Genomic DNA, 144,179 nt, shown 5'->3' with positions numbered 1-144,179 from the left:
AAGATTCTGATGTTCCGTACAAAGGTCTGCATTGGAGATACACAGTTAGATATCAGAATAGAGATAGTATTTAAAACCATGAGATCACTAGGAGAGTGAGAGTAAACAGAGAACAGAGTTAACATTAACTCTCATGTTAAAAACTTGAGTATATAATAAGTATCTAATAAAAGAGATTAGAAAGAACTTGATAGGTTGTTATAAAGAAAACTAGGAAAATTTGGGAATCTGAAAAACAAGAAAATAAACTACATCAAGGAGGAGAAATATATGAAAGTTATAATACAATAACTATGCCATATCTTTATATAACAATTAAAATCATAGTTTTGGGAAATTACTAAATTATGTGGAAGAATACTCCTTATCTATTAAGATAGATAACAAAATCAAATTATGATCCCTGTTTTGAAAAATCAATTAGTAAGTTGAAGCACATATTTGAACAGAAAAAATTGACCAATTATACCACAATATTAATAATGTTTATCTCTGGGTGCCAGAAGTATAATTTCATTTTTTTTCTATATTTTGCATATTTCCCCAAAAATATTAAACAAAATGAATTACTTTTATACCTATGATTAAATGAAATGGGATTATTTTTAAAATTTGAAGTGGACCCTACAGTTCCTTTGCATCCAAGTTTTATTTTGAAACATTTCAAACTATAGAAAAGATAAAGAACAGTACAATGAAGTTAACTCTCCACCCAAACTATCGATTGTTGCCACATTTTCATTTTTTATATGTATACACACACACACACACACACATATACACATACACACACACACTTCTTTTGGCTGAACCATTTGAAAGGAAGTTGCAAATACCACAGCACTTCACGTCTATTACCATCTATCTCCTAAGAATGAGGACATTCTTCTGCAAAATCACACTTGACCCACTAACATTGCTGTAATATTACCTAGTAATAACTAAAATTCAGATTTCCTGAAGAGGCCCCCAACTGACCTTAATAGGTTTTTTTTTTTTTGAATGATTCAAACTATGATCACACATTGCCTTATTGCTTTTAGTTTCTATGTTTGTATGTCTATTTTGTTTCCTTTGATCCAGAGAAGTTCTACTTTTTTTCCTTTCTTTTTATTTGGTCTTTCATGACATTGAGAGGTTTTGGAGTCCAGGCCAATTGCTTTGCAGAATGGTCTGATTGTTTCCTTATGACTAGATTCTGGTTACATGACAGGAATACTACACAAGTGATGATGTCTCCTTCTCAGAACATCACATCTGTAGACACAGAGTATCAGTTTGTCTCATTATTAGTGATGGTAATTCTAATCACTTGATTAAGGTGGTATTGCCAGATTTTCCCATTGTAGAGGTTCCTTTTTAGCTTTCATAATTAATAAGTAATTTGTGGAGTGATCCTTTGAGACAGTGTGAATAACCAGTTAATAAGTTTTCAGTCACTCGTTTTAGCATCTACTCAAAGTTTGTTGCAAAATGGCAATTTTCTATTGTTCTTTGTGCTTCAATATATTAATGTCAGACAGTGTCCCCCTTCAGTGTTACTTATTTCTTTACTTCTCTCTTCTTCCTCCTTCTCTCATTTTCTTCCTTTCTTCCTCCTTCCCTCCCTTTCCTCCTTTCTTCCCACAGGTTGGTGGCAGAATTCATTTCCCTGGGATTGTAGAACTGTGGTCCTGTTCTCTGGTTGGCTAATGGCTAGGAGCTACTGTCAGCTCCAGGCTGCCTGCAGTTTTTTCTTGCCAAATGGCAGCCTCCACAAACCCTCTCACAGCAGGACAGCGTACTTCTTCAAGCCATTAAGGAAGAAAAGTTTCTGGTAGGCTAAGATAGAGCGTTATATGATGTAACATAAAACCTAATTAGGGGAATGGCATATCATGACCTTTGTCATGCAACCTAACCTTATCAAGGGAGTGCATTCCATTCCCCTTGACAAATTCTAGGGGTTAAAAGCAAGTCATGGATTCTGCTCATTCACAAGGGGCAGGGGATTATACAGAGCATGAAGGTGGGGGCTATTAGAGCTTGTCCTCCATGTACAGGGCTTTCATTAATTTTTACACTTATGTAATTTTTGTGAATTTCTTTTCTAAGCAGAATGATCATTTACATTTTCATGTATATGGTCATTATAAATGTTTTCTTGTTAATTTCTACTTTTTTTGTACTGTAAATAGAAAAAAGTTTTTATTTTTTTATTTTGTGAAGTGTATTGATACTTGGGAGAAAGGTAGAGTCTCTGATATTAGGGCTTAAAATCATGATATAGCCTTAAGACCTACCTTCATTAGTATGTTCTTTAGTTATTCCATGTTCATATTTTCGTGGTCTAATTGACCTGTTTTGGACTGATAGTGATATTTAAAGGTGTCTTATTAAGTGCATATTTATGCCTATGTAAGTCTTCCTTTATGAAGGTATTTCCTACACAATGCGACTCATAAATATGCAAAATTGTCATGTCTTCATTGTAGATTTCAGCATTAAAAGTATTCTCTTTTTCATATTTTATTCTTCAGCTGTGAACCCTGATTATTTAGATTGTCTGATATCTGGATCATAAGCTGTGTTTCCGTTTGCCTGGTCACACCTTTGCCTGTCTAGTTTTCGCCTTTCTGAGTTACTTTAAGTATGAGATTTATATACAGTATGGAATTGTGACTTGCTTTGTGACTCATATGAAAATTTTTTTACAGATGAGTTAAGCCCATTTACATTTATTGATATTTGGTCTCAACTCTATCATTTTATCATATTATATTATATTTACTGTGATTCTTCCTCTATGTGACCTATTTTCTTTGTGGTTCATATTGTTATCTCTCTATCTCTCTTTCTCTCTCTCTGGGAGCATGTAACATTTTTCTCACCATTCTTTTGCATTTACAATTAACTGTATCTAATAATCATCAATAGCCCCTTTGCCAAAGTTTCCCCAGTCATCTTTTAGTGGCATAAAATTTGTCTTCTAGTAATTTTATCAGGATGGGCTCATGAGTACAGTTTTCTTTGAGTTCTTGCATGTTTAAAACTGTTTAATTTCTGTTGTCTTGACACTGGAAGGATAGTTAGACAGGATACAAAATCTTAGGCTAATTATTTTCTTTTCTTTTCTTTAAATTATAATTTAAGTTCTGGGATACATGTGCAGAACGTGCAGGTTTGTTACACAGGTATACATGTGCCATGGTGGTTTGCTGCACCCATCAACCCATAATCTACATTAGGTATTTCTCCTAATCCTATCCCTTCCCTTGCCCCTCATCCCCTGACAGGCCCCAGTGTGTAATATTCCCCTCGCTGTGCCCATTTGTTCTCATTGTTCAACTCCCACTTATAAGTGAGAACATGTGGGGTTTGGTTTTCTGTTCCTGTGTTAGTTTGCTGAGATTGATGACTTCCAGCATCATCCTTGTCCCTGCAAAGGACATGAACTGATTCTTTTTTATGGCTGCATAGTATTCCATGGTGTATATGTGCCACATTTTCTTTATCCAGTCTAACATTGATGAGCATTTGGGTTGGTTCTAAGTCTTTGCTATTGTGAATAGTGCTGCAGTAAACATACATGTGCATGTGTCTTTATAGCAGAATGATTTATAATCCTTTGGGTATATACCCAGTAATGGGATTGATGGGTCAAATGGTATTTCTAGTTCTAGATCCTTGAGGAATCGCCACACTGACTTCCACAATGATAGAACTAATTTACACTCCCACCAACACTGTAAAACCATTCCTATTTCTCCACATCCTCTTCAGCATCTGTTGTTTCCTGACTTTTTAATGATCATCATTCTAACTGGCATGAGATGCTATCTCATTGTGGTTTTGATTTGCATTTCTTTAATGACCAATGATGATGAGCTCTTTTTCATATGTTTGTTGGCCACATAACTCTCTTCTTTTGAAAAGTGTCTGTTCATATCCTTCACCCAATTTGGATGGGCTTGTTTGTTTTTCTCTTGTAAATTTGTTTAAGTTCTTTGCAGATTTTGGATATTAGCCCCTTGTCAGATGAATAGGTTGCAAAAATTTTCTCCCATTCTGTAGGTTGCCTGTTCACTCTAATGATAGTTTTTTTTTGCTGTGCAGAACCTCTTTTTGCATCGATGTTCATCAGGGACATTGGCCTGAAATTATCTTTTTTTGTTGTGTCTCTGCCAGGTTTTGGTATCAGGATGATGCTGGCCTCATAAAACTAGTTGGAGAGGAGTCCCTCTTTTTCTATTGTTTGGAATAGTTTCAGAAGTAATGGTACCAGCTCCTCTTTGTACCTGTGGTAGAGTTTGGCTGTGAATCCATCTGGTTCTGGGCTTTTTTTGGTTGGTAGGCTATTAATTACTGCCTCAATTTCAGAACTTGTTATTGGTCTACTCAGGGATTCGACTTCTTCCTGGCTTAGTCTTGGGAGGGTGTATGTGTCCAGGAACATATCCATGTCTTCTAGATTTTCTAGTCTATTTGTGTAGAGGTGTTTATAGTATTCTCTGATTGTAGTTTGTATTTCTGTGGGGTCAGTGTTGATCTCCCCTTTATCATTTTTTATTGTGTCTTTTTTATTCTTCTCTCTTTTCTTCTTTATTAGTCTGGCTAGCAGTCTATGTATTTTGTTAGTCTTTTCAAAAAACCAGCTCCTGGATTCACTGATTTTTTGAAGGGTTTTTCATGTCTCTATCTCCTTCAGTTCTGCTCTGATCTTAGTTAATTCTTGTCTTCTTCAGCTTTTGAATTTGTTTGCTCTTGTTTCTCTAGTTCTTTTAATTGTGATGTTAGGGTGTTGATTTTAGATCTTTCCCACTTTCTCCTGTGGGCATTTAGTGCTATAAATTTCCCTCTAAACACTGCTTTAGCTGTGTCCCAGAGATTCTGTTACATTGTGTCTTTATTCTCATTGGTTTCAAAGAACTTATTTATTTCTTCCTTAATTTTGTTATTTACCCAGTAGTCATTCAGGAGCACTTTGTTCAGTTTCCATATATTTGTGAGGTTTTGAGTGAGTTTCTGAATCCTGAGTTCTAATTCGATTGCACTGTGATCTCAGAGACCATTTGTTATGATTTCCGTTCTTCTGCATTTGCTGAGGAGTGTTTTACTTCCAATTATATGCTCGCTTTGTTCTGTCTTGTTGATCTGTTTAGTATTGATAATGAGGTATTAAAAGTCTCCCACTATTATTGTGTGGGAGTCTGAGTCTCTTTGCAGGTCTCTAAGAATTTGCTTTATAAATCTGGGTGCTCCTGTACTTATATATTTAGGATAGTTAGCTCTTCTTATTTCATTGATCTCTTTACCATCATGTAATGCCCTTCTTTGTCTTTTTTGATCTTTATTGGTTTAAAGTCTGTTTCATCAGAGACTAGGATTGCAACTCCTGCCTTTTTTTTTTTTTTTTTTTTTTTTGCTTTCCATTTCCTTGGTAAATCTTCCTTCATCCCTGTATTTTGAGCCTATATGTGTTTGCATGTGAGATGGGTCTCCTGAATACAGCACAACAATGAGTCTTGACTCTATCCAAATTGCCAGTCTGTGTCTTTTAAATGAGGCATTTAGCCAATTTACATTTAAGGTTAATATTGTTATGTGTGAGTCTGATCCTGTCATTATGATGCTAGCTGGTTATTTTGCCCATTAGTTGATGCAGTTTCTTCATAGTGTCGATGCTCTTTACAATTTGGTTTGTTTTTGCAGTGGCTGGTACTGGTTTTTCCTTTCCATATTTAGTGCTTCCTTCAGGAGCTCTTGTAAGGCAGGCCTGGTGGTGAAAAAATCCCTAAGCATTTGCTTGTCTGTAAAGGATTTTATTTCCCCTTCACTTGTGAAACTTAGTTTGGCTGGATATGAAATGCTGGGTTGAAAATTCTTTTCTTTAAGAATGTTGAATATTGGCCCCCACTCTCTTCTGCCTTGTAGGGTTTCTGCAGAGAGATCCACTGTTAGTCTTATGGGCTTCCCTTTGTGGGTAACCTGACCTTTCTCTCTGGCTGCCCTTAACATTTTTTCCTTCATTTCAACCTTGGTGAATCTGATGATCATGTGTCTTGGGGTTGCTCTTCTCGAGGAGTATTTTTGTGGTGTTCTCTGTATTTCCTGAATTTGAATGTTGGCCTGTCTTGTTAGGTTGGGGAAGTTCTACCGGATAATATCCTGAAAGTGTTTTCCAACTTGGTTCCATTCTCCCCGTCACTTTCAGGTACACAAATCAAACGTAGGTTTGGTCTTTTCACATAGTCCCATATTTCTTGGAGGCTTTGTTTTTTTTCTTTTCATTCTTTTTTCTCTAATCTTGTTTTCACACTTTATTTCATTAAGTCGATCTCCAATCTCTGATATTCTTTCCTCTGCTTGATTGATTCAGCTATTGATACTTCTGTATGCTTCACGAAGTTCTCATGCTGTGTTTTTCAGCTCCATCAGGTCATTTATGTTCTCTTCTATACTGGTTATTCTAGTTAGCAATTTCTCTGACCTTTTTTCAAGGTTCTTAACTTCCTAGCATTGGGTTAGAACATGCTCCTTTAGCTTGGAGGAGTTTGTTATTACCCACCTTCTGAAGCCTACTTCTGTCAATTCATCAAACTCATTCCCCATCCAGTTTTGTTCCCTTGCTGGAAAGGAGTTGTGATCCTTTGGAGGGGAGCAGGCATTCTGGCTTTTGGAATTTTCAGCTTTTTTGCACTGAGTTTTTCTCATCTTTGTGGATTTATCTACCTTTGGTCTTTGCCGTTGGTGACCTTTGATGGAGTTTTTGCATGGTTCTCTTTTTTGCTGATGTTGATGCTATTGCTTCTGTTTGCTAGTTTTTCTTCTAACAGTCAGGCCCCTCTGCTGTAGGTCTGCCAGTTTGATGGGGGTTCACTCCAGACTCTGTTTGCCTGAGTATCACCAGCAGAGGCTGCAGAACAGCAAATATTGCTGCCTGCTCCTTCCTCTGGAAGCTTTGTCCCAGAGGAGCACCCACCAGATGCCAGCCAGAGCTCTCCTGTATGAGGTGTCTGTTGATCCCTGCTGGGAGGTGTCCCCCCCTGATCAGGAGACATGGGGGTCAGGGACCCACTTGAGGAGGCAGTCTGTCCTTTAAAAGAGCTCAAGCACTGTGCTGGGAGATCTACTGCTGTCTTCTGAGCCGGCAGGCAGGAACGTTTAAGTCTGCTGAAGCTGTGCCCACAGCCACCCTTTCTCACAGGTACTCTGTCCCAGGGAGATGGGAGTTTGATCTATAAGCCCCTGACTGGGGCTGCTGCCTTTCTTTCAGAGAAGCCCTGCCCAGAGAAGAGGAATCTAGAGAGGCAGTCTGGCTACAGTGGCTTTGCGGCACTGTGCTGGGCTCCATCCAGTCTGAACTTCCTCTTGGCTTTGTCTACACTGTGAGGGAAAAACCAACTACTCAAGCCTCAGTAATGGAAGACGCCTCTCCCCTATCAAGCTCAAGGATCCCAGGTTGACTTCAGACTGCTGTGCTGGCAGCAATAATTTCAAGCCAGTGGGTCTTAGCTTGCTGGGCTTCATGGGGGTGAGATCTGCTGAGCAAGACCTCTTGGCTCCCTGGCTTCAGCCCCCTTTCCAGGGGAGTAAACGATTCTGTCTCGCTGGCATTCCAGCCACCATTAGGGTACAAAACAAACAAACACAAAACTCCTGCAGGTAGCACGGTGTCTGCCCAAATGGCCACCCAGTTTTGTGCTTGAAACCCAGGGCCCTTGTGATGTAAGCACCTGAGGGAATCTCCCAGTCTGTGGGTTGCAAATATCGTGGGAAAAGCATAGTATCTGATCTGGATAGCACCATCCCTCACAGCATGGTTCCCCACAGCTTCCCTTGGTTAGGAGAGGGAGTTCCCTGACCCCTTGCACTTCCTGGGTGAGGCGACACCCCATCCTGCTTCTGCTCGCTCTCCGTGGGCTGCACCCACTGTCTAACCAGTCCCAGTGAGATAAGCTGGGTACCTCAGTTGGAAGTGAGATACCACCCACCTTCTGCATTGGTCTCTTGCTTGGAGCTGCAGACAGGAGCTGTTCCTATTTGGCCATCTTGGCTGGGAACTCCAATTATTTCCTTTATTTTTATTTATTTTTTTTAATGCTGCTCCACTGTACTCTTGATTTGTATGTAATTATTGAGACATCTTATGCTAATGTGATTTTATTTTTATTAGTAAGTCATTTGATCTTTTTGTCTGGAGTTTCTGCTTATTTTCTCCACCTTTAAATTTTCTAATTGACTATTTCTGGTCAATTTTTCTAAGTACATAATTGAACCTTTAAATGTCCAGGTTCATACTTTCACTTATTTTGGATTTTTTTAAAAAACTATAGTTTCAAATGTTACATTTTATCTTTATGTTTTTCTTTTTGAGGCATTCTTACTATATAAGGGTTTGCTCTTCTTTGCCCATCTTCTATATTAAACAGTCTTCCTGATTGTTTTTAACTTTTCCTTTATTTTATTGTCATTATCTTATCTGTTTTCCTGCCTTTCGTTAATAATACTGTTTATGTTTTTTAATAAAGTCTATTCTCCCCTGAGCATTTCATAATTCTATTAATTTTTTTTAGGTCAAACCCATAGATGGATTTATATACTCTCCTTGATGACTTCTGTGGCTTTTGGTGGATACTTGGAGAGATTTGAATTTAAAGGGTATTGGATAACTTCTAGATTCTAACAAATTTTCCTCATTTTTTTATGAACACAATTTTCTGAGTGTAACTTTTTGAATGACCTATCTACATAACCAGTGTGCATTTGTTTATTGAAAAATGTTCTAAAACATTTTGTGTGCTTTTATTATATATATCTCATGTGGTACCCACATCTCATCTGGTACCCTTCTAAAAGTTATTAAAATTACCCTTGTCTAATGCTTTACCATGTAGTCACGTTTTGTTTTGTCATAATAAATGAAAAACATAAGCAAAAGCTGGTGAGGAATAAAGAAAACCCTGAGGACAAACACCAATAATAAAGAAGAGACTTTCTAAATCAATCTAGAACTTGGCAGTGTCCATAATGGGCCAACTTCTGACTTGTTTCTTGTTGCCTCAGGGCTCTACTGAACCTCAAAGTTCTCTGTTTTTTAGCTGTGTTACCTGCTATGTGCACTCTCCTTGAGGAGGCAGCTACCATTTCTGCAATGAAGTAAAATTCTAAGTCCTAAAATTTGAAGAATTATTAGTCATTTCTCAGAATAGTAATGAACGTATAAGAGTTTTAGGTGGAAACCTATGCTCTCCATTTTCCATTGAGTGCATTTATTTATTCCACTTTTTAGACATACAAAATATCAAAAAGACTGTATTTAATACAACCAAACCACCTGAAAGTACTGCCAACTATGAAAGGATAATGTTGTACACGTCAAGTACACAGGCATCAACTACTCAAATTATTTCATTACTCTTACACTGACTATTGAAATTGTCATTTAAAAAAATCCGACTTTTTAAATTCAATGCTTTGTCAATTCTGTGATGTAGCAAATACTAACTCCATCATTAATTGGCAACTTTCTGAAAATTGAGAATTGCTGATGTATTTATTAAAGTACTTTTTAAATGTGTTAGTCTTAGTACTGCTCACAAAACATGTTTGAAAAAGCATTCTATAAAAATAACAACATGCAGTGGTGTATCTGGCAGCCAACATTAATGAATGTTTGGTTACTCTGAATCACTTATGAATATCATGATGCTCTGAAGTTTGCATATTCAGACCTCAAATAAATTTTCCTCATGTTTTTTATTAATTTTATAAGTGACATGTTGGGAGATTTGCTTTGATATAGGCATATGTAGGGTTCCAAGAATAAAGAATGTGGGGATGGAGACTGCATATTTATATTGGGCTTTGTTCATAGGGACATTATTAGTGTATTTGGAAAAGGCCTTTCTGTTATTTATATAACATTGACTATAAAAACAATTATCTGTCTCTTTATGCTTTTACTTTGTTTTGCCTTATTGGCAAGGATTCTAGCTATTTAGGGGATTTTAAATGACACAACATTAGAAATAAGTGCTGAAATGTTATGCAGTTGCTAGATACATTTAATTATTTAAGGTTTTACTTGCATGTGTCTATGCAATTAACTGAAGCACCACTAACCTGTATTGGGTGCTCACTATGTACCAGTCACTAAATATTTCCGTATTTTAATTAATGCAATCTTCAAAACACAAGTCAGGCATTATTTTTAAGCTACTATACACATGAGGAAACTGAGGCACAAAGTTTAAATCAGTTGCCAAATTATGTACCCAGTACAGATAGGATTGAACCTATGATGTCTGGCTCCAGAATCTGCATGCTTAGGAACCACATTCTACCACCACTGCCTGGAGGCCAGACAAATTATGCACATGCACATATAGGTCTAAAACTCTATCAGACAAAATGATTTGGAGCTTTGTTTCTTGTAGCCGATATTTATAAAATCCAACTGTGTTTATGTCCTATGGACACTGGGGCAAACATTGTTTTCTCTTGATTTGTGTTCACTCTGGTTGGACAGATAAGGAATGCATATCATATTTAAAGCCCATGCAATAAATAAATGTGTCTTTGTGTCTACCTGATTTGCCTTCTTGTATCTCATTCCAGAGTGTGGTGGAAGTTCATCTGACTGAATTAAAATTTGCAGTGACCCCTCTGAGATGAAACTCCTCAACTTGGGTCACATAATTAGGATAACTACATAATTTATCACATATACTAGAATATATTTGTAAGTGAAATGAGGTACTAAATTTACAACTTTTGAAAAATTGTTTTATCAAAAATTCATTTTGCTCTATTGGTAGGCTTATAAAATAGCTCTGTTCAGAAATAATTTTCAAAATAATTTTCTAAAATTAAAATAGCACGTATCCATGTACACTGCATGCAGCATTTTCTTATAGTTTAATGTTCCTAAGTGAATCTGATTCTGTATTTTGCTGAAGAATTGAAGAATTGTTTTTCTAATAGTTTTATTTTTGTCATAAAAATGCATTCAAAATTCTTCAAAGTGGTACATTATGTCCAATAAATTTAAAATCAGTAACAATTTAATTGCCCTTTTTTCTGTAAACCATATTTCTAATTGAGAAAATATCTCATCTAAAGGTATTAGCATCAGAGAAAACCCTGCTAAATGGAAGCTAATAGTAATTTTATTATATATTTGTACACATATCCATACACACACACACATACACACACACACACACCCGCATATATATTTGTTCCACTACAAGTGTCTTTCCTTAGGAGATACTTTTACAAGACAAAACTCCTTAGTTTTGTTGTCTCCATTCATTACTCATTTATAACCATAATTGCTGCAGTATTTTAGATCTTCTTAATTTTATTTTATTCTGTACAGAATAGAAATTTATCTAGTTAAAAATTAAAGCTCCATCAAAATATTCTTTCAAGTTAAAATATTCCAAAGCACAGTTATAGAATTTCAAAATTAAATCTAATACATCAAGTGAACTCATAATTTGTTCAGTTGGTCTCTTGTTTTGGTGATGAACATTTTTAAAGTTTCTGTTTTCAAGCTTTTTTTTTTAGTAATTGCAATTTAATGCAAGATTTAAAAGGCAAACTTTTAATACTGCATTTGGTAAATGTCTTGATTAAAAATTTCTAACTGGCTTGAAAAAAGGCAAATGAAATCTAGAGGATACGTTTACAAAAAACAAAAGATGAATATCATAATAAAACAGGTAGATTTACAAAATAGTTCTTCAAAAGCTTACACATTTCTAAACCACAAATGATAAGCAACAAAGAAAAAAAGCATATACTGCCATACTGATGCATTATAATTAACTCAACTTCAAATTTGTCTTAAAATTTCTGTTATTCAGTTCACTGTGTGTGTATGCAAATCTTTATACATTTTCTCAACCAGCATTTTAATTTTGATTAGTAGGATATCAACTTTAGTGGATGCAACCATGAATTATGACTGTACCACAACCAATTTCAAGTGCATCCCTGCTCCACTGGTTTCTTAATGTAGTAGAACATTGTTTTTCCCATGATAATGTACTCCATTCAAATATAAATCTATATTCTCACAGCAAGAGGACATTAAGCACGTTAATTGAATTATTAGTTATGTCAGATTTTTTAGTTTAACAGAACAATCTTTCAAAATTTTATTTTCATTTTAAGAATTGAACTAAACACAGTTAAGTATAATTACTTGAGTACAATTAGTTAACTAAGTTAATTATAATTTTACTTAACTAATTTTCTAAGTGAAGCATCTGAAGATGCTAATAGAAAACTGACATTATTTGTTTGTCACATTAGAAAATATTGACAGTTATTGTTTAACATTTCGTACATGCACAGGAAAACTTTGAATAAAAAATAAGTGAAATTAACTTAGAAAATCTATCATTTGATCTAAATTATTTGATCTATAATTTTAGAAAAGTGCTCCAGTGAATGATACATAACTTGATCTGCCATGTTGCATGGAAACACTCTTTGGAAACCGTGTTTTAGAAATAACTACTAACTTTTGCAGTAGGTATTGAGAGTTTTTAAGCAGATGTATAGCTTTTGGTTTTTAAGCGGCCAGTGATATTGGGATGGTTCCCTGATAGATGTTAAATGTTCATAATTTTTTTGTGTGAGTTATGTGTTCATAATCAAGCTTTTTGAAAATAGAAATTCAGTAATTTTTATTAAATGTGTCCCCCTTTTATCAGATTGCTGCTGAGATATTTCATGACCCCCTCCTCAAAAAAGCAACCAAACACTAGTAAATAAATATTTGCAGATTATATTATAAATAAATGAAAACTCCATTCTACTGTGTGCTCAGACTGCTTTGTTTGCTATAAGGAAGTACATTCAGCCTCCATTTCTCCTCCTTATTTCACAATCCCATTATCCTTATTTTCCACATTTCTCATTCACCTATGTTTGGCAGCATAGCACTTCTGTATCTGTAATGGCACAGCTGTATGCTACTCCCTTAAATACTTCTCCAAGAAATTAGTTTATTTAATCAGCAACTGCTTTATATGCTCTTCTTAGAAATGTTCCTTATACTTATGTTGCATTTGAAAAGTGTTGGAAAATGAGAGATTCATTTACGATCAACTTAAAGATTTAACCATGTGTTAAGAGATAACTGTTCCCTCGTAAACAAGAGCTAGCAGAAGTTGTATGGATAATGTGGAAGCCCAAACTCATCATGTGTCATTTTAATGCAGTTTTAATAATAATACTTTGTTAAAAAAATTTAGAAATCTGGGGCAAATGCTAAACTGATAGTACATTGTGACAACAGGCATAAACTAGAACTTCCTCAGGCAAAACAGGACTTTGGTCAACTGACACACCTAGTGGAATCACAGTGCACTCATTGATTCTAAGAGTAGAGGGCTGTACGAAGGAGTATTTGTACTAGACGAGAAGGTTGGTCATGGCAGACACCCTACTAGACTTGTCCAGAAACAAAGTACTCTCAGAGTTCACAGTAGGACGGACATCACAGTGGAGAATAGGCATAGAGTAGAAAGATGGGTTCTAAATAGCCAGAAAAGCTGGGGTGAACATTTTAGGCAAGGAGAACGTTGGCTTTAATATAGTGGAGAGAAACACTACATGTTATGTCCAAATTTTAACTTTTGTCTTCCCAGCTAGCAGGAATGAATCAAGCTTCCCTTTGTTTGTGTTCTACAATCTTGTGTTCAGTTATTGTCAGTGTTAAAGATAAATTTTTATTTTAACTGTGGAGATTATCTTCTTCATTGTTATGGTTTTGTTCTTGTTCATAAAACTATGTTGTTATTAACTGAATGATTATTTTCATGCGACATTGACTTAGAACATAAATAAATACTGAAGGGCATCACCTCTCATTTCCATAGCAACAAATTAAAAGTAAATACTAGTCATTTAAGCATTTCTTTCTTTGATGCATGGGCACATATTAACTCATCTCTCTGATCTTCCCTGGGTAGAGTAAGAATAAAGAACAAACGTCCTTGTCCACAGAAAAACTGGAAAATCTGCTTGGTTGGAGCACTAAGTAGGTTTGTGAAAGGAGTGAAGTGAGGTTATAAATTTGGCTGGAGCCAGATTTTGAAGGAGTTTAGTTTGTCAGTAGTAAGTAAACATTGGAGGATTTCAAGCATGGGAGTAACATGACAGAATGATATTCATAGAAAATTCACCCAGCAGTCATTTGCAGTACACAATTAGAAAAGTGAGAAAGGGATGTCTGGGAAGGTCCATCATTCTGCGTGTATCTAGGTGAGGCAAAGGACAAGCAAGTCACTTCAGTAAATAATTTAACAAATACAATGGACTCTCCCAAATATTTATTTCTTACTTTTGAAAAAGTTCTCCAAACTCTAGACTTAAGTGTGACTTTGTGTTTTAAAAATCCATGACTTTTAATTTTTTTCATATTTATTACCAAAAATATGATAAAATCAAACAACATAAAGTCCTCTTACTGGAAATTTTTGGTGACCTTTTGTTTTTTTACTTACATGGTTAGGAAACATGTTTGGTGGGAGGAAATGCTGTTTCTAAAAGAAATTATTATTTCCATGTCCAAGAAGATAATCAATGCCTAAATATTTTAATGCATATAATTCTTTAAGCTGTTAAAAGGCTCGTCTAGAAGGACCCAAGGTTATATCTTACTTATCTATGCATTATCAGCTCCCACATAGTGCCTGAAACACAGAAGGCATACCATAAATAGTGTATACTGAGTGAATGAAATAAATATGCCCATCTTGTGATGTCTCCAAATATCATTGATTTGGCAATTTAACAACCTATACCACACTCTGTAAATATGTGTATAGATGTATACAGTGTTACCCACATGACTTTAGGTATGGGGTTGGGCTTTAAGTTTCTACTGACTTCTAAGGCTTTATGAATTTATAATTCAAATTAACTATAATAATAGTACATCATACAGGGCTTATATGGATCCACTATATACTATATTTTTTTAACCATGAAACATGATTTTTAGAAAAGTTCACAAAAATACTTCAAGGAATAATTTCTACTTTATATCATGATATTCTATTCTTTTGGGAACACTAAATGTTTTCCACAAGATACACGATTTTTTTTAAAAAGAAATAGTGGCTTTTTGCATGTCAACATGATTCAAATATTACCGAAATGAAATAAGACAAAAATGTGTCATTCATTTTATGTTATGTTAACTTCACATCAATTAAAGAATGCACGGTAGTTTACCAACCAAGAGCCCTCTTATAGAAGAACACAACTGTATTTTGACTGCTTCAAGAGCATCAATGAGACACATATGCATCCAAATAATGCTAAAATTAAAACTGGCATAGAGGGAAAACTAAAAAGCACAAAGAATTTGTTTAGTCCAACTCTGTTCAATTTTTCCACATGAAGAGACTCAGGTCTGTTGTTTCTCCACTTTGAACAACTCACCACAATGGCTTTGTGTAATTAAATTGCTATATGGCAATTGTTTACTCTGACTTTCCTCTAAAATAAAACTGATGGTTTTTGTTTGAAGTGACCCAGATGCATGTTACTTGTGTTTATTCAGCTATACACATTCACATATGACTGCACTTAATGATGATGCCAGTTTGCTGAGTTTCTTCACAGAAAAGATGGTTTGCCAAATTACTGTTGTTAAACAGACTTTACAATCAAACACTCAATTCTGCCTCTGCATATTAGAGTATCCAAGCCCAGCTTTAGTACTAATCTCATTAGAAATTACCATACTAAAGGTCTTTCATATCTCTGTTCATCACACACTTCTAGGGATAAAGAAAGTGTTCCAAGCTAATTTCTTATATTCAAAGGATATGATGCTTTAATGTCCTAGGCAGCATTTTCTTGTCTCATGGGAAAGTTTTTCTTCCTTTCTTCTTCCAGATTCTTTTCCTTCTCCTCCTATTCCACCCCTTCCTCCTTCTTTTCCCTCTCCTCCACATTCCCCTCCTTCACCTCCCTCTCTTCCTCAGTCTCCTCTTCCTTCTTCTTCTTTTACAACTTTTAAGAAATATTTTTGCCTGTGTTTGGTACAGTAGAGGCACACCAATGCATAGTTAACACTTCTCAACACAGCCCTGGAGAGATCCTGCAGAATGCAAGTCAAATCCTATCATTCCTTTGCCTGAAAACCTTAGAGGCCATTTCTTCCTCTGAGGAAAGACATGATTTATGAAGCAGTCTAAAAGAATGCTCTTTCCCTAGAGACTGATGATCCACTCTCTCATGTCCTTCAATTCTTTCTTTAATATTACCTTTTTAGTAGGATCTCCCCGACAGTGTTAGAAATGCAGCCCTAGCAGTTGTTCCTCATTTCTTTCCCCATGTAAATTTCTCTCTAACTCTAATCATAATTTAATCTGCTATATGCATATTTCAATTATTTCATTTGTCTTTCTCCCTGAATTTGAGTGTAATTTCCACAAGTATACAGTAAATATTTGAATTAATAGGTACATTAATATTCACCCCAAAACAATAGAAAGAGTATAAAAATATTTTTCACATTTTAATACTATCATGTAAAGTATACATACCCTGATGTTGTGTTCGATACAACACCCCTCCCCCAACACACACACACACACACACACTCACTCACATAAACAATTTATCCACTTTGGGCCATTTAAGAGATGCACCAATTTTGCCTTTTATATTATGTTTCTTATGTGCTGACCTTAGAATTTAATCTCACATTAAATTGTCTCCACTATAGTATGTTTCAACACATAACAATCATTAAAAGAATAAAACAATTTAAACCCCTTCAATGTAAAAATTATAATGTATGGTACCCAATTTAAGTGCACTAATTTAAGAATCAGTAGTATTCATAAGAGTAGGAAGCAGTCATCATAGGGATAGTGTATCAGAATTATAAGTATCTATGTATATGTATATATGAAGATATGTGTGCAAAATTGGGTCAAATTTAGTAAAAGTAACATTATCCACAGCTTGTATAAAAGAAATTGATTTTTTCATTTCCTGTGTCTCTTTGAGGGTAACTAAAGTTAATTCTTGAATTTTTAATAAGAAACTATAATGACAGGATCTATAATTCCCTTCCTTCTCTTTTACACAAACCTTATCAAGTCTCATGGCTTCAATTATCACCTCTATTTGTACAATTCCCCAATCTATTTCTTTAATCTTGACCGCTATCATGAACTCCAGTATCACATTTCTAATTGCCTACAGCGCATTTCCATCTGGGAACCAGTGCATCACTGCATACTTAACAGAATCCATGCTTACCCCACACCTATCTCCTCCTCCATTTACTAAAAAAGAGAGAAAGGAAGAAAGAAAGAAAGGTGTGTCCTGATTTACCTTGCATGTATTTTAAGCTGAAACATCTCTCTCCTTTACAAATACTTTTAAATTTCAATAAATTTTTCCTGAGTAATTATTCCTCTAGCTCTTATTCCCCTCCAACATTCATTTGTACATATTCTCATCTTTATCTTCTCTGCCTATATTGTTATAATCATTTCTAACTATTTCGCTTTTCTTCTTCGCTTAATTACCATCAAAAGTTGAGTCCAATTTATTTTTTAAAAACACATGACTTTAATCATGCCAATTTTGTGATCAGAATTTAAGCAAATATATTCTTGGAAAAGCTCTTGATTCTATGGGAAAAATTAAAAATGTTCCAAACTAATCGCTTTCTAGGATTAAACAAAAACTGTTTTTGAGGCCCGAATGTTATTGATACTGTTCCCTGAATATATCTAGTTATTGTACTTCCTGTTTTGCATTGCTGCTTTTATAAACTGCTTGGTTCCTACCCAACCTTCCAGGTTGTACTGAAATCTTATTTCTGCTGTGAAGTCTTCCCTGATCATCCTGACCCATGATAGTATCGCTCTCTCAGGATACGTGGGTCTAGTTCTGACTCTGTCATTGGCTATGTGACCTTCAGCGTAGCATTCTGCATATCTGCAGAAGAGAGAGAGTTGGGTTACATAGTCTCTTATTTTTTACCATACAAAATTAGACAAATTTCCTATATATTTTATTTAATTCTTTTGCATTTGACTATTTCTTGACCATTTCTATTTGCTATTTAACGATTAAATTTCCCCAAATTGTAAGTTCACTAGCCGTAGAGATAACATAAGTACATTTCTATCTTAGCACCGTAGTTATACATGCAGAATTAAGGCAAATTTTTAAAAAGTTTTGAATTAGTAAAATTTCAGAATGTCAGCTGCCATACTTGATAAGGCTCAATAACATTATTTGATCATTAATTAACCTACTGATTCCATGATACTGAATCTACTGGGAGCCAGATCTCTGAAGCTCTTAACAGTTATGACCTCTGAGGCCCACATACTCGGGAAAAACTTGGCTGAATTACAGGGAAAGTTTAGCCAGGACAGAAAAGAGTAGTATTGGAAACGAAGTCGTTACTTTTTCCCTTATAACTTATTTTCTCAACGTGACTAACCTACATATTCAACAGTTTGTGCATGCTCTCTCTGTCCCTTTTGTCAATTTCTTCATTTCCCTGCCTCTCATTTCTTCCTTTATTTACCTTTTCTGATTGCTACTTTTATGCACAGCTGTTTCTTTAAACTAGAGTTATTATAAGCTGTAAATAGACTCATACTAGCCAGTATTTTGAGAAACCTATTTCTTCTACAGAATGATAGAACAGATAGATGCTTATCAGCATTGCTGAATTACTATAGTTTTAAGAAATTTGTTCACTTAAATGTTCCTTTACTGAGCATGTACTATACACAGGGCAAGGTTCTAACAGCACAAATATAATAATGATTCAACCTTGTCCTCAAGGACCCTGTCTGGTAGAGGAGTCCTCAGATCTATAGATCTATAGTCATTAGCTCTACAACAAGCATTATATCTATGTAAGCAGAAGCAAAATATCATGAGGTTTCAAAGGAGATGATGATTATAAACAAATGGGAACATTTTAAACAGCCTTTATGAAAGACTGGTAGAATTTTGATGGGGCAAGGGAGTGGAAAGGATGTTAGAAGTGGGAGGAAAAGCTCGGAGGAAAGGCAAGAGGAGGTTGACATGACATAGTGTAGGGAGTGTTGGATCTAGAATAGGCTGGAAATGCAATAGAATTTACAAAGACATTTTTAATCGGGGTCACATCCTCAGTCATACTTTTGGTACTATTCACTTTCTCTAGGTTCTAAATCATTTTGTGATTGATGTTCATGCCATGGTCTCACAGGTTATTTGCAGGAATTTATACTGTTTCCCTCTATGCCCCAACAAAATCATTCTTTCTAGTATAAGCTACTTTTTCGGCTTGGTTGGAGTTCTCACTAAGTATAAAGGAATTTCTGAGTTCACAAGCTAATGCTGTTTGGTGGGTTCTCTTTTTAAATTTTAAATAGTTTTATTTAAAAATAAAGTGCATATAGTGAAGAAAACACAGAATAAGTTGAGGGTTTTTTTTCAGCCCCATCTGATTGCTACTGTCTTATCCCTATTTGCATCAACATGCTCTGTATGTCAGCTGGAGTGTGGGGAAAGAAACTTATTTAAAGTTGATATGCTTTAAAAGACAATAAGAGCATCAGAGATAGGGGAAAAGAATACTTTTCCTGTGTAAAGTATGATTCAATGTGTTCACAATTGTGTTAAAAAAAAGACATAATGATATGCATAAAATTTTCTTTGCAATATCAGTTCTTAAAAAGAGAATGAAGTTAAAGAATGACTGATGTGTTCTTAGTGCATTTATATAGCTGTATCTTAATTTTTGGAATGTCTCACAAAGATTCATAAAACAGCTTCAGTGACATCATCGAAAGCTGCTCCTTTACAATTTTTCTGATCCTTTCCACATTGCCTGTAAAATCTATGATGAAAAGTTCTTCCTCTTTTTAGGGAATTTTGTTCACGGAATGCTATCTGGACACACATGGAAAAAAATAGATGAGAAAGTCCCCCATTCTTTTTTTTTTTTAATAAACTGCAATTTGATAATCCTTTACTTTGCTGTCTACCTGCTTCCTCATTAGTCAAGTGAAATGATAATACTTCTGCACTTTGGAATTTTGTAGAAAGACTCGAAATCAGAATTTTTCTGTCTTAAAATATATAGAAGGAGATAGTTATAATAATTATCTTTGAAACATAGTGATAATGAACATAATCTCCCCATCACCAATACAGGAAGTCTCAAATGAGAATTAGACAGTGTGTATTTCAAATTTAAACAATTAAATGGACTCTTAACCTTTCTGATTTCATCTAAAAATCCTGCTTCCCATTGTGTTCTTAATTTGATCCCATTGCTTATGACATTTTTGGCTTCAAGTGTGGTTTTACAGTTTGGATGAGCTGCTAAACTTGGCACTGAATACGTTACAAAAATAAAGAGGACTTTCTCCCTAGGATCAAGGGATTTTGAAAGAGTATGAATATATTATGCTAATATATGTGTGTAAATTTATGAAAGGAAATATTTAATATTTATTTGTTTTCAGTGTGTTTCTATGGAAAGGAGAGGAGACATCTCATCTTATTCATTTGTTTTGTAAATGTGGAGAAACACTGACTCAACAACAGCCGATATATAAAAATGGGAACATAAGCAGAAGAACAAAGCAAAGGTTTCACACTGAGTTTCGTATCTATCCACCGAGCTGGCATTCCTCAGCTAATATTCCATTTTAGAAAGCGTACAGAGGAAGATGCATTTTCTCCTTTGAGTCATGAAGGCAGAAGTCTTATCGGCCGCTACATTCTGCTTTACTCCTACTTAAATTGTAAGAAGTTTTCCATCATGTCCTGTTTAACTGTGTATGGATAGACTGAATGCCCAAATAACATACACTGCAGAGTATAAGCCTCATTGTAAACGTGTGTGCAAATTGTAGAATCATAGGATTGTTCTTCTCTGTGTGGAATCCCGGTGATGGGTATAGATATGTTCCATAAACTCAAATATAATGATTACCCTAAGGAAGTTGATTCCTTTTCTCCAATGAAAAGATTTAAAACATTTCTTTGATAATTTAAGCAAATAAAACTTTAGGAGAATAAATAATGAAAAATGCTTAAAATAAAATAGAAACTTTTGGGTGTATACTTATATAATAAAAATATTATATACTAATTTACTTAACTACCTCTCTCCATAGATAGATAATTTGATAGACCCACACATTATATAGAATATGAAATAACACTAATTTGCTAAAGTTGCTTGTTTCCCCCAACTTCCACTCCATTATACATTTTTGGGATCTGGCTAAGGAAAAGTTGAGTTGGCGTATTTGGGTTCTGTTGGATGGGCTTATGTGGTTTGCAGTTACCTCCTTCTGCGGTTGTTATTTCTGTCAAGATATTACAAGCTAGTAAGTGTTAGAATTAAAATTTAAGTCTGTGTGTTTCAAGATGTTAACCTTAACCTTATACTATATGACCTTTCATACCTTTGGTGCTCGATCCCCAGGGCTGAAAATTTTATTTATTTATTTATTCATTTATTTAGTTTTAATTGACAAATAGCAATTTTATGTTTGTGGGATGTAATGTGAAGTCTTGATCTTTGTATACATTGTAGCTAGCATATCCGTCAACTTACCAATTTATCATTTTTGTGTGTGTGGTGAGAATGTTAAAAATGTATCCTTTTAGCAATTTTGAAATATGTAATACATTATTATTAACTGTGTTCATCATATATGATAATAGATGACTAAAACTTATTCCTCCACTATTACTGAAACTTTGTACCTTTTGATCAACATCTCTCTTTCCTCATCCCTACTATAGAGATACATCATCCTACATCCCTGCTATATATACAGTTCATAACATAACACAACAATCTTTATGTTAGCCACATAGTAACCACAAAGAAGAAAATTACAGCAGATACACAAATGAGAAAGAAAACAACAAAACAGACAAAACTTAGCAACACAGAAAACCACCAAACCACAGAGGATAAAACAAGACAGGAAAAAATGAAAAATAAAAAAAAATCTACAAAACCACCAAAAAACAATTAACAAAAAGGTAGGAGTGAGCCCTAACTGATCAATAATAACCTTGTAGGTTAATGGATTAAATTATCTCATTAAAAGACAGAATGGCTAAAAAAGCAAACAAATTAAAAAACAAACAAACAAAAAACAAGACCCAACTATACGACTCACCTTACTGCTTACTGTTAAAGTCAAACATAAACTGAAAGTGAAGGGATGAAAAAAGTTATTCCATGCAAACAGAAACCAAAAGCAAACGAGGGTAGCAACATATGCCTCATAAAATTGACTTTAAGTAAACAATTGTAAAACAAGACAAAGAAGATTATTATATAATCATAAAGGGATCAATTCAACAAGAGAATATAATAATTATAAGTGTATATGTACCCAAACGGGAGCACCCATTACATAAAGCAAATATTAATAGAGCTAAAGAGAGAGAGGTAGACTGCAATATGATGATAGAAGGGAACTTCACCCCACTTTCAACAATGGACAGATCATCTAGACAGAAATTCAAAGAAACATTGGAGGCCGGGAGCAGTGGCTCACACCTGTAATCCCAGCACTTTGGGAGGCCAAGGCGGACTGATCACAAGGTCAGGAGTTTGAGACCAGCGTGACCAACATGGTGAAACCTCATCTCTACTAAAAATACAAAAATTAGCTGGGTGTAGTGGCATGGGCCTGTAATCCCAGCTACTCAGGAGGCTGAGGCAGGAGAATTGCTTGAACCCAGGAGGTGGAGGTTGCAGTGAGCCAAGATCATGCCACTACACTCCAGCCTGGGTGTCAGAGCAAGACTCTGTTTCCAAAAAAAAAAGAAAAAAGAAAAAAAAGAAAAAAGAAAATAAACATTGGACTTAAACTGCACTTTATATCAAATGGACCTAACAGATATCTACAGAACATTTCATCCAACAGCTGCAGAATACACATTCATCTCAACTACACATTGGACATTCTCCAGGACAGAGAGAATGTCAGGCCACATAACAAGTCTTAACAAATTTAAGAAGATAGAGAATTATATCAAATTTTTTTTAGACTACAATGGCATAAAACTAGAAATCAACAAGAAAAACTTTGGAAACCTTACAAATACATGGAAATTTAAAAAACATGCTCCCAAGTCTATCAATGAGCCAATGAATAAATTTAAAGAGAAATTAAAAATTCTTTAAGATGAATGAGAATGGAGACACATCATACTAAAAACTATGGAACACAGCTCTAAGAGGGAAGTTCATAGCAATAAATGCCTGTATCAAAAAAGAAAGATTTCTAACAAACAACCTAACCATGCACCTCAAGAAAATTTAAAAAATAAATAAATCCAAAATTGGTAGAAGAAAGGCAGTAATAAAGCTCAGAGCAAAAGCAAATGAAATGGAGACTGAAAAAAACAATTTAAAAGATCGACGAAATGAATAATTGGGTTTTAAAAATTGAACAAAATCAACAAACCTTTAGCTAGACTAAGAAAAAAGAGAAAAGGCTCAAATAAATAAGAGATTAAATAAAGATATACAACTGATATCACAGAAACTTATATATATATATATATACACACATATATATCTATATCAAATGCCTATGCTATATATACATATATAGATATGTACATATGTATATATACATTTATGTGTATATTTATTTATTTATATATTTATTTATATATGTATATATGTATATATACACATATATATCTATATCAAATGCCTATGCTATATATAAATTTATACATATGTACGTATGTGTATATATGTTTATATATAGCATAGGCATTTATATATATAGGCATTTATATATAGTATAGGCATTATATATAGCATAGGCATTTGATTTTTTTAAAGGCAGATATTCTATCCTTAGCCCTGTGCCAGCATTTGACACTACTTTTCACCTCCATCTCTGGCTCTAAAACTTTGTTGAGCTTTACTGAGCTTGCTGCTCATTGTTGCCCTGGCTGTGCACTACACTCTGTAAATTCGACTGCCTGCCTTTGCTAGACAAGATCTTTGTTCATGCTCTTCTCTCAGTCTTAAATGGGTTTCACTACTCACGTTGGTACTGGTCTTTGCTAATCACTTCAGATTTGCCAAAAAGTACTGATATCAACAGACAACCTAAAACTCTGAAAGCAAGTTTAAAAGACTCATCTATTAAAAGGGTTTTAAAAATTAGTTACAATACCTGAAAACTTGAAATGCTCCCAACTCTTAACATCTCCTATATGACAGAACTTTGAAAGAAGTATTCCCAATTATGACAGCAATCCTAAATATTTACCTTTGACTGACAATAAAGAGTTGTGATGGTGTAAGAAACTTTACTAAACTATCAGTAATAAAACTTAGTTTTTGATGAATTGTGCTACTGTAAAAATGAATTCTTTTATACTCTTTACAGAAAAAGACATGAAAAATAATTGTCACGTGAAGAGGTAAAGGGTATGCAGGCAAAAAAATAAGAAAAAATATTAGAAAACACTGTTAGGTAATTAATTAAAAATTGATGTTAGTTTTCTGAATGTGTAAGCTTTTAAAAATGTGTAATTAGTAGTAAGATATTTTATCATTCTAAAGAAAAATTTACTCTGTACCTGTTTACATAATGTTACATATTCTGTTTCTCAAAGAGAGTTTTCAAAATTGCAATAGATTCTGACTCCACATTTAGATCAGTCCTTAGTTTGGTGCTGTTTTATCCACACTGCAGAGAGAAAGAGATAAATACAGAGTAATACTATGTAAATAACTTTTCCAAGGTTAAGCAGCTAGGAAGAGGCTGAGCAGGGACATATTTAACCCAACCAGTATGACTCTAGATTTTGAGCTATTAACCAGGAATCCGAGACTTGTCAATTTTGACTGTACATTCAGATCTCTAGGGCAGCTTAAAAATACCAATGCCTGGGCCCCATCTCTGACCAATGAAATCATAATCTCTTGGGATCTGAACCTTGGTATTTTGTTAAAGCTCCCTAGGTGATTCTAATGTTTAGCCAAGTGTGAGACTCACTGCATTAAACCTATCTTATCAACAAAAGGTGTTGGCTTTTGTGATGGAACTTTAAACATTTTTAAGGCAGTTATGCTACATGAGCAATCTGACTGCAGGAAGCTGTGCCAACAAAATTTTCAAGGAATTTGTAATATCTTCCCTGGTTTGCGTCCCTATGGCCCTCTAATCCTCACAGCTGGCATTACTTAGTGTCCATATGCAAGCTCAGTTCCATCCAGGTTATGGGACCAACATTGTTCTCAGAAGCCTAAAGAAACAGAAATCTTTGTCATTAGTCACATAGCATCCATTATCTGTAGCCAATCCACTTTTCACTCTCTTCCCTAGTAGTCTGTAATCACATTTAGTAATTATTTAGTTTTACATTTGCTTCCACTTGACCAACTTACCACAATTGTTGCTTACTATTTACTTTTTCAATATTACCTTTAATATTCATCAATTTTTTTCATATATCATCTTTATGTCATTTTATTTCCTGGATTCTTTATACAAATACGCAAGTGTATGTATCTCATAAGATAGTTTATCTTCAGTGTATGTGTTGTTTCTGTTGAATTATCTTGGAAATCAAAGATTAGAGTTCATTTTATAGATTGGGAAGTAAAGATGAATATTTTAAATATGTGATGAAAAGCTAGTAAAAATATTGGAAAATGATTAGGAAGAAATGCGTCTTAACTTATAAAATATATATTTTTTTCATTTACGGGTACAAGGGATTGCTCCTTGCTAGGTACCTTTGTCCCTCTCTACTCTTTGCCATAGTCAGCGCTATGCTAACCATCTTTTTTGCTTTAGATGTGTAGATGTGATTATGTTATACTATTTACAGTATCCTACATAAAAAAGGAGGTGAAAAATTAAAAAAAAGAAAAAAGATTTCAACCTATTTTTTCTTCTCAGTAGTATTTAAAAACATGAATGCACAGTCTTCTTTGTGTCCTCATCAACAGCATAATGCTGAACACCTATTAGGATTTCAAAGATACAGCTGAACTTGCCACAGTGGTCTGCGATCTTTCCTGTCACCTGGCCCAAGCAGAGGAACTTCTTGCTTCATGTCAGGAGCACATGTGGCATCACTGGAGACATTCATGGTAATTCTAGGGTGTGAATTGATATTTGCCAGGGCATCATATTACTGCTGAGCTAGTACCTATTTACTTCTCTTTGCTTTTCTACTTGGTTTTGATCTCGATTTGATACATTTCTTTCGTGTTTCATATACACACAACACTGGGTCATTAGTCTTAAAAACCATGTACTTGAAATTCTTGCCAACTTCGATACAGGTATACCACTAATGTGCTTCAGCACTCAGAGTACAACAAGCAAAGAGGGAGAGAAAACCCAGGAGTGTTATGCTAATTCAGCTCCTTGTCTTTGGAAGAAAAACACCAGGAGGGGGGATAGAAGATTTACTTGCAATACCAGACACATGACAATTGTTTAATTATTTTATTGACTATGAATTATATTATAGCTGGCCTGGTTGGTAACCAATTGAATTAACATCAAAAAGAGAAAAGCTGATGGCAGGTATGACTTTTAGGGAGAGATATTTACTTTGTTCTAACTCTAAAGAATACTACAAAAAGTATAAGTGTGAAAGAATAGTTATTTGGCCATGTTATTTTGTGTAATTCATTTGGTCAACTGACTGATATGAGCTGTGTGACATTTATTAGCATCACTTTAATGAAATCAGAGGAAAGTTTCTATCTTTTGTTTACTCTTTTTCTTGACATTGTAATATAACCTTAATAAAATATAACATTAAAATATTATTTTAGCTTTCATTATTCCTGGAGTCCCAGAAGAACAGATAAAGATAGGGACTCTGGAGAAGTGGGCTGGTTCTCAGGGCAGAGCAGGCTGGTGAGGCGGTTACTGATCACGGAACAGAGGATGATTCAAAGAGAGATTCTGACATTAAGAGCCAATATGTAGTCTAACCAGCTTCTTTGCAACTGGCTAGAAAGGGGAACAGGATTCAGGTAGAAGGCAAAATGTCAGAGAAAGCATGAAAACCAACCAGAGGATGAGTATGAAAGCAGAAGGATGAACATGGGGTACGTGCAGATTCCTGGGGCCCCCTGGGTCCAACTGTGTCAGGAACCTGCCTATTCAGCTGCGAAACAGAACACTGAAGGCAGCCCAGTGAGCTTGAACTTCATGTCTGTGGAACTGATTCTTCTTATCATAGCCTTTTCTAGATTAGAAAATGGCAATTCAGGGAGGTTTGTTTATTCATCAGATCACACGGATAGTTAATGGGAATTCTAGTATTCTAACTTAAGTCTCCAGATTTTCTCTTCAGATTTCACTGTGATTGGCATATGTCTGTTATCTCAGTCTTAAGTCTTATTACTCTTCTTATTCCCCCACGTTGACCTCAGACTTATTCTAAAAACCAGGACTGATCATAGTAATTCATAATTTAAAACAATTTATGGTTTCCCATAATGAAGTTTAAATTTCTTCACATAGCCCACAAAGTCTTCTGATGATCTGGCTTTTGCTACCTGTGCAGCCTCCCTTCCTATGCATGCCCCAGCTTGTCCTCTGTGATCAAGGTCTCCATCTCTTTCATCTCTAGTACAGCACCCTGCTTGTTAATAAGGTCATGGAAAATATGTGGCTATATCCACTACTGCACTTGTGGTATTGAAGATAGATATTGCTTGGATGATATTCACTCATCTGAATATTATCTTTCCTTTACATCACAATCTCCAAGCACTTTTTGTAGATTATCAAAGCCTCACAAAATCCTATGAAGGTGCGTAGACATCCAACAAATAACTACTAAAATGAGTAAATGAAGCATAAACTTTATGTTCATTTTTTCTATGTATAGTATTGTCTCATTGGAGAATATTCATCCTCAAAACTAAGGACTTCAAGTGAGAGTCAATCTGTCAGTAATAAATACATTTTCATCTGCAGGGTTGTACCCCAAATACTCTACTTTGAACATAATTCCTGTAAGATGCATTTTTCTCAAGGCAGATTATCAGCTGCTTATATTTTCCCAGGACAAAAGTGCTCTTAAGAGCCTATCTTAATTGAGCAATTGATTAATTAGCACTTTTCTATTTTCACCAGGGAGTGAGAATTTAGAGGGTATTACTGTGCTAATAAGCTCACACCTTTCCTATTTTAAACTGTTTTCAATTTTGGGAATACAAATCCCTAAGACAAGAAAAATAAATTTGAAATCTTTTCATCCATGCAAAATGCAAAGTAGGTCACCCCACCTGTTTCTACTTGACTAGCACATCTGCTGAGGAACAAGACATTTTCCTCTCATGTTTCTGTTTCAAATCTACCACGTGTTTGTTGGGGGAATTTAATATCATAATATATAAAGTAGCAAAGAGCGCCAAGTCACAGACAGATTAAAAAAGAGTTAAAAGGTCTATCTTAGTCCATTTTGTGCTGCTATGACAGAACACCTGAGATTCTAATTTATAATGAACAGGAATTTACTGGCTCACAGTTCTGCAACCTGGGAAGTCTAAAGTGTAAGGTAAGACACTTGCAGTTTTGGTGTCTAGAGAGGCTGTTCCCCTCTTCCAAGAAGGCACCTTGCACATGAATTCCCATATGGCAGAAAGTAGAAAGGTAAGAGAGTCCACTCCTGAAAGCCCTTCTCTGCCCTCATGTCGTAGACACCTCCCATTAAAACCTACTTCCCCACACTGTTGCATTGGGTCTCAAGTTTCCAACACATGAATTTGGGGGGGCACATGTAAGCTAAAGCAAGGCCCAAGTCTCTTTTCCTTATTTGATAATTCTCTTTTAACTTCCTTATTTGACAATTCTCAAATGTATGTATGCTCATTAATAAACAATAACCAATCGTTATAATTTCTATTATGATTTTTAAAAATTTGTTCTAGATATCACTCTTCAAGATAACCACTCTCTAGGAGAGCCCTGACTAGGGAAATGTTATGTTCAGGTGTGTGAGTCAGATGAGACATTATGAGGATGTGAACCCAAAATGTATAAGACAGAAGAAATTTGTTATTCACAGGCACCAGAGAGGTAACGGGTGTTTATGGGAGACTGAGGAGAAGTCTAGAAGTGACAGAGAGCTCAACCAGCAGGTGGGAAGAGGGACAGACAGGACCTGTGGGACTATGCCCTTATTAAAGTCCATGGGTGTTATCCCTTAGACCTCCCTGCAGGTTTGTGGATTGTATATATTTAGTATACAAACAAATAAATATATATAAATGACATATAAAGAAAACACACATGAAGGGGGAACTTATTTACATGACTCTTATGTTGACCATTGGGTTTTATTGTGGTCAGCAATTGTGGAGTGTGTTGGGTTTGGGGTGTGGGATGAGAAACAAATGATATATCACAAACAACCACACAGGGAGGTAAAGTTTTAACTAAGCCAGAGGTGATGGGGTACAATTGGGTTTCAAACATCTGTCAAGCTTAAAAATGGATGCCAAAAGCAGCAATTATATAAGCAAATTTATAGCACCAATTAAAGTATATGTGGTGAAAAGTTGCATGTTCATAGATAGCCAGTACACTTAAGAAAAATTTAGTGGAGATACTTTTTTGCAAAATTAGTCTTCTGAAACTTGACAAAAAAACATACAGAATGATAGAGAATTTATCTAACAGCACCAATGCTTCTCGGAAGAAAAGCCCTGCCATGGAATAGGTTTTCTTTAATGGGTTTGTAATGAGCTGCAGGTGGTGGTCTAGGGCTATGCCGAATTATGAGGTTATTAACGATATTGGAGGGAAAAGCAAGTCATCAGCAACAGAGTTTAATATGCCTTTGACTTTAATGAAAATTTCCATATCTATAAGAAATAGAATTCTCTACATTTTAAATATAGAAAAGGCAAAATTGTGTTAAATACATTTAGTATACAAATAAATACAGATAAATAACTGTAATAGGTAAATACATAGGGTATAAAATTGTACTGCAAAGCTGACATTTCATCTATGTTTATAAAACTCATTTAAAGAGGTAAAAATAACATTCCCTAAAATGTTCCCTTAAAAGAACTATTTACGAGTCACAAAGTCTGCATTTAATACCTTACTTTGTGTTTTAAAGTTATTCAATTAGTTAAAGTTATTATATTTATTATTGACTGACATATATATTACTTTCTTAGACTTCATTTTTTTCTCAAAAATGAGTGGTTAGATACAATTGCCTACTAAAAAATTAATATTTTGCCCTCATGTTATGCATTACTTCCTTGTGTTTACTCTGTAATACCGTAAGTGAAACTTGGGAATAAGAGAAGACTCTTCCCATAATTCTATGACATTAAGTAACAAACTAGCCTCAAAAGGACTTATATCAGAAATCCGTGGAAGGCATCTTAAATGACAAGAGTACCATCCAGGTCAAAAGCTGGAAGAGCAGGGTGAGAAAATCTAATTATGGTATGTGCATCTGAAACAAAAATGTTATATATGTAAAGATACAATGTGTTTACTGCTGTACATGGTGCTCAGAAAAAAAAAATAGTCATGGTTCTAGAGTACATCATTTTAACCCAGCACTTTCAAGGGGAATGTGTGCTAAATGCAGAAAACTGAAGAGCACCATGTTGCATTTGAAAGTAGAGGTCTCAAAACGACACTTGTAATTTCATGCCCATCAACAGAACATTTCATGGTTCTTGTTGTGATTCCGTTCTCAACAAGGAACCGTCAGAGGAAGCAATTGCCTTCCCATGTTTATTTCCCAAAGGAGCTGACTAAAATGGAAGTTTCTGTGCCTAGGACTTTGGCATTTATTAGGTTCTATTAATTACCTTATACATTTATGTGTTTATAAAGATACATGTTGTGAATTTTAAAAGTGGCTTTCTGGCTTATCTATCAGACTCACCTGGACTTGGTTAACATAAAGCAATCTTCTGAATCTACTCAACGCTGGGTGATCAAGGCACTCAAAATATGAGTTTGAAATGCTCTAGAAGTAATTATGTATCATGGTCAATTCAAAACTCTTGTGTTATCCTGTAAAAAGCTGCCTGAGCAGCAGTCAACTCCATAGATGGTATCTTTGTCTCATCTTATTCTAGATGGAAAAATCAAAATAAAATAACAAAGATAAATTCCATCAGTCATAATGTTTTAGAAAAATCTTTCCACTCTGCTTTGGAAAGAAATACAAAATTAGGTAAAATTCAGTATAGTAAAAATTATACTTAGAAGCAGTGACTGTAACCTTCCCTACTGGAACCTGACCACAAAGTTGTATTAACATGACCTGGCACCAGTTCTTATATCGTGCTTCCTTTCTTATTAGTTCTTAAAGCAATGATCACAGAGACATTAACAAGGAAACTTTGCAAAATACACTATTTCTTTCCTATAATGAATGGGCATATTTTGAATGAATGGACCTTAACTGAACTTATCAATAGAGCAGTCTAGTGCCTCCTAAAGAGGAAACATTTTGCTACCAGGTGACATCTGGCAACATCTGGAGGCACTTTTGGCTGTCACAGCTGGAATAAAGCATGCTATTAGCATCTCGCTGGTAGAGGCCAGAGATGCTGCTAAATATCCTATGTGCAGGACAGCACCCACAGAAAAGAATTATCTTGTCTAAAATATCAGCCAGTTTCAGTAGCTTATGCCTGTAATCCCAGTATTTTGAGGGGCTGAGGTGGGCGAATCACCTGAGGTCAGGAGTTCGAGATCAGCCTGGCCAATGTGGTGAAACCTCATCACTATTAAAAGTAAAAAAATTAGCCAGGCATGGTGGCGCATGCCTGTAATCCCAGCTACTTGGCATGCTGAGGCAGGAGAATCACTTGAACTCGGGAGGCAGTGGTTGCAGTGAGCCAAGATCGTGCCACTGCACTTCAGCCTGAGTGACAGAGTGAGACTTTGTCTCAAAAAAAAATATATATATATTTATATATGCACACAAATATATATATACACACACACATATATACACATTATATATATCACTGAAGTTGAGAAACTGTGGCCTAGATCATTGAATTATTTTAAATACACAGGTAATTGTTTAAAGATATGGAAATTAAATCAAAATAAGCTTATAGAACGATTTTTTCTTACTGCAGTGACTAAATACAATATAAGACGCGTTTGAATCAATTTTATGAGTAGCTTTTTATAGTTATTCACTTAAAATGTTTTTATTGTTGCTATATTTTTATGTGTCAATTAATAAAAACTCCAAAATGAAAGATTTCATGAAGCATTACTAACTAGCCAGACATCTGAGAAATGTTCACACATAAATGTTAGATCTGGTTGATTATTCTGTAAATCTCATTTTCATGCCCTTTTTCCACCAGTGGAGCCAATGAATTTTCTTGATGTTACTCAAATATCTTCTCCCTTCTTTGTATAACTATTCCTGTTAATTAGACAGTGATTCCCAACCTGATTATGACATTATTTTGCTTCTTTTGTTAGTTACTATATTCAAGTGCCTAGTAATTAATAAGAAAGCTTTTAAAAAAAGGCAGAACTCTTATACAGGAAGCCATCCTCAGGCGAGTTACAGTGTATAAACAGTCCAGCCGACTGCACGGTGTAATGGAGCAGTCTGTATTATCCCATGGCATGCCGATAATAGCTCAGCTCCATATTCATGAGTTTCAAGCTATTCATATAGAAGATCCATGCCCCTTCCATTCAGAAAACATTGTATGATTCAATGAGCAAAATGATTACTGAGCACACTGTAGAATACGTGTATACTAACAGCTCAATTGTGCCATGCCCGTAGACAAAAGTTAGTCTTCTCTGTTTTATTCATTTGTTTGTCCATTTATTCAACAAGTAAATGGAAGTGCTACTTATTTATTGCACATCTCCACAAAAGCAGTCACTTTCATAGACATTTTCTTTTTTAATTCGCATATCACCCTGAGAGATATTTGTATTGATGTTTTATTGTAAACTAGGGCTTTAAGCTCAGGGATTTATGAATGTCCTCAATGCTTAAAGCTAGGAGACGATTATACAACATTTTTTCTCCCAGATGTATTCTCCATATTTCTCTGCCTTGTCCTCTCCCCTGAGGATCTGAATTCTACAGATCCCATCACCCAGATTCTTTTCCCCTCTGGTTTCTGGTTGAGTTCAGCCAATGAAATGCACCAGCAGATTAGGGGGTGGGAAGAGAAACTGTGTGGGATATTTATTCCCTCTGCTCTCTCCCTGCCTAGTAATGCTTCTGGTCATTGTTGTGCTTCTCAACAATTACAGGTCCTGTTTGGGGTCCCTTTCCCAGGAACCCAAGTTCTCTCAGGGTTCTGGTAATACCACTCACTTCCTCTCATCTCCTTTTCTGCTCTAAGGATAAAAATGATTTCCTGGCTGTTTTTGGTTTCTGGTGCCTCAGAGTCCTCTGGTTCCCTTGATTCTGATCATACCTTTATGAATCACCTCCTCATTAAACTTTTTAGTGTCTGCTGTAACCATGACAGATAGAGCAGTAATGTCATGATTGAAACCCAGGTCTCTCTGACTTGAACACCTGAGCTCTGTTTATTTCACCATGATGTTTACTTGTGCCAGTGTATAAAGATGCATTGGGAGAGTGAGTATAATCCTTGCTCTCAAGTGGCTTCCAGTTTCTCTAAGCAGACCCACACTAAGCTACTACAAAAGAATATAGTAAATGCTACAATAAAGGAATAAGGAAATAAACCAAAAATATCCTGTATTCCTGAAAAGGAAGAGTGGTAAATGTTAAACATTGGTCTTTAAATATTGAATATTAAAATTTTACACAGCAGTGGGTCCTGAGAAACTACCAAGACTCACTTCCTTTCTTTACAGAAGGAAACTGAGACTCCCTAAGGACGTATAGGAACTGGGTAAGTTCCACAAGGTGTATTAGTGGCCAAGCCGGGTCCGGTATCCAACTCTCTTAATTGCTATCCAAGTGTTCATTCCTCTCTACTAAATAATTCATATAGGCTCCTAAAAGAGTACCAAGAGAGCATCTCAGACATCAAGTGATATTCTATACACACTCTGCATATATTAATCAACCAACAGTAATTTCTCTACTTGATGAATATCAGAATGCAAAAATGAAAATACAGCCATATATCCACCTCCCAAGAAACTCCTACAAAATAAAGAATATATAAGTATAATATGTGCAGAATTAAATCAATCTAGCCAGAGCCCTAAAAATTGTAAACTCTTCCCAAGAAACTTTTTTCCAACTTAATCTAAATATTGACTGTTTTGAGATTTATTTTCCTCATTTAAAAACAGTTAGAGCTAACACATCTGCATGATAGCAGAAAGAGATGCTATCAAATGCTCAGTGTGTCAGCATTTGTAATCTGCTTTTGGCCAGTGGGAGGTGAAGTGGTTTATTTCAAGTTGAGAACTTAGGTGAAAACCCTTTATGTTTGTTTTATTCAGAATAGCTTTCACACAGATACAAAGCCATCAAAGCACCAAGCAGTCCATTTCTGCTACATAGTGTTGTTTATTTTTTATGCAGAGTAGTTCTAATGTTAGGATTTAAATGTTTTAACGCTGCTTAGTTCTTATGTATTCAAAAATTTTAGATAACATCAAATCATTTATTATAGATTTATTTAAATTGAGATCATTTTAATAAATAACAAACGACAGACAAAGTCTACTACAAGGGGAGTTTGAACAAGCCCTGTGGTCTAAATCAGAAGGAGTTTCTTTGCTAATTTTGTGCATACTAGCCTCACCGGGGAGCAAAGTGCAAAAAGCAGGATGGAGAAAGTTACTATTCCATTGGTTTATTTTTCATTTTAAATTTTTATGTAAATCCAACTAAACAGATTTAGTTTCCGGCTTCTCCTTTTACACGGAAGTAATTTGTCATTGGAACAGAATTCAGGTGATCCAGAAATTCTCAGTTGTGTCACATTATTTCTTTTTCTTCCTATCCTTTCCTCTAAACTAAAACTTATGTCTTCACACAAGTGCATAGGACATTTTTTTTCAAAGACTATTTTCCACTGATGGTTTCCAGCCACACTAGAAGTCTAAGTGCCAAACTTTCTTAGGAAATGCTGCCCTTATGACATTTTTTGGCAGGGAGCTGAAAGGCAGGCAGTAGACAGCATACAGAAAATTTTGTTCTTCCATGATTTCCCTTATGATTCTAAATGGACCGAGATTTAAGATAAAAATCCAAACAATGTCCAGCATAGTTTTGCATTCATATTCTTCATAAATATCCTGGTTCATAGGCTTTTCCCAGCAGAAAATATCAATTGATGAATCAATTCACTCTGATAAGATGGATAAGTCCCTAATAGGTGCCAGAGCTTGTGTAACTCACTGCCCATAAAGAGACAAATGAAAGTGCCACTTGGCTTCAGAAGAGTCTAAAAGGAGAGAGAGACAAATGTCCTAAAAATTAATAAGGAGAGAGAGAATGATAATAATGATGACAACCAAATATACAAAAAGTGTTTGTGTGTTGTACAACATGCTAAGAGCATTATGTGTATTGCCTCATTTAATCATTGCTGTCTGAATTTTTCAGATAAGGAAGTTAAGGTTTAAGAAAGATTATTCAACTCACCCAATAAAATAATGGCATGAAAGAGTACAGCCAGAATTCAAATCTAGGAAAGCTTGATTATGTTCCCCAAACAAGGATACCCTTCAAATACTACTGCCATTCAATCCTCCCAATCAGGAAAGCAACAGTGATAAGACACTGTCATCCAATCCATAGACATATTTTATATTTCATCACGTACTCTTATAATGCCTCTTTTTTCCTTTCACAAATTTTTCCAATTCAAAAACTTAATCCCTAAAATCTGTGTTCTTAAACTATGTATGGACAAGTTGAGTCAAAGTAAAAATAGTTTTTTTTGCCTTGTTATATAATTTGAGGGATAAGGTATTTAAAAGATACTTAGAGTTTTAAAGAGATATCTGTACACCCATGTTCATAGCAACACTATTCACAGTAGACAAAAGATGAAAGCATCCCAAGTGCCCATCAACAGATGGATGGATAAGCTACACATGGAATATACATGCAATGGAATATTAGTCAGCCTTAAAAAGGAAGGAAATTCTAACACATCAAATTGCTTATTATAGAGTAATTTAAATTAACATCATTTTAATAACTAACAAGCAACAGGCAATGTCTAACACAAGGGAAGTCTGAACAAGCCCTGTGGTCTAAATCATAAAGGTTCATCAATAGATGAACTTTGAGGACATTATACTAAGTGAAATAACCCAGTCACACACAGACAAATACTGCATGAGTTCATTCACCTGAAGTATACATAGTAGTCAAACTCACAGAAACAGAAAGTAGAATGGTGGTTGGCAGGGTAGATGGGGATGGAGAAAGGGGAAGTTGTTTAATGGATATAGAGTTTCAATTTTGCAAAATTAAAAAGTTCTGGAGATTGGTTGCCCAACAATGTGACTATCCTTAACTCTACTGAAAATGGTTAAAATGGGAAATTTCATTATATGTAATTTGCCTCAATTAAAAAGAAAAAAAGTCAAAAAATACTTAGAAATTAGGTCTAAGAAAAGATTAAAGGAAGATGAGTCCCTCTGGTAAGGACAATAAAGGATGAACCAATTTGATCTTTTCCAATATTGCATGAAGCTGGCATTACTGATACTGTGACATGAGAGTATTACCCCTACAGTGATTTATTAAAAATCTGGTTGTAGTGATGCAGAAGATTAATACTTATAATTGGGCTCTTCCTTATTGCATTGATAAGACACAAACAATACAGACCCAGACATGTAACCAATAGGAATAAAATCAGAAATATACCCACCAATTTTATGCATTACATATATCTTCTCATTGTATAATCTTCTCATTCAGTATAAGTTCTTTTTTTTTTTTTTTTTTTTTCGACATCCAAACATGTCCTTTACTTTATTTCCTTTTCCCAAAGACGTGGTGTTTTCAGTGTTATATGCTTACCATGTGAATAAATAAAATCACAAAATTTTACCAGCCCAAGAAAAGTATTTCTCATGTTCGTCATGCACTGTGTCACAAAGAATAATTAAAATTAACTCTGTGATCTTTAATACTCATCCAGCCCCAGGCAGAGAGTTATTTCCAGGTTATTTTAAAGGGCTTTCAAACTGTTGTTCAGAGGAAGTTAAACCTGGATCAAACCAGGTTAAACAAACACAAGTTTATTTTCTCTTTTGAGCAATGCTTTAGACAAGGGCAATAGGGTCTGAATGCAGCTTGTTCTTCAGGTGGCCTGAAATGCACAGGTTGTTCAGCGGCTTATTAAACCCGAATCCTACAACAGAAAGCAAATTATCTCTAAGGGAACTTTGTCACCAGGGTGTCTCTTCAATAGTGGTATCTATTGCTACCACAAGTTCTAAAATAAATATAATTTAAGTTACAGGTAAGGGAGTAAAAACTTATGAGCTATATGTCCAAAAAAAGTGAAACTGATGGGAATGGTTCCTGCACCTAAATCAGCCTGCTGTACTACACCACTCTTTCCATATAGAACTTTTCCAAGTTACAGTAATATTTACTGTAGAGGAAACGATTAGACTTATATACATTTGTCTAAACAAACTGAGTACTCTGTGTTGATCTCCTCTTCTCTTATCACTCTCTCCTCGGAGTAAACCATAGGAGTAAGGTCCATAGTGAGAAAGAAAGAGAGCAAACTTTAATAATAGGCTGCCTTTGTTATGCTGATGCCTGAAGCAGAATATGTTTCTACCTATTCCCCAGTATTTTTAGTGAGGTGAATTTTTGAAAGAGGTGAGACAATGTGGAAATTAAACTATATGGCTTAGTGCTTGCATTGACTTTGACTAAGGTCGTTGGAAGAACAGCAGGTAAGTGCTGTAACTAGACGTTCTGTTTAGCACACACACCCATGAGAATGTTACCTAATCTTTCTTCTGTGACATAAATCCTTCTCACCTTCTTTCTAGCCTTTCCACCAAATGGAGCTAATCAATTACTCTAATTACTCCAATTATGCTTCCTTTGATTTGCATGTATTATTTTCATGATAATCTCATTAGTATGAAAGTGAGCATCTTATCTGCAGTATAACCAAAAATGTGCATGTATATTTTCACTGTTAATGAGCTGTTAATTCTATTTGTTTCCATTCTTACCATGTTTTCAGCTCATTTCATTTTTGTGACTGCAAAAATGTAAACATTCCACAGCGTCCACCTTCTTATTTGGTCTGTTTATTCTTAACGTTTTATTTACTTATATGTCTTCCTGAAATCAATGACTTCTCATACTCTATTTCCACTAAGAAATCTTGATAATATATACTCCTTCAATATAAAGCATCACTCTTCTAATCAGGACTGTCCACTCAGCTTATCAAACCATTTTCGACTTACAGATAGATGTACAGTCTTGAGAACTGCACAGAACTTGAAGACAGTAGACATCCTGAACATTATTACCTGCTACAGGCATTACAAATGCTAAACAGAGTGAATCAGGAGAGGGGTAATAAAGAGTTTCCCAAAAGCCCATGACATGGTCTTTTAGCCAAATTATCCTTTTTAAAGTGCTTTACTACCTAACATTTCTTCTTACACAAATCATCTACAATTAACACTGCCCCAAGCTATTTTCTATAAGTTTATACATTCCCAAACAGTGATCCATTTGGTATACCAGCTACATTTATGGATGCATAAGCAAGTAATTGAAAACCCACAGTACTTTAGGCCAGGTTGTTTCTTTGAATAAAAAAAAATCAAGGCCATGAACAGAAAATAATATATATTTGTTCATATAGAGGCAGTCTTAAAATAATTAAATATAAATTATCATTCCATAATTTTGTCAAAGGATACATCTATCTTGGTTCTGATAATATTTAAAGTCCCAAATTCCAAATTCCCCATGTCCTTTAGGATTTCCTTTGAAGTTAGAATCTGTTTTTAAGAATTGTTTTACAAAAAAGACTAGAATTTATGATATGAAAAAACATTTGTATTATCTTAAAGAAACAAGCTTGTTCAAGGCTTTGAATGCAAATCTGCTCTTAGTCCCTTACCATGTAACCCAGAGGGACATAAATAGCAGTGCTGTATTTCATTTCCAGGCCCAGTTATGGCTCAGCCTCCTTAAGGTAATGTTCTGGACGTTGACAGGAGGCTTTAAATCTTTGGTGGGCTTATGAACTGCAACAGGGAACCTTTCATGATGTCCGGGATCCCAGAAGTGAGACGCCATGGCTAATCTCTGAGTCACTGGGCTCCTTTAACCTGCTCTCTTCACACTTTTTTCCATATTTCATCTTCTCTGAGCTGAGTTTGCTTTATGATTTTGGTTAAGTGTGAGGAAATCAGTGTGGCAGATGGAAGGAACTCAAGCTGTTCTATACCAAATGCTAAATTTCTACCAATATTTATTTTGTTTGCCATAGTAAAATCCCCAACATGCCGTTTTTTAATGTGTCGGGTCAGCCTTATCACTTGCCAGTTTAATAGCAGATGCAATATTCCCTTACAGAAGACAAAGAAAGGGCCTCCATGTTTAGTTTCTAATGTTAAGAACAACATAGTTTGTGGCATACAGCAAACTGAAACATAAAGTACTTTAAACATAGTGCCTATTACAAAGGCCAGAGCCTTGCTTGGGCCTCCATGGTTAGAGACATGGCTGAGACCCTTACGCTGACGGCAGCTGTGAGTGATGTAAGGGGCACTGATCTTGGAGCCAGAGATTCTCAACTCCAGTTCTGACTCTGCCAGCCTGTTACCCCAAGTTACCAATAGCTTCTCAGAACTTGAGTTGCTGCAATAGTAAAGTCAAAATAAGGCAGAACTCAAAGGATTTAATTAGAAATAAGTAAGATTATGAATAAAAATATGTTTGTAGGCTAAAGAGCATCTTACTGTGGGTTGTGATCCTTCTGTTACAAGGTTGTAATATTTTTGGGCCAATTTTGTTTACTTAACATTAGTAAATTATGTCATTGCTATCATATTGATTTTTAACTTTTTAACAGATTTTTTTGTGTCTGACTTGATGCCAAAAATCCAACTGGGAACGCAAATATTTAGTCAATAATCTGGATTGCATAGCACATACACATATCATTACTTATATACAAAATAGCTACACTTCTAACAGATTTTTAAATTGCTGTTTAGCATTATGGAGAACCAGATTAAGAAGCTCTTTGTAAACTGTACCTTGTAACCTCAGCAATCTAGGAGCTAAGTTATTAGACATCAAAATTATGTGCAGTTTTATGCCAGAGTCCTTTTTAAAAAGCTAAGCACAAATGGTTCAGAGTCTTTGTCCAAATAAATAGCCATCATTGTCTCTTTGTACATGTATTTATATATAGATATGCTACTAAGATAGAGAGAACTATAACTATAAATATAAAGTAATGAGATAATGATACGTACTGTAAAAATATGAACACATACACATATGTACTGAATATAGATGATTACATATATATATGCATTGTATATATATATAAATATGGATACATATATATTGTGCGTACACACACGTACACACAAACGTCTGCATGAGACCAATGCCAGGTCTCTATTCCAGAACAATTGTGTTAGAATATATAGGGTGGAGTTGCTGCACTAGTGCATAGTAAAAGCTCTCCAGGTGATTTTCACAAGCACTAGGAACCACTCCTCCACATATGTATCTGAAGTCCTCTGTGTATCTTGTATTCAGTATGTACTTATATTATGCTGGCCCATACGCTTCCATCTAGACTCGAAGGACAATGCCAATGGCAAAGTTAAAAGTCTTCATCTGCTGTGACTAATTCATCAAACTCCTTGACTTCCACCTTGATTGTGAGGCCTCTTCAGCCACATGGAACTGTAAGTCCATTAAACCCTTTTTCCTGTATAAATTACCCAGTCTCAGGTATGTCTTTTTCAGCAGCGTGAAAATGGACTAATACAGTAGGTCCGGGTGAGACCTGAGATTCTGTATTTTTAACCAACTACCAGGTAATGCCAGTATTTTAGGCTGTGGACAGCTTTTGAGTGGCAAGGCTGCCAAAAAAAAAAGAAGTAAATCAGAATTTATAACTTTCTGGAAAAAAATTCTTGACTACATAGGCTTTCTAAAACAAAACATTTAAGAAATAATATACAGAGTATGAATCAGACACTTAAAAAGCAGAGACAACGTAGCATCTGGCTTTTGAACAATGACCTTGTTTGCTTAATGGCACTCCAAAGTATTTTCATGTTCTTCTGTTGCCCTAACTACACTTCAGTAATTAGTAAATATTACAGGCATGCTGAGATTTGCTGCCTGGTCCAGTAGTCAATCATTCAAGCATCTATAAGAAAAAACAAGCATGTTAATGCATTTCTGTGATTTGTAGTTTCATAAATGTTGTTCTAACCATATTCCTCACAGTTAGCAAAACAGGAATGCAGTAATTCTTTTATTTCAACATATAGTTCATCATTAATCTTGAGATTCTATTATAAAAGACTGCACCCCATGAAATTAATCAATATGCTCCACGTTTTTATTCTGCTTCTTTTTTCCCTGTGTCATTGCTAAATTCAAGAAACTGAAATACCAGTTTCCATAACACTCTGAAATTCTTTACTTTGACAGAACATGCAAAGTTAGGTTTTGCAGAGTTTTCTTTTACTCAAGTCAGAAAGACCCAACTATGCTGGACCTCTTCCCTTCTACCACTTTGAAGGAGACTAATTTTATGGAACAGAAGATGTGGCATGAGAGGACTATTTAATTCCCAGCTCTTTTATTTAGGGGTCTAGTCTGACCTGAGTTAGTCACTGAAATGTCTCTGGGCCTCAGTTTTCTTATATAAAATGAGATGATTAATATTAATAGTACCAACATATTTATTATTACTATTATAACTACAGGATGTGAGCTAATACATACGTTTGAGTCAGAAAACTTTTTAAGTGAAGTTATGAATCCTCATATGAGACACATATGTGGAACATTTCTCCTTTCTTTCTCTAACTTAAATGTGGCTTGGCAGCTGGGACTCTAGGTTGGATACATGGATAAAAGTTTATAATTATTTCAGCCTCTGCCAACCAGTTTTACTCTTTGCATTTAGTTCACAAGATGGAACGTCTCAGAAAGGCAGGAGCGATGTTATTTACCATGTGGTGACAGTGCTCAGCACAACACCTGGCATGTGGGAAGCCCCATGAATGCCAATTAAATACATAAATAAAAATCATTTGTCTATTATACATTTAGTTTCTTCTAAGTTTAAAAGGTGCAAAACTCTGGTAAGTAATTTGGAATTGAAACAGTACTTTTTAATTTGAAATCGACATGATGACAATAAACATGTTAACACATATTCAATCACAAATTCATTTTGGTCTTCCTGTTAAAGTGGCAATCAGCATTCATTAGTAGTTCTAAATCTTTTAAAATATAAAGGCAATGGAAACCTTACCTAGCCAATGCTGTGGTGTTTACTCAGGAAAGAATAGCGTCTCACTCTGCCCTCTCCTTGCCCCCTCTCTCCTGCCCCATACTCCATCCGCCTGCAACATATACCCCATCACTACCTTCCAGACCTCTGAAGCTTAGACAGTCCCAGAAATGGTCCAGGTATGTGGGGTCATGGCTCACACAGGCTCCCTTGCACTCCAAAACTACCGGAAAGATCAGAACTTCTGAGGTGGCATGAGAAGATGATGAAGGCTTAGAGATCCAGACTCTAAGAATAAAAATCTAAAACTGTCAGTCTAGAACTTGGAGAGGTCTAGTATGTGACTATGAGAAAGAACAGAGGTTCTGCAAAAGAAAACATGCGTAATTAAAGGATCTTATGCAACGCAAACCCTCCTGATCTCGGTCTTTCTACAATACCTCTGGCCTCAATTATTTCTGAATTAAGAATTAAGAAAGGAAAAGAAACCTTGTTTATGCTTGATGTTCTTTCTCCCCCATTTGTTTATTGGTTTTACTGATTTTAGAAAAGTTTCTTTCTATAAACATTTATCCTTAGGAATCTAATTAAATCACGAGTTAAAGAATTAAAAAGACTCAGCATTGTATGTGACAATAAAATATTATCTATGAGTCAAGATATAATGTATCTTCATACATTCTATGTATTGCTCTGACCAATCTGAAATGTAAAAAGAAGGCTTTGAAAGAGATCAACTGGCAAAAGTACTGAAAATAATTTTGCCATCAGATAAAGTTAAGTACTGTTAAAACTTAATAGTTTTAACTGTAAAATGGAGACAATTCTGATTCCAGGATAAGCTAGGTATCTTTGGAAACTCCGTTTATTATTCCAGATAAGTGAAGTGTTTTATTCCCCTGTCTCCTGCAGGGCATATTCTGGAGTGCTTGTAAAAATTGCTTATATCTGATCATTCTCTTGAAAATAGAAGTAAATAGAAATTTTGGACTGCATACCTTATTAACAATCAAAAATTATGAAATAATTTGGCAAATTCCATGAAATTATGGTCAATGAGAGAGGACTGATTTAACGTGCTAGATCTTGAATACACAGAGACTTTAGTTATACTTTAAGAGTCAAAAAGGCTCTTTTCCTAAATGGTTCTTTATGAATGTTCTCAAACGAAACTCCCTTTCTCAATACTCTGTATGGATCTTTTCTAAAAAAGATAAAACAAACAAACCATGAAAAACCAGCAGACATTACTGTACACTGTCTAGTTGAATACATGAGTTTCATTCACTTGCTGTAATAATCTCATTTTCTCTTTGTATTACATACTCATAAAAGACAAGCTAAGAAAGGCTAATGGGGAATATTGATGAGTAGGAAATATGCCTAGAGGTCTGGGTCTCTGGGATGATATCTGATAACCAGAATACTTAAGCAACATACAGTGAAGTCATCAGCATGCAGAAAATTGAGAGCTCCCTGGGAAAACTGTACTTGGGACAGGGGGCAAAACAGAGGGGTTCATTCAAGAGAACAGACTCTTATTGGTTATTATAAAAACTACCAACAAAAGCACTTGACATAACATCATCTAAGAACTATTTTGGGATTCAACTTCATAGATCAATCATTTATTCATTAATATTCTTGGCTGAAATAAAGAGATAATTAATATTTTTGAGATAAAAAGGGGGTAAAGTATTTGAATAAAAAGCTAGCCTTTGTTGCGGTATTAATGGAAACCACCTACTAGCATCAGACAGTATCACCAGAGAATGAGACACAGTTACTGGGAGAGGTATCATGATGACACATTTATGGCAATGACAGTTGGGATTTTGTAAAACTTCTAGCCTTATAAGCTTTTTATAGACCTAAGCTTGGTCATATTTATCATATTTTATTTGAGGGGTTGATTAAATGCTAAAGAAATCAAAATAGCCACAAGGAGCTCATAGTTTCTAAATAGTTTAGGTGACATTCTCATTATCTCATCATCTGTTCAAACTGAAACTTATTTTCAGAACATCACGGTGGATGTTTTATGTACCTCAGATTCCTTGAAATTTTCCCTTTTAGATACAGAATGTCAAGTAGCATTATAAGCATGCAATTTGTACCCTAATCTTTAAAATGAGTATAAGTGTGTCCAACTGTAATTGGAAAAACCTAGGCAAGCAATAACACCAAGTTTCAACTTCTAAAGTGATTTTGTAGAAACAGTATGGATTCTTCAAGTTCCCCTGATTTCTTTTTAACAATTCAAGTTGGCTTTTTCTTTCACATATCTTTTGTTCTGAGCATGAGTTTGTAGTCAAACTACTTTAGCTCTAAACATGACTCCACTGACTATTTACCATGTGATTTGTTTGACTTTATTGTGCCTCAGCTTCCACATCTGTAAAATGGGAATAGTATTGGTATCTGTTGGGAGACAATTGTCTAGAAGTCTCTCATTTTTCTGCATATGTTTTGAAGAGAGGCACTGACTATCTCTGTTGTGGATCATATTTTTAAGGACATATGAATCGATAAGAGCCTTGGAAAACAGAGATAGTTTGTCTCTCCCAAGAAATAGTGCTTATTGCCCATGACAGAAGTTTTGATTTCCTTACACTCAGAGTTCCTATCCTGTAGTTCTATCCATTGTATGAACAAATATAACCTGATTTTTTCACTTTATTCTATAGGAAGTGGAGCTGAGAGAACTGATACAAGAAAATGCAGATGCTTTGGAAACTGCTACTACTGTGTGCATTAAAACTACCCTTTGTCTCTGATTCAGGAGTCTCATGAATGTATTCTGCTAAGATACATGAAGCTTCAGTAGACTAATTTGTTAGCCCAAAAGTAGGGTAAAATCTCAGACCTTCCACAGTTCTTGCAGTATCTGTCTCATAATGTTATCTTGAAGATTAAGATAAATAAAATGCATAAAGTACTTACAACACAATCTAGCATATAAAACCCCAAGATTATAGTAGCCAGTATGATTAACTACTTATAATTGGTCATAAACTGTTTCAAGATGTAAAGCTTTTGGACTATTGGAGAATTCCAATTTCAATGGTGCTGAATGATGAAAGATACAGACTAAAGAATCACTAAGGTGTCTCATGATAGTATGTATTTTCTTTCTGATTGCCCAAGCGGTGGTTTATACATTTAAGAATTTTTGACCATCTTGGATAGTCACTTTAAATATCAAAATTTTTATTATATATCAAATTATATAAACAATTATTGGAGAGTATCATGTTCTGCAAATGATTTGTCATATCGCTATTTGTTTCTGCTGAAACCATTGCCTACTATTGATGGTCAGCATCACACTGGTGCCACTGCTTTCTTCATCACTGCATCTCATCTCACTGTCCTGTGAAAACTGGCTTTGGTTGGTTGTTTTATCAAAGTGCCATAAAGCAAAGAATGGTGATTAGTGTTTACTTCTTTATTATGAAAGGTGTTATATAAACACATTCAAAGACATCTTTGCTCAGAAAGATTATTTAAATAATCTCACATGGCTCCTATCCAGCCTCAACCTGACTATTAGAGTCAGTGGCAAAAACGGATGCCTTTGGGGCTCTGTAAAATTAATCAAGTGATCTTATCAGATAAATTGATTGCACTGAGTTTCTGTTGCATTCTAAGCCATCAATTGAAGCATACATAAGTTAGACATGGCCTATGTATACACAGTTTTGCCAATTGCATAAAGAATTCAATGGATCACATAACTTAATTTTGGAGAACCCAATGAATGGAGTTGATGCTGGCTGATAGGGTCTAGGGCTAGATAGAAATTTATGGAAACTTTTCTACAGCTATTACCTAGGGAGGGTAAAAAGTATGAGATTACTTCCTCCACGTGTATTTTCCTTACTCTTATGTTTTAATGCTGCCTTAATATTTATTTTATTTGTTCTGTATAAAAGAGAAATGGAAAAACATTTGACATGTGGTATACTCTTCCCTAGGTTTTATGCACCATTAGGATAGCTCACGTGCCCCTACATTGTTTAGAGTTTAGAATTGAATGAAGGAAACAGGAAGCAGCCACGAAAGTGTTAATTCCTCTGCAGAACAAATCAATTGTTTGCAAATCATTTAAAAACATGGAAATATTTTTAAAAATATGATCTTCCAGACCGTCCATGAGTCTGCCTATCCTACAGAGCATTCCAGTGTGCATTCCAGGGATCCCTAAGTATTTAAAATACCAGAGTTTGTGAGCCACTTCTTTAGGGAATTCTCTCCCCAAAGGTAAGTGGAGGTCTGCATTTATCTGCATGTCCAGCATGCTTCATGATGCAATGCCTTGTCATTTTTTTAGGTGGCAAAGGTGTCTTTTGGTTGGTAGTTTCTCTGAACTCAAAGACGTTATCTTTTTGTTGCTATTGTTGTGGATGATTGTTTCACAATGTTGCTTCCACTTAGAGTTGCCACATAAAATATAGGATGGCCCATTGCGAATTTCAGGTAAACAATGAATAATTTCATTTAATATAAGTATGTCCCAAATATTGCACAGGACATACTTATGTAACAGAAGTTTTGGTTGTTTATCTGAAATTCTTGGTTGTTTAACTGGCCATCATATATTTTTATTTGCTTAATCTAGCAACCCTCCATGAGAAGATTTTAGGAAAATTGACACTTCATCTGGACCAATAAATATAAGCAACAGATTTAGAGAGAGTATTTTAAGAGAGGAAAAATGCAAGAATGTCTGTATATGAGAAATCAGATATGAATATGCATTTTCTACGTGTAAAAACAGAATTCAAAAGTAGTGAATTCTCTATCTCTTATAAGTCTATGTCCAACTAAATGGAAAAAAAATTCTACCTTATTATTTAGTAGGATTATCAAGCTCACTTGAAGATGGTCTATGGAGGTAGAACCGAGTGTCAAAATGTGAGAAAGCAGAATATTCACTGGATTTTCATAAGATAATTAATCTGCATCTTCAGAATGAGAAAACAAATCCATCATTTTCTTATCAGATCTACTCCAAATTTCTCACTGCCTCATATTTTAAAAAGAAATATCAATATTCTGTTGTAGTTAAGAAAATAGTTTTTAATCAGGTAGAGTAGGAATTTAAATTCTATCTTCAACATTTATTAGTCAGGTGAATTTAGTCAAATACTTACTGCAAGTTCACCTTTCTTGCCTGGAAAATAGAGTAAATAATATTAACTTCTATGGATAGTTCTGAGAATAAATTGGCATGTACATAAAAGCATCTAATATAGTTAGTACCTAAAATATAGTAGGAGGTCAAATAAATGGTAGGAATAGTCTCTGGCCCAACCTTATAGATATCACATTTCCCCAAGATTATTCTGGATTTCTTTATATATATACATATATATATATTTAATTATACTTTAAGTTCTAGGGTACATGTGCACAAAGTGCAGGTTTGTTACATATGTATACATGTGCCATGTTGGCATGCTGCACTCATGGACTCGTCATTTACATTAGGTATATCTCCTAATGTTATCCCTCCCCCCTTCCCCAACCCCACAACAGGCCCTGGTGTGTGATGTTCCCCTTCCTGTGTTCAGGTATTCTCATTGTTCAATTCTCATCTATGAATGAGAACATGCGGTGTTTGGTTTTTTGTTCTTGCGATAGTTTGCTGAGAATGATGGTTTCCAGCTTCATCTATGTCCCTATAAAGGACATGAACTCATCATTTTTTATGGCTGCATAGTATTCCATGGTGTATATGTGCCACATTTTCTTAATCCAGTCTATCATTATTGGACATTTGGGTTGGTTCCAAGTCTTTGCTATTGTGAACAGTGCCGCAATAAACATACGTGTGCATGTGTCTTTATAGCAGCTTGATTTATAACCCTTTGGGTATATACCCAGTAATGGGATGGCTGCGTCAAATGGTATTTCTAGTTCTAGATCCTTGAGGAATCACCACACTGTCTTCCACAATGGTTGAACTAGTTTACAGTCCCACCAACAGTGTAAAAGTGTTCCTATTTTTCCACATCCTCTCCAGCACCTATTGTTTCCTGACTTTTTAATGATCACCATTCTAACTGGTGTGAGATGGTATCTCATTTTGGTTTTGATTTGCATTTTAGAAAATCCCATCATCTCAGCCCAAAATCTCCTTAAGCTGATAAGCAACTTCAGCAAAGTCTCAGGATACAAAATCAATGTGCAAAAATCACAAGCATTCTTATACACCAATAATGGACAAATGGATTTCTTTATATTTTTAAAGCTGCTTATTTTCTTAGAAATTCAACCAAAACAGAATTTTACCCATTTTTTGTTTTTAGTCTTAATCAGAAATTCTAAAGTAATATTTCTGAATAAGAGTATGATTCCAAATACTGACCAACAACTGTCATAGAAGAAGTGATCTATCAGATTACATACAGAGGTAATTAGATTGGTTGCCAGCAGTAATCACATGATACAGGTGTGCCTCCACTGGCTAAATCACAGCCGTATTCCTAGAACAGAGAAGGCAAAATATCAGATACTAAATTTTCATAAAAGGTGGTAAGATTCAAACTAAAGCCCTTACATAAAAAAATGTATTTCTTGATAGTGATTAGAGTTGAAATGAAATTTTAATCTTAATAAAAATCTGATACCAAGAGAGGCCTAATGTATAATGATATATAAATTTAGAAAGTTAGGAACAATAGCAGAAAGAATGATAATACTCTGTTGAATATCCACTATTGCCATGCACTCTGCTGAACATTACATTCACTTACTAATTTAAATCTTTCAAGAGCTGTTTTCTGTCTATTCTATCTTATTAACATGATTCTATTTTGAGATTAGATTCATCTCTATGTTACAAATAAGACTGACAGACAGAATTATTTAACTTGCCCCGGTCACACACAGTTGCTAGTGAAAGATTCAGCTGTTTAAATTTATTTCTAACAATCTCCAAAAGCCATGTTCTTACACACTATGCTGTGCTGCCTTTCACTGCAATGTTATAAAGCAAAAATAAAAGGTCACATTTCAATCAAAATGATGTAAACAACAAAAAATAGTATTAACCTGTTCGATGAACACCACCAGAATGATGCAAAGGTACTATTTCAAATGATTTTTATTTAATGGATATTGCCAATCCAACAATAAAGCTTCAGAGAACATTTTTTGGGGAAAAAAATCCCAAGCAGAAATATTAGAATGGTTTTGATTCTTTTCCAAAACACAGTACAAATAAACATGTGTCTGTTTAATCAGATGTAAACAGAAAGAAAAAATTGTTAACTAAGCACACTTTGCACCTGGATATTCCTGTGTCAGTAGCCATATTATCTCTGGGATACATTTTCTTTGCACCAGCCTTTTTCGAGTGCTGTACAATTCTTTTGATTACTATTTTTATCCCTATTCAAGGGTATATGTGCCTGATTTTGGATTCCAGTTGTATTAGTCAGTTTTCTTACTGCTATAAAGAACTGCCTGAGACTGTGTAATTTAAAAAGGAAGGAGGTTTAATAGACTCACAGTTTAGCATGGCTGGGGAGGCCTCAGTAAACTTACAATAACGGTGGAAAGTAAAGGGGAAACAAAGCACCTTCTTCACAAGGACGCAGGAAGGAGAATTGCCAAGCAAAAGGAGAAGAGTCCCTTATAAAACCATCAGATCTCATGAGAACTCACTCATTATCATGGCAACAACATGGGGGAACTGTCCCCATGATTCAACCACCTCTACTTGGTCTCTCCCTTGACATGAAGGGATTATGGATATTATAATCCAAGATAAGATTTGGGTGGGGACACAAAGCCTAACTGCATTATTCTGCACCTGGCCCCTCTCAAATCTTATGTCGCTTTCACATTTCAAAATCAATCATGCCTTCCCAACAGTTCCCCAAAGTCTTAATTCATTCCAGCATTCACGCAAAAGTCCAAGTCCAAAGTCTCATCTGAGACAAGGCAAGTCCCTTTCACCTATGAGCCTGTAAGATTGAAAGAAAGTTATTTCCTAGGTACAATGGGGACACAAGGATTGGGTAAGTACATCCACTCCAAATGAGAGAAATTGGTCAAAACAAAGGAGTTACAGGCCCCATGTAAATCCAAAACCCAGGGAGGCAGTTAAATATCAAAGCTCTAAAACAATCTCCTTTGACTCCATATCTCACATCCAGGTCACATTGATGCAAGAGGTGGGTTCCCATGGTCTGGGGCAGCTTCACTCCTGTGTCTTTGCAGGGTATATCCCACCTTGTGGCTGCTTTCATGGGCTGGCATTGATTGTCTGAAGATTTTCCAGGTGCATGGTGCAAACAGTTGGTGGATATACCATTCTGGGGTCTGGAGAATGGTGGCCCTCTTCTCACAGCTCCACTAAGCAGTACCCAAGTGAGGACTGTATCTGGGGGCTCTGACCCCACATTTCCCTTCCACACTGCCCCAGCAGAGGTTCTCCATGAAGGCTCCAGCCCTGCAGCAAACTTCTGCCTGAACATCCAGTCATTTCCGTACATCCTCTGAAATCTAGGTGGAGGTTCCCAAACCTTAGTTCTTGACTTCTGTGCATCCACAGACCCAACACCACGTGTAAGCTTCCAAGGCTTGGGGTTTGCAGCCTCTGAAGCAATGGCCTGAGCTGTATGTAGGCCCCTTTTAGCCACAGCTGGGAGGCAGGGCACCAAGTTCCAAGATTGCACAAAGCAGCAAGACCCTTGGCCCAGCCCAAGAAACCATTTTCTCCCCCTGGGCCTCAAGGACTGTGATGGGAGGGGCTGCCATGAGGACCTCTGACAGGAGCTGGAGACATTTTCTTCATTGTCTTGGTGATTAACATTTGGCCAATGGTTACTTATGCAAGAAGCAGGTTTGAATTTCTCCTCAGAAAATGGATTTCTCTTTTCTATTACATTGTAAGGCTGCAAATTTTCTGAACTTTTCTGCTCTGATTCCCATTTAAACACAAGTTCCAATTCCAAACCATCTCCTTGTGAATGCATAAAACTGAATGCTTTTAATAGCACCCATATCAAATCTTGAATACATTGCTGCTTAGAAATTTTTTTCTGCCAGATATTCTAAATCATCTCTTTCAAGTTAAATGTTCCACAGATCTGTAGGGCAACAGCAAAATATCACCAGTCTCTTTGCTAAAGCATAGCAGGAGTCATGCCTATTCCAGTTTCCAACAAGTTCCTCATCTCCATCTGAGAACAGCTCAGCCTGTACTTCATTGTTCATATCACTATCAGTATTTTGGTCAAAGCCATTCAACAAGTCTCTAGGAAGTTCCAAACTTTCCCACATCTTCCTGTCTTCTTCTGAGCCCTCTAAACAGTTCCAACCTCTGCCTGCTAAACAGTTCCAAGGTCACTTCCACATTCTGGTGTATCATTACAGCAGCATCCCACTCTCTGCAATACCAACTTACTGTATTAATCTGTTTTCATACTGCTAAAACGAACTGCCTGAGACTGGGTAATTTATAAAGGAAAGAGGTTTAATAGACTCACAGTTCAGCATGGCTTGGGAGGCCTCAGGAAACTTACAATCATGGTGGAGGGAGAAGGGGAAGCAAGATGCTTTCTTCACAAGGTAACAGAAAGGAGAAGTGCCAAGCATAGGGAGAAGAGCTCCTCATAAAACCATCAGATCTCATGAGAACTCACTATCATGAGAGCAGTGTGGGGTGTGGGGAAAACCATCCCCATGATTTAATTACCTTAACCTTTGGTCTCTCCCTGACACATGGGGATTATAATTCAGATGAGATATGGGTGGGTGGGGATACCAAGCCTAACCCTATCACTTGTTTTACCTGTATTTAAAAGTGTGTACATAACCGTGATTTCAACTAGTTGAATCAGCATATTGATTGAGTTTGTTACTTTACAGACTCCACTGACTCAGTCTTGTGGGAAATTCAAGCGTCACCTCAACCAAATCTCTATCACCAGCCAGGATTGTATATTACCCAACTCTCAGAGGGCAACCATGGAAGAGAACCAGAAATATCCAGGAGAACATGGATATTCTGTCTGCGGAGTTTAAGGACTGGTGGTTTGCACATTGTGCTCAGAAGGTCCCTTGAGACAAAGGTGTCATCATGCAGGCAAGAGAGGGGCACTGAATAAAGGGACTTTATATCCTTTAGTTTACTCCAACCACAGAAGCTCCACATTTTGACTGTTATGTATAGTTGGCTTCTACATAATAAAATTTTTGTGGAGAAAGTTTTATGGCTAAAAATACTTGAAAACTACAAAATTTTTAGAGATGTACAAAAGAAAGATTTGACAGAGACTGCTAGTTGCCCACTCAAAATCCATTTACTCCTTATCTTAATTAACAAAATTTATATATTGTTCAGAGCAGCAGCAAAATACTTAACTAAAATGTTATTCCCCAACCATCATTCCAGCCCCTTATCCTCCTTCTTTGTTCCCTCAATACAGATATGATTGCTGGTGCTGGTGTGTCTATCCTGTAACTCAGAAGCCATTTTAAGAATGGAAACCAAGTTCTATGGATGGCAGAGTTAAAAAATAGGGAGTCTGGGAACTATAATGACAGTGTACATCAATTATACTTGCCCTGGATTGCCTCTCTGTACTATTTCTCATATGAGAAAAAAGGAAAAACCTAATTTACATGGGCCGCTGTTTTAAAATCTATTTGCAGCCAGAAATAATTAGTAATTAATGCAAGAAGTAATAGCTATCTTTTCGGTTTTTTTTTTTTTTTTTTTTTTTGAGACAGAGTCTCACTCTGTCACCCAGGCTGGAGTGCAGTGGCGCGATCTCGGCTCACTGCAAACTCTGCCTCCTGGGTTCACACCATTCTCCTGCCTCAGCCTCCCAAGTAGCTGGGACTACAGGTGCCCACCACCATGCCTGGCTAATTTTTTGTATTTTTTAGTAGAGACAGGGTTTCACCGTGTTAGCCAGGATGGTCTCAATCTCCTGACCTTGTGATCTGCCCACCTCGGCCTCCCAAAGTGCTGGGATTTGAGGCGTGAGCCACCGCGCCCGGCCGTTTTCACTTTTATTTATTCATTTATGTGTGTGTATAAGTAAAGCTGACTCTAAAACAATATTAATGTGAGTTGAAAAACAGAGAAACTAAACCATGGTTGGTATTTACTAAACATATGAAATGTAACTTGCAGGTTCTGTTTAGATTCCTAAGGTTTTAAAATAATTAGAAAAATAGTTACATGGTCTTTAGTAAGAAATAGTATACTTTCTAACATGTAAATTCATAATATTGTTGCTTTAGGTCTTTCCTTTTGCCACATCTGACACCCTGTGCCAACTTTTCTGTTATATCTCTCAATGATTCCTCTTCTCCCCTATTAAGAGCTATTAAGATCTCTTCTTTAGTAAAGGAGGTATTTGTATTGGGAAGAGTTTGGGATGAGGAAGAGGTACAAAATAGTCCCTCTGATTTCTATATATTCTCCATTTCAAATTTTGAAATCCTTCACAAAATCTACAAAAAATAATTTTTAAATTTTTAATAAAATGAGCATATAGTAAATTCATAGACATAAGTACAAGTAAAATAATTAGACAAATTAAAACTTAAACAGAAATAAATAATAATACAAGATAACAAAGGTATAAATAAAGTATAGCAACAATCATACTTTTATGAACCTTGCCTTTTAATAGTTTGCTAGGCACTATTTAGAATAAAACTGATATATACTACTCTGTAACCCTACATTAAGTGTATATGCATATGAATAGATCTACAATCAGCTGTGTTTTTTCACTAAAATAGGTGCACTTGTACATTATATATTTGAATAACACATTACTTGAAATAATTTATAAGTGAGCAAGAGTAAATGCTTTAAAAACCTAGCTGAGGTAAGTACATCTATTAGGAAGACATTCTTCATAGGTGATATATTTTTGACAATACAATTTCTGCAGTTTGAGAAAATGATCTTTTTCAATTAAACATTTAACTAGTCAAATCAGCAAAACTGACAAAAGCAGTGGGATAGCAGACATTGCAAATAGATTAACCACAAATTTAACGTGTTAAGGAGAACTTTCATATTTCATTGTGAGAAAAGATTGGCTTACGATACCTGTTTTTTTTTTCCTTATTTTGAAACCAATGAAAAGAACAGCACTCTTTCAATTTGAAGGCAAGGATGGTGTGACTAAGCATTAATTCTCACTTAAATCTGCTGAAGAGTTGTTAACACCATGTTTTCATGTAACACTTTATGTGATTTTCCTAAAAATAGTGGACCTCAAACTATTATCTGAGAAAATCTGGAATTAGGCAAGGGTAGAATAACTACTTTGACTATAGGACTGAAAATTTATTTTTGTACGATTATTTGAAAGAAAACATATCAATAGGTAGAATTTTCTTAATTTAATTTTTTGTCATAAGTTTTCCCCTTCTACTTCTGCTTAATTATCAGTGAGTATTATCACACTACAAATAAACTAAAAAATTAATCAATAATTATATCTAATAAGCTGGAAGTGTAATTAAAATATTTATACAAGATTATTTGTAAGATGTGGAAGACAACATATATTATTCATTCTCTGTAATTTTTTTGGTACCCATTAACCATCCACCTTCTCTCCAGTCCCCCGTTACTCTTTTCAACCTCTGGCAACAATCCTTCTACTCTTTACGTCCATGACTTTAATTGCTTTGATTTTTAGATCCCACAAATAAGTGGGATGCAATGTTTGTCTTTCTGTGCCTAGCTTATTTTACTTAACATAATGATCTCCAGTTCTATCCACGTTGTTGCAGCTGGCTAGATCTCATTCTTTTCATGGCTAAAAAGCAGTGCATTGTGTATATGAACCGCATTTTCTTTATTCATTCATTTGTTGATGAATACGTAAGTTGCTTTCAAATCTTAGCTATTGTAAAGATTTGTTTACAGTGCTGCAACAAACACAAGAGTGCAGCTATCTCTTTGACATACGGATTTCCTTTCTTTTGGATATATACCCAGCAGTGGGATTGCTGGATCATATAGTAGCTCAATTTTTAGTTTTATGAGGAATCTCCAATCTCTTCTCCATAGTGGTTGTACTAATTTACATTGCCATTAATGGTGTACAAGGGTTCTCTTTTCTCCATATCCTCACTGGCATTTGTTATTGCTTGTCTGTATTCGTTCATTTTCACACTGCTATAAAGACATACCCGAGACTGGGTAATTTATTTAAAAAAGAAATTTAATTGACACACAGTGCTGCAGGGCTGGCAAGGTCTCAGGAAACTTACAATCATGGTGGAAGGCAAAGGAGAAGCAAGGACCTTCTTCACATGGTGGCAGGAGAAAGAAGAGTGGGTAGTGAAGAGGGAAGAGTTCCTTATAAAACCATCAGATTTCATGAGACCTCACTTATTATTGCAAGAACAGCATGGGGGAAACCCCACCATGATCCAATTACCTCCACCTGGTTTCTCTTTTGACACGTGGTAATAATTCAAGATGAGATTTGGGTTGGGACACAAAGTGTAACCATATCACAGTCTTTTGGGCATAAGCCATTTTAACTGGGGTGAGATGCTATCTGATTGTAGTTTTGATTTGCATTTCTCTGGTGACCAATGATGTTGAGCATCTTTTCATATGCCTGCTTGCCATTTGTATGTCTTCTTTTGAGAAATGTTTATTTAAATCTTTAGCCCATTTTTTTTATCAGATTATTACACTTTTTCCTATAGAGTTATTTGAGCTCCTTAAATATTCTGGTCATTAATCCCTTGTCAGATGGAGTAGTTTGCAAATATTATCTCTCATTATCCAGGTTGTCTCTTCACTTTGTTGACTGTATCCTTTGCTGTGAAGAAGCTTTATAACTAGATGTGACCCCATTTGTCCATTTTTGTTTTGGTTGCCTGTACTTGTGAGGTATTGCTCAAGAAGTTTTTGCCCAGGCCAATGTCCTGGAGATTTCTCCTCAATGTTTTCTTGTAGCAGTTTCATAGTTTGAGATCTTAGATTTAAATCTATAAATCATTTTGATTTTTGTATATGATGAGAGATAGGTTTCATTGCTGGTTTCATTCTTCTGCATATGGATATCCAGTTTTCCAAACATCATTTATTGAAAACACTCTGTTTTCCCCAGTGTATGTTCTTAGCACCTTTGTCAAAAATGAGTTCACTGTAGGTGTGTGAATTTGTTTCCGGGTTCTCTATTCTGTTCCATTGGTCTAGGTATCTGTTTTTATTCCAGCACCATGCCATTTTGCTTACTATAGCTCTGTAAGATAATTTGAAATCAGGTAATGTGATTTCTCCAGTTTTGTTCTTTTTGCTTAGGATATCTTTGGCTATTCTGGGTCTATTGTGATTCCATATAAATTTTAGGATAGCTTTCTTTTCTACTTCTGTGAAGAATGTCATTGGTATTTTGATGGGGATTGCATTGAATTTGTACATTGCTTTGGGTAGCATGGATATTTTAAAAATATTCATTCTTCCAATCCATGAACATATTTTATTTTATTTTTTTTTCTGTTGTCTTCAATTTCTGTCATCACTGTTTTATAATTTTCAGTATAGAGATCTTTCATTTCTTTGGTTAATTCCTAGGTATTTAATTTTATGTGTGGCTATTTTAAATGGGGTTACTTTTTTCTCACATTATTCACTGTTGGAATGTAGAAATGCTACTGATTTTTGCATGTTGACTTTGTATCCTGCAACTTTACTTAATTTGTTTATCAGTTTTAATAGTTTCTTGTGGGGTCTCTAGGTTTTTCCAAATATAAGATCATATTAGCCACAAACAAGGATAATTTTATGTCTTTCTTTCCAATTTGGATGCCCCAGATATGTTGGTGTTATAGTGGTGAGCATAGCTGCCTTCCAGTTTGGATGCCCTTTATATCTTTCTATTGTCTGATTGCTCTAGCCAAGACTTCCAGGACTATGTTGAATAACAATGGTGACAATGGACATCCTTATTGTGTTCCACATCTTAGAGAAAAGACTTTCAGCATTTCCCTATTCAGTATGTTACTACCTGTGGGTGTCATATATGGCTTTTATTATGTTGTGGTATGTTCCTTCTTTCCACAGTTTTTTTGAGGGTGTTTACCATGAAAGGATGTTGAATTTTATTAAATGCTTTTTCAACGTCAATTGAAATGTTCATATGGTGTTTTTGTGCTTTATTCTGTTGACATGATCTACTACATATTTTGATTTGCATATGGTTGAACCATCCTTGCATCCTTGGGGTAAATCCCACTTGGTTATGAATGGTCTTTCTAATATATTGTTAAATTTGGTTTGCTGGTATTTTGTTGAGGATTTTTGCATCAATATTCATCAGAGATATTTGCCTATAGTTTTCATTTTTTGATGTGTCTTTGTCTTGTTTTGGTATCAGGGTATTACTGGCCTTGTAGAATGCATTTGGAGGTACTCCCTCCTCCTCTATTTTTTGGACTAGTTTGAGTAGGATTGGTATTAATTCTTTAAATGTTTTGTGGAATTCATTAGCAAAAGAGTCAGGTCCTGCCTTTTCTTTACTGGGAGATTTTCATTATGGCTTCAGTCTGGTTACTTGTTGTTGGTTTGTTCGGGTTCTGGATTTGTTGTAGGTTGTATGTATCTATGAATTTGTCTATTTCTTCTAGATATTTCATTTCATTGGCATTTACTTGCTCATAGTTGCCACTAATGATCATTTGAGTTTCTGTAGTATTAGTCACAGTGTCTCCTTTTTCATTTCCAATTTTATTTATTTGGATCTTCTCTCTTTTTTTTGTTAATCTGGCTAATAGTTTTTCAACTTTGTTTAGCTTCAAAAAACAACTATTTTTTTCATTTATCTTTTGTATTTTTTATTTCAATTTCATTTATTTCTGCTTTGATTTTTATTATTTCTTTTCTTCTACTAATTCTGGGTTTGGTTTGTTCTTGATTTTCTAGTTCTTTAAGATACATCATTAGATTATTCATTTGAAGTTTTTCCTCTTTTCTGATGTAGGCACTTATAGCTATAAACTTCCCTCTTAGTATTGCTTTTTCTGTATCCCATAGGTTTTGGTATAATGTATTTTCATTATCATTTGCTTCAAGAAATTTTTCAATTTACCTGTTAAATTCTTCATTGACTCACTTGTCATCCAGGAGAATATTGTTTAATTTCCCTGTATTTATGTAGTTTCCAGAATTCCTCATGTAAATAATTTCTAGTTTTATTCCAATGTGTTCACAGAAGATGCTTGATATTATTTTAATGTTTTTGAATATTTTTAGACTTGCTTTATGACATAACATATGGCCTATCCTTGAGAATATTCTTTGTGCTGAGGAAAATAATGTGTATTCTTCTGCTATTGGATAAAGTGTTTTATGTATATCTATTAGATATATACATTTGATCTATACTTCAGATTAAGTCTGATATTTCTTTGCAGATATTCTGTCTGGAAGATTCATCCAATGCTAAAAGGGGGATGTTGAAGTCCAGCTATTATTGTATTGGGACCTATCTATCTCTTTAGCTCTAATAGTATTTGCTTTATATACCTGGGTGCTCAAGTGTTGGGTGCATATGTATTTAAAACTGTTACATACTTTTGCTGAACTGACCAGTTTATCACTATATAGTGACATTTTTTGGCTCTTCCTATAGTTTTTGTCTTGAAATCTATTTAGTCTGATCTAAGTATAGTGACTCCCGCTCTTTTTCAGTTTCCACTGGCATGGAATATCTTTTTCCATCCCTTTATTTTCAGTCTGTATGTGTTTTTATAGGTGAAGTGTGTTTCTTCTAGGCAACATATCAGTGGGTCTTCTTTGTTTTTGTCTATTCAGCCAGTCTATGTCTTTTGATTGGGTAGTTTAGCCCATTTACATCCAATGTTATTATTTATCAGTAAGGACTTACTTTTATCATTGTAAATTTGTTTTCTGTTTGTTTTATGGTGTTATCTTTCTGCTTCCACTAGTGAAGGTGATTTTCTCTGGTTATACAATTTAGTATCTTGTTTTTATTTTTTGTGTATTGATTGTATGTTTTTTCATTTGAGATTAGCATGAGGCTTGAAAATACTATTTTATAACACATTGTTTTAACCTCATAACAACTTAACACTATTCACATAAACAAACAAAAAGAAAACTAATAAGAACTGTACACCTTAACTTTGCCCTCTTTTTAATCTCTTGTAGTTTCTATTTGTATCTTATTGTACTTACTCTATCTTGAAAAGTTGTAGTTATTATTTTTGATTGGTTCATCATTTAGTCTTCCTGTTTAGGATAAGAGTACACATCACAGTTACAGTGTTACAATAATCTGTTTTTCTGTGTACTTACTATTACCAGTGAGTTTTGTACCTTCAGGTGATTACTTATTACTCATTAACATCCTTTTCTTTCTGGCTGAAGTATTCCTTTTAGCATTTCTTATAGGACAGGGCTGGTGTTGAAGCAGCCTTTGTATTTCTTCTTCATATTTTCAGAAGATATCCTACACTAGGGTAAAAAGGCTTTTTTCCTTCATCACTTTTTGTCATGTCACTCTCTCCTGGCCTGTAAGATTTCCACTGAAAAGTCTGCTGCCAGATATATTGAAGTTCCATTGTATTTGTTTATTTTATCTTGCTCCTTTTAGAATCCTTTCTTTATCCTTGACCTTTGGGAATTTGATTATTAAATGACTCGAAGTAGTCTTCTTTGGGTTAAATCTGCTTGGTGTTCTATAATCTTATTGTACTTAGATATTGATGTATTTCTCTAAGTTTGGGAATTTCTCTGTTATTATCTCTTTGAATATATTTCTACCTCTATCTCTTTCTCTACCTTCTTTTAAAGGACAATAACTCTTGAATTTGCCTGTTTGAGGCTATTTTCTATGTTCTGTAGGTGTGCTTCATTGTTTTTTATTCTTTTGTCTCCTCTGACTGTGTATTTTTAAATACCCTGTCTTCAGCTCACTAATTCATTTTTCTGCTTGATCCATTCTGCTACTAAAGAACTCCGATGCATTCTTCAGTGGGCTAACTGCATTTTTCAGCTCCAGAATTTCTGCTTGATTGTTTTAAATTATTTCAAATTATTTGTTAAATTTATCTGATAGAATTCTGAATTTCTTCTCTGTGTTATCTTGAATTGCTCTAAGTTTCCTCATTACAGCTATTTTGAATTCTCTGTTTGAAAAGTCACATATCTCTGTTACTCCAGGGTTGGTCCCTTGTACCTTATTTAGTTAATTTGGTGAGGTCATGTTTTTCTGGATGGTGTTGATGCTTGCAGATGTTCTTCAGTGTCTGGGCACTGAATGGTTAGGTATTTATTGTAGTCTTTACTGTTTGGACTTATTTGTGCTGTCTTTCCTGGGAAATCTTTTCAGATATTTGAAAGGACTTGGGTGTTGTGATATTAATATAAGCTGTATCTGCTTTAGGGGGAACTCCAAGCCCAGTAACTCTGTGGTTCTTGTAGACTCATAGATGTACTGCTTTGTTGGTCTTGGACCAGATCTGTGAGGATTCTCCAGATTACCTGGAGGACCCTTGTTCTCTTCCCTAACTTCTTTTCAAACATAGTATCTCTCTCTCTCTCTGTTCTGAACCACCTAAAACTTGGGGAAGAGTGACACAAGCACCCCTGTGGCCACCAATACTGTGACTGTGCTGAGTCAGACTTGAAGCTAGCACAACACTGTGTCTCAACCACGGCCTGCTCTAATTACTCTCTGGCTGCTGCCTATGTTCACTCAAGGCCATAGGTCTCTATAATCAGCAGGTGTCAAAAGTAGCCAGGCCTGTGTCCTTCCCTTTAGGGCAGTGAGGTCTCTCAGGCCCCAGGTGTGTCCATAAGTGCTGTCCAGGAGTCAGGGACTAGAGTCAGAAACCTTATAAGTCTACCAGGTGTTCTATTATATTGAGACTGAGCTTGCACTCATGCCATAAGATGCAGTCCTTCCCACTCTTCTCTCCCTTTTCAAAGGCAGAGGAGCATGACCCTGTGGCCACCACCCCAGGCCACAAGGAGTACTTCCAGACTACCACAGATTTTTACTTTAAGGTCAAGGTCTCTTAAGTCAGCTTGTGGTGAATGCTGCCTTGCCTGGGACTCACCCATCAGGGCAATGGACTCCCTTCTGGCCCAGGGCAGGTTCAGAAATACAGTCCAAGAGTCAATATCTGGAATCATGGACCCGCAAGAGCCCAGTTGGTGCTCTACCCCGCTGTGGCAGTGTTGGTACCTAATGTCCAAGACAAAGTTCCCTTTACTTTTTCCAAGACAAAGTTCCCTTTACTTTTCCCTCTGCTTTTCTTAAGTGGAAGAAGTTTTGCCCAGTAGCCACCACAGCTGGTAATGTGCTGAGTCTCATGGAAAGCCAGTAAGTCTTCAAGGCTCACCCAAGGGCCTCAATGTAGTAGCTGGGTATCACTGCTGGTTATTCAGGGACCAAGGGCTCTTCAATTAGAAGGTGATGAATGCCATCAGGACTGGATCCTTTTCTTCTGGTCCAGGGTATGTCTAGAAATGTTATCTGTGAGCTGGTGCCTGAAATAGGGGCCTCATGACTCTGACCAGGGCTTTATTCTGCTGTGGCTGAGCTGGTATCCTAGATACAAGACAAAGTTCTCCCCACTCTTCCCTCTCCTTTCCTCAAGCAGAAGGAAGATTTCTCTTTTGGAGCCTTCAGCTGTGCAGCCTGGGGTTGGGGGAGGGGTGATGCCAGCACTCCCTTAGCTGCCCCAGGTGGTGTCCCAGTGTGTAACATACCCCCCTCAGTCCACTGTCTCTGGGCCTAGCTTAGCACTAGCACTTGCCTAAGAGTTGCAGTCCTTATGGCCTAGACTACCTTTCAAGTTTACTTAGAGACACAGAGTGATGTGGCCCTTGGTGGCAAGGTTTGCAGGAATTCGAGTTTGGACCACTGGCATCTGCAATTTCCTTCTGGCTAGGGCTGGTTTAAATGCTCCCTCCTTGGGCAGGCATCAACTAGTTTGCTCTGGGTTTCCTTTCTGCTCTAGAGCTGCTGTTGGGGGTGGGGAAAGAGAGGTGGGTTGGCATTGGTGATTCAGGGCTGTGTTTTCTCTCTTTAGTGCCTCTTTCAGTGATATGAAGTTAAAACCAGGTACTGTGAATGCTCATCTGATTTTTGGTTCTTATGAAGGTGTTTTTATTTTCTGTGTAGGTTAACTTGGTGTCCTCATGGCAGGGGGTTGGGTATGAGGGGAAAGATTGATGCAGCCTTCTAATCTACCATCTCGCTTTGCCTCCCTTTCACATGATATGATTTAATAATAAGACTCCTGGCCAGGCACGGAGGCTTAGGCCTGTAATCCCAGCACTTAGGGAGACCAAGGCAGGAAGATTGATTGAAGACAAGAGTTTGAAACCAGCCTGGACAACAAAGTGAGACCCTATCTCTACAAAGTAAATAAATAAGTAAATAAATAAATAAATAAAATGACTCTTAAGCTCTTTTCAGAAGTCTTATCCTAAAACAACATTTTGAAAAGTATCTCTGGAGATGATCACTTAAAATTCAAATTTCAGGGCCAGGCCTGATGGCTCATGCCTGTAATCCCAGCACTTTGGGAGACCGAGGCAGAGGGATCACAAAGTCAGTAGTACGAGACCAGCCTGACCAACATGGTGAAACCCCATCTCTACTAAAAATACAAAAATTAGCCAGGCGTGGTGGTGCGTGCCTATAATCCCAGCTACTCGGGAGGCTGAGGCAGGAGAATTGCTTGAACCCGGGAGGGGGAGGTTGCTGTGAGCTGAGATGGTGCCACTACACAACAGCATGGGTGACAGAGTGAGTCTCCATCTCAAAAAAAAATTCAAATTTCATCTACTCTCTTTGACTGATCTTTTTACTTGTATTCATCATTAATTTCTAGGAGTGATTAATTCCTTATTTTATTCTACAAAACCGTAAATAAACAGGTTGCAAGGGATTGGAACATTGGTTAGATGATGCTGATGGAGATTTCTTGAACTCTGTCTCCAGCACTCCACCCATGTCACTATCAGCTGGCACGAGGATTCACAAAACAGCCTCCTAAATGGTCTCTCTAGCCCCACAGTTTCTTCCCAAAAATCTCTATGCACACACTGTAGCCAGAATATTTTCAACACACAGATCTGATCAATCTCTCTCTCTCTCTCACCCACACACACTTTGTTTCTAAAGTTTATTTAATCTCCATGGCTCTTCTGTAAGAAGGTAAGACCCTGGCAGAGACTTCATAGTCTCTCCTTTCCCTCACTATATACCAGATACTCTCAAACTCCCTCAGTGGACACCAGCCACACTTTCTAGTTCCGGAAAGGTCTAGTCCCTCCTTGCCATGGTGCCTATGAATATGCTAATTACTCTGCCTGGAGTACTTTGTACCTGCTGATTGACTTGACATCATTAATTTGCAAATCTCTGCCAAACTATTGCTTCTTTAGGAAAGACTTCCCTGATTTGCCTGACTACGTCAAATCTCCTTTTTACATAATCTTATGATTTTGAATAGTATTCATGTAATACTTTTATATTTGTTTATGCAATATTTGGTGAATAGATTTCTTGTCCTGTAGGCTATAAGTTCCAGGAGGTCAGGAACCATGTCAGCTTTGGTTCATCATTGCCTTCCCAGTACTTTTCTCATAGCAGCTCTTCCATAGACAGTTGTTGAAAGAATCATATTACAGGCACTAAAAATTTGATTTGGTATAAACAATAAACTTTTTAAATATTCTTCTAGCAACACAAATAATAAATAAAAACACAAATAATCATTGTTTTCTGAACTAAATTATTTTTGATGGTCTTGCTTTGAGTTTAAATGAATTATTAATTTTTATTGCCATTCTCAGCCCAACATGTAACTCAAACATCTATTAAACACTGAGAATCACTAGTTCTTTTTTTTTTTTTTTTTGCAATGGAAATTCACTCTTGTTGTCCAGGCTGGAGTGCAATGGTGCCATCTTGGCTCACTGCAACCTCCGCCTCTTGTGTTCAAGGGATTCTCCTGCCTCAGCTTCCTGAGTAGCTGGGATTACAGGCATGTGCCACCACACCTGGCTAATTTTGTATTTTTAGTAGAGACGGGGTTTCTCCATGTTGGTCAGGCTGGTTTCAAACTCCTGACCTCAGGTGATCCACCTGCCTTGGCTTCCCAAAGTGCTGGGATTACAGGCGTGAGCCACCACACCCAGCTGAATTACTAGTTCTTATTGAACCATATAATCTTAAAAGTGCATTACCAGAATAAAAGTACATTTTCCTGATGTTAATTTGCATTTTGGAATATACATACACATGCTCACACATACAAACACCACATACACAAACACACACACACACACACGGTGGCAGAATATCACTTAATATTGAAGAAATTTTACTAAGAGAATTATCAGGCACCCTGTGGATAAGAACAATCTTAATGTTTTTAATATTTAGTTTTAGTTTTAGAAAATACTAATTTTAAAAACTTCTTTTGCTCCCGAAAAGACCCACTGCATTTTGTTCCCAGGGTCTCGATCCTTTCTTATCTTTATTTCTATTATATCCTTCTTCCTGTGGACCTGGCATTTGTTTTGTGTTTTTACCCCTGATTTCTTGAGTTATCACTTCATTTATTTTAGTTATTTCTTGAACAAAAATGCAAACATTTTAGGCCATACATGTTTCCCAGTTCATGTCCACCACCTCCAGTGTCACTCTCTGGTACTCTCACTGTTATTTTCTAACTAGCCTTCAACTTCCATGACAGCCTTTCATACCCTTTTGAACCCAGGGGTTCTTTTGCAACATGTTTTTCTTCTTTAGAAAAAATTTTTAAATAGTTGTGGTATTATTGTTATTTTCCTTGTGAAAACATTTATTATGCTAATTCCTAATTTCACTGTATTAACTTCTCAGGGAATGTGGCCTACGCTATTACTTATATGAAAATTTGTTGACTTTTTTATGATGTACTAAATGAAACTTTTAAAAAATTATAGCTATATTGTGGGTATTTGAAAAGAAGCCATATTCTTTGTTGAGAATCTATTGAATCATTCTTTTATGTCATTTGCTGTCCTCTAATTTATTTTGCATTTTTAGTTAGCTGATAATTGACCCACGCTGATGTTTCATATTGTCATTGTGTTCTTGGCAATTGTCCTTCTATTTTAATGTTTTATTTTTATAATGGATTGTGATCTATACTATTTAGTAGGTGGCAGTATTAACTCTATCTTATTTTGAACAGGATAATTTGTGACATAAAATTCCTCTTTGTTTCAGATAAACTTCTTCTCCTCTAGTTTTTCTTTATTGAGTATTAACATTATCACCTTAGCTTTTTGCAGTTATTTTATATAGTAATGTTCAACACTTTACACTCAGTCTTTCTGTGTCATTTTAGTTTAATTATATCTACTATAGAAATTATATTTGGATGTAGGTGGCATGGAGTAATTTCTGATGTTTCCTTTATTTACCTACCCTCACAGAAAGAAGAATATCTTGTAGGAATGGTTAATGCACGGTGACAAGCAGGTTAGCCATTGCCCCTTCTCTTTGGAATCTGCTTGCCTGCATCGAGTGTGTACTCTCTTCTGTTCTTAGCCATGCTATCAGTGGCTAGGCTAAGGTTCTTCCACAGCAACAGAAGCCTGCAATCCTCCTGCACTGCCTGGTAATTAAACACTCCTAATTCAGGGACTCAGTGTTTGGAAGCTATTGTTGCTTCCAAACAATAAATTATTATAAGATTAAAAAGGAAGAAGTTCTAATATAAGTTTGGGAATCACTTGTGGTACAGATTAAGAATGAGATCATGAAGCAAAATATGATGTGTATACATTGATCAAATTGCCTTCTACAGGAGAAATGAGTCCTACTGGTTGCCTGCTTTGTCTCTTCTTTTGCTAACCCCAGTCAGTGTCAATGTTAAACTGCAAACTGTGTAGTAATATAGCCAACTTGCCTGGTCCCTGCAGTTGCCTCTCTGCTTGAAAGGAAATCCAGAAATGAACCAGGGCTAGGAATATGGAGATGCTCTTTTCTCTTCTGGTTGTGTAGAAGTATAATGAATGCAGGCAGCCTGCTGCTTGGCCATCTCTCCTTCCTTTCTTGTTTGTTCTCACCACAGAGTGCTGGACCCACCACAGAGCAGGGTGTGGGACAGGGAGTCAACCTTGCTGGTACATAAGAGACATCCAACAGACAGTTGCCTTCCTCCCTTATTCCTCCCCCAGCCTTCCCCTCCTATAACAATGATATAGCCACTTCCTCCCACATCACATCTTCCTCACAGACAACTGAACTTCTTGATGAACATGCATTTATTCAGTATGTTGTTGCCTTTCGCTGTTCACTTGCCCCAGGAACAATATGTGGAAATGCAGGGATTTGTTTGCTACACATGATGACATTTTAGACATTTTGTAATGTCAGCCAGCAATTCAGTGAAGTTTTTAGTAAGCAGGCTTTGACAGGTGAGCTTCCCCAGGTGAAGGCTGGGAAGCTTATGAACACCACATAGCTTTACTTTCTTTTGAAACGTTGGTTTGCTGGAGCTCCAGCAGTACTTTAAAAGGATCTAAATCTCTTACAGCTGTGAAACACTCTTATCCTCTGTAGATCTGCAGACCTCCCCAAGGAATGGTGCAGCTATGAACAGCCAGCTGTAAGAGTAAACATAAATCTGTTTGGAGACATATATACTGTCATATTTCGCTAAGGCTTAGAAAGACCGAACAATTTTAATCGTTTATCTCTATTTATCAAAATACTCCAGCCCAACAAACTCCAAACCAAGTTCAGCTGTGAGCCTGACTTGCTGTAGAAGACTTACCATGGAGTATGTTGGTGTCTTTATGATAAACCCGCGCATTTGTAAAAGAGCTCCTTGGTCATATAAAAGCTTGTATTAGTTTTTGGCCATTTAAACAAACAAATAATCAAAAGCTACTTTGTAGCTGACATTTTAGTGTATATATGAATGTATTATATATGTGCATGTGTGTATACATATATGTATATATGCACACATACACACATATATACATTCACACCCACATACATATATGTAATCTCAAATCTCACATGAAGTGCTTAGCCAAGAAGTCACCAGTATTTCCATTATAACCTTATTTTTAGCTATTTATAAGAATATAAAAATATGAACTATGAAAGCAAAGATGTCTTCAATAATGTCTTTCTCCTTTTATATACTATTATTAAATGTAGAGAACAACATACTCCTAATTTTAAAATAATATTTAAAACATAAGTAAATAATATTCTATCTCACTCAAACATTGTGGAAACTAGTAAAAATAAGTATTTAATTTAAAGAAATGAATCTTAAAAATAAATATGTCATTCAGAAGTGGTTAGTGGTTTTTTTGGTGTGTATTTTCTGTTTGTTTGTCACTATAATTGAAGTTAAAAGACTTTTACCTGTATTCAGAAACCAGAGAAGAAGGAGAAACATGGAGCTCCTTCCTTTGGTATGATCCCTAGACTGAACTTGGGAGAAGGGAGTGTGTGGATGAGCTGGCCTTGCTCCCTATACCACAGTTCCCAGCTTGAGTCAGGCTGCGGGAAGAAGACAGGCGCCCCATCAAACAGACCCAACGCACCTCCTTCTTGCTTTAAGTGTGCCTGAGTCAGAGGTAAAGAGATTGCCTCTAGCATGAATTATTTTGTGAAACATCTCATTGATCCTAGTTGCTAGCAAGAAACATTCATGCATTTATTTAGAGCATGTATAAAAGTGGTGCTCTGGTGGGCATCACTCATAACTTTAAACAGCAGATTTCTCTTGGTAAATGCTGCACAGCTGTAAAACTTACTCAGAAAAGCAGTATGTTGTGTTCTTTGAGGAAACTCAAATATGCTATGTATTTGGAAATATATATAAGACAAGAAAGAAGAGCAATATTTTTTATTTTAAAAAATTTCTATGGAAATAAAATGACAGAAAATGTTTCTTCTCGAAAGCAGAGATATTCATGGCTGATGAAGAATAGATGCACTGCATGGAATGAACATGGAGAGATAAGAAAAGTTAGGAACAGATGTGCCCACTGGAAGGATGAGGATTTTTCACTACTAATCCCCACGATAAAGTAGATTAATAGAGTGGTTGTGGCTAGGTCGCAGGAAGGCCATTGAATGATCAGAAAGTTGCCTGTGTATGCTTTTTATCATTGCCAAGTTGCCCTGATGTCCCAGATCAGGATGGTGTTCTACGGTGTACTTCAGAAAAAAAAAAATGACTCTTAGTTAATAGCAGAATTCAGGGTGAGCTCTTCCCAAATCACCTTGGAATAAAGCCAGAATTAGATTTCTTAGAGTTAAATATTTGGGGTCAGACAACTATTTAGTTATTATCAAATTTTTATATTGTGCTTACATAGAATTGTTTCTGACTCAGTTACAACATTTTTAGCATAATAAGCTAATACTAGTACTTAAATGCCTTAAAATATAGTTCTATTTTTTCCAAGAAAAAACTTACTTGAAGACCCATTTTTTCATACCTCTATAGTAGTACACCATGCATAGAGAAAATTGAACAGCTCTCTCTAGAAGATAAATCCAAGTAAAATGCCTAAAATTATAATATCTCTGTCCCGCAGATCTGTCTGAGTAGAAGTTAATGATAGGAAATAAATATACTCATTGTTGCGAGTTTTTATGACCAAACACATATATCACCATTTGTGACATGGCAAAGATCATGTACTTTGGAGTCAGATATACAGTCGACTTCCAGGGTCCCTTGTTACTATCTGAATAAACTAACATTGCTTACATAAAGCCTCTAGGCCTCAAGTTTCTCATTTTTCCAATTGGATTAATAGTATCTACAGAATATTGTAAGAATGAATGATTTTATATTTTAAGTATTTATATTAGTGGTCCATTAAAGTAATAATCTGAAATAATACCATCATGTTCATTTTCCAAGAACCGTGTCAATTTAGACATAACTCACAAACCATTCATTCATTCACTGATATGTTTAACACAAATTGTTGAATATCACTAGGCATTAGGGATAAAAAATGTGAATAGGACATGATGATTTCAAAGTCCTTCATAAAATATACAGAATTTTATAAGGAAATTTGTGATTTTTTTAAATGAAGGTGTAATATTTTTTCATCTTGTAAATTTTATTTACTGTCTTAAAATATTCTTTTTTATGAAGTTATGGTTTTATTTATTTTATTATTATACTTTAAGTTTTAGGGTGCATGTGCACAACATGCAGGTTTGTTACATATGTATACATGTGCCATGTTGGTGTGCTGCACCCATTAACTCGTCATTTAGCACTAGGTATATCTCCTAATGCTATCCCTCCCCCCTCCCCCCACCCCACAACAGGCCCCGGTGTATGATGTTCCCCTTCCTGTTTCCATGTGTTCTCATTGTTCAATTCCCACCTATGAGTGAGAACATGCAGTGTTTGGCTTTTTGTCCTTGTGATAGTTTGCTGAGAATGATGGTTTCCAGCTTCATCCATGTCCCTACAAAGGACATGAACTCATCGTTTTTTATGGCTGCATAGTAAGTATTCCATGCTGTATATGTGCCACATTTTCTTATTCCAATCTATCATTGTTGGACATTTGGGTTGGTTCCAAGTCTTTGCTATTGTGAATAGTGCCACAATAAGCATACGTGTGCATGTGTCTTTATAGCAGCATGATTTATAATCCTTTGGGTATATACCCAGTAATGGGATGGCTGGATCAAATGGTATTTCTAGTTCTAGATCCCTGAGGAATTGCCACACTGACTTCCACAATGGTTGAACTAGTTTACAGTCCCACCAACAGTGTAAAAGTGTTCCTATTTCTCCACATCCTCTCCAGCACCTGTTGTTTCCTGACTTTTTAATGATCGCCATTCTAACTGGTGTTATATTTTTAAAATATTTTGTCTCTACAGGACAGGTACTTGCTAAGAGGATAAAATATAGGTTCACTCTGGCTAAGGCTGAAACATTTCATTCGTATTGATTCAACATAAGGAGGACCTGGAAATGTTAACTATTACTTAGAAGGAAAATGAAAGATATTTAAAGCTTCTTCCACTCTAAATTCTGTGTTAAAGTGGAAAAAAACGGGATTAATTGAAGTGAAGATGAGAAAGTGTCCGTAAAGCTGACAAAAATGAAAAACCAAATATAATATGTGGTGTCGTAGAGGGTGCGATGGGATATACACAATCTCACTTAGTAACTTCTGTGTGTATCTAAGTCTGAGATTAACTGTGGTTGACCAATGATTAAAAACTAAACTAAAAGTTTCTGGGCAGTAACTTATTCTGCCTGTAAGATAACTACTAAATCCCCAGGGGAAAAGCGTAATAGATGGATAGAAAATTCCAAAAATTTTCTGTGGATTTTTTACATCTATTTTTCTGAGTTTCTAACCTTGATGGCATTAAAGATTTAAGAGTAATAGAATCACAGCTTAAGGAGATACGACTGTTTAATATAGAGTCAGCTGCAATATATAATACATATGTGAAGAGAGGCTTACAAAGTAAAACACTGAATTGCCTCTCTTTTTAAGACCAATGCCTTTCCTGTACTGTGGAGTCTCCCCAGGCTCCTCATATTATCAATTTTTCTTTCACTGCTTGACATTAATTTGTTCCTTATAGTAAATCATAAGCTTAATCAAATATCTTGATCTGAAGTCAATACATAAATAATTAAGAACCCATATAATGCTCCAGATACTGTGTTTCCCCTCCTCTGTTCCCAACCAAATTTCTTCTACTAATTATCTCTATGCACTATTTTCTCAACTCTCACTCACTTCCCAGTAATACCAATTGGACTTCTCTTTTTATCTCTCCCAAAGTGCTATGCAACTAGGTCATCAGTAATATTCATGGCTTTAAATTCTATTTTCATTTTCTGTCATTTTTTCACCTCTTTATAGTCTTTATTACTCAGAACACCTTTGTCATTTTCTTTTCCTCCTCTCTTTCTCCATCTTCTTTACTGGCCTTTTCTTCTTTATTCAGTCAGTAAATGTTGGATGTCCTCAAGATTCAAGCCAAGATTCTCATGTGTCCCCTTCTATTCAGTCCTTGGGCAATCTCATCAACTCCCATAGACTCAATCACTGTCTGTACACCTAACACTCCCACACAAATCTATCTCTAGTCTAATCCTCTCCCCTGAGCCCCAGACTCTTCCTTTCATACAATTACCTACTTAACAATAGATGTCATCCTATATTCCATATTTGAGTCATTGGATTAGTATCCATCTAATTCCATAAAGTAAAATTCCAGTCATCAACATTGATATCTCCTTCTCCCTCACTTCCCATATCCAGTCTTTCACTTTGTTTTGCCAATTTGCTTTCTAAATATGAATCAAATACATTCATTATGAATTGGTGTCCACATCTGCCATTCTAAACTTTCCCCAAAGTAGTTTGCATTGCAGCATGAGTAAGCTTTTTGAAATACCATTCTCATGTTGAATGCCCCAAGACATCAGCTACTTCTTGTTACTTTTAGAATAAAGAACAAAACCCTTAACATGGTCCAGAAGCCACTGCATGATCTGGTTTCCATGCATGTCTCTAGACTCTTTCTGAGCAACTCTCACTCAGCCCTCTTTCAGCTTCTCAAAAAGCCATGGTCTGTTCTGCCACAGGGCCTTGTACACACTGGAAGAACATCTGTGTAAGTCCTAAATTCTTTTCATTATTTGCTCTTGCAAAACATTACTTTGCATCAGAGTGATCATTTTCTTTGTAAATACATATTTAGTAATGAGGTTATTTGATTACTAACTCTCTGCAAATAAGAAATTATGAAGAAAAAGAAGAAGAAGAAGTAGAAGAGAAGAAGAAAGGAGAAGAGGAACTGATCCAGTAATTCCACTTATAGTAGTTTATCCTAGCACATAACTAGGAATGTGTACCTCAGAATATCACTAAATATCCTAGCACATAACTAGGAATGTATACCTCAGAATATCACTAAAATTTAATTGAATTGTTTGTAAAAATGTTGAAAAACTAGGGATAATATATTTTTCCAATGTGTATTATTTTTAAAATTATATATATATACAATCTAAATTTAGAATATATAATTATTAAACAAAAATGTGACTATACTTTGTGATCAATCACCTGTTTTTATTTATTTTATTTATTATTTATTTATTTATTTTTTGAGATGGAGTCTCATTCTGTCACCCAGGCTGGAGTGCAGTGGCGTGATCTTGGCTCACTGCAACCTCCATCTCCCAGGTTCAATAAAGCTGTGTTGATGATTCTCAAGACCAGGGACACCTGTGGCTGTGTGATTATTTGAGGTAGTTCTAATATATTTCCCTGTGAGCAAGTCAAGTCCTTTTAATGTCTGTGGGACTCTACCTTTACTCATGTTCTTCCTGTCTTTCTCTATTCCTTTCTTTTTGTTTTCTGCATTGACCCTACTTCCGTCACCTCAATCCTCCCTTTAACAACATCAATTTATATTTCTTTAACACTCTGGGATGCTGTGCTAGGCAATGGCGAATTAGAAAGGAATAGGACACAGTTCTTGTCATTATCAGAGTTAGAGATGAGGGAGAGGTTAAGTGTGGACCTAGGTTCCACCAATACAACTGGCTCCCTTCTCTAAGTTTGAATGTGATTCCCTGACTCCCCACAATGTCCCAATGTCTTGGTGATAATGGCAGCTATAGCAAGCATAGGACCACAGCCACTGCTTATGCGATTGTGCAGATTCCCCAACCAGTGGAGCATCCTAGCACGGGGAATGCCCAGAGGAAGAGGTACACTTTTCTACTCTGTACAACAGCTCAGGTTACTTCCCAAGCTTTGCGTCCATGGGGTCATCTCACCAAAAGGGGATGCCTTTGTGAAAAATTTACCCATAGAAGGTAGCTTTTCTAACTGACTAGAGAATGCCTCTAGTCATTGTGCTAGAGGCAGTCCCAGATGGTCTTGACTGCTAGAATCTTGGAGGAATATGAGATCTCCTGAAACCACAGATGTGGAGGTTTCAGCTCTGTAAAAATTGGACCACATAACATACTTGCTCCCCTGTAGCCCACATTCTAATCATAGGAGACAGACAATAGCCAAGGAAAAAGATGAGTCAAATAACTTCAGGTAGCACTTACTACTGTGAAAAAAAGCAAGAAGAATAATGGAATAGAAGTGCTGGATGCAGGGGTTGCCATTTGAGGTGTCCAGGGGTTTCTGGGCTGTGGATGACGAACAGCAGTGAGCAAAGAGAAGCTCTACAGAAGCAGCTTTCAAGGCAGAGGAAAATCCTGCAGTGAGACCCACTCAAATTATGAATAAAAGTCCATTATTCTGTTTATTTTGGCACAGTGATGAGTCACAAATTCATCAATTAATTAAAAAAAAAAAAAAAAAGGCCAGGCACGGTGGCTCACACCTGTAATCCCAGCACTTTGGGAGGCCAAGGTGGGCAGATCACGAGGTCAGGAGATCGAGACCACGGTGAAACCCTGTCTCTACTAAAAAAAATACAAAAAATTAGCCAGGCACGATGGCGGCCACCTGTAGTCCCAGGTACTCGGGAGGCTGGGGCAGGAGAATGGCGTGAACCCGGGAGGAAGAGCTTGCAGTGAGCCGAGATCGTGCCACTGCATTCCAGCCTGGGCGACAGAGCAAGACTCCATCTCAAAAAATAAAATAAAATAAATAAAATAAAATAAAAATAAAAGATAACCTCAGATTTCTGTGCTCTGAGGGAACCCAATACTACCACACAAAACTGTTCTTTCAACCTCTACCTTCCCCCTAAGTCAGACCTCCGAGAGCTATTCCCAAGTATATCAAGATAAATGAATGAGCCTGAGGAAGGTTCTAGTGTATTTTGGATTAAATCCCATACATTGTCATATATTTACTTGCATTTGCATAATAAAAAAGATAGTTGATGAAACAGCTTCCTCCGGTAGACAATCTGGTAAGCTCAGGAGGTTGTCCAGTGCAGGTAGTGGATAGATAACAGAGAGCAGAAGTAGTCAAATCACTGGCTTCTTTGTTTTTCTTTTAAACATAACTGGTCATTCTTTGTATCTTTCTTTTGGGTAACAAAAAAGAAAAAAATAAGCTAGCATCACCTTTTCCTATTTTGCAGGCTGTCTAATAGATATAACCTAAAACTATGTATGAAATTGAAATTTTATACTTATTTTTGACAATATTTTGCTGAGGCTTAATGAAGGTATTCATAATAGATAATAATTAGATATATGTTCCCTAAATGTCATGTCATTTCAGAAAAGAAGGAAATGAATTAAAAGATACTTCTATATCTAGATATGTTGTATAAACATTTAGGGAAGTCATTTATATAATGTGTGAATTCAGCAAACAATAGAAAAAGAAAAATAAGGATCTATGTGGCATTTATATTGGGAATAATATTAGAAAGAAATTTGCTTAAGCAGAAGTCAACAGAAACTCTGATTTTTCAAAATCCATCCTACAGATTTATCTGTTGCCCAACTTCAAGCATTCTTGGGATATTGCTGCAGGAACACTGGTGATCACACACTTACGGAAATAATAAGGCTGTGAGTTGAAGAATGTAATACATATGCAAATACATATGTCTTTTTCCTTGGTAAACAAATACATTGGATAGTAAATACACCATATTTATTATTTATTTAGCATACTTCTACATTTCCAGTACGACCTGACATTTCATCTCTTTGTTTCCTTGTGTTGAAGATTTTATATATTTCATTAATTGAATCAACCATGGGAAAAGCAAATATATCTCTACCATTACTTTGAAAAATGACAGGGAAATATATAGCATATGATAACTGCCAAATTAACTTACTTTTCAATAAAGTAGCCATGCCTTGATCATTCTGACCACTGAGTTATTGATATTTGAATTATTAGACTTCCCTCCACCTTTATGTACAAAGAGATCCAGCTTTATAATTAGATATGACTATTGAGAATATCAACACCATCATGAGGCTGGAATAAAAAGTATTTGTAGTATCTGTTCAGAATTTGCAGGAAACAATTGGGTAGCAAGTGTCAAAAACCACAGCTCAGTGTGGATTCAACAAATAGGGGAGTCATATGCTCCCTTGTCTCTTATCTGGAAAGTCCTATGGTAGGATGGCTTTCAGCTTTGATCCAGTGGCTCAACAGTAGAATATTGTGGTTTTTATTACTATCAGTTAGAGAATTTGAAATAAAGAGCAAGCTGTAGTTGAGGTCCAATAGTCATTTCCTCATAATATCAATATTTTATATTTTCTTTTTATCTACTTAGACTTTTATAATTTGTTGGATACAGGCTTCAGGCTTTGTGTTTGAACATATCAACATTGATTTCTTTTGACCTTTAAATTAATCAATCTAAAACATTAGAAAAGATTTGAAATAGCAACTCAACAAATATTAAATGCCAATCATCTTTCTGGAATTTTAAAATTAATATTTAAATATCATATGTCTTACTGAAATCAGAAACACTTTAAATTTCTTTTCTTTTACTTTTTTATTGTTCCATTTCAAGTGTTTGCTTTCTCAATATTCCACCTGCAGGACTCATGTGCTCACATGAGGCAACAATGATTTTACTCTATCTACCTAATCTGCACAGTTGCTTACAAACTTTTAGAGACAAATGTAAATGCGTGTGCCATTACACATAAGAACTGGGTGAGACAAAGACATGCATATAAATTGGTGTTAAAAAGACTTTGGTGAAATGTATACTGGGGAATAATAGACTCATTTATTAATAAAAAGCAAACTATGTTATCATTCTGATTCAATTAATACTATTATTAAGCTTTTAATACTTTTTGCTGGTTTCATTCTATTTGTACTTTGTTTGAGTTCATCTAGTACACTAACAATAATTCATGTTTTTAAAACCAAAATGATTATTTCAGTGTAATATTTAAGGGAGTTCAAGAAATATTGAAGGGCTTTGCCATTGGCTGTGATAAACTTCAAATTATTTAGTACAATATTTAAATCATGCAGTGTAATACCTGGGACTAAATATTTAGTAAGTATTTATTTCTATTCTTCCTCTTCTGTAATCTAGTTTTAATAAATGTTCTTCCTTCTTTCCTTCATTCCTTCCTCTTTTGTTCTCTCTTCCTCTTTTTCATGAGTCTTTCATTAGTTAATGCCTTATAGCAGTGCCCAATGCTTAATTACCTTCAGCAGTAGTTTTTACCCATGGCTGCATATTAGAATCACTAGTAAAGCCTTTAAAACATTCTGAGGATTCTGATTTCATTCACGTGGAATGAGAGCTGCTCATTGGTATTTCTTAAAATTTCCTAGGCTATTCCAGTGGGTTCAGAATCAGGAGATAAACAAGTAAACAATTAGGACGTAGTCATAGGAGAACAATAAGGAAAAAGTCAGTAGGCATTGGGGTAAGCACACTACCCCAATCTCAGGACGTATGGTAGGGTAACTCTTCCTAGGAGAAATGATCCTTGAGATAGGCAGATCCTTGAACAGCTGGCAGAGGCAGGGAGAAGGAAGAGAAGGAAGAGCTTTTATTGAAAGAGGAAAGGATACATGGAAACATGCAGTTAGGAATTACCCTAGCTAGGTGAACACATTGGAACCTAATGGAAAAAGAGACTAAAAAATTAAGTAGAGGCTGAACTTGGTGTGCCAAGCTAAGTGTTTAAATTTTATCTTATGAGATTTAACAGAAGATTAACAAGATACGATAGACATTTTGAAATTTTCACCCTGAGAAAATTATGATGGTTGAATTGAAGGGCATCTGGAATGACATCAAGGAGGTCAGTCAGAATGTTCTTGCAGTAATCCATGGAAAAAATAAAGAAATAGGGATGAGAAGAAGGATAGGACACATGGTTTCAAAAAAGGGCAAGAGATTGGGAGTTGTCAATTATGTCTTCACCATTTACGGCTTGAGCAATTAGTAAGATGGTGGATCCATTCAGTGGATAGAAAATATGGCCTGAGAACAGACTTTGGAAAGAAGCTGGTAATATCCATTTGTACAAATTGTATTTCAGATGTCTGTAGGATACCCAAGTGGAAAGATAGGTTTAGCAAGCAGTAGATTTATAGATCTCGATCTCCAGAAAATTCTTAGCTAAAAAGAATACAGACTATTATATTTAGAATATTAATCAATTTCTCTTTCTTGGGGAAGAACATGCAGACAGAAATGGAAGGAGAATCAAAGGCAGAGACCAATGTAACACCAACATTTAGTTGCTTACACTCACACATGTGCATGTCTCTTTCTGTGTCACTGGGAAGTGAGTGTCTAGCCAGAGATTACATTTCCTATGCACTTAGGAGTGGCTGCATGACTAGTTTTCATCCACAGAATGTGAGTAGAAGTTATGTGTGCCAGGTCTATATCAAGGCTTTTAAGAAGTCTATGCCTCTTTTTGTAGGTGCTTTTCCCCGCTTATTCTACTTATTTCAAACAATTGTAAGGTCCTAAAGGATAGCAGAGTGATAAGTGAAAGGCCCCTTGGTCTCTGTATAACCACAGAGTGGAAAGCAACTAAGAACACCAGCTTTGTACTGTGATATGAGAGCAAGAAACAAACTTTTCTCTGCTAAGCCACTGAAATTCCTTGGCATTATATTCCTCATCACATCTAGTCTCCTCTTTCTACCCTTTTCATCCAATCCTCCTTTAAAGCCTAGTTCAATTTCTTCCCTTATATAAATTCAACCTGGGTAACCCTCAGTGATGGTTCCTTGGTCACTTGTTTCACAAATAATAATGCTTTTTGACATGTATTATAATTTTAGTGGGATTTTCATGTATTTTGGTTTATCTTTTTACCTGTGATAGACAGGCTTGTATTCAGTATATTTATTGTATTTTTAAAAGGATTAAAACATTTTTCTTTTCTCCATAAGAAAATACAGTTTTTAACTAAACTTCAAAATAAACTAGCAAGTGGGAGAATTCTGAATTTTAATGTTGACTGAACAATTATGTAAAAGTTATTTTCATGTCAAGGAAATTAAGTCTGTCTGTGTTTGTGATTTGAATAATAAGAATTATATTCTAGAGAACAATAAACTATGAAACCAATTAGATTTCTGTGTTTCTTAATCAGCCATCCCAACATTTACCTTCACATTTAAAGTAATCATAAAATCCAGCAAACAAGTGACAAACTATGGCATTCAGTTTTTTATTTATAAACATTAACTGAATTAGCAAATCATTTACATTTCTTCGTATCATATATTTTTCATGGGCTTATTGTCATACTTTTTGGCTAATTTCATTCTCTCATAATAAGATGGTTATGAAATTTGCCATCATATTGCAACATTAATTTTATCTTTCAAAGCCAATCAAACATATGTTTTGTGATATAATACCATGTTAGATTTCTCAGTTCAGGTTATTGGTGTGATTTGGGGTGGAAGACAGAGAATTCTATCCCTTTGGACATAGAAGTAGACGTTTCTATACTGGGTCTCCCCACATCCTATAAGCTATCATCTCTGAAAACTCTTGGCCTGTAGCCCAACCAGTGTTCCATTCCCAAGTTTGCAGCTAAAATAAATGACTCTACATCTTTATTTCCCATCTATCAACCATATGGTAGACCACAGAGTTAATTTGTTATTCTGCTCTTTGGGGGTGAGGAGAATATTATAAATGGTTTAATTAGATTTCTTTTTTAGAAGGAATCATTTCTGCAAATGTGAAGCTTTGGAAATGATGCCTAAGGGACAGAATTAGGAAAGGAAAATATTTTTCTAGTAAAGGCATGAAAGTGTTATGGCCATAGCTCAAGGATGATGAGACAGGAAGAGTGCGGGTGATTTAAGACCACACTACCGCAAAGGCTTTTATTCCATCATAACCATTTTGGTAAAAAAGAATAACAGGTCAGAAGATATATTTAGAACACTTTGCTGCTTCTGTTGCAGTGTTAAAACTTTATTTGTCTTTGTTATTTGTCATACAGAAGTCTGTACTTCAAAAGAAAGATGGCATGACTTCAAATGGATCTTCCAGAACATGCATTCTCCCCAGAAGAGCTCCAGGATGCTTGTAATCAGGGTGTAGCATTGCTGGGCCTCCTTGTGCTGCTACCTTAGTGTGGAAAGTGAAGGCAAGAAGTGAAGCAGAAGTAGCCATGGTATTTCTAGTTTCTACATCCACAGCATCTGAAATCTAGTGTTATGTCAACTAGAAATAATGACTAGAGCTAAGTAGTTTCAAACTGAGAAAATGCATTGATAGATAAATGCTTTATATTGATAGTTTTTTATAGGTTTAAAAAATTAATAGTTTCTGAATTTTTGTAATATAAAACAATTTGAACATGCAAGTACCTAAAAGTGCCACCTAGATGATGGTATGATATTTTAATAGCTTATGACTGTGAACCACAATTGTCGCATTTGGTTTACTGAAAATCAGTTGTTTATCTTCTAAGTGTCAATGGAGAATAGGGTTTCCATGATGCACAGCATACAGATCTCTCTTTTAAGATGAACTTCTAGGCTTAGATTTGAATAAAGTTCATAGTAATAGAAATTTTAAGTTTTTTCTAATAGAAGTGAGGAAGCATTGGAAATAGGTTGTTAAAATGAGTGATTAAAATGAGTTTAATGCTGGTCATTAAATAGCATTTAAAACCACATTGTAAGTGACTGATTAGTAATTATAGTCTATTTCATTCTAGTTGCTGTGGAAGCTTAATATTATTTAATCATCCAATAAGAAAATATATTGTTAACTTATATCAGTGTTTAGAATTCATAGACCACTCAATGGATGATGATGTACATACAGACCACAAATTTTAAATAAAATAAAACTAGGTCTGTATTAGTCTGTTTTCATGCCGCTAATGAAGACATACCTGAGACTGGGCAATTTACAAGAGAAAAAGTTTTAATGGACTTACAGTTCCACCTGGCTGGGGAGGCCTCACAATCATGGTGGAAGGTGAAAGACATGTCTCACATGGCATGACAGCAGACAACAGGAGTGAGAGCCAAATGAAAGGGGTTCTTCCTTATAAAACCATCAGATCTTGTGAGTCTTATTCACTACCACGAGAACAGTATGGGGGAAACGGCTGCCATTGATTCAATTATCTCCCACTGGGTACCTCCCACAACATGTGGGAATTATGGAAGCTACAATTCAAGATGAGATTTGGGTGGGAACACAGCCCCAAACCATGTCATTCCATCCCTGGCCCCTCCCAAATCTTATATTCTCACATTTCAAAACCAATCATGCCTTTCTAACAGTCCCCCAGAGTCTTAACTCATTTCAGCATTAACTCAAAAGTCCACAGTCCAAAGTCTCATCTGAGACAAGGCAAGTTTCTTCTGCCTATGAGCCTGTAAAATCAAAAGCAAGTTAGTTACTTCCTAGATGCAGTGGGGGTACAGGCATTGGGTAAATACAGCCATTCCAAATGGGAGAAATTGGCCAAAACAAAGGGACCACAGGCTCCATGCAAGTCTGAAATCCAATAGAGCAGTCATTAAACCTTAAAATCCCAAAATGATCTCCTTTGACTCCATATTTCATATCCAAGTCACAATAATGCAAGAGGTGGGCTCCCACAGCCTTGGGGAGCTTCACCCCTGTGACTTTGCAGGGTATAGCCTCCCTCCTGGCTACTATCACTGGCTGGCATTGAGTGTCTGTGGCTTTTCCAGGTGCATGGTGCAAGCTGTCAGTGGACCCACCAGTCTGGGGTCTGGAGAACGGTGGCTGTCTTCTCATAGCTCCACTAGGTGGTGTGCCAGTAGGGACTCTGTATGGGGGCTCTGATCCCACACTTCCCTTCCACACTATCCTAGCAGAGGTTCTCCATGAGGGCCCTGCCCCTTTAGCAAACTTCTGCTTGGGCTCCAGGTGTTCCCATATGTCCTCTGAAATCTAGGCGGAGGTTTCCAAACCTCACTTCCTAACTCCTGGGCACCCGCAGGCTCAGCATCACGTGGAAGCTGCCAAGGCTTGGGGCTTGCACCCTCTGAAGCCATGCTCTGAGCTCTATGTTGACCCTTTTCAGCCATGGCTGAAGCAGCTGGGATGCAGGGCACCAAGTCCCTAGGCTGCACACAGCATGGGGACCCTAGGCTTGGCCCATGACACCATCTTTTCCTCTTAGGCCTCCAGGCCTGTGATGGGAGGGTCTGCTGTGAAGACCTCTGACATGCCCTGGAGAATTTTCCCCATTATCTTGGAGATTAACATTTGGCTCCTAGTTACTTATGCAAATTTCTGCAGCCAGCTTGGATTTCTCCTCAGAAAATGGGATTTTCTTTTCTATCACATCTTCGGGCTGCAAATTTTCTGAACTTTTATGCTGTTTCCCTTATAAAACTGAATGCCTTTAACAATACCCAAGTCACATCTTGATTGCCTTGCTCCTTAGAAATTTCTTCCACCAGATACCCTAAATCATTTCTCTCAAGTTCAAAATGCCACAGATCTCTAGGGCAGGGGCAAAATGCTACCAGTTTCTTTGCTGAAACATAACAAGTGTCACCTTTGCTCCAGTTCCCAAGAAGTTCCTCATTTCCATCTGAGACCACCTCAGTCTGGACTTCATTGTCCATATCACTATCAGCATTTGGGTCAAAGATATTCAACAAGTTTCTGCGAAGTGAAAAACTTTCCCACATTTTCCTGTCTTCTTCTGAGCCCTCCAACCTCTTCCATCCTCTGCCTGTTACCCAGTTCCAAAGCTACTTTCACATTTTTGGGTATCTACAGCAGCGCCCCACTCTACCAGTACCAATTTACTGTTTTAGTCTGTTTCACACTGTTGATAAAGATATACCTGAGACTGAGCAATTTACAAAAGAAAAAGTTTAGAGGACTTATGGTTCCACATGGCTGGGGAGGCCTCACAATCATGGTGGAAGGTGAAAGGAATGTCTTACATGGCAGCAGACAAGAGAAGAGTGAGAGCCAAATGAAAGGGGTTTTCCCTTATAAAACCATCAGATCTCATGAGACTGTTTCACTACCATGAGAACAGTATGGGGGAAACTGTCACCATGATTCAATTACCTCCCACTGGGTCTCTCCTACAACATGCGGGAATTATGGGAGATAATTCAAGGTGATATTTGAGTGGGGACACAGTGCCAAACCATATCAAGATCTATCATAGCTTTTAATATAAGAATTAAACATTTCAAAAGTAAAAGTAGTAGCTTTTTTAAGTCGTGAGAGTGGTTAGAAACCTTTCATCAAGATATTTGTTTCAGACTTAGTAATGTACTTTGGACCAAAAATCAAGTTTCATATACTATCTAAGCATCAAAAAAGTGGTTTTTAAATTCCTCTTTACTTCTACTAAGTTAGAAAATTCAAAGCCAAAATGATAGGTCAGGAATGAAAATAAGCATTGGGTGAGAGGGTATTAGGCATAATGTTTGAGATTGGAACCCAGTATCAAGGGGATGCTGACTGCATTCTGGTTCTGCCACTAATGGGCTGTGTGACCTTGAGACAGTTTCCTGACCCCTCTGTGTTTGTCTCTTCAGCTGTACAGCGAGGAAAATAGTGCCTGATTCTTAGGGTTTTGGTGAAAATTAAAGCAATTAATGTAAACAAAGGTGTCAAAAGTGTGCCCACCAACACATAGTAGGTGTACAGGAAATGCATTAGCTCTTCTTATTTGTTGATTCTGTTATCAGGACCAATTAGCCTGGGCACAACAAGGTGGACACACCAGTGGTTTTTAACCCATGTTCATTCTAATTTGACACAGCTCACTGCAGCCTCAACCTCCTGGGCCCAAGCAATCCTCCTGCCTCTGTCTCCTGAATAGCTAGGACTATAAGGGTGCACTACCACACCCAGCTAATTTTTATTTTTTATTTTGTAGAAATGGGGGTCCCACTATGTTGCCCAAGCTTGTCCTGAACTCCTAGGCTCAAGTGATCTTCCCTCCTTGACCTCTGAAAATATTGGGATTACAGGCATGAGCCATCGTATCTGGCCTGAATATTTTGAAAATCATCCTCAGCAAATTCCTATATATTCACGTGGAGCACGGATATAAATATTATGGAACGATTCCTCATTGAGTACTGTTCTTTGGCACTCCAATGACGATAGATATATAAGCACTTAAATGCTGGAGGTTTGTCAGTTTTTAAATCAGAGAAGGCACTACATTGTTTCCTGATTTACTGGTTTAATAAATTCTTCCTTGCCAAGTAATTATTCATGTTCATTTGATAAATTTAAATGTAGTTAAATATATATATTTAATTAAATTGAATGTATATGTATTTGAATATGTGTACATATATTCAAAGAACTTTTTTCTCTAACAAGTGAATAAAATCATTTATTCAGAGAAAATTTTACTCTAACCAGTTGCTCTAGAGTCTGCTTTTTGAAGAATTACAAAATATTATTCTGAGCATTAAAACTCAAGATATTTTATTCCTGAGTGTTGGGTTCAGGCCATTTGTGATAGTAAAAGTTCCCTTATCTACATAACTAAATGAGTAAGCCATTTGAAATAAAAAATTTACAGGTATGTTTCCTGGAATTAAGATAGTAAGAAATGTTTTTCTCTGTCCCCATGTTTTTAAAGTTTATTTCTCTTTTTAAAAAATGTATTAGTAATAGTATTTTTGATTGACAATTCATAATTGTATACATTTAAGGGGTACAATGTAATGCTTTGATATATGTATACAATGTAGAATGGTTAAATCAAGCTAACTAGTACATCTATCATCTCACCTACATATCATTTTTTAATGGTAAGACATTTGAAATTTACCTTTTTAGTTATTTGGAAATACACCTGCTGTGCAATAGATCTCAAAACCTATTTCTCCTGTCTATTGGAAAATGTTCGCCCTTTAGTCAACAACTCCCTATTCCCTACCCCCCACTCCCAGCCTCTGATAACCATCATTCTACTCTCTACTTCTATGAGTCCAACTTTATTAGAATCCACATATAAGTGAGACCATGCAGTATGTGTCTTTCTGTGTCTGGCTTAGTTCACTTAACCTAACGTCCCCCAGATTTATCCATACTTTTGCAAATGGCAGGATCTCCCTGCCCGCTTTTTAAGGCTGAATAGTATTCCATTGTATATACATATCACATATTTTAAGAAAGATTTTTTAAATTTAAATTTATATTCATCTATTAATTAAAAAACTCCTAGGCACAATAGAAGGATATTTCTGTGTTAGAGGATCTATTAATATAATTCAGCATATAAATATCTCATTATTAATAATAGCTAACTTGCACTGAGCACTCACCATAAGCACAATATATGTTAGTAAATTTAATTGTCACAGTAACTCAATAGGTCCTATATTATCCTCATTTTACAGAGCCACAGAAAAAGTGACTTGCTCACAACTATTAGCAGAGCCAGAATTAAAACTCAGGAAACTGTCTCCAGAGATAACACTCTTGAATACAACAGTAATAACCTCTTAAAACAGAAAACTTATGATTATTTTCAAGATCCATTTTTTTATTTGAGATGGAGTCTCATTCTGTTGCCAGGCTGGAGTGCAGTGGCACCATCTCGGCTTACTGCAACCTCCGCCTCCTGGATTTAAGGGATCCTCCTGTCTCAGCCTTCCAAGTAGCTAGGATTACAGGCACATGCCACACGCCCAGCTAATTTTTGTATTTTTAGTAGAGAGGGAGTTTCACCATGTTGGCCAGGATGCTCTCTGTCTCTTGATGTCGTGATCCGCCAGCCTTGGCCTCCCAAAGTGCTGGGATGAGAGGTGTGAGCCACCGTACCCAGCCTCAAGGCCCATTCTTAATGAAAACTCAAAAAAATGAATGGATGGATACATTGTAATTGTTATATATATATATGTGTGTGTGTGTGTGTGTGTGTGTGTGTGACTGTAAAATATGGTACACAAAGGATAAACACTTCAGTCAGGAAAAAGCTAAGTTACTATTTGTAATGAGTAAAACTGAAAAGTTAATCATTATCTGCAGATGATATGTTTATTTACTTGGAAAGAAAACAAAATAAAAGACTTTTTTAAAGATCTATTCAGGTGGGTAGGCAAGATTCCAAGATGACCTCAAGATTCCCACCCTTTGGTATACACTTCTTGTGCGATCCTTTCCTCTAGAGAGTGAGAGAATGTGTGAGCATGATAGAAAATCACTCATGTAATTAGATTACTAATGTGTTGACTTTGCATTAATCAAAAGGGAGATTATCCTGGGTGGGCTAAACTTAAATCAGAGGAGCCTTTAGGAGAAGGAGATGCATCAGAGGAAAGTATCTCTGCTGGCTTAGAAGTAAGCAAACTTTCAGGTGAGCCATGTTGTGAACTGCATATGGGGGCCGCATAGCAAGCAATGGACTTGTATATTGTCCTTCCCCCTACCTTTTACATGTTGCTTCCAGTAGGGAGGATAGGAAGATCCCACGGCAGAGACAAAAAAGTGTTCTCATTTATGAAAGAAATGATCACCCGTCATCTGGAACTACTTAAGATAAACTGAAGAGACTACAACGTGACCACATCAATGGAGACAAAAGGCAACATGGTTGGAAGGGCTCACTGGCATTATGGAGCAACACTTAGGAAACCTCATAGAATTATCAATCTCTGGGATACTGACAGTTTACCAATAAGATTAAAGTCATCATGGTTCAGATTGAATCAGCACACCTACACCATTCTTGTGGCCCAATTTCACACAATCCCAAGACAGAATATCATGCAGGCCAGTAGGAGCCCTCCTAGAATTGAACTGATGGTGAAAAAGCATACCCAATTCTTTGTTTCCCAAACTGAAGAACCTTGAAAAAATAATAAACTTATTAATAACAATCTCATCTTCTGCTAATTTTAGAGACTTTGAGTACACTGTAATACAATATTGAAATTTGATCACCTTCATATGGATAATTTTTGAATATATGAATAGTTATATTGATAGTTTTTCTTTTAGAATAACATAATAAGAGTAACAGTGAGAAAAACATTTGAAAAGGAATAAAATTAATCAAAACTACATCTTTTCACTGGTGTGGCATAATTGCCATGCTCTTTGAAATGGCCAGCTTACTAACAAGAAGTAAAGACAAGATTCTGGCTTTGCCGAATTATAAGTCCTTGACCTTCTGAAATCTAAAATCCTCGCTAAAGAATTTGAAGGGAGTCTTCTTTAAGTAACTTCCTAGGGTTTCTGAGGCAATACAAAAATAATTTTAATAGTTAGGCAGGAAAAGGCATACTACATATACACATTGCTCTTCTCTGATTGGCTCTAACATGGATGGATTGGAGACTGCAAATCTAACCTCTCAATTTAAAGTAAATTAATGAAAGATTCATGTTTCAGCCAAGCAAATCATTGTATGAAACTAATTGGTAACAGATGTCAGCAAACAAACAACAAAAAAGTATAACTAGATTCAATAAGAATCTGGCCATGCAAATGACAGCCCAATTAGATTCAGATCCCAATAGGTGCATGTGGAAAGCATTTATGTGCAATATGATGCATCTCCACTCAGCATCTTCTTCTGCCTCCTTCCTTTGAGTGACTCAGATGAAGATTGGAAATGGAGAAGGCTCCGTGTTGAGACTGATTACTGGGAACATGGTTAATACATTTCTTCCTTTTTAACCAGAAATTTTATAGAACTTACTGTCTCAAAAAGGCTAAAATACTTATAGTATTCAATTTGGATTCATGGAAGATTTCAGTAGTTTCTAGGTAAGTCAGAGACACTTAAATATCATCTTCCAAATTTTATAAAACATATTTGAATGAGATCAAGTCTTCTCAGCTAAGGATTTTTTCTTCCATCAGTAAAATTTGAGGGAAATAGGAAACCACTACTTTGGACCAAAACATAACAAACATGTAGTATCATGTCCTAGCTGAAGTAAGCAGTGAACAAATAAAATCAGTTTTCTTACCCTCTAATGCCACCTTAAAGGTATGTCTGGAATACACAGGTAATGCCAATATATACTCCTACGAATTCTGCATGACAGTCCTGGTTGTTCTATATCTTTGCCGACATTTGATGTTGTCTGTTTGGGTTTTTTTGTTTGTTTGTTTTCTTGTTTTTGTTTCTTTAGTTTTAGCTTTTCTAGTGGGCATGAGGTGATATCTTACTGTGGTTTTAATTTGCATTTCCCTTGAAGTATAATGATATTGTGTATTCTTTTCATGAAATAGTTTTTTTGGTAATTTGTTATTTACATGTTTGCCTACTTTCTTCTTACTAAGTTATGAATTGCTAGAGGGTAGAAGCTTAATTCTTGCTTATTCTTTTTTGAGAAAAAACTTTATCTTCCTATAAAACCTATTCTTCTCATCTTCCTTGCTATGCTTCTCTTTACCTCTCACAGCCTTCCTTTTCCAGTATCCTGTGGTAGGCGGTAAGAGAACTGCCTAGGCTGGGTGCAGAATTACCATCTGTAACTCCTAGGATAACTTTTCTTCTCTTATCTATTACTTCCAGATTATACCTAACAAACAACAAATAGTTAATCAACAGAACAATAAAATGCATTGACAAGCCTTGTGATGTTTATTTATTTAAACAACGTAAAAATATTGAATTTTGTGATTGGCTTTTTTAATTTCTCAGAAATTACTTTATCTGAAACTGAAACAAATCATTATGCTGCCTGTATGGGCTTTTTCACTTTTTCATTGTTATAGGTATTAGTATTATAAGTTATCTCAATACGCTTGGAGCTAAAATCTCAAGTTTAACATAAAGCCACGTATAATGAAATTAGCTCTTCAAGTCTTGATACCTTTATAACAACAGGCAAGAAATAGAGGCAGTGTAATCTTACTAACAAGAGAGTAAGATGTTTTAAAATGTTGCTTCTGCACTAAGACATTCAAATAAAAATATCTTCTAAATAATTTGTGTAAAATAATTGATATTTTTATGCTAAAATGTTTTATCAGAGTCACTTTTCCATTAGACTTTTGTGTGCACCAAATGAATTGCTAGGCTATTAAAAAGATTATATCTCTCTACTTGTCCTAAGTGTTGTGAGGTTTAGAGCTGGTGAAGAACTTTGATTTCTGAAAGCAAACAGAAATGCTAAACAATGTTGGTAAATCACCAAGACCAGAGGAAGCAAAACAATCACTGAGATGTCCTGCTGGAATATTGCTAATGCCACCTCACATTTTATTTTTGCCCTTTAACTCCTTTATTTTTGCTTTAAAATTCTGCATTATTGACGTACTTTCAAACGTAAACCACATCATAGTATGTTAATAAAGCTTAATTCTTCAATCATTCATTTAATAATTCTTCCTTCATTCCACAAGTTGTAAAAAAAATCTATCAGCTTTGATAGTAGGGAAATTTGATGGTGGGCATATGATAGCTCACCAGTAGTTTGTTAGTAACTTACTATGAAAAAAAAAAAAAAACAAACAAAAGAAGGGAAGGAAAGAAGCAGCTGGTACCTGTGGTTTAGGATCACTATGTTAAGGGTATCCCTTCTTATCACATTAATCCTCATGGAAATCTTGATGTCATGATTATATCTCAGTTTTCCCTAGGAGGTTTAAGCAAGATTAAGAAACTTGCTCAAGGCTTAAGACCTAGTTAGTGTTCGAGGATTCAAAACCACGTCATGTCACCCTGAAGCTACCAAGCTTTCTACTATATGGCTTTAGCAGCCAAAGAGCCATCAACTTTTCTCTGGTTACCTGAACATATTTAGTGACAACTAATTCTTTTCTCCCTATAATCCTACTAAAAAGAAATTCAATTCCAAAATAACTTAGAGCTATTTTTATGATACTAGGCACACAAAAGACTATAGGTTTACCAAGCAGTTTATTCTATAATCATTAAAAAAGCCCTTTGTTCTGTACGTTGCCTCAGTTATGTGGATCAGGTGACAAGGAGACATGGTAGATGAAAACTGAAAAGTGCTCTCTGATCCTGGCAGTATTTATTTTTATTTATTTGCACTTCATCCCTCCATCAGACAGTACCTTTTCAAATAAGTAAAGGCCATGAAAAACTTTTCTGTGACATGTTTTCCCTTTCCTTCCGCCACATAAGCAATTGTAGATACTCAAAGCTATTATTGATAAGGCATTTGTTTAAAAAATAATTCATCCCAATGGACTTTTTCAATTTTTTTGTGTGTACAATATGTAATACTATTATTAACTGTGGAAAGTTGATCAAATATCTGGTATCAAAAATACACATTAGATTATTAAAATATAAGAACATGATAAATAACATTATAAATTATAAATTCTTAGTGTAATCACAGATCTTTAGGTTATGTACATAAAACAGCCTCAGTTATTATTTAGCTCACTCCTTAATTTCTTCAATGGAGAGATAAAATGACTAAGTCAATTTTTATCAGTTTTGGAAAAAGTTACCCTTTTAAAAATAGACTATAAAAGGTTTATACGAACATCTAGTGAGCTAAAATTAATTAAGCTTTCATTTAATCTTAATTAATTTTAAATTATAGAAAAGTTGCAGAGCTGATGGAAATTTTATTGCTGTAGTTTACGAAGATTAGTAGGATGATCTAGGGGCAAATACTAGAAAATTTCTCTCAGTGCATATTTTCTCTTCTTCCTATGGAAATAGAACTCCTTAATTTTAGCAATTCATGCCCACCTCAAACGATGTCTGCATTTTTAAAAATTTCCCTACAGTTAAGTGCAATTCTACATTTTGCTAATGGGTTCTAAGTGGACATGAAATGCCCAACTTCTGAATTGTATCCTTAAAGAAAGGAGACATGCTCTCTACTACTCCTTTAACTATCTGCCGGCGGAACACAGAGGTGATGGCAGAGGTCGTAGTAGCCATAAAGTATATGAAATTAAAATAATTTGTTGGCCGGGCGCAGTGGCTCATGCCTGTAATCCCAGCACTTTGGGAGGTTGATGCGGGCAAATCACAAGGTCAAGAGATCGAGACCATCCTGGCCAGCATGGTGAAACCCCATCTCTACTAAAAATACAAAACTTAGCCAGGCGTGGTGGCAGGTGCCTGTAATCCCAGCTACTAGGGAGGCTGAGGCAGGAGAATCACTTGAACCGAGGAGGTGGAGGTTGCAGTGGGCCGAGATTGTGCTACTGCACTCCAGCCTGGTGACAGAGCAAGACTCTGTCTCAAACAAAACAAAACAAAAAATAGGTTGTTGAGGAAGGCAAGCAGAACAACATGTAAGAAGATCCTAGATGATTAAGTAGCTATCACATCTTCCCTGGACTATATATCCAGATGTTTGGAGTAAAGAGAAATATATTTTTGAGACAGAAATATATTTGCACCTTGTTTAAGTCACTATTTCACTACTCTCTGTATTCTGAATAATAAAACCTTTATATTCCTCTTCTTATGTAGCAGTTGTTTCTTTACACCTCACAATTACCCCCCATGAAACCCAGAAAGCTGGTAATTTTTTTTATGAGAAAGACTGGGGAACTGTTTAACCCCAATCATGTCCCCCAACTAACTGGTAGATTATTTAGCCTTGTTGACATATGAGTCAAGCATTAATAAATACATGTTAGAGGCTAGAAAAACAACAACAATCGTTTGAACATTCCAATCTTAGCCTCAGTTTTTCTGGCTTCATTGAGTTTTCAACGTAAAAAATAACATTTAATCAAACTTTCAGCTAATAAATTGTATTTTTATTCAAAATTCTGATATCCAAGTCATATAGCTAAGTGTAGAAAAAGAAAATAGAAGTCAGGTTTTCTTTGCTCTTTATTAAAAGAATTGGCATATATTTCGTTTTTTTTCTTTCTTTCTTTTGTAAAGCTACATGTCTTTCAAAATCTATTGGGAATACATTTTAAATCAATGCCAGGTTTGCCCTTTTGTCTACCAAAAAGACTACAGCAGTAATGACATCACTTCCCTGCTCCTGAAAAACTGCTTCAAATTCAGTAGTAAATGTTAGAAACTCATTTGTTATCCTTTGTTTATAAAAGCAGAAGTGACAGAATTATTCTTGCAAATTGCTTTGATAAATGTTATTCCTTTGGGATTAAGCATTCCTGAACTCTTTTCTGCTTTACTGATCTCTTTCATGTAATCCCTTTGATAAAGCCTAGCTTCAGTTATGTATTGGATTTCCTTCCACTGTTTAGAGATTCTGGTTAAATTGTCTGCCCACTCTCCAAATATGCTCCACTCTTTAGGGCTTTGCCTCTTCCTCTCTAAAGGATAATAACTATTAATGTAGATGAAGAACACAGCATTATTGTAAAATCACGTGGAGAGTACATAATAATGTATCTCAGATTTTATTATTTTATAATTTACCCATATAAATAATTCTTCCTTTTCAGATGAATTTTCTTTGACAATAAATATTGATTATGGCTATGTTTTAAAAGAAACTTAACAGTTTACATGTTTATGATCCTGGGTTTTGGTTGAATATTTAAAACACAATAAACTATATTATTTCTTCTGGTTTCTGGTAGAGGGCAAGGCATGCGCCAGCATACTGAGATGATTCTGGACATAACCTTTTAGTCCTCAGTATGATGAGTATTAAACATGTATTCTTCTGTCTCTTAGCCTTTCTTTGCTCAATTAGTTCATGACTCATTTTTAAAAAATCAAGTACATTCTATGCTTCATTTTAAACACGAACATAGAAACCTCTATACATTTTAATTTGTATTTTAAAGTATCGCATTCAGATTTCTGAGGTGGCTTGAAATAATGTAACTGTTACATTTTTATTATTTCAACTAATCGAAACTTTATCAATCAAGACTAATGTATCTATTTCATTGTACCAACAGAGCAAGTTGGATGATTTGGCCCATGGCCAATAGGTAGAGTGGAAGAACCATGAAGACACACTATTTGTCCAATTTAGTCTATTGTTTCTGGGCCTCTGAGTTAAGAAATAAAATATACATGGAGAAATATACAAGAGAGAAGAAAGTAAAGAAACACCACTTTTCTCGGGAGGCTGAGGCAGGAGAATGGCGTGAACCCAGGAGGCGGAGCCTGCAGTGAGCCCAGATCACGCCACTGCACTCCGGCCTGAGCGACAGAGCGAGACTCCATCCCCCGCCCCCCCCCCAAAAAAAGAAACACCACTTTTCTAAATTACTAAATAGCAGAATTTGCATTATGCTTGATAAGTCTCAGTAAAATGGGACTTTATTTGAACATGAATTAAGAAAATGTTGCAAGAATATGTCAAAATTTTTAAAAGACCATGATTTAACCTCCAAATCCAAGAGACAAGCTCAAAGCAAATCGAGGACACAGATAGATTGCCCCAGGTTGGAGGGAACAAACACTTACTTTCCTGAATGCTCATAATGCAGAGGATTTTTTTCTGCCCACTATATTCTCACAATTTAGCTGTGTGAACCCAACACTTACATTGACCCATTCTTTGCTTCCCCTCTGCCTTCTGCCATGATCGTAAGTTTCCTGAGGCCTCCCCAGCCATGCAGAACTGCGAGCCAATAAGCTCTCTTTTCTTCATAATTACCCAGTCTCAGGTATATCTTTATAGTAGTGTGAAAATGAACTAATATAGTTGGGAAAGAGGTTGAAAGTTGATTGTTTTAGTGACATGCTACAATGTGCCTCCATTGTTGGAAGTGAGACATTCAAAATTAGTCATTCTTATTTTTCTCTAGCAACTAAAAAAAAAAAAAGTGAAGACATGTTGGTGTAAAAATAATTATAATATTCACAATAAAGTGATATTAATTATTATACTCCAAGATGTAATAGATGGTATAATATAACAAGATGTTATAAAATCTTCTTGATGACTGACATATTTAATGTGGCCTATAGCTATAAAATAATGCCATGAGTAAAACTTTTTGGAAAGCATTAAAAGGTAGGGGAATTGATGTGTTGATTATGAAACAGTTTTCTGATAACCTGATGGATACAGAAAACTGTGAAGTGCGACAATGATAATTTATGTATAATATGTTGACTCAGAAAAAACCTAACTCTGAAACTCTAAATGAACTTGAAGACACTTTCTATGAGGATTATGTCAAAAATCATGAGTGTTAAACAGCAATAGCAAGAACTAGAAATTTCTGATAATCAGTCAAGAGAAATTAGTCAAGGCAATACAATCTAAAGATAATCATAAGTAGGAATGAAAGGTGTTATTTTCTCCATGACCTAGAAACAAAAGAACAAAGCACACTAGAAAATGCCAAATACACTAAGGTCAATAAGGCAAAAATAAAAGCCAGGAGAAAAAAACAATGATGATTTGTTACCTTGACATCAGTGGCAAGCCTCCTGCAGAATTCACCTTCAAGGTCAAGGAGTCAATCAAGCATAGTAAGTAGAAATTTTGAGAATTTTAAGGATTTGGCATGATGCAAAAGAAGTAGCTTAATGGAAATAGGAGGTAGAGCCAAGATGGCCGAATGGAAAACAAAAAAAGGCAGGGGTTGCAATCCTAGTCTCTGATAAAATAGACTTTAAACCAACAAAGATCAAAAGAGACAAAGAAGGCCATTACATAATGGTAAAGGGATCAATTCAACAAGAAGAGCTAACTATCCTAAATATGTATGCACCCAACACAGGAGCACCCAGATTCATAAAGCAAGTCCTGAGTGACCTACAAAGGGACTTAAACTCCCACACAATAATAATGGGAGATTTTAACACCCCACTGTCAACATTAGACAGATCAACGAGACAGAAAGTTAACAAGGATATCCAGGAATTGAACTCAGCTCTGCACAAAGTGGACCTAATAGACATCTACAGAACTCTCCACCCCAAATTAACAGAATATACATTTTTTTCAGCACCACACCACACCTATTCCAAAATTGACCACATAGTTGGAAGTAAAGCTCTCCTCAGTAAATGTAAAAGAACAGAAATTATAACAAACTGTCTCTCAGACCACAGTGCAATCAAACTAGAACTCAGGATTAAGAAACTCACTCAAAACCGCTCAACTACATGGAAACTGAACAACCTGCTCCTGAATGACTATTGGGTACATAAGGAAATGAAGGCAGAAATAAAGATGTTCTTTGAAACCAACGAGAACAAAGACACAACATACCAGAATCTCTGGGACACATTCAAAGCAGTGTGTAGAGGGAAATTTATAGCACTAAATGCCCACAAGAGAAAGCAGGAAAGATCCAAAATTGACACCCTAACATCACAATTAAAAGAACTAGAAAAGCAAGAACAAACACATTCAAACGCTAGCAGAAGGCTAGAAATAACTAAAATCAGAGCAGAATTGAAGGAAATAGAGACACAAAAAACCCTTCAAAAAATTAATGAATCCAGGAGGTGGTTCTTTGAAAAGATCAACAAAATTGATAGACCGCTAGCAAGACTAATAAAGAAGAAAAGAGAGAAGAATCAAATAGATGCAATAAAAAATGAAAAAGGGGATATCACCACTGATCCCGCAGAAATACAATCTACCATCAGAGAATACTACAAACACCTCTACGGAAATAAACCAGAAAATCTAGAAGAAATGGATAAATTCCTCGACAAATACACCCTCCCAAGACTAAACCAGGAAGAAGTTGAATCTCTGAATAGACCAATAACAGGTTCCGAAATTGTGGCAATAATCAATAGCTTACCAACCAAAAAGAGTCCAGGACCTGATGGATTTGCAGCCGAATTCTACCAGAGGTACAAGGAGAAACTGGTACCATTCCTTCTGAAACTATTCCAATCGATAGAAAAAGAGGGAATCCTCCCTAACACATTTTATGAAGCCAGCATCATCCTGATACCAAAGCCTGGCAGAGACATAACCAAAAAAGAGAATTTCATACTAATATCCTTGATGAACATTGATGCAAAAATCCTCAGTAAAATACTGGCAAAGCGAATCCAGCAGCACATCAAAAAGCTTATCCACCATGATCAAGTGGGCTTCATCTCTGGGATGCAAGGCTGGTTCAACATATGCAAATCAATAAATGTAATCCAGCATATAAACAGAACCAAAGACAAAAACCACATGATTATCTCAATAGATGCAGAAAAGGCCTTTGACAAAATTCAACAACCCTTCATGCTAAAAACTCTCAATAAATTAGGTATTGATGGGACGTATCTCAAAATAATAAGAGCTATCTATGACAAACCCACAGCCAATATCATACTGAATGGTCAAAAACTGGAAGCATTCCCTTTGAAAACTGGCACAAGACAGGGACGCCCTCTCTCACCACTCCTATTCAACATAGTGCTGGAAGTTCTGGCCAGGGCAGTCAGGCAGGAGAAGGAAATAAAGGATATTCAATTAGGAAAAGAGGAAGTCAAATTGTCGCTGTTTGCAGATGACATGATTGTATATCTAGAAAACCCCATTGTCTCAGCCCAAAATCTCCTTAAGCTGATTAGCAACTTCAGCAAAGTCTCAGGATACAAAATCAATGTACAAAAATCACAAGCATTCTTGTACACCAATCACAGACAAACAGAGAGCCAAATCGTGAGTGAACTCCCATTCACAATTGCTTCAAAGAGAATAAAATACCTAGGAATCCAACTTACAAGGGATGTGAAGGACCTCTTCAAGGAGAACTACAAATCACTGCTCAATGAAATAAAAGAGGATACAAACAAATGGAAGAACATTCCATGCTCATGGGTTGGAAGAATCAATATCGTGAAAATGGCCATACTGCCCAAGGTAATTTATAGATTCAATGCCATCCCCATCAAGCTACCAATGACTTTCTTCACAGAATTGGAAAAAACTACTTTAAAGTTCATATGGAACCAAAAAAGAGCCTGCATCACCAAGTCAATCCTAAGCCCAAAGAACAAAGCTGGAGGCATCACGCTACCTGACTTCAAACTATACTACAAGGCTACAGTAACCAAAACAGCATGGTACTGGTACCACAACAGAGACATAGATCAATGGAACAGAACACAGCCCTCAGAAATGATGCCGCATATCTACAACTATCTGATCTTTGACAATCCTGACAAAAACAAGAAATAGGGAAAGGATTCCCTATTTAATAAATGGTGCTGGGAAAACTGGCTAGCCATATGTAGAAAGCTGAAACTGGATCCCTCCCTTACACCTTATACAAAAATTAATTCAAGATGGATTGAAGACTTAAGTGTTAGACCTAAAACCATTAAAATCCTACAAGAAAACCTAGGCAATACCATTCAGGACATAGGCATGGGCAAGGACTTCATGTCTAAAACACCAAAAGCAATGGCAACAAAAGCCAAAATTGACAAATGGGATCTAATCAAACTAAAGAGCTTCTGCACAGCAAAAGAAGCTACCATCAGAGTGAACAGGCAACCTACAGAATGGGAGAAAATTTGTACAACCTACTCATCTGACAAAGGGCTAATATCCAGAATCTACAATGAACTCAAACAAATTTACAAAAAAAAAAACAAATAACCCCATCCAAAAGTGGGTGAAGGTCATGAACAGACACTTCTCAAAAGAAGACATTTATGCAGCCAAAAAACACATGAGAAAATGCTCATCATCACTGGCCATCAGAGAAATGCAAATCAAAACCACAGTGAGATACCATCTCACACCAGTTAGAATGGCCATCATTACAAAGTCAGGAAACAACAGGTGCTGGAGAGGATGTGGAGAAATAGGAACACTTTTACACTGTTGGTGGGACTGTAAACTAGTTCAACCATTGTGGAAGTCAGTGTGGCGATTCCTCAGGGATCTAGAACTAGAAATACCATTTGACCCAGACATCCCATTACTGGGTATATACCCAAAGGACTATGAATCACGCTGCTATAAAGACACACGCACACGTATGTTTATTGCGGCACTATTCACAATAGCAAAGAGTTGGAACCAACCCAAATGTCCAACAACGATAGACTGGATTAAGAAAATGTGGCACATATACACCATGGAATACTATACAGCCATAAAAAATGATGAGTTCATGTCCTTTGTGGGGACATGGATGAAACTGGAAAACATCATTTTCAGTAAGCTATCGCAAGGACAAAAAACCAAACACCACATGTTCTCACTCATAGGTGGGAATTGAACAATGAGAACTTATGGACACAGGAAGGGGAACATCACACTCCGGGGACTGTTGTGGGTTGGGGGGAGAGGGGAGGGACAGCATTAGGAGATATACCTAATGCTAAATGACGAGTTAATGGGTGCAGCAAAACAACATGGCACATGGATACATATGTAACAAACCTGCCATGTACCCTAAAACCTAAAGTATAATAATTTAAAAAAATTAAAAAAACAAAAAAACAAAAAGCAAAACAAAAAATAAATAAATAAGTAAATAAAAAGAAGTAGCTTAATGATCTCTTTCATCCCACTGATAATGTTTTGGCCCATAGTACATCATTTATTAAATAAATATTCATTGAGAATTATGTACCAAGCAAATGCCAGCCCTCACGAACCTTGCATTTTAGTTTGGGGGAGATTGTTTATGGACAAATCAGGAAATTAATAATTTAATTTTAAGTGGTAAGGAGCACACTTGGATTTAGGTCATATTGAAAAGTTAAAATGAGTAGGTCTTAATAATGGATTCGTTGTAAGGTTTGCAGGAGAGGAGTCAAGAATAACTTAAACATACATGCACAAACCTATATCCAAATTAATCTGCCTCGATTGGAGGTTTTTGTAAGTATGCTGGCTGTGAGAGTAGTGATCAAAGAGAGATTTTGTATAGGTTTTGAGTAGTTGCTGCAAACGACTTATTTGAAAATCACCTATTATTCACCTGAATGTACAAGTAACTCGATAAAAAATAACCACACATATAATTTTAAGTTCAGTAATATTATGTCACTGTCAAAGATAAATACTGCCAAATAGAGTCACACAAGTATATGTGACCCATGGGCTCCTCCAAAACCAGAGAATGAATGAGTAAATGTAGCAGCTTAGTTACTGATACCTGCTTCCAGATCTTCATGAACAATTTCTACTCGGGCCATAGACTCCTTAAAGAACAAATAGATAATTTGCATGCTTGGAGCAGTGGTAGACTTTAGGTCCCTGGAGCTACATGTAGTTTTTGGAAGAGAACCATGAATCTATGTGTACCAAGCATTATCTGTAGACTAAACGAATTAATAATTATTGCACAAATTTGTACTCTCTGAAAATATATGGAAATCCGTTGTAATTAAAGGAACATTTATTTCAATGCATTACTTAATAATTAGCAGCTCTCTGCCATGTATTTCTCAAAGAGCAAATACCACAAACAGCAACATCTGGACGTTTTGTTAGGATGTTTGAGTCCTTTGCTAGCTTAGTAAAATTATATCTAAAAAATCATTTCAGAAATCTCCTCTCTCTCTTCATGTTTTCATCAGAAAATAGATAGAGCTACTGGCCTATTCAAGAACTACAATCAAGAACTATTCAAGCTAAAAAGCAAGTTTTACCTTGAATATATCAAACGTTTTTAATATTTTAATATTTTTAGTATTGGCAAAAACTAACAAATATCAGCTAAAAACAAAGCAATACGTAGGAAGTATACAAATATAAAATAGGCTAAGATGAAAGATGAACATTATTACCTAGATATAAAATGGAGATTCTGAAAGTAGTCAGACCTACGTATGAATAGAAATTACCAACTTGTGTAAACTCCGGCAAGTTACTTAAGCCCTCTCTGCCTTCATTTCTTTATCTTAAAATAGTTATAATAATACTTCTTTGTTGTAATGTTTCAAGGATTAAAATAGATCTGCGTGTGTAGTTTCTAACAGAATGACACAGAACAAGTCTAAATAAGTAGAATTTTTAAATTGAAAAGAAGTTATTAGAAAGACAACGTGTTAAGAATAATGATCTACAGCAAAACGGATGTTTGGAAAGAATAAAGGTTTAAAGGACGAAGTGAGGAGTAAGTGATACAAAATGATATATTAATTTTTATAAGTATATACAATAGTATAAATAGACTTGATGATTTAACAATTAGGAAAGGTCAAAGAAAAATGTTAACAAGGCAGAAGTGTATATTTAAGAATTTAATCAAATTTTGCTAAGACAAACAGGATTATTTGAGCAGGATTTGTCAAAAAAAAAGAAAAAAAATCAGTAGACCTCTAATTTAGGAGCCTTTCCAATAAAATCCCAGGATTTCTGGCCAGATGTCTGCCAGGAAAGCTAAGGGCATGCAGCAAAACCTTCAGCGTCTTGCTTTTTACTTCATACTCTGGGTTCCCTGTGTGTTTAAGTAATGAAGGCCAAGGCGTAAATCAAACACCTGCTAGACAGCATTTATTCCCCACTCTGGCAGTCCCACACCATCTGATTCACTGATGGCTAGCAATCCCTTCATAAGCCAACACGCGGGTGATATCAAACACAATATTGTGTTTGCTGCTGAGTCTCATTATTTTTCTGGTTTGATCTTCCCAGCTTTTTTTCTATGTCAATTTGCAAATCATCTTGCCAGGTTTAGAGCATTTGATATTCTGTAAACTGTGTTCTACTATTTTCAAACCCTTGGAAACACATTTAATAGAAACTTCACATCTAATTTCAGCTTTAACATTTAAAATGCTTTTACTTCAGAGACCACTGACTCTTGCATTTCTCTTTCTATCTCCTTACATTTTAATCTGAGTATGGAGAATAATAAGGAAATGGAGACTTCCCAAACTTCGGTCTGCATTTAATAAAGACACATGGTTGACATAAGATAATTCTTAGATTAAAAACACACACACACACACACACACACACACACACACACACACGTTCCAACTGAATTTCCTAGCACCAAGGACAATCTGGTTTTAAATTTTTATTTCAGTTTGTCTATGTCCCAGATCTGCAGATACTTTAAACTTTAGGTATAGAAAGAGTCAAGCTCTCAATAAAGCAAAGAATGGCCTCACTGTGGTTTTACTCAAAATCTAAGTCTCCTCAGTTCTTCAGGAAAAATATCACATGTTGACTATGGAAAGACTAAATGGCAAGTCTCTTGTCAAAGGGCAGATTGATGTGATATGAACTGGGAGAGAGAGAAACATTAGCTAAATTGTAAACCTCCTGAGACAAAAGAATTTAATGAAACTCAAATAGACTTTAAAGTTTATGCATTATTTAAGGATTTTTTTTTGCATGAGCTTGTCTCCCTCCTTTATCCAAAATATCTATATATTTTCCCACAGAGAGATAAGAAAAAAAATATACTTTGTCTTTCTGAAAGTATTGGTTCCTAAGCCCCTAACTGATATAAAGTACCTCTATAAGATGTCTTTTTTGTTTGTTTGTTTAACAAAATAGAGGCCTCACATTGGAAGTGTGGAGAGCTCTACTACCCATTGCCAGAGTCCCCTAAAATTACTTTCAATTGTAAAGTGTATCAGTTTAAGAAACTAGAAAAATATACAGAACCCCTTTCTCCACTAGAGCAACTTTCTCCAAAGGAGCATATACATTTCTTACTTTAAATGCAGATTGTCAGTAGATGTTTGTAAAACATTTGGTAAAATTTAAACAGGTTTCTTTTTTTGCAAATATTTTCAGAATCTTTGTTAAGCTAACGTGCAGGGGAGTAGGTCTAGAGAAAGGTGTGTAATATGTACAGATGGTTTCTGACTTAAGGTAGTCTGACTATGATGATGCAAAAATGACAGGCATGCGGCAGGAAGTGTACTTCCAATTTTGAATTTTCATCTTTTTCCAGGTTAGCAATATGTGGTACGATACTCTCTGTGGTGCCAGGCAGCTGCAGAGAGCCACAGCTCCCAATCAGCCACATGATCAGGAGGGTAAATAACCCATACGTGGTATCTTCCTGCAGAACAACATGCCTGCTAAACCGTCAAGAAGTGTTGATGCCGAGTGCCTTCTATACCAACTATTCTCAAGTCTCATCAGAAGAGAGATTGAGGACTCGGCCTCTGCAGCTTTCCAAGCAACCAGCAATTAATTTTGGTTAAATGCTTCACATCATTCATTCACAGTGAGCTTTCAACTGTGTATGTTAATGGTGAGAGCCCACACAACCATCCAGCTGGTCACTTTCAGTACAGTATTCAATATATTACGTGAGATATTCAACAGTTTGTTATAAAATAGGCTTTGTGTTAGATGAGTTTGCCCAACTGTAGGCTACTGTAAGTGTCCTGAACATGTTTAAGGTAGGATAGGCTAAGCCATGATGTTTGATAGGTTAGGTGTATTAACTGCAGTTTCGTCTTATAATATGCGCAATTTACCATGGGTTTATCGGAACATAGCCCCATTGTAAGCTGAGGTGCTTACAATGTTGGCTTTCCCAGGCTTATTTGCTTATAGAAGACATTTCTCTTTTCCTTGCCATTTGCGTCACTTATCTCTCCGAACGTTGATCTCAACACCTCAAGACAGGGAAGGGTCAATGTGTGTGAAGCAAAGGCACAGTTAAAATAAAAGAGTAGTGAAAAGACTAGAAAAGGCTGGTGAAAGAAATAAAGGCTGGAAGAGAAAGAAGAAACTTCCCACAGGTCTAAAATTAAGGCACCAGGAAATCAGGGCCATTTCTTTATTAAAATTATTAAACTTACAGTGCAAGGCAAATACCTGTTTCTTGTGCTGAGAATGTCCCTGCTACCATTGGCTAGATTCATCCTTTTACTATTTGTAGCAAGATGATATTGAGATATGCTGATTAATCATGCTTTTTGGGACGCAATGTTGTCGTTGTTGTTGCCCTTCTTCTTATTCTCCTTCTCCTTCTCCTTCTCCTTCTTCTCTTCCTCTTCCTCTTCTTCTTCTTCTTCTTCCTCAAGCTATGTGAGCCTTTCCCATTCAAAATAGAGCAAAAAATCTTATCATCTCAGCTGATGGTTGACATATCAGAACTAGTCAGGAAAAATATTAAAATACTTGGCTTTCTAGTTTCAATAAAATACTTGGAAGGATTTGGACCATATGAGCTGATTTTCCTTTCTCAGAGATACTGGACAGGTTGGGGATACAGGGATGAATCAGAGGGGAAGTGAGAGGTTTAAATGATGGAGAGTTCTTCAAAAGGGCCCAGTGTTCAATTTTTCTCTAGCTTCCAAGCCAATAGAACGTCTTATAAGTTTGAGGATATAAAAGAAGAAAGATTTTAGGTGCCCTCTCTTTCCTGGATAATCTTCAGGAAAGCTACAAGCTCCCCAAACTGTCCCAGTCATCATAGGATGCAGGGGCAATTGTATGGAAATGGCTACAGATGTGTTTAGAAAAACCTTTCTAAGATAATCTATGTTTCTTGGAGTTAAGAGAGATGAGGTCGAGATGTAGCCAAGTTAGGGAAACCATGAGGTAAGACTGAGAAGGAAGCACCTGCTTGCATCAGAACTGAGAACAGATGGATGGGAGCTCAGCTGTTGACATATGGCTGGATGACTATAGCTGGAGTCTAAGAGGGAATGTCCCTTCCCTTCACTCACCCTTGTGATTTGGTATTATTTTCCCTATTTGCAGGAGAGAGAACCAAGGAATGCAGAGATTATACATCCTGGTAAAGTTCACACAGATAATAAATTGCAGAGCTGAAACTCAAACCCAATGCTTCTAAATCCAGATTGGAAGCTCCTTCCATTACTCCACAACAAATGGGAACACATTTGGCTTATGGAAGAAAATGATTCATTTATTTTAAAAACCGTTTTCTTTGAAACCTCATCCAGAAATTTGGCAGTTGGAAATTAAAGTCTTAATTTCAGAGATGAAGGGACAGAGAGAAAAGTCACAGTTTTGGCCACAGGAATAAGAGAACGTAGTGAAAGAAAACATTGGAAATGGCAAACATAAAGGGGACTAAGGACAGGATCTTGTGGGAATGTCCATATGTAGGCAGCCTCAGGGAAAAGAGCCAAACTAGAAAGAGAAAAGGGGAAGAATTTGAGGGTGATCCTACAGTCAAAGTTTCAGGAAGAAGGTGTCTCCTACTTTCAGCTATAAAGTTACTTAAGAGTGAATTACGACTGTCCTCTGGGCCTAATGTCAGAAGGACAAACATTAAATTTTGAGCAGTTAACTCAAAGGAAAACAAATCATTTTCTCACTAAGAGTTTCTTTGCTCCTAGTGTCCAATTCCTACAAGCCCAGTTATAGATTTTTCCAGTAGTCCACAAATGAGTTGGAGTAGCAAATTAGGAGGAGTAGGAAATATTCTGTAATTAAAATATAAAACATAGGCATAAATAATATGTGAAATCATGTCTACAGTAGGAATGCAGAAAACTATCCAGAAGGAGATAAAAACCTAAAAAGAAAATAGTAGTGTTTCATAAGGTACATAAACAACTTTATATACTCCAAAAGTTCTGAATCCATTACCTAGAAAACAACATTTAAACATCAAAAACATTCCTAGTGCTGTTCCAGAATCTTTGCAAAAAACTTCTAATTAATGAACTCTGGCAAAGAAGTCAGGAAAGTATGTAATTTCTTTGTGAATAAATATTCATCAAAATTGTTGGTTACTTTGTGGAATAAGTTAATGTAATGGGAACATTTATTTATGTGGAACAGTTTGATACTGAAGTAATTATTCATTTCCCCAGCACTTCAGGCAATAAGGATTCTTCTTTAGGTGATAATAGTGTAAATAAACATATTTGACAATGTATCAGGACAGTTTAGTGGCTTAGGGCTTGGCCTCTGGAGTCAGATAGCTTGGGTTAGAAGCTTTTAACTATAGGGCTTTGTGCAAATTTCCCAACATTTCTCTGCCTCAGTTTACTCTTCACTAAAACAGGAATACTAAGCATATTATTTTGTTGGAATTCATGGAAAGTATTTAAAATTGTACCTGGGACACAGCAAGACCACATGCTATACCCCTTTGTTATAATTACACATACAATATGATTCTACTAATTATAGTTTTGTGATGTCATCAGGAAATATAAAGAGTAAAATAACCATGAATGAATTTAATGAAAATATCCAGAAATTATTTCCCTTTACTACGGTTTGTTTTGTAGATTATCTTTCCATTTGCTTTAGTATGACTACTTTTACATAAACTTCAGAAAAATAATCCTGAATATTATAATTAGAGAAAAAAGAAAAGCTAGACTATTCTAAAGACCATACTTGGTGATTTTAGATAAATATCTCTTATACTTCTCTTTCAAATTTGAATGCCTCCCTTAGGAAGACCAAATGAATGCAGACATTTACATTTTTTTTGCACATTTACCATGTAACTGTGGGAACTCCTGGACATACGTACAAAACTTTACAACATAAATTTGAGTTGTCTTAAACATAAGTAAAATAATCCTATTGTAGACTGAGATGGAGACAGATGGAAAGCACAACTAATGTAAGAAGGTATGAATGACTGAGCTCCCATGTGGGGAGAGAGATTGCCAGGCCTGCAGAAAATGGACCCAACAGTCATTTTTAACATCATACATATTTCCTTCTGGAAGCAATACACCAATCTGCAAATAATCTTATACTCTTTTTCAGTTGTTGGAATTTAAACAACTTCAGTTTTCTAAATTGACGAAGATTGCTTTCCTATGGTACTGGTTATTGAAAGATTTTTCTTTTCTTTTCTTCTGACTCTCCTTCCTGAAAATGCATGCCTGTGTTATAGATACAGACATGGGTCTGGATATATACATTCATGAATTGATTATTTTTTGGTTTTGCTAGCATTGTCTTTTAATTTAATTCTAGCTTATATAAGTTTTGAAAATATTCTCTTTAAAGTTTCAAAATGGAAATTGTCCTCCAAATAATCAAATAGAAAAGTATCAATAATAGTTTAGTATTAGACTATAACTTCCGAAATTTAGCTAAAACACATATTTTGACTTTTCTAAAATTAAGCAACAGTAGTTTTCTTCTCTATGAATTTTATGTATGTTTGCCTTTGGATGTAAAACTTTAAATCTAAAAGGTAACTAATGATTTCCTGTCCTTTTCTTTGTATTATATCTCTCAGCTGATACAACTTTCAGGTAATCTGAGATTCACTTTTCTTTCAAGGGCATTTCTTCTATACTAAGGACATTCTTGAAAGAGACGCCTTAGGTAGTCACATAGGCTAGTGACTCTTGGAATTGACACTTTCTGGAGGCAGTATACATTTCCAGTTAAAAGCAGGGGTTTTGGAATAAGACTGACCTGGTTTTGAATATCAGCTGTGCCACATATTAACCCAGTTGGCACTGGAAAGACATTTTACTTTCATAAATTTCAGAAATGTTCAAAATGTAAAAAAAATTAAGGATAATGATGCCTTCTGTAAATACCTCTCCTATGGGTTAAATGATATTCATTCATTCTTTCTTCAAATACCCACTGAGCGCCTACCTATTAAATGTTACAGGTTGTCCCAGAGGATAGAACTCATATCCTTGGTGAGAGAAGTGGGGATCAATAACTATACATACAAATTAAAAATAAGAAACTCTCAGTGATAAGTGTCATGAAGAAAACTGTTTACTGTGGTAGAGACTGGATAACTTGAAATGAGGTGTTCAAGAAAGCCTCCTGAGAAGGTGATATCTGGGTTCAGATCTAAGAAGCAAAAGGAGCAAGTCAAAAAGAAAACTTGAGTAGGAACTTTCGGAGCACGGGAAACAGTACAGGCAAAAGCTTGAGATGGGAACAAAATTGGTATTTTCAGGGAACAGAATGAAGTCTAGGATATCAGGCATTCAGTGATCAAGAAAGAGTAGTGATATGGAGGTTATGAGACATATAAATTAAGCACCGGTGCTCTGAGTCACACAAACCTGAGTTCAAATCCTATTTGTACCACTTGCCAGATCTGAGACTGAGCAAAGAATGTGAACTACTGAAGACTTGGTTTCCTCATCTGTAAATTTATATACTATTGAGTTGTTTTTATAATTTTCTTTAATGTACAGGACACATAAAAATGCCTGATAAATGGCTGCAGTCATAATAATAATAATTATTGTTTTATTACCATTGCTAATGTAGCCAGTTCATTTACCACTAAAGGCATAGATGTATGATCCAAACACAATTCTGTGTGAAGTAACTATTTCAGTATGTGCCTGGGTAACACAATATTTCAAATCCATTTAGGATGAAAGGTTTCCAAAAAAAAAAATCTTTTCTCCAGTCTTTCTACAGTTCCAAGAGCTTTGTGCTTTAAAGCATTATTTTTTACCACACAGGCCTAGCAAGATTAGATGCTGATTGGTGAAGGGCAAAGTGATTTATAAAGTCATTTTCATTTTTCATTGGTTTTTCTTTCCAATCACATGTGAGGAAATGTCATTGGGAATGTCAGCTGGGAATAAACTAAAATATTTCAGTTGCTTGTGGGTTCACTTATTGTCTGTATCCTGTACTTTGACATTTGATCAAAAGCCACATAAATCTTGGTTTGTTTCCTCCAAACCAAGTTTATTCTTCTGTATCCTGAATTTGATCCTTCTCCTTCATATTGTGTTTCTTTATCGCTTCTGTCATTGCTGGTTCTTGTAACGATCCAAGCTCTTACACAGCTGGATTTCCACTGGAATCATTCTCACTTTCAATCCTTTTCTGAACCCCTTAATAGTCTCTCAACATTTGGTTCCTCAATTTATATGTACATTGAAGATATTTCATAAAAAGCTTGTAGTGGTCATGTTTTTTGAAAGTTACCAGTTATCATTATTATAAGACTTGGAATATGAAGAAGAACCATTAGAAATGTAAATGATAAAGCAAGAGCTGATGTCCAAATCATAGCTATTTTCATTACGTTTGAAAAAGTCGAATATGCGGTTATGTCTAAATATGTGGAATACCACCACAATTAGATAAAGCATATGAAAGGGTGGCTTACTTGCTCATTTTTTATTCTGATGTATTTTATTATAGCATGGATATTGTTGGATTGCACTTTATTATTTATTAAGCAAAGGAACTTTTGTGCGACATAAGGAAACATTAGCTGAGCTTCAACTTTTTAAACTGGCAGGCTATGATTTTTTGTTTTAAAATGGTGTTTTTAGGAATGTACCTAAAACCCATCTGAAATATAGAAATATTTGTCTATAATGAAGAAAAACGGAAAGAGGAAAATTCAAACCATCCTTAGGCTTGGGTACCTTTCCATGCATATGTTCTCTGGAGGTGGCCAGGCATGTGGTGAGCCATTCAAGAAAGTCTAACTGTGTGAATTTGCTCAGGCTGCCATAACAAAATGACACAGCCTGGGTGGCTTTAAGAATACAAATTTGTTTTCTCAGACTTCTAGAGGCTGGAAGTCCAAGATCAAGGTGCCAGCAGATTTGCTTTCTCCTGAGGCCTCTGTCCTTGGCTTGCAGGTGGCTGCCTGTTTGCTGTGCTCTGACAAGGCCTTTCCTCTGTGTTTGTGTATGCATCCCTGGTGTCTCCCTGTGTGTCCAAGTTTCTTCTTCAGAACAGCAGTCAGATTGGATTAAGTCCTACCCTAACAGCCTCATTTTGATTCAATCATCTCATTAAAGGCCCTGTCCAAGTAAAGTCATTAGCTGAGGCACTAGGGGTTCAGGCTTCAACATATGGATTTTTGGGAGACAGAATTCATTTCATAACACTCATTGACTTCCCACTTTTTGCTTCTAGGGTAATCAGGCCCTTAGGGATTGGCTGCTAACAAAACAGAATATCAAAATGCTCATTGTTTAATTATGATAACAAATAGGGATGTCACTCCAGATTACAAATTCTATAATTGACATTACAGTAAATGATCCATACACTTTAACTCCTCAGAAATATGCATAGCAAATACTGGTTAATCCCACCTTTTGTTTAATATGTTTCCTTTACATTTGTGTGTATATATATATATATACGTATATATATATATATATATATATATATATAGTTGCCTGACTCTCAGACAACAATTAGTTTCTCTTTGTTCTGTTTGCACAGTATAGCACAAACTGGGAAGGATGAGGGGGTGTAAAAGGGGTGAACAGTGAGAAATTACTTAATGGGTACAATATGTGTTATTTGGGTAATGTATACACTAAAAGCCTTGACTTCACACTATGCAATCTATGCATGTAACACAATTAGATTTGTGCCCCATAAATTTATACAAATAATAACAAGATCTACTAGTTAGAGTTTGCTCTCTTGCTTGTTCACATACAGAAATAAAGTCTGAATGTTTCCCATGACATTAACTATTATATTATCATTGATTAATCTATTGGTTAAAATTACTCTGTCAAAGAATGTAGCATATTTTAAAGTTTGATACACACTACACAAACTACATTATACAAGGATAGTACCAATTTATACTTCCAGTAGCAGTGTTACAAAGCTGATTCCCCACACTTACTATTTATGAGTAGTTAGGTGAAATATTATTACTTAAAAATTATTTTCTGGCCGGGTACGGTGGCTCACACCTGTAATCCTAGCACTTTGGGAGGCCGAGGCGGGAGGATCACGAGGTCAGGAGATGGAGACCATCCTGGCTAACAAGGTGAAACCCCGTCTCTACTAAAAAATACAAAATATTGGCCAGGCCTGGTGGCAGGTGCCTGTAGTCCCAGCTACTCAGGAGGCTGAGGCAGGAGAATGGCGTGAACCCGGAAGGTGGGGCTTGCAGTGAGCCAAGATCACAATACTGCACTCCAGCCTGGGCAACAGAGCGAGACTCCATCTCAAAAAAAAAAGAAAAAAGAAAAAAATACTTTCCATTTTGGCATGTGAAGAACTGGCACCTCATTATTTTAATATGCATTTCAGTAACTACTTAGGTAACTTGGTTTTATGTATGTTTAGTGTACTAGTTTTTTAATTGCCTAGTCATGTCTTTTGTTCATTTTGCCATTGAATTATTTGCCTTTTTACTAATTTATATGAGCTCTTTGTATATCCAATATATGAACCGTTTGTCCTAAATTATTTTAAATATAGCTATTTTTGAATGCGATACTTTGAGCCAAAAGATTTATTTTTGTGTATTCAAAAATCAATAGTTTTCCTTTAAAGAATTCTCAGATTCTTCCTTTCTAACCAGAAATCAGATCACTCTTTATAGACATTTTGCACTGTCTTTTCAAACAAAATCCCCTTTATTTTCTCAATTAATAGTATATTCTGCACAAAGTCTAAAATTTCTCTAAATTAAACGCCTGAAAACTTACCAATTAGTTGGTTGTTATCAGAGGCCATGTGGTGTGGTATAAGAAGCTATGACCCTGGGCAAAATTACTTGTCTTCACAACAACTTATTTTCTTCAAAATGAGGATAATAATGTGTATCTCACAGGGTTGATGTGAGGATAAAACTATATAACATATGTGAAAACACCTAGGTGGTATTCAATAAATGTTAGTGGCTTTCACTCTCGTAGACCTGTTTTTGTTGAACGTCAATATTATTTGCATTTTATTGGTGAGCTTACTGTGCTTGGTTTACCTGTATCTTCAGGTAGTGATGCAGCCCACTCTGTGAAGTATTGTAAAATTTTTCATACACGAATATACTAACATCATAATATAATTATTTGTATACTCATATTATACCTTTAATGCTTAGAAAGCATAGTTAACATCAGTTACCATTACATTTTCTGCTAGCTATGTATCTCTCTATAGAATATGCCCATATTGCCAAGGGGATTGAATACTAATTTCCACAAATTACTTCAGCAACGTAAGAAGTATTATCAGATGTCAAAATAAATATTTCATTTTCATTTCTGTGAAAACATCAATTTTTAAATTAGGCTATTTTCAGTAATGAGTTACATTTTTCAGTAAATTGTAACAGTAATACAATTGGAAAAAACTTAAATAATAAAAGGGATTTATTACTTTTTGAAGTGAGGATATCTAAGGATGTTGGCTAGCCTCAGGACTCAATAATTTAGCCAGAAAGAAATGCCTTGCTCTTCCTCACTGTCTCCCCACAACTCCACTGACCAGTTGTTTGTCTCTATCCATGTTCCAGGGAATAGACTCTCCTGACTTAAGATCACTTTCGTTCATCATTGAGTCAGGTGGAGTGAATACCATTTCACCATCAGCCACTCAGAAAGGTATCAGAGAGGAATCTAACTGGTCTCAATCACTATGTGGGCTTTATGCTTAACCTGACGCCCATCACCGTGTACTTGCAGATTCAGAAATTATAACTGGCCCAGCTGGGGACATATGATCAATCCCATGACCAGCAGGAAGGGCACTGTGATGGGAGCACCACCAAGACTGCAAAATCAAGGAAGAAATACTTCCCCAAAGTAAATGGAATGTGTTGTTATAGAGAAGGTGTATGGAAAAACCTGCTCTGTAGGACCAAAATGGCTGCTGCTTCAACAGAGTGTTTTTTATCACATCAAATCAGTATTTTTAGAAGATGATAAAACTTGTTACAAGAAAAATTTGTTTAATCCCCCTGATTTTATCTATGTATCCAGCTATGCTGACTTTATGCTATTTTTAGTCACGTAACACTCAGCATAAGCTATAGGATTATCATTCAAAGTGTATACCAAGATTTGATTGTCCCATACAAAGGCATAAAAAAGGACAATTATCATAATTGAAATATATTTTGCACAAAGGTTAATATTAGGAGTATAGACCTTAACTCTCACTGTCTCAAACAATTTTACTTTAGCTCCTGGAGTTCTTTTTTTTCTTTTTTTTCAGTGTTCATAAGTATCTTGCAAATTTCAGAGTGAATGATCCATTTGTATGTTATGTTGATGGCTTAAATTACTAATAATTGCATTCATAATTATCTTTACTTTAGTACAGCATTCTGAGCCTCATGAATTCAAAAACATCCAACCATGAAAAGAGACCTTTAGTGGCATGCAATAGAATCTAATTTCCTCCCACCAAAGGGCAACTTAGCAATATTGACCATCTAAGGGGCCAAATCAAACAAGATAATGAGGGATAATTCGCTTTTCTCTTTCTGGTTTACCATTCCAGATTTGGACAATATGGACAACAGAACAATGCCACCATAATTATTATTTGGCTTTCAGAGCTACACAAATGAATAATCTTTTTCAATGTTGCTTCCAAAAAAAGTTCTAACATTGTTATATAACCACATTTTCCTCTGCCTTGGCTATTTTGGTCTTGTTAAAATGTTGTTTTTAATCAAATAGCCCATACACGATTAGCTGTAGTATTGTAAAATAAATGAATCACAGCTGCACTGACAAATACATAAGCAGGAACAGAGAATGATAAATGCAGAAACAATTCTATCTGTAGTTGAAAGTATCCTGACAGCAATAATTATAGAATGCAACAGACCAAGTTTGCCCATCACACTTTAATTTGACTCCAGTCAAAATTGCTGACAAAAATGCAAAGAACAATTTTATATCTTCAATTACATTGACTTTAGGTACCTGCTTCTGGATACTCGAAGCACAAGAAATATCTAATATATGAGAGGTTATCACATTTGAACATGGTTGTAGGTGGTGGAGTTCCTAAATAAAATTTTAAGAAACACAAGAGGTCTGGAGAACAAAGGTAATTTAGAATGCCGGGTAACTGGTGGTAACACCTAAATGTGCAAGATAGGTTTCTCTTTGCCCTAGGTGTAAATAAGTTTATATGTGTGTGTGCTTTTCTTGTTGATTTCATATTATGTCTCTCTTTTTTTTTTTTTTTTTGAGACGGAGTCTCGCTCTGTCACCCAGGCTGAAGTGCAGTGGCGCGATCTCGGCTCACTACAAGCTCCGCCTCCCGGGTTCACGCCATTCTCCTGCCTCAGTGTCTCTCTCTTTTTTAAGACCATATTGCTTTCTAACATTCAGAGAGAGAGAGAGAGAGAGGTATTCCTAGTTACTCCAGCAGGAATATACTCAATTCATCCCCATATGTACCATGTATAACTAAGTATAATTTGCTACATCAAAATGGAGCCTAATTATAAGGTTAAAAGACAACAGGATGAAAGTAAATGTGAGGCTGTTGAGATAAGAAAAATCTTTAATAAGAACAAAAGTAACAGATTTTAAATCTACAATGAAGAAAATAGCAAGCAGAACTGATAATTTGAAAACCTGACTCAATAACGTGAATGATAAATTGATCTATTCCCTCTGAACTTGAAAAAGGTACCCTCCTATACAAGAGCAAATAAGAGAACAGACGAAAATTTAGAGGATAGGAAATAGAGGCCCCACATGCAGTGATCCTAAGAAAGGTACAAGATCACATGCAGTAACTACAAATAAGTTCTCAAGTAAATGCTTAATTATTTAGTATGGACTTAAGTCAAAACACCTAGGTTCAAACTCTGGCTCTGCTTCTTCCAAGCTGGGGCACCTGGAGCAAGTTACTGGTCCTTTCTGTGGCTCACCTTTCTGTTTTCTAAAATGCATATAATTGTAATACCTTCCATGTGAGGGCATGATGTTTTACTTACAACAATCTGACATGCAAAGAACCCTCAATAAATGTTAGCAATTATTACAGTAAAACTCAAAACATATTTGTGTTATTCATTCCTGCTTTATGACTGCCTACCATGTGCTGTTGAGGAAAAAATCAAAGACAGAATAGAAGAAAACATTCCCAGGCTTATTTAAAAAAAAACAAACAAACCCTGTACACACAGAATAAAAGAGCTCTTCATTTTTTAAGCAAAAATTGTTTTAAAAAAGAGATACTCAAAACTAGACATACTCTGCCTTGATTTTGAAATCGCATATATAAAGAATAATCTCTACAGTTATAAAGCCATTCAAGGCAGAATACTTAAAACTCATGTATTTACATCTTTCTTTCACATTAGACAATTTATATAATTACTCTCTCATCTGCTTTTTAAAACTTGTTATATCCTAGAAGCTATTCTATGTCATTGGATGCTTAAATATCTCATTTTTAAAAACATCCATAATAGAATTTGCCATGGTTTATTTAAACATTCCCATTCATTACCCTTACAAGGGTGAAAACATTTTAGTTTTTTAAATGAATACTTGATTATGATCTGTGTTCTTAGAATACAATTTAAAATTGCACTCCTTATCTTTTGTCTTTATTACATATTGTTTAACTATTTGTACTTGTTATTGATCAATGTTGGAGAATGGTTTGGAATTTGGGCATAGCATTCTTAGTCATTAAAAAAGAATTAGTTTAATTGCTCCAGGATGTATGTCATTTTGTTTGCAAATCGCATTGCACTTGTCAATGTCATCCAAAAATTGGGAGGCCATATGGCCCTCACTTGAACATTATAACAACTATTTAAGAAAAGGGCACCTTTTGTAAAACACATACCCACACACTCTCTCTCTCTCACACACACACATAGAAGGACTAAGGCTTTAGCAAATTCAGGCAGAGAAAGTTGAGTCTTTTGAGTGAGAAAGAATAGTGATGAGATTGTGCATGCATTAAGAAAAAAATAGAATTCAGAAACAGCTAATATCTCATGATGAGCTGTCAGTGTATATCTTGACATCTTTTTTCAATTGGTCTTTTCTGCTAAAATCTAGGAATTCTAGGATTTGTTCCAGTGGAAAATATTTTTCTCTTACTGGACAATCTACAAATTGTTATCAGGATTTGTACTAGTAGACTGATTTATGGACCTGCCTTTTAAAAATCTTTATTGGCACATACAATACTTTTTGAAATTTTACTATATACAAAAGTTTAAAAATTCTAAATATAACTGTATTAATAATAGCATATAGTTATTGAATGCATACTATGTGTTCAGAGCTGTGTTAAGTTCTTTACTTGCTGTCAGTGTCTCTCCTCTCAGCAAATGCAGAAAGACAAGAGAACCAAATAAAATTGTCTCCCAACAGTTTCAAAGAGTATTATCCAGGCTCTCAATAATTTCATTCCTGATCATAACGCTTTTTGCACTCTTGAAACATTGCTATGTATATAGTCAGTGTACTTCTCCTTCAATCTTATGCTTTAAGGCATTAAGGTATACTGGAAGGAGCATGGGAATTGTTACATGACAGATGTGAGTTCTAATCTCAGTCTGTCAATAGGTTTAGAGAGATATCTGAATTGATTTTCATATATTTTTAATAATGGCTATTTTCACTTGTAGAATTTGGGATAAGCCTAATTTTTTATTTTAGTTTTCTGCATCATTGGCATGTTTAAAGAATAAGCATATATTATCCTAGCAAAGCAATAAACCGTTATTTAAACACATACATTAGTTCAAATTTTAGATAGCAATTTATCTACCTTTCTAAAATCTCTTTTATTTATGTAGTAATTCATCTAACAGTTTGATAATCATTGTTTTGGTCAGGAACTGAGATGTAACCCAACATGGCTTCAAATGAACAAAATGACTTCTAAATAACATCAAATCAATTCCCTAGGAAATGTTGTGGTGACAAAATTCTATTACTGTTACTTGTAATAATTAAGTTACATTACTGGTGGGAACAAAATGCTAAGCCTTTAAAAACGATAATCAATAGCTATGTGAAACTGTATTCTAGTCCCAAATAAAATGTTTGGTTTCACTATTTCAAAAGCTAAGTTTTTAGATTAAAAAAAGTACTATGTTTTACATGCCTTTCTACTGGTTTGAGTTCTTTTTTTGAAGTTATTTAAAGATAGGTCTCCAGTTATATCTTCAATCACCAGGGTCATGATTTTCCTGGAATTTTAGAGTAGAATGTGCTTATACCATGCCATATGGGGATAAAATGCTGAAAATATAAATTTCAAAGACCTAGAAAATCCCTGGCCTCTTAGACAGAATATGGTACTATAGTGCATTGGCTAAAGAATTGCATTATTTCAAAAGAGTCAACAGGATACTATTCTATTGCAAAAAAAAAAAAAAGATAATGCACAGTGATAAATGAGACCAAAATTACCAGGATACTCTGCAGATGTATTTTGATTTGATTGTAAAAACTAGGTAAGCGTAGTGACCACAACATTCCTCACAAAGTAATGCATTCATCCTAAGAAATACTTCTCTACCATAATAGACTTGATGTCCACAGCATCTTCTGGCAAATATGTTTACTTTGGTGAAGTACACTAGTATGTAAGTCAAAGATCACATATAATTTTCAGTGGGAGCAGAACAAATATGAAACACCAAGAATTTAAAGAATTTTCTGAAATGTGACAAGCTATATAATTCATTCATTCAAGAAATAGTTGTCAAGATTCAAGGGCCAACAGTGGGTCAGGAGTTTGACAGATACTGGCAATTCGAGTGGTAAAATAATGAACAGTGTCCCTACCATTATTAAGCACACAGTCTGTCCTTTATTATGGATAAAGCATATAAGATGAGGGATACTAGCATTTATTTTACCATAACAGTAAAAATAATGGGGAAATATAATTTGATTCTGTATGGGAAAACAAATTTGACTGACAACATGGCCCTTTATGAGAAAAAATAAAGCTAGGTAGAAGATGAGATAACTCTTATTTTCAGGTTTGCAACCTTAAATGATTTTCCTATAACATTTTAAAAAGTATAATTCAGGTGACTAAAATGAAAGTAACCATAGGAAAAAATAGTCTTCATCTTGAAAATTATTGAAAAATTGAATAAGATTAGGAAGAGTTTTAGAACATGCCATTCCAAAATATGCCACTTTGGTATATTGATAATTTTGAGCTGAATGCACTTGAGAAACAGACGTAGGAAGGGATCTCTGACCTTCTCCTTTCTACGTAAAAGTAGATCATAAAATTTCCCAGGAGAAATGTCCCTTCCCTATAGCAGGAAGAGAACATTCTCATCACTAGAGACTGGGAGTCCACACAAAAGAGATCTGTTCAAACAAACTTACTAAAGTAGCCCTTAACTTCCATCAGTCTCCCCCATATATTTCCTAATCTCTTTCCCACAATTTATTGCACCCAGCCCAAGCTCCTTTGTCTTGTCACATCCCCACAATTTATCATTCTTTGTGTAAAAGGTATGTAAGCATTTTGGCCTGACGGCTTCTTCGGATCTTCATTTTCCTTCTGAAGTCTCCTATGCACATGTAAAAATATTACATAAATACATTTGTATGCTTTTCTCCTGTTAATCTGTTACATATTGGTTTAGTTCTTAGATGAGCCACAGAACCTAAGAAGGCAGAAGGAAGTCTTTCCTCCCCAACAATTACTATATTTTAGTCCTCCCTTTTAACCTTATGACTTACTAATGAGCACAAAGTTTAAATAAAACAGACTCATTTCACTAACATTAGTTTTATATTTTGCTATGAAAAGACAAAGTACAAGAAGTTTATATAACTTTAGGAATTCTTCTGATGTTTTGAAGACAATATAAAAAATATTTAATAATATTAAAGAGACACCAACATGGGTAAAATAAAACTTTGCTCAGCCTTTGGCAACCTCCAGACTGGTATAGAATGTTAAGCATTATTAATGTCCTAGAAAAATTATTTCCCAGGTAATCCTTCAGGGCACCAAGGAGAATTTTTATGTAAATTAGATAAACCATGTCATATTGTCTATAATTTAAGAGTGGTCCACTCTAAAAGTCAAGTGAGAAAATGACTGTCTATACGTAATTCATTGTGTTTAGCTCATCTTTATAGTGTCACCACTCTGAAAATATGGCCCTGAATATACATGCTGTAGTCTAGCCAGTATGTGTTGTTGAGAGGATTCTCATGAACCAAATTCCTGTTGTCTTCACTTTCTGTGGAAAGGAGAAGTCTCAGGCAGAGAGTGAGAGGGCCTCACTCATTGCACCTTTACTCCACTTCTCCATCCTGCCTGTGAACTCTTTCCTCCTACCCGCCAATACTCTAAAAAATTACATTTCTCGTTCAGATGAACCACAGAAATATTACTTAAGAACGTGTATTTTGTATATCTAAATAACACTTCCCATGATAAGGCTTTATTCTCTATTCAATTATACTTTGATTTTTTAAAAAAAGATTCAAATAGTCTTACATCTCTTTCTTAGTCTGCCTCTATGTTTAGGTAAGATCTAAGAGAACAAAGACTTTGTCTATTTGTGTACTAGTGTATACACACCACACACACACACACACACTCTGAAAGCCACATAAGATAATAATAACAAGAAAATTAGCGAAAATAAAATGACATAAAGTAAAATTATCTGAGAGAGTTCACCAATCTAAGATATTTATCAAGGCAGTAATCCAGATTTCAGAAAGGCTGCTTAGTTGCTGACACTGAGACCAAGAGTGCAGCATTGTGGCTATTACTTTACACATTACATTTACATCCAACTGGATGAGAAAAAATGATGAATAAGGCACACTAAGGATCTGTATCTGTTTTAACATATACTAAATGTATGAACAGGGGCAAGAGTTTTAATTTCTCTAACCCTGCTTCACTATCTGAAAAAATGAGATTATAATATTTCTTATTTACATGTCTACAGTGAACAGTATATTAAACAACATAAGTAAAAATGCTTAGCACAGTACCTGTGACTATTCATTAAATATTAATTCAATTAACATTCACTATATTCATTATTATCAATGATTATAAATTTACATACCTTTCAATTACTAGAGTTCCAATAGTTACTAGTTTTGTGTATTATGTTTACTTATTTAAGTGATCAAAAAATGGGTAGAGGTAGCAGAAAAAAAGACTTTTTAAAAGCTATCATTAGATATCAGAGACGTCATTCTTATAAACAATTTATTTGCTCTCTAGTCTACAGACTTCCACTGGGTGAAATGATCTACTTCTATGTTTTCAACTGCCACTGCAATTGTTCAAAGGTCATCTTCAGAGCCGTTTGACTTCAAATCCTATCAAAAGTATCTTTTTAATCTTTATCAACCATGCTCACTCCTCTAAATCTCTGACAGTATACCACCACTTCAGTTCAAGTCCTGATCCTCTGGACACGGGACTGCAATAACCTTCTAACACACTCCCCTGTCTCCATCCATCGCTCTGAAGTAATCCTTTGAAATTTCAAAAGTGATTATTAAATTTCATTAAAGATTCACTTTCAGGATAAAATCTGAAATCCTTAGAATGGCATACAAAACTTTTCATCATTTAGGTTCTTTTCTATCTCCAGCTTCAGCTCCTGCTTCTTTCTTCCCACATCAAGCTACTTCCACTGCCTGGAATGTCCCAGCTCCCATTTTTTTTTAATTTAGCTAATTTCTAACTGGCCATTAAACTTGGCTTAGATGCTTTCACCTTCAGACAGCTTTCCCTAGACTTTCTCCCTATGCGTGCACCTGGCTCTCAGTGCTTGCCCTAATTATACTTACCACTTTGTATGGGATGATATTTTTGCTTGTCTTTATCTCAAATTAAGCCTGAATTCCTTGATGGCAGGAAAAGTGACTTGAATCCCTGTAGGCAAATCTATGTCTAACCAAATCATGCTTAGATATCTAAACCAAATCATGGATAATTCCCACCACTCCATGCATGCAGAAATGTCCATGTAGAAGGTCTAGTAGGCTAGGTAGACTTAAATAAATGACACAATAACATTATTGAAATCTGCTTTTGTGTCTCTTTTATCTCTGCCTCTGTGCTCCCCATCTTCTCCCAAAATATACTCCAGACTAGAAGTCTATATGGACTAAAGACAATATAAGAGAGCAAGCTTCACTATGAAGATTATCTTTGCCAAACTCACTCTCATTAACAGCTGCTGACTTGAGGAATGTGTTGCAAAATATAAACTAGTTATTTTCCACTCTCCTAATATGGGCCCTGTTCATTAGCAAATATGATCATTCATACTCATATTGAAGATAGTTAAATTCATAGATATGATGTTTATCTAATATATATTTTTATATATTAGACATTTATTTAAATATATTAGATATTTCTAATATATATAAATTAGAAAAAAACCTTCAGATTATTGAAATTAGAGTTGCCTCAACTTAACAATTGAGTTTTCTAAAGAATTACTTTGTTCTTAGGTTTATATGCAGTTTTAGAGTGATACTAACTAATGCTAGAGACAAAGTGTCCTTAACCTTGAAGGTCTCATGAGATACTTTATTTGTGGAACAACTGTTACCTTGGCTGACACACGGATGTTAGGCTTTTGATGGGGTCAGCAATTTAGACTGAGCATCATGACTTCAGAACATCAAGTTAGTTTTCTTCTTTACTGAATATTAATGATTAAAACATGTAGGATCACAATAAAATGTAACTGATTAGAAGGAATTTTCAGAAGTGCTTTCCTTTACCACTTAAGTACAAGGTGTGCATTAATTTAGGTCATGGGCTTAATTAGCATGTGTATTAGCAAAATATGTACTACAAACAAATTAAACTAATTTCTTTAAAGCTTAATATTCCTCAAAACACACAATTCCTGAGCAATGAAATGAAATCATATTGCTTACTGGATTTGCAATGAAATGAAATCATATTGCTTGCCGGATTTGCGTATTCCTTCTGTGAATATTTGATACTGTTGACTTATCTGTTTTGTAAACCATGGAGCCCTCTGTCAGTGAGCCATCATCCCAGCAGGCTCAGTTCTGAGGGCATCCATTAACTTTGCTAACACTGTGAGGATTCTCAAACATTAGAATTCTAATGAGACGCTGTGTTTCTCCATCTATATTAAGAGCATCTCTACACTAAACCTGCTGCTTCTATATCTAAGCCAAATCATGGATTAAAGAAAAATTGACCTGAAAACAGAAGTATGCTTTTTGTTAATGTTTTATAAAACTTAGCATTTATAATATTCAATGCCACTTACAATGGAGGTTAAGCGATTAGTCATCAATGAGGGACCACAATACAAGTCTACTCTATTTACAAACAAGTATATTCTGATATAATAGATGTCTATTTTACTTGCTTATTTGAAGAGAAAGAAATATGTAGCTCTACTTGATCTTAGGACTTTTGAACCACAAGATTTTAATGGTAAAATAATGAAACATTCTTGATTCCCAGCTCAGGGAAAGGTGAGCCATTCTGTTCTGTGAATACCAAGCCTTGGGCGGATTTCCACCAAGAGGATCAAATTGCTTTTCTTTCTTTGAAGGAGTGCATATTGTTCATGAAGAGCTGTGAAACTAAGGAGGCGGGGCGGGGGGAAATGAAGAGGAAACATTAAATATTGTGGGGAGGAAAGGATGTGGTATAATATATACTTTGCAAATCAGTTCAAAATTTGGCTCCAAAGATCTAAAGCAATTAGAAAGCTCTGAAAAAAACAGTCATACTTTTCCTGCCAAAAGTTACTTAATACCACCTCTTTGTTTAATATACCACTTTCCCCCCTGGTTTGCTAAAAATTGGTACTCATCTATGTCATTTGTAGAAATTGGTTCAGCATTTAAAAATACCAGTAATCATCATATTCCTTGCAAATGTACATATTTAAATTTGCAGTTCATCTTATTCTTGTAAAAGTTTGATGAAATTGACATAATTATACACAGAACAACAGTGTTAAAACAGTTTACATAACTTAAGATCTGATATTTGTGGCAAGCCTGAAATAATTATGAGATTTTGGAATAAAATAATAATGACCTTTTGGGATGTAAGAAGAGAATCTCATGTTAGGCTGGGCTTATAAACAAGTGCAGAAGTTTTTGGAACCCTGCAATATAAGAAGCAGAACTATAATCCATCTGGCATGCCTCTTTGGTTCTCATCCTGAGCTTCCAGACTGTGCTTAGAAACTCTAGCTATAATTTTGGGGTTCCTCCTCTAGATATTTGGTTAATTAGGAAAATTATTTGGAGAAATGTCTCCTGACTCACACACAATGTTTCCTCCTTTGTCATTAGGGCTGACATCATGGAGGAGAGTTAACTGCGCCAAATGTGTGCTGCTTTCAGAGGCTGCTGCTTCTCCATCATTGGGGATCCTAGAATAAACTCTGTTACAAAAATTTTTAAAACTGCATCAAATTTTTTGCAGCAAAAGGGAAAATATCCAGTTAACATTTATGCTTAAGTATTCAAACATATCTGCATCTATTCGTATAGATATTAATGCATTCATTAAACATTGATTGAGTGCCCAGCACACTCAAATACGCCCACTTAGGAACTGTATATAAGGCATGCGACCTGCCCCTGGAAACTCTGTGGTGTCAGATCAGGAGATAACCATGCTCAAACTAAACCCAACAATGTGATACAGGAACCAGAATCTGGTAATGCCTATGTACATTTATGCTGTTGAAGAATTCCACAGTACAAAAATTCAGAAAACAAATGTTTCCTTTGATAAATCTAGAAAGTCTAAATTCTAGTTTCAAATACGTTTTCTGTAGTAACCACAATATATCAATAATATCTACAACTGGTGAGTCTGAGCTAACAAAGCCCAATTTGAAACTCAGAAAAAAAATGTTACTTACAATGTGTGTTATTTTATTTCCAAAGCCTTTACTACATAAATAATCTTAAAGTTCACAATATCAACTTCAAAGTTGAATAATAAATTGTAAATATATTTTGAGAAAAGAAAAAGTTTTAGTTCAGCCACAAAATGTAGAGACAGAGACAGAATGATACAGAACACACACTCACACACACACAATAGGCATTTTGAATAGCATACCACAATATAATTTCATTCATATTTTGAATATTTGTGAAAAATAATGGTAATTTTAAATTAAAAAGCTACACATAAAGTTTTATATGTGGCTTTTAAAATGAAATATTAAATGATTAAAATGGATTTCTCCTATTTTATGCTGCAACTGTGATTATATGTAAATTTCTTTCCAATTAGAGAAAATGAGTGAAAAGCTATAAAAATTGCTCCACATTGGTTTATGAAATGAGTCTGGATTCTATCCAGTGCAGACCATTTGATTATATATGCAGACACTTATCTTTCTATGTTTGAATAATGCATAGGAATTATAAGATGTTTATTTTGAGATATCAAAATGAACAGTGACTATGCTCAGGAAACAAAGCATTTTGTTTATTAATTAATGTATTTATTTTAAATGTCTCTGTCTCCTAGGAGCCCCTTGCAGGAAAGTTTCAGATCTCCAAAGAGACTCCTGATGTATATCTGCTATTATATTTTAACAAATTTGACTTTGAATGATCATTCACATTAAATTGCTTCAGAAACTGTTCTGGATGTAGGTCAGTTAAAGACTTTTGAATGCTTAAATATTTAAAACTTAAAATTTAAAACTAAGACAAACAAAATAATCAAAAACTAAAGGCAAATTGTAACCTGGGAAATAGGTGAATAAAGTATGACCAAAAAACTGATACCTATAATACATAAAATATGACAACAAATCTAATGTGCTACATTGTATCAATAGATATAAAGATAATGGAAATAAGCAGACTCTACCAAAAAATAATAAAAATTATGATAAAATGACTAAGAAATGTATGGGAAAAATTTCATCTTCACTAGAATCAGAAGAGAATGTATGTTCCTACCAACTAACAAAGGTCAAAGAATAAGGATCATATCTAGTTTACCAGAAAGATTTAATACAGATTTATGTACTTTAAGATCTGATATTTGTGGCAAGCTTGAAAAAATTATGAGATTTTGGAATAAAATAATAATAAGCTTTTGGGATGTAAGATGAGAATATTATGTTAGGCTGGAGTTACAAACATGAGTACAGAGGTTAGAGCAACAGAAATTAGATTAAAAATCATTCATATGTCCTGTACCTCCTCAGGTATTAATAACTTTGTATCGCAAAGTATTTAAGTATAATTTGGGATAAGCTTAGCAAAGTGCCATTTTTTACTAACAAGAAAATTATTTTGACTATTTGTACAACTAGTAAGATACTTTAAAAATCTAAATCTATCATTTAATGATAGATTTCTATACTTTTCAAGGGGCTCAATGACTTTTTCTACCACAGGAGTTTCAGGATTCAGTATTTAGATGACAAGCAACAAAAAGTCTATTCAGTGACATGCTCAAGTGAGGTTTGAGCCCAACTTATCTGATTCTGCACGTGCCTGTGAGGCACGGACAGGGAGGGAAGCTGTGGGCTGGGGATTTGTTCCAAAATTTCTGAGCACATTTTCTTTAGAACCATCTTCATATGAAAATGCTCTGAAATAGTTTATATTCCTCCTAAAATATTTATCTTAATCGTCTTAGTGCCAGAGCTGGCACATAGCAAGCACCCAGAGATGGCAGTATTCACTTTCCATCTCAAAGAATTAAAGCATTTAAATAAAATTGTCACTTCGTTCAGTGAAAAAAGTACAGACTTAAGAAACATCATTGTAGAGCAATATTGTGGATGCTGCAATACTCCTCACTGTTGAAATATGAAAAACAAAAAGAAAAACGGAAAGAAAAAACAACCTTTATCCAACATTTAAAAATAGTTCATTACAGGCCAGATGTGGTGGCTCAAGCCTGTAATCCCAGCACTTTGGGAGGCCAAGGCAGGTGGATCACCTGAGGTAAGGAGTTCAAGACCAGCCTGACCAACATGGTGAAACCCTGTCTCTACTAAAAATACAAAACTTAGCCGGGCACGGTGGCAGGTGCTGCAATCCCAGCTACTAGGGAAGCTAAGGCAGGAGAATCACTTGAACCCGGGAGGAGGAGGTAGCAATGAGCCAAGATCACACCACTGCACTCCAGCCTGGGTGACAGAGTAAGACCTTGTCTAAAAAAAGAAAAAAAATTCATTACAAAATTTTAAAAGGATTGGATTATTAAAGTTGTCACTGGCACATCTAGTTTTCAGCTTGTTTATTTATATAGTAATCTTAAAACATTACTCTGGTACAGAACCAAAAAGTTAAATAGAAGACATTTTAGATACCCTATTTAGATGAAAGAATTTTCTGAAAGGTGATGCTTTGTTTAACTCTTCAGGAATTCAGGCGGGAAGATTCTGAGTGATACTTGTCTCAGGAAAGAGTTGCAGAGGGAATCAAACATGTTATTTGAACAATTTATATACAGTAAGTAGACAGTGTTGGAGCTGACCCCAAGTCAACTGTTTCTGAGATGTACCTCCCACCTTTCCCGTGTTAATCCCTCACAGCTCCATTTCCCAGGCTGCTCCTTGCCCTCTGCTTCCCACGGTCCTCACAGCCATGCTTCATGTCTCAGTTTTGTCCCTCTTCTAAATGCAAACTTTTAATTCCAATTTCTTCAGTCCCTGCTTCATGATTATTTCAACACACACACACACACACACACACACACACACACACACACACACACACACACACACACACACACACACACACACACACACACACACACACACGCAGGACTAGAACAAGTCTTGCCTCATGTGAAAACAGCATAATGCATTACCTATTTTAGGGAACACATGAATATTTTAACCTCTGCCCACACTTAATGCAAAAAAACGCTTCTAATACTGAAAACTCAGGCACTGGGTGAAGTTGCTGGTAGAAATAAGTACATGAAAAGCTTTGGATGTGTGTAATTCTCAGTGAAGAAGGCTGAGCCTGAAAAGTAAGCCAAGTAAGCCAAACCTAAAAGTAATAAAGTAATAAAGAAATTTAAACAACAGAATCACCACAGTGTCTTGAAATAAGATGATCAGTTTTGCCTTCTCACTTTCATACCATCCCCACTCTCAGAGGCCACGTCAGTGCCTCTCCAATACCAATGTACCAGGCGTTCTGGTAAAATGAGGCTCTAGTTCTATAGATGTAGGTGTTGTCTAAGGCTCTACACTTTCGTTTTGTTTTAACTTTTTATGTAAATGCTTAGGATACAGATTGACATTATTTTGTAAATGACGGTTTTACTTTTTCTGAAATAGGATATATATGTACCCTGATAAAACAGAATGAAAAGTCTTAATTCATTGGAATTCCTGTACAAGGTGCCGAAGCTCCACCCAGCAGCTTCTTTCAGCTATTTTATTATAGGAATAGTGTTCCGTGGGGCAAGAAATAAACTGGTCCTAACTGATTTTCAATCCCCTTTCTCCAGTGGGATAAAACACTTTCACAAAGAGCTGCCCTATGTAGAACCCCCAGTGTTCTAGCTTGCAACAAAGTGACTAGGGACAAATAGGAAAAAAAAGTAAGAAAACTAACACTGAAGCAATCATACTTCTCATGTCTCTGAATAGAGAAGTATGGGGAACCTTTAACCATAGGAAATTAAAAATATCCAAGTTAATTACATAGTTCATTCACTATTAGGTAGATTTTTTTCGCTTAAGGCTTTAACCCCTTTCCAAACCAACAATTGTCTTAATCCAGCTATGCTTACTAATAAGTGAAATGCATAAACATCCCAGACATACACTTCATTGAGCCTCTGCATTAGGTACCCGGCAGTGAAAAAGTATGCTTTCCCAACAAGTCAGTACTGAAGACTGAGAATAAAAAATGCAACTAAAGAAGGATACTCTCTTACCCTGGAAATATATTATCTACACTTTCCCTACCCTCACTTTAGAATACAGATATCCTCCCAACTTTTCATCTCCTATGTTATCTTTTCCTGGGAGATCTATCATTTGATCTTTTACTACAAGGGCAGAATATGGGTTAAGATCACCAAAATTCCATTTTACATATGGTACAAGGGAAATGGAATGCTATAAAATTAAACCTCATCACCCTGGTAGGGATGCTGGTGTTTTTATACAGAGTCTTTACTGCCAATAAGTGATGTTGTCTCTCAAGGAACAGCTCTACAGAAAGTTTTTGGGCTAGTGTTTCCCCCAGCTTATTTCTGCAATGGAGAAAGGCAATTTCATGCCAAAAAACCAAACAAACAAACCTGGAAAAGCTACAGATGTTAACTGACACTTTTATACCAACAACATAGATATCTAAGGAGAAAAGATGTAAGAAAAAGAGTTCATGCACAGCCCAATGGAGACCAAATTCTACAAATGGAAATTTTAAAGCTCACTGAGTAAAATTTCCTGGATCCAAACAAGTACTACAATACTTTTAGGTCCTCAACTCACAGAATTAAGAGCCCTTAAACTGTTAACTTTGTCCTGTCTTCCTATTTAGAAAAATTTCCCCCTCAAATCTATGCAAAAGTAACTGACACACCTGCAGTATGTGACATGAGAGATGTTCTCAACCCTTTTAAAAAGCGGAAGTCACTTTTTATAACCAAAAATGAAAAAGGTGCTATAGAGAGAAATAAAATATCACAAAAGTACAAAAGCAGAGACTGGCTGAAATCTGTAACTTTATAAGTAAGAATAACCCACTCTATAATTAACTCCTCCACAGTGAACAATCTGCTACACATTCTTTGATGAGGAATGACCCTAGTTTACCAAAGTGAAACCTGCCACAACTGCAAGGCCAGAGTTCTGTCCATTTTCTGGTTCTGTGTGGACAGGATAATGCCACCTACTCCAAGGCAGTTAGAGAGACAGGTGTGCTCAGGGGAGTTTCTCTCACCAACCTGCTAACCCAGCAGGAGTAAGTTCACCCAAATGAGCTCTGATCTCCAATGTGTATCTGCGCATAATTTTATGAAGTATCTAAGTATCATTCACTAGTTAATAAAAAATAATAGAAAACTCTAGACCAAGTAAACTGTGAACTAAAAGAGTGAGGAGGAATACCAATTACATTAACAACACTTTCTTTAAAAAATAGAATCGCTTTTTTTTTAAAATCAATTACAGTGGTGAGACATGATTTTCTTTTCAAGTGCCCCACAATGGCACACAGCTTTACCCGGCAAATCCTGCCAACTTCCAAGTCCCAGGATACTAACGAGAATACTGCACATGGGGCAGCATTACCTCCCAACGGTGTGGAGAAGGGCACATATCACTACTGGGTAATGAGAGAGTTGACAGAGACTCTAGGCTTCACAATGCCAGACATAGTTGGAGGGCTTTCCTTGTTCTATTAGAAACGTTCATGAGGAAGCTGTGAATAGGATCAGTCCAGAGAAGTAAAACTCTTATTTTCACTGTCAAAACTTCAGAAATCCTCCCTTTAGGTTTGCCTCTGGAGCACACTGCATGTGAACACTTCCATGGGGCGAACATTCAGCTCTTTCAGGGTCACGTTCCCCTTTCCTGTGGTCTGTCCATAAAGCCCAAATATCTCACAGAGTTTTTCTGCACTGATTGTATCTGTTCTGTCAATTTTGTTACCCAAGATAAGGATTGGCATATTGGATATTGTTTCATCAGTCATTAAAGCATTAAGCTCAACTTTTGAATTCTATAAGGCAAGAATGATCTGCACAGTCCACCAGAAAGATAATCCCATTCATTGCTGGGAGACAATTTTTCCAAACTCAACATGCTTGCTCGTGCTGACCAAGGTCAAAAGTTGTAAAAGTCATTCCAGGAATTGTTAGCTCTTTTGATGTCAGATGTAGTATTGGAATATGTTGTCCCAATCTGTCATCTTTGATCATGTGAAGAAGAATGGTTTTGCCTGTATTGTTTAAACCTAAGAATAAAAGTTTTCCAGATTTCTTGTTGAGTCCTAGGAATTGGGACACACTGCTGAAGCCACTGTAGATCCACTCAAAGATGAAAGACATTATAAATGTTTACTACGGCCCAAGGGGCTCCTCCAGCAAAATGGCAGGTGGCTCAGACCCTCACTCAGAGCACATAAACCAGCTACTTGCTGGATGTGTGGGTTCTACATTTTTAACTAGCTCCCAAGTGATAAGATACTGCTAGCCTCTGGACCACATTTTGAGTGGCAAGATACCAGGAGACATCAGAATGTTTTATGTTTGGGAATTAGACACCTGGGGCTTATCTAAATCAATGTAACAGGCGGTGATGGGTGCTTCGTCCTCTAAGAATTAAGAAGAAAATATGTCATATGAAAGATTTTTTAAATCTGTTGTTAATTTTTTTTTGTATTTTATCCCTCTTCCCCAAAATATTTCATCATGACTAGATAAACTCCTAATTTGGAATAGAAGGCTCTCCACGGCTAGCCAAACAATCACAAACTGCCAACTTCATTCTCACCGTATAAAACTGTGCTCATCTGCTAAAATATTCATTTTTTTAAATAATTCAGTATTTTTTTATCTAAACAGTATAGTTCAGTATAGTCCAGATCTCTGCTTGGACTTTGCTAACCTTGACTTGCCTTTTCTGCTCCTTCTGAAAAACTGCCTTTGAGAATTAGATCATTTGCAGTCACCATATGTCATATGATCTAGTGTAGCATAAATTAATCACCTAACATTAAGGGACTTATTCTTTTATCAAAATTCCCAAAAATTAGCAGACATTTTTAAAGGAAAAATTACACCATTGCAAAAAGTAAAACCTGTTATTATCTTGTTCATTAACAACTTCAGAGCAGCTAAGCTCTTGGGTGTCAATTAGGCTTTCTTTCTGTAAGTTGAAAAATATCTTCTCAAGATTGTACACAGAATTGTGGTTAACAGGGACTGATCTGCCCTCACCTTGCCTTGGGTCACATCAGTCGTCTGTGGCTGCAGCCACTGACATCATGCAGTTGGATGAATGCAAAGGAGCATCTGCTTCATTGTGGAGTCACTGGAGCCAAGTCCTTGATGCCAATTCTGGCACCAAAGCCAAGGGCATTCAGAAACCACACCCCACACCGTTCATCAAATTTCCCATGAAATTCTTAGGAAATCTCAAAAACAAATGTAAATTTTCAACAATGTTAGAAGCTAGGACTGCTGATCAAAGATATGCCAGATTTCAGGAGGAATTTTTAAGCACAAAGTACAGATGAAGCCTTGAGGCAGAGTAGCAGGACAAGAGATATTAGGAAAATGACATGTCTGTCTTCAACACTGCCCCCACTGGACACTCCACAAGCAGAAGGAGGCAACTATCACTCAATTCAAGAAAACAGATTTATTAGGTAGCCAGAGACATATTTTTCACACCCTATGACTTAACCCCTAATAGTCCTCTGAGAATACGGCAAGCCATATCAGTTGCGTGCCCAACAGCAATTTCCTTCTCTCACCATGATAAATGTTAAAAAAGTGAATCACCCTCTTTCCCAGGCTCTCTTACAGCTAAGGGTAATCATGTGAACCTGATTTGACCAATGAGATAGGAAGTATCTTCCAAGGAAAGCTTTCTACGTGGGAATGGGGGCAGCATTACCTCTCCACTACTCTTTCCTTTATGTCTTTGTAAACAATTCTATGAAGCTGAAAGCCACCTGCTGAGGATGCTGAGCAAAAGAAAGAGATTGAGCTGCTGATCAACCTCTTCTCTCTCTAATTGCTCCCTGGGTATTGTGTTTATTAGAGCTGAAAGAAGTGATAGTGACATAAAATAGCTTGAAAGAGTAAGAGAGGGATTATGATAGTGTACCCCAATATAGCTTGAAAGAGTAAGTGACGATGTGACTTATGCACACTTAATCTACTTTTGCTTATAGACAAAAGGATTCCAGCAATATGGTTCCTAGAAAATCACCCTCTTCTGCTTTCAAACCAATTAATCCTGAGTCAACAGTTTTGGCACCTCTAAGCAGTGCTAGGCAACTGTGATGCTAAACTGTGTGGGGCTCCAGATGTAGGTGAAAATCATGGATTTTATGTTGGCTCTACTGGGGTGGAAAAACCTAAGGTTAGCAGGCCAGAGAGTGGTGGATTCTGAAAGGAGATTTCTGGACACCTTAAGAAGCTAGTTTTTGGTTCTGCATGAGTGTACCTCTTCAATCTGCCCCATAAGGGGCCAAAGGATTTGTGCCTTGGAGATCTATAAAATCTCAAGAAGCCACTTAAAGAAGCCCAGGGGAGCCTAGTAAAAAATATGAAGAATAAGGCAATGAATAAAAATGCACAACTAGTAAAACAATTGCTGAAGGAGACAGATGACATTTTGATTATAAAAATAATAAAAAATAGAACACTTACGAAGATTTTAGTGAAGCTCTAAAGAGACATCCTGGGGTAAAAATAATAATTTCCTAAATAAATAATTCAGTAGTAAAGTGAGGAAGAGTGATCTGTATAGGGAACTAAATTAGTAGGCTTGGAGATCAAGTGCAAATATGTTTTAAAATGAATATAATTTTAGACACAATTCATGAAGGAAAGCATAGAAGATTTAAGAAATGATAGAAGTGCTACCACGTAAAAAGGGAACAGATTAGGGAAAGAAAATAGCCAACAACAAAAAAGCTTACCTAGGCTTATGAAAAACCTGAGCCTACAGGTGAAGAGGGTGTTAGAGTTCAAGATTGATAAGAAGACATACATACCCAGTGTATGCTGGTACAATGCCTGCGCTCCTAGGTTTATGAGAAAACTTAAATGTTGCTATGGTTTGGATGTGATTACCCCCACCCCCTGCCAAAACTCATGTTGAAATCTGATTCTCACTTTGGTAGCATTAGGAGGTGTGGCCTAATGGGAGGTGTTTGGATGATGGGGGCACTGCCTTCATGAATGCCCTCTCCAGTGAGTGAGTGAGTTCTCTTGTGGGAATTGGTTAGCCTCTCCTGTGTGTCTTTTTGCATGTGCCCACTTCCCCTTGCACTTTCTGCCATGAGTTAAAGCAGCACAAGGCACCAGATGGGCTGCTCAATCATGGACTTCACAGCCTCCAGAATTGTAAGCCAAATTGAGCCAGAATTGTGAGCCAAATAAATTATCTTTATAAATAACAATAAATTATTGTATTTATAAATGACCCAGTTTCAGGTATTCTGTTATAGCAACACAAAATCAACTAAGACAAGTGTTAAAAAATACTTTCCCCTGAAAGAAGAATTACACTTCTCATCCACATAACTAGAAACTTTAAGACAGTAGATGAAGAATACTGATAACCAAGAGGGAAGACTGTACCTAAGGAATCCTGTCTTTAATTAAAACATCATGCACAGGCCGGGTGCGGTGGCTCACGCTTGTAATCCCAGCACTTTGGGAGGCCGAGGGGGGCGGATCATGAGATCAGGAGATCGAGACCACGGTGAAACCCTGTCTCTACTAAAAATACAAAAAAATTAGCTGGGTATGGTGGCGGGCGCCTGTAGTCCCAGCTACTCGGAGAGGCTGAGGCAGGAGAATGGCGTGAACCCGGGAGGCGGAGCTTGCAGTGAGCTGAGATTGCGCCACTGCACTCCAGCCTGGGCGACAGAGCGAGACTCCGTCACAAAAAAAAAAAAAAAAAAAAAAAAAAAAAAATCACGCACATTACAAGGAACAGAACGACATCTAATGATGGCAAGTATTTTAAAAACATGTTGGCAATGTATCTCAACTGAGGGCAACACCGGAGAAAGAATTAATTAAACAATACATGAAACTGAGCAGAATCCTCAAGATTGAGAAAGGGAAAGGATACAATGAGATTGAAACTGCGTTTCTGCTAATCCATACAGCGCATTTGAGTGTGAAAATAAAGACCACCAGAGTCAGCACAAGTGAAGACTATTTATTCAGCACTTCCTGCAGCAAGGGGGTCAACTACCATCACTTGTGTTTGACAGAAGTTCAAAAGCAGGCAGAGGAGTGGGAGAACTTTATAGTGGAGAAAAGAAAAAGGGAAAGGTTCAGGTATGCCCTGATTGGAGGCTGTTGGAATAGGAAGCTGTAGGCAGGCTAATTAGAAGTGCTGCATCCTATATAATTAGTTCGGGAAGCATATTTGTATTTCCTTGGTTGACCTTAAGTTGACAGTGGGACAGAGGAATTAGAAAAGCTTTCAGCTATTGACGAAGTCCTGGCCATTTTGGGCCAACTGCTAGAGGGGCTATGGTTTGGTTTCCTGAACTGGTTGTTGCAGATGGTGGTGCAGATATCATGTCATGCTAATAGAGAAGTTGGGCACAAAAAGACACAATTATATGATTTAATTTATATGGAATATCCAGAGCAGATAAATCCACAGATAAAGAATGAAGATTAGTAGTTTCCAGAACCTGAGTGGGGGAAGAGGGTAGAGATAGGAATGAGGGTTGATTGCTTAATGGGTACAAGGATTCTTTTTGGGATGATGAAAATGTTTCAGAACTGGATAGAAGTGGTGATTACACATCATTATGAATGTACTAAATGCCACTGAATTTCCACTTTAAAATGATTATCTTATGTGATTTTTACCCTGGGGAAAGAAAAAGCTTCATAGATAATATTCCAATCACCAGGAAATTCAGGAACATTCTCCTAACACTCATATCAAAAGGAAAATTACAATCTATTGAAATGCAATAAAAATTAAATTATTTCATTATTAGAGAAAAAAAGACATAAATTAAGAAATTAAGTACATAGTACCTAAATAACTTACATAAAAAAGTACAATATAAACCAAAGAAATGAGGAAGGCAGTAATTAATGAAGATAAAGGATGAAATTAAATAGAAGACAAAAGCTGGTTTGATGGAAAGACAAAACATCAAATGTTTGAGATCTTTGTTAAAGACAATATAAATGTACATGATTTGAAATGATAAAGGAGATGTGTAACATACTTGGAAGAGGTTTCAAGCAATCCCTCTTCTGGGTATATACCCAAAGGAAATGAAATCACCATCTGATAAAGATGTTTATGCCCTCATGCCCATTGAAGCATTATTTGCAATAGCCAAGATACAGATATGGAAACAACGTAAGTGATTGTTGACAGATGAATGGATATAGAAAATGTGATATACATCCACTATATATGTGTGTGTGCGCATGTATGTGTATGAGTGTGTGTGTGTATATTTATATAGACATTATTCACCCTTTTAAAACAAAGAGATTGTGCCATTTTTGACAACATGGATGAAACTGGAGGACATTATGCTAAGTGAAATAAGCCAGACACAGAAAGGAAAAACACTGCGTGATTTCACTTACATGTGGAATTTAAAACAAACTAATAAACAAAACTCTAATACATAGAAATAGACAGTAGAATGGTGGTTACCAGCAACAGGGGCATAAGGGTGGGAAATGGAGAAATGTAGGTAAAAGGGCATAAACTTGCAGTTATGTAGGATGAGTAAGTCCAGAGAGCTAATGTGCAGCATAAGGACTGTAGCTAACAATATTGTATAATATACTGGAAATTTGCTAAGAGTAGATTTGTAAGTACTTTTACCACAAAAAAAAACTATGTGAAATGATAAATATATTGTTTGACTGTAGTAGTCATTTCACTATGTATTACATAGTGAAATGAAATACTTGGAAGAGGTTTCAAGCAATCCCTCTTCTGGGTATATACCCAAAGGAAATGAAATCACCATCTGATAAAGATGTTTATGCCCTCACGCCCACTGAAGCATTATTCGCAATAGCCAAGATACAGATATGGAAACAACGTAAGTGATTGTTGATATATTTCATGTGATATATTTCATGCTACTATGCAAATTTAATTCTTTTCATAATCCTTTCAGTTAGATATTCTTATTTTGAGTAACTTGTCTAGGGCAACAAATGAACACCAGAGCCTGGAATCAATGTTGGCTTGGATGGCCATAGAGTTATATTCTAAGCAGCTTTGACAGTTTTTCTTTATTTTGTGAGATGTTAAAAGTGTGATATAAAAATGGAGATGGGATTCTATAATAAATGAGTTTGGGGAACGTTGTATATTCTATTCTCCTTTTAGAGACTGATACTGTTGATTAGCAGATTTAAAGGTTCAGTGTCATAAAATAAAGAAAGTTGTGCAATTTTGCAAAACTGTATTTCCAGGAACTTTCAGTTATGCTGTACTTTATAAGAGGAACATCATCACAAAATAATTGTCATAGAATAATGGAAATATATTTTCAAATACTCAGCTATTTAAAAAGACATGGTTCTCAAGAGTCTTATGGGCGATTTCCTTCAAACTTCCAAGTAACATGTAATATCCATATAAATAAACCATTCTAGAGCATAGAAAGAATTTAAATGAACCGTCTCAGCGAACTTAGCCAAGCTTTTTAATCAAAAACTGACAAAGATTGTTCTATAAAAGAAAAGTATAGGCAAATCTTGCTTATAAATAAACAGATAAAAATTTAAATCAAATACCAGCTAACTTAATCCAACAGTGTATAAAATAGAATACACCATGAGTAAATCCACATGTTAAAAAATTACTACTAGGAAAATTTGATAATCTATATCATCATATTAATAGGCCAAATGCCAAAGAGTTTTGATAAAATTTCATATCACATCTTTAAAAAAATCTTTTAGTAGCATAAAAATAGGTATATATTTCTTCAAAATGATAAGAATATATATATATATAACCAAAGCCAACACTAAATTTAATTATAAACTTCAGACAGATTCTATTTAATTCAGGGTTCAAGAATTTCTAAGGGAATTATTGCAATTCAATATCATTCTGCTCTATTAAATAAAATTAGAAGAGCAATTTTAATTTTATTTAATTAGAACAAAAGAATAATGCTATTAGAATATATAAACAAATATTTTATTTTTATGTAGGTAAAAGTTGGAAAGAACTTAAGTGTCCATCAAATAAGGATCGGTTTGGTGAATTATAGCACAATCTCAGAGCCATTAAAAATAATTTTTTTGAATACTAAAACTCTTCTTGATATTCTTGAAATTTCTTGATAACATATTGTAATGCAAAAATGTTAGTTATGAATTCACTCATTGAACAGATATGTGCCGAGCCCTGTTTTACATAATGGGGATAGAAGAGTTAGAAAAAAATCTCTGCCCTCAGGGAGCTTATGTTCTAGTGAAGAAATGCAGAAACACAAATAAAAAAGATAAATGTACCTTTCTATTTATTTTCATATTCATTTAACCTCTCAGAGAATAATATGTCTAAAATATCTAAAATATTATGGTCAGTTTGATCTTGATTTTCATTATTAATTCTTTACTATAGAAATATATAAAAGATCAGAAGCTTAAACATCAAAATATAAAGTGTGGCTATCTCTGAACATTATAATTATAAATTATTTCATAGTTGACATGTCTTTCCTGTTTTTCAAAAATAAGTTCTACAATGAATGTGTATTCCTGCAGAAATATAAAATTTAAAGTCCAACATAAGTCATCACAATTTTTCATTCTTTTTTGATTTATTTATAAGTTCTGTGTTATTTATAACACAGAATGCTAATAATCAAATGGCCTGTATTAGACCAAAATGGCAATAAAGACCAATTGTAGTGTGATTTATCTGTATTATGTTGTGAGGAAAGCCATAGCAAAGTTAAATTTGAAAACTGTGCTGCTCTGCAATTAAAATAAATTATATATAATCAAAAACAGTAAAGATTAAGATCAACTGCTAGTTACAATGGTATCCAAACCATATCCTGCCCCCAAACACCATGTTATAATTTGCTAAGCTGAAAGAACAAACATATATTATTTGTAGAGCCAGACATATGATTATCTGGATAAAAGTATGTGCACCAACCCTGTAAGGTATAATCCAATACATTGCTACATAGCTGAAAAGCCAAGTTCAACTCATTCTTATCTCTCTGACTCCTGTCTATGAGTAAATTTCATTAAGAATTTTGTGTAACTATAACCTTGGAAAGAATATATGATGCCTTTATTACTCATTTGCAACATACAGAGTTCTATCCAAGTGCAGCTGTTCTGTCTGTTATATATTCTAATATTTTGAAATGTTACAGAGAATAACAACAGCAGTGTTTCATAAGAAAGATGAGGCCGGGCGTGGTGGCTCAGGCTTGTAATCCCAGCACTTTGGGAGGCCGAGGCGGGCAGATCACGAGGTCAGGAGATCGAGACCACGGTGAAACCCCATCTCTACTAAAAATACAAAAAATTAGCCGGGCGTGGTGGCGGGCGCCTGTAGTCCCAGCTACTCGGAGAGGCTGAGGCAGGAGAATGGCGTGACCCCGGGAGGCGGAGCTTGCAGTGAGCGGAGATCCCGCCACTGCACTCCAGCCTGGGTGCCTGGGTGACAGAGCGAGACTCAGTCTCAAAAAAAAAAAAAAAAAAAAAAAGAAAGATGGAAATTTATGTGCCCTGTGCCACAGTAAAATACAGTAATTATGTGGTAAATGAAAAAGGAAGAGTGGGTTGGCACCTGCAGGGAGAGCAAAAATTCAATAACATTTTCTAATGGTTCCTTCTATCAGCAAAATCAAGGGAATTATCTTGACAAATCATATGAAAGAAGTTGTATTCCCTGAGAGCAGAGGCAGACCAGCTAACTGTTGAACATGTCTCATGTTTAGATTTGTGCTTTACAAGGAATTAATTCCTTCTTTCCTCGCTCCCTCCCTATTTCCATTCCTCTCTTCAGCATTGATTTATTGAGCACATACTGTGACAGACAAGCACTTACTGAGCACTCACAATGGCAAACAGGTTCCACATACAAAGATTAAAAGAGCATTGCCCTTGCCTTCATGTAATTCACTTTCTAGTTGGGAAGGTAGTATTGGAAAAAAATATTTCAATAATTATATATTTAAAAATGTTTGTGAGTATTAAATAGAAAAAAAGAAGGTAGGAATTAACAATATCTGGGGGTCAGGGAAAGTTTGATACAGAGGTTGCTACCAGACTGTGATTTTTCACTGTTCTGACCTTTGAAAGAGCACAGATCAATCAATGCCTTTTTTTGACAGGACAGACATGGCATATATGAACATGTAGCACTGTGTTTTTGTCTTTTTTTGTGTCTTTATCTGGTGGCATGGTTCCTGGGCACTTCCTCATCTGGGAAGTTCTCCTCCAGCTTCACCCAAATCAATCTATGTAAATATCCATTCAGTATTAACTGTCTAACATGCTGGTCATTGTTCTGGGCCCCAAGGAGCAGGTTCCATTCCAGTGAGAAGAGCAATAAAAGAATAAATTAAAGAAGCTAAAATGAGAGCGACTTCAGTGTGGGAGAAATGACATTAAATCAAGGGGCCTGGAATGTCTCTTAGAGTAGGAGTTGGCAAACGCTGGCCTGCCACCTGTTTTTGTGAATAGAATATACTTGAAACCCAGCCACGCTCATTTATTTACTTATTGTCTCCTGATGATTTCATGCTGTAATGGCAGATTGGGTAGTTGTGGTAGAAGCTATATGACTCACAAAGCCTAACATTTTTACTGTATGGCTTTTATCGAAAAAGCTTGCTGACTCCATTTGAGAGGAGAGAAGTGGATGTTAGATCTGAAGCCCAAGTGAAAAGAACAAGTGTATTAGTCATCTATGACTGCATAAGAGGTTACCTCAAGACTTAGTGGCGTGAAACAACAGACCATTTGTATTTTATTGTTTCTGTGGGTCAGGACCCAGGTGTGGCTTAGCCAGGTCCACTGGCTTGAGGTCTCCCACAAGAATGCAAGCAACATATCAGCCAGTCAGGCTGCCGTCCTCTCCAGGCTCAGTGAGAAAAGGAAATGTTTTCAGACTCCCTCACACGCTGTTGACAGGTGTCAGGGCCTCCCTGCCTATCAGCTAGAGACATCATTTCCTTGCCACCTGGGCTACTCACAGCAGAGCAGCGGGCTTCCCTCAGACTGAAGGATTGGAAGGTGTGGGAGTGAAAAGTGGATAGAACCCCAAACAGAAGTCACCTACTCTCAAAAGGGACTTCTCACCAATTTTGCCACATTCTATTCACTAGAAGTTGAGTTAATAGGTGTGGCTCATGCACAAGAGGAGGAGTTACACATAGACATGGATACCAGAAATGAGGACCATGCGATGCCCTATTAAAGGCTGATGATCACAAAAAGTCATTGAGGAGGAAGAGCTTGGTTCAGGTGGCAGAAGTAAGTCTTCCAGGAACATTAAAGCTAGTGTCACTGGATCCTGTGGAAAGGAAGGCAGATATCAGGGAGATAGGTCTGAGAGGTTAGACCTCGATTATGTGGGGATGAATAAATCATGGAAAAGAGATCGGACTTTATTCCAAGTGTAATAGAAGGCCATAGAAGGCTTTAATCTGGACAGGTAACATTCTTACATTTATGTCTTTAAATGTTTATTTGATTGAATAAATATAAAATAAACTTTACTAACTAAGCCCATATATTTCATTTCACTTGCCGTGAGTATCCGTGGAAATGTGGATACTGAGCATGTTGGCTACTGGAAGATCCTTTAACTTAACTAATAATGATGGATCAAGTACACATAAGTGGCTGAAAGGTAGCTTGGTCAATATGGGTATGACTATGCAATTGTTTCAAATTAACCAGATTTTTGCGAGATAAAACTGGAATTTGAAATTTTATCTAAGTTGTATTTCATGATTAATTCAAATTTATTTTACAAAAGCTCTATTGTGGCTGGCACTATCCATTACTGTAAATATACACTAGTATGTCGTCATCCATTTTTTGATAAAATGCTTCTTAACTACATCATATTCTTTTCTGACTCTAAACATTCATTTTCCTCATCTACACTAAAATAAAAAGAGACACTTGATAGAGCCTACCAAATAAATATTCAAAAATTGGTTAATTCTAATTTATATGGGAAGGTAGTCCACTTAATTTTTATACAACTTTATTGCAGTATAATATCAATATCATACAATCCTCTACTTCATTTCAAATTTATTTCCTACATGTTAATGACAATATTAAGACCCTTTTTCCAGGGTAAATAGAATTGTGCAGAAAAAAGAATAGAGAAGATGTATTTTGAAAATTCAGTTGAAAGTTTCTAATGATCAGTTCTGAACCACAAGAAATATTCACTTCTTCCATGAGTTATTTTTCAGTTCACCTCTGTAATACCTGCAATTCTCTAAAAAGCATATTACTGTTTGCCTGTTGCTCACTCAACTGAGCAAATATTTTCTGCACAGTACAAAAGCTGTGGGAATGTAGGTATGTTTAACTTAATGTTCACTCAGATGTGGTCACTCAACACTATGCATTGAGCAATATGTAGCTAATGCAAGTCCACTGTCCCTTTTCTAGCTCATACTCTTATACCCTGTTTACACCAATTTTTGAACCCCTATGGAACCTCCAGTCTATTGAATTATTACCTTTTCACTGTCCTCAGCTTCCTTGTTACTTTACTTTACCTTAATTCTTTAGTCCCTCCTTATAGTCACTTCCCACCCTCAATGTTCTTGCCCCAATCTTCATTGTCTCTCAGACTCTCCTGGTTGAATCCAACTTTCAGACTTTTCTCTATCTGCACTATAGCAGGTGGATATGACTGCAGAAAAATGCATCACTTTGCTAACATCTCCCTTGAACTTCATGACCACAACCATCACAGCTACCCAGCAGTCCTTCCATTTTTGATTGTCCCATTGTCTCTCCCACTCTCTCAAAGGATTAGTTTACCCATTCCCTTTTCTCCTCCAACAGGCAAAACACCCTCCCTGCCCATCGATTTCAGCTGATTAGCTTGCATTTTTATTTTATTGCATAAATAGGTGCAAAGAAAAGAGAGCATCCATATCCACCACCAAATCACCCCTCCTCTTAAGGTCAGTCCTTCCATTTGTGCATTGTACCCCATATGATCTTTTCTATTCATGGCCTTTGTTTTTGCAATCATCTGTTCACTCTATTGCATCATCAATTTCATCCACTTCTTAGACAATTCCCATTAACAACTTCCCTTGTCCCAGCATCCCCTTCTAGTATTTTTCTGTTCTTTACAGCAAAATTCATCAAAAAGGTTTGTACTCTGCTTCATCCACTATTCTCCACCTAGTTCCTTTGAATCTATTCTATCGCTTTTTAAAAAAATGCTCTTTTCTCGGTCACCCATGACCATTATATTTTCAAATTCTATAATCAGTGCTCCGTCCTTTTCTCTTTCAGTCCTTCAAAAGCATTTGTTTCTGTTGATCAATCCTTCCTTCATGGAGTGTATTTGAATTGGCCTCTGAATCTTCATGTTCTAATGGTTTTCCTTCTATTTCTCTGGTGACTCTTTTATTAGTCTTCTCCTGTGAATATTCTGATTTTTACATATTGTAAAGACACAAAGTTCAGTCCTCAGTGCTCTTTTCTGTCTATATTTGCTTCAGCTGAATTTCTTCATTCCACTGGTTTTAAATACTGAGGCTATGTGGATGGCTCCAAAACTTGTATCCTGTTCTCGATCTATCTTAAATTCCAGCATCCAACAATATCCCATTTCCATGTGATATTTTCACTGAACACTTAATAGACATCCCAAATGCGACATGTTCAAAACTGAAATATTGATTTGCTCCCTCCAAACGTGCCACCACAGTGCTTGCTATCCTCATCAATGGAATCTCATTTACTTATTTGTTGTAGTCAAAACACCCGGAGTCTCCCTTGACACCCATTCTTTCTTTTCCACAGATCTATCAGCAAATCCTGACAGCTTGGCCTTCAGAACCTTTCTCACATTCAGCAACTTCATAACAACTCTACCACTACCACCCTTGTCCAAACTGCCAACTTCACTCACCCAAACTATTGCAAACTGACATCTCTGCACACACTCTGTCACCCCTACAATAGAGCTTGGGAATAAAAGCACAGATTTTGAAAGTGCATTGCAAGGATTTACATCCTAGATCAGCCACTTACCTGTCGTATGACCCTGGGCAAGTTATTTAATGTCTTAGTGCTCAGTTTCTTCACCCGTAAAATGATAAAGATAGTGTATCTAACTCATAGAGTTGTTATGAGAACTTCATAACATAATGTAAGTAAGGCATTTTGAATACAGTGTGGCAAATAGTAAGCAATACATAAATGTCAGCCATTATTCTTAACATTTTTATTATTAATCTACTCTCTATATAGCTATAAGAATTATTCCTTAAAAATAAAATTATGCCAATCTCTTCAAAATACTCAAATAATGTCCCCTTATATGTAGAATAAAATGCAGAATTCCTCCAGGCCTGTGTTGTCTGTCTGCCTGTCTCTCTCACATTTCACCCTCTCCAACCTTCCCCCTCACTTTATCCCTGCATCCAATCTCCTTTCTTTTGCTTGAACATTCCAAGCATTCATTCCCTTTGGGATTAGAAACTTCCTCTCCAGCTATTAGAATGACTTGCTACCCTACTTCTAGCTCTCGACTTAATTCTTCTTTTTATTTTTTTTTTATTTTTATTATTTTTTATTTATTTTTTTTTTTTGAGACGGAGTCTCGCTCTGTCGCCCAGGCTGGAGTGCAGTGGCACAATCTCGGCTCACTGCAAGCTCCGCCTCCCGGGTTCACGCCATTCTCCTGCCTCAGCCTCTCCGAGTAGCTGGGACTACAGGCGCCCGCCACCACGCCCGGCTAATTTTTTTGTATTTTTTAGTAGAGACGGGGTTTCACCGTGGTCTCGATCTCCTGACCTCGTGATCCGCCCGCCTCGGCCTCCCAAAGTGCTGGGATTACAAGCGTGAGCCACCGCGCCCGGCCTTCTTTTTATTTTTATTTTTATTTTTTTTGAGATGGAGTGTCGCTCTGTCGCCCAGGCTGGAGTGCAATGGCATGGTCTCGGCTGACTACAACCTCTGCCTCCCGGGTTCAAGCAATTCTCCTGCCTCAGCCTCCCAAGAAGCTGGGATTACAGTTGCTCGCCACAACGCCCGGCTAATTTTTGTATTTTTAGTAGAAATGGGGTTTCACCATGTTGGCCAGGCTGGTCTCGAACTCCTGACCTTGTGAGCCACCCGCCTTGGCCTCCCAAAGTGCTGGAATTACAGATGTGAGCCACTGCACCCAGCTGACTTAACTATTATTCTTATCATTTTTATTATTAATCTATTCTCTACATAGCTATGAGAATTACTCCTTAAAAATCAAATTATGCCAATTATCTGTTCAAAATACTCAAGTAATGTCCCCTTATATATAGAATAAAATTCAGAATTCCTCCAGGCCTGTGTGAGTTGTCTGTCTGCTTGCCTTGCCACACTATCTCCAATGACCACACAAGTTCCTATTTCCATTCCTAGTTGTTTTCCTTGTAAAGACTTATTGTTATCTAATTTATCATAAGTTTCAGTAGTTTACCTCATTTATTGCCTGTCACCCCTTCTGGATTGTAAGTTCCAAAGACACAGAGATGTTTGTTTGTGTGTTGTTCTATTTTCCCAGTCCCAAAAGCAGTGCTTGACACATAGTAGATGCTAAAAAATATTGTTTGAATTACTGACTATAACTGTGTGAGAAACAAAAAACCTGTATCTTATTAAAATAAGTATTCATTAACAAATAGTGGCCCTTGAGTATTACAGAAGCAATAGCAGAAAAAGCATAAAACGTTTAGAAGAAATATTTAAGAAAATCAGGGCTCTCCCTGGGAGACATAGAGACTAAAAAATTTGGAGAAACCATTTTAGTGTTAATACATGAGTAATAGGATTCTTGAAAGAGATAAGGGAAAAAATATTGGAGATAAAATTATTAGAAAAAAGATTAACAAAATGAAAAAATATATACTTCTAGTTTTAAAAACTTTACCAAAGACTCAATAAAGCAGAGGTACAAATACATTATATCAAAGCCTATCATTGTGAAATGTTAGAATACTGAAAATATGAAGTGCATCCTAAAAGGTTCAGAAGAAAAAAAACATCAAGTCACAAACAAGTGATTAGAAATCAGATGTCTTAACAGCAGCAATACTATAGAAACTCGAAAGCAATAAAGAAAATTCTGAAAGAAAATAAGTTTCAACCTATGATTCTATGTTCAGTGAAACCATCAATCTAATGTGAAAGGAGAAGTACTTATACCATATGCAAGTTCTTAAAGAGACCACTAAATTCCTTCCCTCTCCTCTCCTCTCCGCCAATGAATCTATAACACAATTAATATAGGGAAAGTAAAAACTTTGCTCAAAATCAGAATTGGAAGTAGCAGTAGTTGATAGTTTAGCATATTCATAATAACGTAAAAATGATTTATCCTATCAAAATTTATAACTCTTTTAGGTTGATTGGAGGAAAAGAGACTGTGTTTGAGTGTGTGTGCACATATGTGTATGTGAGTATGTGAGTCAATATGCATGTGAGTGTGCAGTTTTGTGTCTGTCTGACCAGGAGGTTGGATGGTGTGAAAGGAAGCCAAAGTCGCATCTTTTGCTGTGGAAATTTAAGATGAAAAATCAAGAAACACTTAAATGTTTTTATAAATAAAGTTAAATACTAAATATGTAATCAACCAAATAGCTAAAAGTTGAAAATAATTCACTTTGAGAAGTAGGTGTGTGTTTTATATATTTGGGAGAATAGTAGATAGAAGATAGCTCTTCTTTTAAAAATAAATCTTGTTGAATTATTTGACTTTTCCAACTTACTTGTATCACTTGGAAAATGATATAAATTAAATAATATAAAGAACTCACACTCTGGAAAAGATGTATGGATGGCGGGGTTTACTTTCCAGATGAAACACATCATGCTAACTTTCCAAATCATCCTCGATGATCCTAACCCTATTACCTTTCATATAACTCCAACAAACTATTGTTTTGTTCTAAATTCACTAATAAGTATAACTCAGTATCTCATCTACCCCACCCACAAAAAGTATCTCCGTAGTGCAGAGAGTGGATTAAGTAACAAAGCATTTTCACATATACCATCTCACTTTACTTTTTGTATAAACCTAGTGAAGTAGGCCAGGACATTATCACCATTTTACAAATGTGAAAACTGAAGATCAGAAAGATTAGCAACAGGCTGTGTTCAGATCCCATTATTGATGCTTTGCCTTATGTTCATTCAGCTGTATCATGTGTCATGTCCAGTTCTTTTTCCCCGTGGTACATGATACACATAAAGAGCTATTGTAGCCAACGAACCACACACAGTTCCGCTGTGTTTTGGAGGCCCAATATAAAATTT

At 35.9% G+C, this 144,179-nt stretch overlaps 1 pseudogene; it reads right to left on the bottom strand.

Annotated features, from left to right (window-relative positions):
- Window positions 1-37,280: 37,280 nt before the first annotated feature.
- LOC116481082 (GTP-binding protein SAR1a-like) lies at window positions 37,281-127,982 on the bottom strand (annotated as a pseudogene).
- Between the last annotated feature and the right edge of the window lie 16,197 nt (window positions 127,983-144,179).

Source organism: Hylobates moloch, unplaced genomic scaffold (assembly GCF_009828535.3).
Source record: "Hylobates moloch isolate HMO894 unplaced genomic scaffold, HMol_V3 SCAFFOLD_3, whole genome shotgun sequence".
Lineage (NCBI taxonomy): Eukaryota > Metazoa > Chordata > Mammalia > Primates > Hylobatidae > Hylobates > Hylobates moloch.
This window is presented reverse-complemented; position numbering and strand designations above follow the sequence as displayed.